At 38.2% G+C, this 144,179-nt stretch overlaps 5 protein-coding genes and 2 pseudogenes across 5 annotated transcripts; 2 read left to right on the forward strand and 5 right to left on the reverse strand.

Moving 5' to 3' along the window:
* Window positions 1–17,655: 17,655 nt before the first annotated feature.
* On the reverse strand, window positions 17,656–23,833 carry LOC451183 (putative tripartite motif-containing protein 51G). The gene is given in 7 exon segments (XM_024347141.2): window positions 17,656–18,155; window positions 19,243–19,343; window positions 20,287–20,306; window positions 21,018–21,248; window positions 23,046–23,141; window positions 23,425–23,533; window positions 23,535–23,833. Coding segments are annotated over 7 exon segments (1,356 nt in total).
* Window positions 23,834–27,980: 4,147 nt separating this feature from the next.
* Window positions 27,981–33,993, reverse strand: LOC129135409 (tripartite motif-containing protein 49D-like; annotated as a pseudogene).
* Window positions 33,994–51,980: 17,987 nt separating this feature from the next.
* LOC100613264 (putative tripartite motif-containing protein 64B) lies at window positions 51,981–57,446 on the reverse strand. The gene is made up of 6 exons (XM_009460402.2): window positions 57,279–57,446; window positions 56,745–56,840; window positions 55,829–55,969; window positions 55,106–55,128; window positions 53,570–53,667; window positions 51,981–52,474 (listed from the first exon to the last, which is right to left on the reverse strand). The coding sequence occupies exons 2-6, from the start codon at window positions 56,820–56,822 to the stop codon at window positions 51,981–51,983; spliced, it is 834 nt and encodes a 277-aa protein (XP_009458677.1). The 5' UTR covers window positions 56,823–56,840; window positions 57,279–57,446.
* Window positions 57,447–73,409: 15,963 nt separating this feature from the next.
* Window positions 73,410–79,868, forward strand: LOC466737 (tripartite motif-containing 49-like). The gene is given in 6 exon segments (XM_024347140.2): window positions 73,410–73,820; window positions 74,086–74,181; window positions 75,929–76,159; window positions 76,872–76,894; window positions 78,065–78,162; window positions 79,257–79,868. Coding segments are annotated over 6 exon segments (1,359 nt in total). The 3' UTR covers window positions 79,757–79,868.
* Window positions 79,869–96,104: 16,236 nt separating this feature from the next.
* LOC746227 (ankyrin repeat domain-containing protein 33B-like) lies at window positions 96,105–97,996 on the reverse strand (annotated as a pseudogene).
* Window positions 97,997–101,543: 3,547 nt separating this feature from the next.
* TRIM64C (tripartite motif containing 64C) lies at window positions 101,544–119,014 on the reverse strand. Its single transcript, XM_054661778.1, has 10 exons — window positions 118,870–119,014; window positions 116,941–117,116; window positions 115,681–115,802; window positions 109,308–109,412; window positions 106,542–106,957; window positions 105,923–106,011; window positions 104,993–105,223; window positions 104,204–104,226; window positions 103,155–103,252; window positions 101,544–102,037 (listed from the first exon to the last, which is right to left on the reverse strand). Exons 1-10 carry the CDS (start codon window positions 119,012–119,014, stop codon window positions 101,544–101,546), a joined length of 1,899 nt encoding a protein of 632 aa, XP_054517753.1.
* A 10,332-nt stretch (window positions 119,015–129,346) lies between these two features.
* Window positions 129,347–130,528, forward strand: LOC466524 (upstream binding transcription factor like 1). Its single transcript, XM_001153370.7, has one exon. It carries the CDS (start codon window positions 129,347–129,349, stop codon window positions 130,526–130,528), a length of 1,182 nt encoding a protein of 393 aa, XP_001153370.3.
* Window positions 130,529–144,179: the final 13,651 nt, after the last annotated feature.

The raw sequence follows: 144,179 nt of genomic DNA on the forward strand, positions 1-144,179 counted from the left end.
TATTTCTAGGGTGAGAACACAACTAACAGAGGAGGAATTCCTGCTACTTTTCCAACCCAAAACAGACTGCCCTATGTTTAATTTTCCAACAAACTGAGCTTGTTTCTATAAGTGATGTCATTTGCTTACTTAGTAAAAATGTTTTTACTCTTATTTTGTCATCCTGTCTTCCTACAAACTTGTAAAATACAGTGAAGATTAATTTTACTTGTATCATTTATGTATTCCTTAGTTGTTCCTATGTATTCTAAGAACACAGAAAATAGTTTTCAGATATCTTGCAATTTCATACTTGTTGTATATCCTAAATTTTATTGAGAATATTTTATTTTATATGTTGTACATAAATGTAATACCCTCTGTTCTAAAGTTGGCACGTAAACCTATGCACAAGACAGAATGTGCTTTAATGTACAACTTAAGAGATGTGTTGAATAATTTGAGGACAATATTGTTTTAGAGTATACTAAATGCCTCTTCATCATTTCTGGGTGAAATCTGATCAAATCTCACAATGTTCAGTAAATAAATAATGGTTATTTAGAAATCATTTTGCAGTGGTGGATTGTGATGGAGATTTTTTGAAATACCTTAAAGGAGAAAATTATGACATCTGAATGAAACAATGACAGTAAAATTGCAGTTAAATACCATTTCCTAAACCAATCACTATTTTTCTTTTGTACTGAATCAATCTTTTCTAATCCAGTCACAATGAGCATTAAGAATGATTTTCAGAGTATTCAGGACCCATTATCTAATGGTATAAATTGGACCTAATTTCATACTCTTAAACCTGAAGTTTTTTGGAGTAAAGTCAAAACTCAACAAAACTGAGATTTCTTTTCTTTTCCTTTCTTTTCTTTTCTACTCTTTCTTTTCTACTCTTTTCTTTCTTTCTTTCTGCCTTTTTTCTCTCTCTCTTTCTCTCTCTCATTCTCTCATTCTTTCTTTCTTTCTTCTTGCTTTATTGCCCAAGCTGAAGAGCATGGCTCAGTCTCAGCTGACTGCAACTTCAGGGTTCAAGCAATTCTCCTGCCCAGTCTCCTAAGTTTATGGGATTACAGGTATGTGCCACCACTCCTGGCATTACAGGTGTGAGCCATCACACCTGGCCTCTCTGAGTTTCATTTTTCTATGCGAAACAAAATGGTAGGATGAGGATGTAGTGCCCTATGAGCTGTGCAGGAACCCAACAATTTTACCTATAGATCCAAGAGCTCTCTTTGTGCCTCAGGTTCGATTTTTGTCTTATACAAAATAAAGCCTGTTCTAATCTAGACAGAATTTTATCACTGAGTCACAACCTGAGTCAAATTTTGCTTTGGTCTTTGTTTCTCCAAGGCATAAGATGAAGTTTTAATCATACCTTTCCTAATTTCCTTCCTTCAGGAAAATGGTCTCAGACATCACACAAGCCTAACAGAAAGAACCCATCTGCCTCTTCTGTCTGAACTAACTCATAGACCCCATCACCACAGGCTGCGGCCCCAGCTTCTTAGGCCCTGTCTCTGCCTTTTCTGGGAAGAAGCCAAAATTCCTACCTGCTGCCCACATGCGGGGAACTGTCACAGCAGGAGGACGTCAAAACCAATATTCTTCTGAAGAATCCAGTGTGCATTGCCAGAAAAGCCAGTCTCTGGCAATTCCTGAGCTCTAATGAATAAATGTGTGGGATCCACAGGGAGAAAAAAAGAAATTTGGAGCTGTGGATAAGAGCCTGCTTCATTTGCTGTTCTGGAACAGTCAGGAGCACGGGACTCCCAGACACTGTGAGGGGCAACTAAGGAACACTGGGTAAGTGATGACTCTGAAAGCACTTTGAAAGCTGGAGGATGGCACAAGTAAAGAGATTAGGGGGAAGATGAAGAGCATGAGGATTATTCTGTTCTGTATTGGATGTCATGTAGTGCCTAGGTATCAATGATAGAAATTTAAATGGAATCTGTCTGAATACCTTCCTTCCTGGAACTTGCATTTCACTGAGGGAGTGATGAAGTTAATAATCATTATAATAATTTGACTATTTAGTTTAAAGTTCAAGGCACTGTAAAGAGCTCAATATCAGAAAGAGTTTCTGGCTATCTAAGCTACAAGTTCAAAAGCCTTCTATATAAGAAACCTATTTACCAACACTGGAAATAATAGAATGAAATATGCTAGAATTAGCAAGGCATGGTGTCAGTAGATTCCAATTCTGATGCAAGATGCCACATTATCTGTAAATTAGCCCTGCTTATGATTTTCCTATTAAACTGGTTGCGTTCCATGTTGTGGTTTTACAGTCTGATATCTTCCCAAATCTCTTTCATATCTCATCCCTTGATTTGTTTATCGATGGGGGTCTGACACCCAAAGCGATTTGTTTCTCTGATGTTCAAATTCATAGTTCTTTTATAGGAGACGATAATGAAGCAAATGAGAACATTTTTGGCAAAAATTCAAGAATACCAAAGAAAGTTAAATGAGGAGAGCAGGAAAACCAACCAGTGGATTGTAAGTATTAGGCCTTTTCCCTCAGATTCAGTCTCAGACAGACATGCTACAAATGCATCCACTTACCACTTGAGTGGAAATCATCTTGGTTAGGATTTGAGGAACGTTTTCTCTCATGGCTTCCAATCCTGAGGGTACAATGCAGCATTGATTACTGCCCAGAGAGAGTGGTCAGGCTATGGAGTAGGGAGGTTTGGTACTAAAGACTAATTTAAAAACTTAATACTGCTAAAATTATCTGTGAATCACCATAAATTCCAATGACTCTCATGTAGGTCGTCTGATATCAAAGGGTGTATATTGAAGAAATGATGAATAATAACCTGTCTTCGGGTGCTTTAGGGAGTCATATAATGAATAAAAGAGGTTTAAGAAAAGAATGAATTTGGCTTCTAGTGTTGTTAAGAAACAATAAAAATAAATGAAAGAAAGGGAGGAATGATTGATTTCATGGTTCTGAGAAGTGGGAAGACATGAGTTTATGTACATAGCTTATTGGTAGGTTACATCAGTCAGTCTAGGCTCAGTGGCTCAAGTTCGTAATCCCTATGATTTGGGACAGCTACATCAGGAAAGGGTTTTAAAGACGAATTTCCCTTGAATGATTATTTGTTTTTAAATCCTGTGATGAAATATTTGGTATTAGAAAGCTCAATTGTATTTTCCTCTTTAAAGGAGTGAGTCAGAGCAGCGGCACATGCCCCAGTGTGTGAGCTCGGATCTCTGTGCTCAACCCATCACTGGACTAATGCACAGATTTCATGACCTCCAGGTGAGTGTCAACCTGCTGAAGTGATGACCACACAGTGCCCTTCAGGCATGGCTGGCTTTCTTTCTTTCTGCTTTCTTTCTTTCTTCTTTCTTTCTTTCTTTCTTTTCTTTCTTTCTTTCTTCTTTCTTATTTCTCTCTCTCTCTCTCCCCCCCCCACCCTCTCTCCTCTCTCTCTCTCTCTCTCTCCCTCCTTCTCTCTCTGTTTCACCAATGCTGGAGGGCAATGGTGCAATCTCCGCTCACTGCAACCTCCACCTCCCAGGTTCAAGCCATTCTCCTGTCTCAGCCACCCAAGTAGCTGGAATCACAGGCACCCACCATCATGCCCAGCTAATTTTTTTTTTTTTTTTGTATTTTTTAGAGCTGGGGTTTCGCCATGTTGTCCAGGCCGGTCTTGAACTCCTGACCTCAGGTGATCTGCCCGTCGTGGCCTCCCAAACTGCGGGGATTACAGGCAAGAGCCAGCACTTTTGGCCTCAGGCATGGTTTTACTACAGGCAATTTTTTGTTCTTTATTAATATTCTATCTAATAAAAGGTAACAGACTGTAAATAACACTAATAAGCATACATAGTAATACAGTTCTTATGATCATATGGAAAAAATAAATGAAAGCTGGTGTACGTCATTCAGTTTCCTCTTGAGTCTGGGCCTTTTGGGTCTGGGTCCCTCTGTGCAGCCAAGGCAGGTGAGATGGAGAGAGATGGTCCAGACCTGGCCAAATGGGTTCTACACGAGCCTTCTGGGTCAACACTGCCTTTCTATTAAGACCTGGGCTGTGATGACTCCAGCCATGTTCTCCACCACAGTGGGCGGTGTGCTCATAGTGGGTCCTTGGGCCATGGGAGACCCCATTATATACATTGAACAACATGCCATCAAAGCATTTCCCATCTGACACTGCCCGGGGCCCACAACAAGCTACAGCAGCATCGTAACATTTGCCAGCACGAAGCCCGGTGTCCTTTCAGTTTATCCTTGTGTATGAGTAAACACAATTACACTCACCTGTGCATACCCTCACACCACAGTGTACTCTGTCCACAGTGACACCGCTTGCCAGTGAGGGCCGTGCCTTTTATCAAGTCTTATTTCAAGCTGGCTCAGCATGAGGAAATTGTGTACGCAACACTGACTTTCAACTAAGTCACTCAAAAATTAGTAAAATCATTTCAGGTAGTGTGTGTTTTTCTTTTTCTTGCTTTCAAAAACAACCTCCAGAGGAGTTTTTTTAGCCACTTATTTAAAATGTTAATGAAGGAACCTGTGAGTGCAGGGGCACTTTAATGAGCAGTTGATTTAAGTCATTCCAACGCATAAGCAAGTTCCAAATGCACTGAGAGGTGAGGAGGGGAAGATGCAAAGGGTGCCTTGGGAAGAACTGCTTTTGCGGTAAGCCCTTCACGCCTCCTAGCATGCCCGCTGCGATGGCATTCACCCCACTGCAGTCGTCGTCATCAAGGTGACTTTGTTGTTTTAGAAGGATCTGTTGTGGTCAGGGTTCCACCTGTCCTTCCCTAGACCATGGCCCTCCAGGCAGTTCTAGGCAGGTCCCAGCTAAAAGGTACTGGGGTAGAAATCAAGGACCAGGCCCACAGAAAAAGGGACCCCAGGGCCTTCCAAGGGGGAGTGCTGACTGCCAGGTGCAGATTCCATAGAATTACCCACCATGGGAGACAGAGGGACCTGCGCAAATCCCTGGGGAGTGTGTTAGAATTTCCCCAAATACTGTAAAAGAGAAAAGTGCTCATACTGTATCACGTGAAAGACTAATGATGTCTAGGAGCTGACACAGAACAGGAGGACTCTGGCCACTGCAGGACCAGCGAGATATGTCAGGACAGAAATGAGCAAGCTTGAGTCTCCGGGCACACCTGGGGAAAGAGTAATGCAAGGTACACATCAGGGCTGTGACACACTCCTCAAAGCAGGCTTGGTTCCCAGGGCAAGAGTGAAGAGACAGCCACTCCACATCATGTAGTGTGGATGGCAGGGCTGCAGGGGATGTAGTCCTCTTGCTGGTGGGCTGCCAGAGACCTGGGAGCCAGACCCACTTCTTAGTGAGGGCACATTCATTTCCTCTCTGGGATGCATTTCATCATATTCACTTTGTACCCACGATTCTTCCTGACAGCCTGAAACATCAGGCTTTGCATCCTTTTCAGGCCTGGGGTCTGGCCTTACTCCAGGGGCCTCTGTTTCACCCACAACAGACTCACCTCCACACCGGAGACCTGGTCACTGCTGACAGCAGGGAGAGTAGAAGGCAGAGGAGTCCAGCACGGCCCTCCTGCATTCATAATTCCTATTTTCCAATGAACATCATGAACTCCCTGTCTCCTGCTCCCAGAAGGAGCCTCAGGTCTCAGGAGTGGTCAATGCTGAGATGACAAAGCTAATGAAATTCTGATCTCCATAGTCTTGAGGTATCTAGTGTTGCCAGGAGACTGTCAGGAGGAGCTCCAGTAGAAAGAGGCACAGGATGTTTCACTCTGCTTTTCCCAAGTGCAGCCAGGGGACAGCCTCTGCACACGGAGGTAATTCTAGATGATTGGCTCCACGCTCTTCCCTCCTCCTTTCTAGTGAGTTTAGTGCTGGCTGACTGTAGGACACTTTATTCACAGAAGCAAGTAGAAAAAATTGTCACTCTTAATTCACATGCTCCAATGTCAGACCAGGAGTGACCGATTCTGCAGGGAATTGCCAGGAATGGCTCATTTGTGTTCTCATCAGCCGCCTCCATGCACATGGAGGTGGATTTCACTGGTGTTAATATATGCTTTCACATCCACAAGAGGCCCTCCGAGGGACAGAAGTGACTTCACACCCACCGCAAAGCCATTTCTGCTGCCAGAGTCCCCAATCTCCAATCAAGAAAAAAAGTCTACACCAAGGGACGAGCTCCACCCATCTCACTTGTAATCAGTAGCATCGACATTGTCTGAGAAATATTTATTCTGTGCAGTTTAAGCTTAATTTTCACAAACACTAAAAAGTAATAAAATAGACTTTAGCTTTTCCTTTAACTATATTTATATATAAATCCCTGAGAAGGTAGCTGTCACTTGAAATTCACTATCTATAGTTAATTAACATCAGGGTGCAGGGAGGGACCCTGAGCCCCATCCTTGTGCACAGCAGGGGCTGGGCTGTCATTGCAAGAGGGCAAACCTGGTCTCCCTTCTGAGCAAAGAGGAGGGGGTGGGAGGGGCACGGTGGTGTAGGAATTCTTAGCCATCAGCACAGATGCTGGCAGGCCAGCTGTTCACTCACTCACGGGGCCTGGAGGTCCCACCATGATAACACCACATTCCCTCACAGAGGTCTCTGCTTTTCTGTCCTTGGTAGACCTCAGGGTAGGTGGTGCCAGGGATGATAAAGAACATAAGCAACTGGGAGAGGAAAACAGGCAATGGAAGGAAGGGTGAATGAGGAGGAAGAGATGAGGCTACAGGGGTGGGAGAACGTGGTGATAAAGCCAGAGGGGATGGTGTGGTGGCAACTGACAGAAGGGGAGAAGGGGGTCCATGCTCATCAGTCCCCTCCTTCCTGAACAACAGGAGGGGTGCACGGAGGGCGAGCCCTCTGTCAGTGAATGCAGCAGTTCAAAGAAACAAAAATAGACAAAAATAATAAATGTTCTCCTAGGACACCAGGTTTTTAGAGAGGCCACTGTGAGACCTCTGAATGCCCGATGCCCAATAGTGCTGAGTGGGTAAGTGACAAGAAGCCTGCACCCCCCAGCCCTGTGCACCTCCTGAGACCGAGGAGCCTGTGTCACCATTACCGAGGGCTAGAAGAAAGGGCTTCCAAATGGCTCAGGAAGATGAGTGGGCATTTCACGCCACCTCTGGGACCAGATGACCACAGCTCCCCTGAGGAATCCCTTACCCAAAATAATTGAACATAATAATGTTACTTAAATATAAACTGGCTCATCTGATCACCCCGACACTGACCCGAGGACACCCCCCTCAAGGTGGCTCCAGTTTCCCATCATCTAGACTTTTATTCCTGCCCTCCCACACTCCCTGAGCCTGGCTGGAGGTCTGCTTGTCCCCTCTACTGCCCACTCCAAAGCTAATAAGAAACCAAGATCATGGGCTTGCCATAGGTCGAGGAAAGAGGCTTGGTGACACTTCCTTTGACTTGGAAAATTCCTCTACTAGCAAATCTGCTTCCACATGGCAAAAATGAGAAGTGCCTGGCCAGTAGCCAGGCACACAGCTGCAGAAGCTACCTGGACCTGCCTCATGGGCCAAAGGGAAGGGCTGTCCACAGGCAAGCCACGTCTAGAGTGAGTCCAGAGAGATCAGGGATGACCCTTCTTTCAGTTGGGTCTGGTGGGTTTTCAAAATCCAGTCTTTCCACTGGGGCCATACCAAAGCTCCGGGGGAGGTCAGGCTTCCCAGTGCCACCAGAACCCCCCCCCATGAAATTGTCATTTTCTCTCAAGTTGCATACACTGGCCAGGTAAAGGCAGCTTCTACTCACCAGGCAAGTGGCCATCTCACCTTCATATTTGCCAAAGCAATCTGGGTCCTGCCCCATACTTGTTGGCTTGGCAGGCTTTTCAAAATGCAGGTATCTCTGGAGCTGTTTTGTGGACACCAGGAGCATTACTTGACAAGACCTGTGCTGGCGCCAGGGTACCCTGTGCACCTGGGTAAGGCTGGAACACATTGGGAACAGGGACCCAACATGCCCACTCCGGAACAGCGTGGGACCTGGGGAAATAGCCAGTTGTTTGCTGTCCTGCCATTGCTGTTTGACACATCCCTGGAGACTATGAGCATCTGGTTACAGTGTGGTAGTGGCCGGTCAGGACCAGACATGTCCATTTTTGACCTGGAAGCAGCAGACACCCAAAGCTTAGGGTAGAAGTGGGGGCTCCATACCATTCCCAGTGTCAACTTCCCATGGCGGAAACAGGAAGGAATGTCTGGCAACCCACCAAGGGTCAGATGCCACATCAGCCCAAGCAAAGCTGCCAGACACTGGCTGTTCCAATGACAATTAGACATTCTTGGGAAGGTCGAGCCATTTGTGAGAGCTCAGGATGGGTGTCCTGGAAGTGTCACTTAAAGGCGACTGAGGCATCTCAAAATCCCTCTGTTAGAGCTGCAGCTCTCCATGTGGGCTGCAGTGCAGTCACCTATGGAGCTTTAGGACAGGCCCAGGGCTCAGCTCCCAGGACCAGTGCCTTCACAACTTTCACAGCAGGGATAGCCGGCTTGGAAAGTCATGCCTGGGAGACCGTGTGACACTGCCTGGCTGGGTCCTGGGCTGACAGAGGTGAGCGTGGAGCTCGTGGTGACTTGGTAATGCTGTGAATTATGTACGTGTGGCAGGAAGGTGCCACAATGCCAAGGCCCCACATCTTGGAAATTCCATGAGGTCCGCATGAGGTTGAACTAAACACCAAGTGCAGTCTTCAAAGGAAAAATAAAAGAAATACCTACATAAGGGACTATTTGGAACTGAGTCTGGAAGAGAGGGCTGTCTGGTCCACTCCAGGAGAATTTGCCTAAAATAAGTTTGCTTCCCATTGCATTCTCTTTGCTTGTTCTAAACATCACCTCCCCCTTATTCCTTTAATTTGCATCCTACTCTTGTTGCATCCTTTTTTTACATTTTAAGGAAGTCTGGATTCGATTTACTTAAGAGCATATACGGCTTAATTTTGTATTTCTGGTAATCATCTATTACATTTCCCCCATTTTATCAAATGACACTTTTCCCTGATATCTATTTTTAATATGTTAAAGATTTTCTATCCAGTTTATCTAAAACTCCTTGATTAAAAAGACTTTAATTCTAGCAATACATACATGTTTATGTCTGCATTGTTTTATAATTTGATGATAAATGTTTTTCCCCAATATATGACTGTATGGATAATACTTTTTAAAAAGATACAATAAAATATGATATCTCTTTCTCACTTGATCATGTGGCTGAATGAGACAATCCCTCCGTCAAATAGCAATATCCGGCATCACTTAATCAAATTAATAGAAACCTCCAGTGTCCATGTGCACCCACAATGAGAAGAAAAGACCAAAACAAACAGCCAAAAAGGAGAGAATCCCATGATTTCTGTGTAAACTCCTACAGATATCATACATATTTATTGCTAGAAACAGTATTTTAAATAAAAGGTCTTCAGGCAAGTGTATTAAAACTGCCTTGGATACAAGGGGCAGTTGTAAAACCTGGCAAACTGGATAACAATTAAAAATACAAAATCACACAGAAAATACCCTTTAATAAATTGAAGTTTTTTTGGTTGAGACAGAGTTTGGCTCTTGTTGCCCAGGCCGGAGTGCAATGGCGCAATCTTGGCTCCCCGCCACCTCTGCCTCCTGGGTTCAAGCGATTCTGCTGCCTCAGCCTCCTGAGTAGATGGGATTACAGGCATGTGACACCGCGCTCGGCTAATTTTGTATTTTTTGTAGAGACGGGGTTTCTCCATGTTGGTAAGGTACTCTCAGACTCCCAACCTCAGGTGATCCGCCCGCCTCGGCCTCCCAAAGTGCCGGGGATCACAGGCGTGAGCCACCGCGCCCGGCCTAATAAATTGATCTTTAAAAACATCCTAATTGAGGTTCTCTAAAGGGAGCCTTTTAGGCAACATGCCCGCTAGGTGTACTGATTGCTAGTGTGGCTGGTGTCAGGCGAATCGATGTGGCTCCCCCAGCCCCTTCCTGGGAGCATTCTAGAAAGACAGCGTGGAAACGCGCGCGGCCTGGTGGTCCCGGTAGCGGCCATGGTGCTCAGCCCCGCGGCCTCACCCTGCCCTCTAACTCCGTGTCAAGCACCTGCGGATTCTCACTTCCTCTTCTTCCAGGGCGGCGGGCGCTTTTCCTGCACCTTGGCCTGGCGCTTCTTCTCGGCCTCCTCCGCCTCCGGTTTCTCCTCCTTGGCCACTTTGTAAGGCCACTTGGGTGTCCACAGGTGGCCACTGTCCTTGGTGCTGCCCTTCCGCGCCGGCCTCTGGGGCTGGAAGGTGGGCGTGGGCGCCTTGCTGAATAGCCTATTATGAACAGTATCACAGGGTGTACACACATAGAGAACATCTGCTGTGATATTAAAAGTTATACCTCCCTGGGATATTGTGAATAATATCACAGGGTGTACACACATGATGTACACCCACTGTGATTTTTAAAGTAATATTTCCTTAGGATATTACAAATAGTATCAATAGGTGTACACATCCTTTGACATTAAGATAACATCTCTTTAGGATATTCCAAATAATATCCCAGGATGTAGACCCCATGTGACATTAGGAGTAACATCTTTCTTGGATATTACGAATGAGATCACAGGGTTGACACCCCATGTGATTTTAAAATTAAAATCCCCCAGGAATATTACTAATAATAACACAGGGTGTACACCCTTGTGACGTTAGGAGTAACATCCTCCCAGGATGTTACGAATAATATCAGAAGGTGTACACATATTGTGACATTAGTAGTAATATCGCATGAGTAAAGTGTGAATAATATCGCAGGGTATACACACCTGTGACATTAGGAGTAACATCCCCCTGGAATATTCTGAATAATATCACAGGGTTTACACATCCTGTGACTTTAGGAGTATCATCCCGCTAAAGTATTGCGTGAATAATTGTAAAATTATGAGCATCTCCCTAAGATATTATGAATAATATCACAGAGTGTGTACATACATGGTGTATACCCCATGTGATGTTAGGAGTTACATCCTTCTAGTATGTTAGGAATAATACCACAAAGGTGTTCACACATAGTTAACAGCATATGTAATATTAGGATTAACATCCCTCGAGAATATCATAAAGAACATCACAGGGGCTGTGCACACATGATGTACATGCCCTTAGACATTACAAGTACCTTTCCCTGACACATTTCCAGTAATATCACAGCGTTTACACCTTCTGTGACATTTGGAGTAACGTCCCCTAGGATAGTACGAATAATATCACAGGGTGTACATCCCCTGTGACCTGAGCAGTAATATCTTTCTAGAATACTACGAATAGTATCACAATGTGTACACCCCGTGTGTCATTAAAAGTAAAATTCCCCTAGGATATTATGACAAATAACACAGGGAGTACACCCCATGTGACATTAAAAGTGACATCCCAGAGGATATAACGTATAATATCAGAGAATGTACATGCATTGGGACATCAGTAGTAATATCTCTTTCGGATAATATGAATAATATCAAAGGGCGTACATGCACTGTGAAATTAGTAGTGAACTCCCGCTAGGATATTATGAATTTTGTGACAGGGTGTATATGCCCTGTGACATTCAGAGTAACGTTTTCCTACAATATTACGAAGAATATTAAAGGGTGTACAGGACCTGTGATTTACAAGTAAGATTTCCATAGAATATTACACTGTGTGTACACCCCGTGCGACATTAGGAGTAACATCCCACAAAACGATAACGAATAATTTCACAAGGTGTACACGCTCTGTGACATTAAAAGTAACATTTCCCTAGAATATTAGGATAATATCACAGAGTATACACCCCCTGTGATATAGGGAGTAACATCTTATAAGGATAATACGAGTAATTCGATAAGGTGGACAAACCCTGTGACACAAGGAGTAACATCCCTCTAGGACATTACAAATAATATCAAAGGGAACACACCCCGTGTGACAATAAAGGTAACCTCCCCTTAGGATATTATGAATAATACCACAAGGTGTACACACACTGTGAAATTATTATTAATGTCCCACAGGGTATTGTGAATAATATCACAGTGTGTACAGTCCTGTGACATCAGGATGAACATTCCCCTACAATATTACGAATAATATAGCAGGGTATACACCCCCTGTGATTTTGGTAGTGCCATCCTCCTAGAATGTGGAAAATAATGTCCCAGGGTGTTAACGAAGAGTGGCAGTAGAGGTAAAATCCTAGTAGTGGAGTAATATCACCCCGCCTCTCCCCCCAGGATATTACGATCCACGGTGGACACACAGCGTGTTTACGTTATTGTGAGTAATATCTTCTCCGCCTCTGGAGATTACCAACTATGTCATAGACGGGTGTACATCCTCTGCACTATTTGCAGTAATGGCATCCTCTTGCCCCTGGATATTAACAACAATATCACAGGAGTGTTTCTACCCCCAGTGGCATTGGGTGTAGTATCATCCTCTCCCACGTTGAAATTAGGAACAATATCACTGGGGGCGTGTACACACCCTGTGATATTGAAAGTAATATCATCCTCTTTTCTCCTGGATCGTGGGACCAATGTCAATGGGAAGCATACACTTTCTGCAATATTGGGAGTAATGTCATCCTCTCCGCCTTTGAATGTTAAGGGCGATGTCACAGGGCGGGTGTACATTCTCTGCGATATTGGCAATATTATCCTCTCCCCAACCTGCATATTAGGAAAAATATCACAGAGTGGGTGTACACCTTCTGCGATATGAGTAGTAATATCATCTTCTCCCCTTCTGGATATTAGGAACAATATCACTCGGGAGTGTACACTTTCTTCGAGATTGAGAGTAATGTCATCCTCTCCGCCATTGAATATTAAGAGAAATATCACACGGGGGATGTACAGCCCCTGAGATTTTGGGAGTAATATAGGGCTCTTTCCCTCCATGGATATTAGGAACAATATCTCAGGGTGGGTTTACACCTCCTGCTATATGGGGAGTCGTATCCTCTCTTTTCCTGGATATTAGGGACAATATCACTGGGTGGGTGTACACAGCCTGTGATATTGCTGTAATATCATCCTGTCGCCCTCCGGATATTAGGAGCAATATCACAGAAGGGGCGTACACTCCCTGTGATATTGGGAGTAATATAATTTTCTACTTCCATGATTATTAGGAGCAATATCCCTGGGTGGATGTACACCCACTGTTACATTGGGAGTAATGTCATACTCTACCCCCTGGATATTAGGAGCAATATCACAGGGTGGGTGTACACCCATAGAGATACTGGGAGTTATTAATATCATGCTCTCCCTCCCTGGATATTAGGAAAAATATCACAAGGGGGGTGTACACCCCGGCACTATTGCGAGTAATATCATTCTCTCTTATTCTGGATAGTAGGAATAATATCACAGGCGGGGTGTACACCCTCTGTGATATTGGGAGTAATATCATCCTCTCCCAACGTGGATATTAGGAACAATATCACAAGGGGGGCTGTACACGTCTTTGATATTGGTAGTAATATCATCCTCTCCCCCTTGCATATAAGAAACAGTGTGACAGGCGGGGTGGACACCCCCTGCGATATGGGGAGTAATATCACCCTCCTCTCCAACCCTGGATATCATGACCCACGGTGGACACACAGCGTGTTTACGATATTGTGAGTAATATCATCCCCCCCCTAGGAATTATGAATAATATCACAGATTGGTGTACACCCTCTGCAATATAGGGAGTGATAACATCCTCTCCACCCCTGAATAATAGGAACAATATCAAAGAAGTGTTTATACCCCCTGTGATATTGGGAGTAATACCATCCTCTCCCACGTTGAAATTCAAAACAGTGTCACTGGAGGTGTGTCCACCCCATGCGATACTGAAAGTAATACCATCCTCTTCTCTCCTGGATCATGGGAACGATATCACTGGGGTGGTGTACACTTTCTGCGATATTGGCAGTAATATCCTCTTCGCCTTGGAATATTAAGGACAATATCACAGGGGGGCTGTACACATCCTGCGCTATTAACAATAATATTATCCTCTCACGCCCTGCATATTAGGAAAAATATCACAGAGTGGGCGTACACCTCCTGCGATATGGGGAGTAATATCATCTTCTCTTCTTCTGGAAGTAGAAATAATATCACACGGGTTTGTACACTTTCTGTGATATTGGGAGTAATATCAACTTCTCCACCTTTGAATATTAAAAACAGTATCACAGAATGGATGTACACCCCCTGCGATTTTGGGAGTAATATCAGCCTCTACCCTCCATGGATATTAGGAATAATATCCCAGAGTGGGTGTTCAGCTGCTGCTGTATGGGGAATCATATCATCCTCTCCCTTCCTGGATATTATTAGCAACAATATCACAGGGTGGGTGTGCATAGCCTGCGACATTGGGAGTAATATCACCCTCTCCCCCTCCGGATATTAGGAACAATATCACAGAACGGGTGTACACTCCCTGCGATACTGGGAGTAATATCATTCTCTTCTTCCGCGAATATTAGGAGCAATATCACCGGGTGGATGTACACCCACTGCTATATTGGGAGTTACGTCATACTCCACCCCCTGGATATTCGGATCAATATCACCGGGTGGGTGTACACCTACTGCAATATTGAAAGTAATACCATGCTCTCTCCCTCCCTGGACATTAGGAACAAAATCATAGGTGGGTGTACACGCACTGCGGTATTAGGAGTAATATTATTATTAATTATTACTTATTTATGATTAACATTAATATTAATTACCAATATCAATAGTGAGAAATAATTGCTAATAAAGTTTTCATATTATTAATATTAATTATTGGTACCTAATATTATTGTTTTCTAATTAATAAGATCAGTATCAATTGTTAATATCAGTCATTACTAATAATTAATATTAATAATTTTGTTATCATTAATATAACTATTCAGTAATAATTATCATTATTATCAGTATTGATTTTAAATCACTCATTCAACAAAAACTCAGGCTACATACAACTACACAAAGGGCCTAACATTGTAAGCCCTTCGGGACTGCTTCAACCTTTCACTGACACAATAACACTTTTCAGCAAAGAACTCCTATGGCCCTCAACATCTACTATTAACCTTTATATTATTGCTCCAACCCTGGCCCTTTTTTTCGCTCTCCTATTGTGAACCCCCATCCCTATACCAGATCCTCTAATTAATTTTAATATAGGCCTCCTATTTTTACTAACCATATCAAGCCTAGCCGTCTACTCTATTCTATGATCAGGAAGAGCAATTAAATTCAAATTATGCACTAATTGGCGCATTACAAACTGTAGCCCAAACAATTTCATATGAAGTAACCCTAGCCGTTATCCTGCTATCAATTCTACTGATAAGTGGCTCGTTTAACTTATATGCACTCATCACAATGCAAGAAATCCTCTGACTGCTCCTATCATCATGGCCCCTAGACATGATATGACTTGTCTTCACACTAGCAGAAACTAATCGAGTCCCTATATTATATATATATATAATTTTTATATTATATATAATATATATTATATAAAATACAAATATTTATATATTTGTATATATATAAATATATATAATAATATAAATATATAAATATATATAATATAAATATATAAATATATATATATTTATATTTACCTATAATACATATATAAATATTTACCTATAATACAAAATACATTATATATATAATATATATGATGATATATAATTTTTATACCCTCTGTAGAGGGAATTATTTTTGTTTCTATATCCATAGATATAGAATTATTTTGTTTCTATATCCATCCATAATAAAATACTGTGTCTGTCCATAATAAAAATACTAGCGAAAAATAGGAATTATAGTCACATAAGAGATAAAGGAAAATCTGTTAGTATCAATATATTAACACATATAGATGGTGTTGGTTTTTACAGGGTTTAGTAAAATGCATTCTAATTTTCTAAACAATTTCCACATTATAGTATATTTATTTTTCTCTGTTTCATGATTGGAAAGAGTGCAACAATATACATCCCTATACAATCATCCTTGATTACCTCTAAGGGAGCTTCCGCAGTAGTAACATTACAGGGTTAATATATTCATACAGGTATTACAGGGTAACCAAACAACATTCCGAATTCTTTCATCAGCAAAGCCCAGCGTAATCCTAATCCAGGTAGCCACTCTAATTAATGCAATTAACTCAGATACGTAAATATATACATATATATGTATATGTCTGCATGTGTGGATGCACTTAAATGGTGGCAAATACCATCAACTTTTCCTCTCAAACAGTATTTTTGTTGAGAATGAGGTATATTCACTAGTTCATCAAAAATCTTTTTAAAATTCTTAGATGATTACATTTGTTACAGTGAACAGCTGGATTAGAATTAGATTAGGTTTAAAATGAGGAAAGAATCTGGGAGAGGGGGCAGAGTGTTGGTTGTTAATTAGCACATGGATCAAAGGAGAACACTGATGTGTTTAGAAGCCACAACATTAACAGGATAAAAGCCAGAACTAACAATCCAGTTGTAAATCTCTTTACTGTGGGATTTTTTGCCATTTCTGCTCCATAAGACACACTTTAACCACTTTGTCGTGCTATCTGCAGTATTCTATTTTAGTCTAAATAGCATTTTCTCTCAAATGCATTCTGTTTCTCTCTCCTTCGTCTTCCCTCCCTTCTTCCTTCCAGCTGTATTTTCTCACTAGCGAACACTAGTAGTATGTTCTCCCAAATTTCAGATTTCAGATGCGCATCTGTAAAATAACGTTATGGAGACACATTTTAGTTGCTACTGAATACTTGGTTGTTTTCACAAGTTCACAGCATTACTACTGTCCTCCAAAAAACGGTTTCCCATTTCCACAGCTAATCTCATCATTGACTCTGCCATCCAAGTTTATTCTAGGCCACTCTGGAAGAATCTGGAAAAATACTTAAAATACATTTTAAGTATTCATCATGCATATGTATTGTATTTTATTTATATATGTTCGGGTGAATATCTTTCTCCACTAATGATGGAGAAAGATATTCTCCATCATTATTAACATCACTATAATTATTATTAACATCACATTATTAACAGCACTATAATAATGCATGAGCATTTGTATATAAGATGAGATTTACAAAGATAAGCCCAGCATAGGAGGTCAAATAAGATTACCTCAAAGTATAGATTCATAAATAAAACACATGGATAAGTATAATATTGTTAGATGAAGAGAAAGAAAATATTTCCAGGTTATCATTGAGTCTTTTTACTCCAAGATTTTTCATGAAGCCCAAGATCTCTACTTTCTTCCATTGATTTTAATTTCATTTAGACAACTTTGTCATCTATTATTTTACTTTGTGACGTTCAGAAATAATTTAAAAGCAGAGAATATATTCTATGCCATACATCATGGGTAATGATTTTCCAAAAATGATTAAAAAAGGAACCAATACACACGGTTTTAGTGTTTCCACCATATTTAATAGAAACACTATAAATGAGTTTTGATGACATTAGAATGCAAATAAAGACATTAAATATAACTTATTTGTCCCATTTGATGAGATGCAAAAAAGAGGGCTTTTGGGGATAAACAGGTTCCCAGAGCATATAGACACATTTCTGACTTTTCTCTGGTCAGAAGTGACTACAGCAAATGACAGGCCAGAGAGGAGGTGAGAAGGAGCAATTAGGGATGGTGTATATCAGGGAACTTCTATCCACATCAACAAAGCTCACGGTCCTACCTTCACAATCCAGGAATAATCCTACTGTGTCTGTAGGTCTTGGAACATATTGCATCACAAGTGGGGAGGTGGTAAAGAGACTGCAGTGAGTGTCCTCCTTAACACATCCAAGAAGAAAGAGTCCCACCTCTCCATCTATCATGTCATTCTGTCTCTTCTCTTTCCAATAATTGCTACAGACACCAAAAGCCCAATTCCAAGAGTGCCCCATGTTAAACTCCCAAAAAAATTTGCCAGATCTGAAAAAATCAGCCCCCCACTGAAGAAAACATTCAGATTTATCAGTGATATTGGGATCATCTTGAGGGTCACATCCAACCTTCATGCTTCTCAAATCTCCATGCAGGAAAATATGACTACTGGCTCTTGCATGCTGCAGAGTAAGATAAACTGCAAAAATAATTTTAAAAAAGTATAGATACATGTAATTAATAGAAATTAGAATTCTTGAGGGAAAAGTTATTCTACCAAGAATTTACTTTGCCAAGAAATTTGAAGTTACAAGGACAGGAGAATTTTGATTACAACAATTAAGAAAGTATAAGGGTGATTAATATTCTCTATAGGAAAAAACAATACCCTAAAAACAGACATTGAAAATTTATTGAAAACTTAAAAACTGAGAGTCGAATAAAAGACCAGCCTGTTTTAATCCCATCTCCAATGTAAAAGTGAAATATTATATGCCCTGAATGCCCTTTAGCTATCAAGGTAAATATTATTAAAATATTTCTTGTTCTTACATACTAGTGATATAATTTTGGCAAGAATGGGAAGATTTTAGCTTACTCAAGCACTGCTCTAGATAACTGGATAAAAGTCCACATGTTCAAATTATAAGTGGTAACTTAAGGCAGATTTTTGCAAAATCTTTCACTAGTCACTCTGCAGACATCCCTGCTAGCTCTAGACTGAAACTGAATTTTAAATTTTACACGTAGCTCTTCATGTTGTAACTAAACTGAAATTATCGTTTCCATTTTTACTTCCTATTTACAAAATATTTTTTCTTTTTATATATTAAGTCAAAATTTTACATCAATAATATATATTTATTGTAAGAAAATACTAATACTCCAACAAACTGCAGTGAACTCTATTCCCCAATGAAATGTTTTTAACAGTTCAAATGAAATACAGTAAAGCAATGTAAAATTTTTATGTAACCTTGGATTATTAAGCTTCCTTCTGAGCATTGTTCCATTTATTCAATTTTTTATTTCTTATGTCATTACATTTACCCAATATAGAACTCTATACATGTGAGCCCAGAATATATTTGTTTTTCACTATGTTTTACTCTTCATGTTATAAATTGGACTATAAACAGAAACACAGATATAAAAGTGTTGTATCGTCATATGGTTCACTTCCTGCTGAAATGAAATAAAGATTTGACGAAGGGTAAAATATTACCCCCATGATTCTAACAAGAAGTAATACATTGTGGGAATTTTGCCAATGGGCTGACACTCACCTCTGAATCCCTTGAGCCTGTCCATCAGTCCAATGATGGGCCCTGCACTGAACTCTGGATTCACAGGCTCAGACACTTGCAGCAGCACGGACTCATACCTGCAAGGAGAAAGATAGAGTTACCACATCAACAGCCAAAAAAATACATAAGAATCACCACCTTTATTTAAAAGACATTTCATGAGAATCCCTTTAACCCACACATTTGCTAATTCCAAAATTATCATTTTCTTTTTCAAATTCATTCTTATTCACAGTTCCTCATTTTCAAGCACGATGGAAAAGTCTATCTGACTGAGAATTCATTCAGATCTTTCTTCGTATTGCTCCAAATTAGTAAGGATCATTAGTCTTAAGACTGGGAGAATATTCAAAAATGAAATTCTGGGTTCCAGACCTCACCAGAAATTCCTGAAATTACTGTCTGGAAAAGTGGGGTTATTTTTAAGACTGCTGCATCTGTTGCTTCCTTCTCAAGGCCAGGGTGTTGAAACGTGCTCCAGGCAGGGAGATCTGCCTTTAATAGTTGAGGCTCTCTGGAGGCCTACACGGTTCAAACATTCCAAATAGTTTGTTTCATCTATTTTTCAGAATTATATATTTAAATATAAATTAGAAATCATCAACACTTTTCACTGCTAAAATACTTTCCCCTTTTCTCTCTGGCTTCCCCTGGTTGACTTTGTAGCCATGTAGTAAATGCAATATTTTCTCTTGCAAATATGAAGGCTTCTGAGCAATAAAAAGGAAATTAGGAATAGAGATGCTCACTTCCTTTATTTCTTTCATTTATTTATTTTTTGTTCTCTTTCTTTTTTATTTATTTATTTATTTTTGGTTTTGCAGAACTTTCATTGAACGGCTTAATAAAATCATTGAGTATGGCAACAAAATAGATGACTACATGGGGTGGGGGATGGAGAAAGTACAACCAGCACAAGGTAGTATCAATATCTGAATCACTTATACCTTCAATATCAAAGTTCCTGCTTGATATTTGTGAAAACTGAAAGAATCTGCTAAAATCTTGGTATGTACTCAGCTTTGTAATATGTCTCCAAAAGACTGTAAAAAAAATAGAAAGGCTTAGTGCTTTCCACAAGATGCATCTTCAACTAAGTTCATTGTGTGATATGGAGACAGTTTCTGAAGATATTATTTTCCTACAATGTTCCCTCCTGGAAAGCATTTTCTGTTTCTTTTCTCATGTAAATCCCAGTCTATCATATGTCATGAATTTATGTCCTGATAAAGTCTAAGTTTTGAAGACATTCTTTTTACAAGTGAAGGGAGAGGAGGCCCACAGAGTCTATGCTCTGCTGTAACCATGAAGAAGCTACTCAGTCATCTTTCCTAAGCCCTGTTACCGAAATGAGTGGACCGCAACATAATATTAGTGTGATCCTAGATTCCCCAACTTCTCCATCATGCCATGTCTCCAAATTAGCCTAAATGCCAATGAATCACTTCTCATTTTATCCACTTTCAAAAATCCTAAATATATAACTGACTTTTGATGGGAAATATTTCTTGGGGATGTCTGTTACCTTGGCCATTCCACATAGTTTTGTTGCTGGTGGATAAAGTAGGAGGGACCTTCGGTCTGCTAGAATCACTAGGAGAGGCTGTACCCTCCCAACCAAGTAGCATTAGTTATCGAATCGTGTTTTTGGAAACAAATCATGGAAGTAAAGGGGGAGACGGATTTCAGGAGAGAGGTAAAACACCCATCCACTTGAATCTTCAACATCATGATAACCCATGATCAGTCCGTACCTGGAATAGCTCCACAACTGCTTTATGGCACATTTGCCTCAGATCCTCATACATTCCTCTTAAAAGCTCCCTGGAATGTTCCATTCTGGCTTTGCTTTCATTGAGTTGCTGAAAAATGTCCTCGCCCTCCTTTCGCAGCCTCTCCAAGTGATGTTGCTCTTCTTCATGGAAAAATGCAACCATCTTATGATATTCAGCTCTGATTGCTTCTATCCTTAAACTCACATAATCCTGCAGTGACAATTAGTCAAAATAGAAATGTTTTATCCATCTTCTCTTGAATTTCACTGATTCCTCTTAGCATTCTGAACACCCAATATTTTAATCCTCAATCTTGTCAATTCTCAGATTCCACAAAATTTTATTCCTTTCATTTCTGTATTAATATCAACATAGTTGTTTCTGCCCAGTTATATTTACTTGATTAATGATAAAATGTTTTCTAAGATAGTTGTATAAAAATGGATTTCTCTCTTCCACACCACATTTATAGAAAGAAAACACAGTTTTTTCTTAAGAATCAAAATATCAAGTTATACTGACTAGGTAAGAAACCATTATTTCTATTTTGGAGAATTGGGGCAAGTTATGTAAAACCATTATATCACAAATGATGACATGACCACAGACTAGCATTGTCAACTCAATGCATTTCACCCAGCATAACATATTCTAAAAAGGTTTCATTTATTCTGTTCCAAACTCACCCTAATCGGCTACATAGACATCTTTGTGGTTCCTCAAACCCCCAAATAAATGCAAATTAAATATTACTGCACATGCTGTTTTCTATAACTAGAATTATTTTCATGTATATATACATATTTCTCATATATGTACTCATATATATTTCTCAAATATAGGTATATATGGATATTTGAGGAATATATACATGTATTTATGTGTACATATATATTCCTCATATATATACATATATATATGTATATACACTGACACCCAGATACACATATATATTCATATATTTATGAGGAAGAGGAAGGCAAACAGGAGAATATATATATTTGCTCCTGATCAAGATTTTGCTTCTCTGTGAATTTTTCCATGAGCCTTTTGTCTGACCACCCTATTTAGAACTCAAACCCTCATCCCCAGTCCCTGGACTCTGTGCTCCTTTTCTAACTTCCTGCTTGATTATCTCCAAAGACACTACTACACTCTAACACATCATATACATCACATATCTGCATGGTGGCCATTTGCTTTTCTCATTTCAATTGCAAGATTTGTGTTTTCTTTCTTCTTTACTCCTTAATTTTCTAAGTTGATATTTGACATAGACTAGGTACTCATAAAATATCTTTCAATGAATATTAGAATAAATTAATGAATTAATATTAGATATCATACCCTCAATATAAACATCCACAAAGAGAAAATCATTTCTAGAATTCTTCTCAAGTCCTTAGAGTTCTCCTTATATAAAATACTAGTTCCCATATTTCTCACATATTTATGTCTTCATCAAGACACAAGTCTACATTTCTCACCACTTTTCCCTTTATATGTGTTATGACTTATTCAATATTAATTAGTTCTGATATTTAATTTCATGCTTTCCCTAAGGTTGCACTCTTGCTCCTTCTGCCTGAAATGTAGCTCACATTTCAATATACTTACCCACCAGCATTCAATTTCATGCTGACTCAGCCTTAGAAGAGTCACCTGAAATTTCCATGACTGACAAATAACTCTTGTGTCCAGAATTTATCCAGGCAGCCCACTGGGAACAGTGTGAAATGGCCCAGTTTCTTGTATTTGTTGGAGTATTGCTATAGGTTTGTATGGAAACAGATGAGCATGCTTGGGTAACATCTGTGGTCTGATTAGAAATCCTACCAAAGAGTCACACTAACTTATATAAAAAATTAGGGTGTTTTTTTCTCAAGTGTTTTTTCCTTGTTTGTTGAATTCCAGAAACATTATGGGTTGAGATCAAGTTCCTATTTTAAGAGTCACCCATTTGTTCACCATAAGTTCCTGGAGAAGGTAGAGTAACACACTACTAACCTTCCAGCATCTGATTCTGTTGGTTGCCATATTCAGGTTTCTGAGATTTTCACAATCTTTTTCCCACAAAGACTGCATTTTTTTTAGGAGCTCCTCCTGCAAAAGAGCCATGAATTGAAGCACAAGTGAAGACAATAAAATATCATTCACACTCTGATATACGAAGGACCCAAAATGAGAGACAAATTAGCCCACAGAAAATAGAGTTTGCTTTGTTTCTCCTCATGTCTGTCAAATCTGAGAGATGTGAAGTCAAGGAAGCTCATAACAGACATGTTTAAGGGGACACAGAGATGGCATCATCCAATCTCCAAGGAAATAGACTGAGAAGAATTCCATGTGTCCTGTATAGAAATAGATCTTCAGAGGCATCACTTACCCAGCGTTCCTCAGCAGCCCACTCAGTGGGACAGTGTCTGTGACTCCGGTGCTCCTGAGAGTTGGAACACAGCAAACAGAGCAGGCTCTTGTCCACTTCACAGAACATCCTTTGTCTCTCTGTGCATCCCACATATTTGCTCCTCAGAGCTAAGGAATTGCCGGAGGCTGGCTTTTCTGGCAATGGAAGCCATGTTCTTCAAACAAATGTTAGTTTTGAGGTTTCTCTGCCGTGTTGTCTTCTTGCATTTAGAGCACTGAGCAAGAACTGCCATGTCTTGCCAGTTGAGGCAGAAACAGGGCCGGCAAAAGCTGTGCCCACATTCTATGGTGACTGGGTCTAGGAAGTAGTTCATGCAGATGGGACAGATGAGTTCCCTCTGGAAGACTTGCAAGATTCCAGAATTCATGTTTCTGAAGAAGAAAGAGCAGCATGTCATTTTGGGGTCTGGGTTGGTGAAAATCTGTGAACATATCACCATATGTGATAGCTATATTTTCCTCTTGACAGTGCTCATTAAAGCAGAACAAACTATTTCCTCTGTAACAAAAATTAAAAATTCATACACAAAGAGAGTCTTAAGGCTTTATAGCAGACACTACTGACTGGATGACTCACAACCTCTTCTACTCCTAGTTCCTGCCCATAACATAATGCAAATCTGTTCAAAAACCTATTCCCTGGATGTCGATATGAAACTCGGGTTTTAATCTTAAGTGGTCTAGAATAAAACATGCTTGTCCCTATTTCTCTATCAAATAACTACTGAATGACTGTGGGAGAGGTGTAGAAAACCTACATTGGGTAACAAAACATGAGAAGATGGTCAGAGGGTGCTATGACATATTTTTAGAGAGAGGGACCCAGAAGCCGGCTCTTTAAAACAAAAACAACCCCAGAACAAACCAATCGACCAGATAAACAAAAAGACAGCAATTAAACCAATCTAGGCTCACTAGGAGATAAAATAAATAATGAAAAATATTGGGTTTTTCTTATGGCTTAAATTAACTTCTTGTTTGGGCTACTCAAACTATGAACTGACATATAGTCAGTTTTTTAAAAACTGAAATATATATAATTATATTACTATGGTATTACAGTTAATTATAGGTGTTGACTTGACTGGATTAAATAATACATGGAGAATTGGTATAGCATTATTTCTGGGTGAGTCTGTGAAGGTGTTTGCAGAGAGACACGTAAGTTGGTGAGCTGAGTGGGGAACAGCAACCCTCAATGTGGGTGGACACTATCCAATCAGCTGGTAGCTCAGACTGAAGATAAAGGGCAGAGAGAAGGCAGTTTCCTCTCTTTCTCCTGAAGCTGATTCTAACTCAGCCAGGATATTGGTATCTCCAGGACACTAGCTTCATGAGAGCCTATGTTCAACTTCTCAGACTCCATAATCAAGGGAACAAATTCTCCTAGTGGACTTCCTCTCCTGTCCAGTGTCATGTGTAGAGTGAGGACAGATATATGATCTGAGGGACGCATTAGACAGTTTCGTTTTGTTTGAACATCATAGGGTATACTTACACAAACCTAGATGGTGTAGCCTACTACACACCTATGGTATACAGTATAGCATATTTTTCCTAGGCTACAAACCTGTATGGTATACGATAGGCAATTGTACCAAAATTGTAAGTATTTTCTTGTGTGTGTATATATATATGTACACATCCTATGGTTCTGTCTCTCTGGAGAACCCTGACCAATACAAACTGTAATCTTTGCTTTAGCAGTTTGAAGTCCTTTACCTGACTCTCTTTTACTAAACACTGCTGAATTTAAGTACCAACAGTGAAAATTTAAGAATTGCAAATATTTTTCAGAGGTCATCTGAGCCATTTCAAGGAATTTTTCATAGTTTCATCTGAGGTAAGCCTCAATTAAAATGACAACTAGTATCAAGTACCAAATCATTCTTTATACAGTTATCTGCTAAACAATTGTGTTTTGATTTCTAAGCTAGGGTATTTTGGAGAGCATTCTTATTTCCTTTAGTATCACCATTTTTAACTCATCATTGCCTCAGTAACTTAAAATCATGTCTAAAAGCTTAATGTTATGAAAGCACAACATTTACAGTATTCAATAATTATCCTTTTTTACTTAATTAACTGTACCAATATTTGTACATGCAGTACACATATATATGTTTTAATGTGAATTCCATATATCCATGATGCATACAAATCTATTGCAGCAAACACTAGATATCTAAAGTTTTTCAAAAATATATTAAAAACTTTTGGAACACACAAAATGACAACAATTAATAACCTCATGTCATAAAATGAATAGCAATAATATGAGTTACAAATAAGATCATTAAGTAAGTTTAGACAGTTAGATATTTTTATCACTGTAATTTACTCTTTTAAAGGAAGAGAGAAATAATTTTCTCCATATAAGTTGCACTCACCCCAAGTTTCTATGAATGTTTCCTGCAGTAATTCTTCCAAGAAAAAATTCTTTTAAGTATTCCCCAAGATCAGGAGTTCATTCCCTGCACAGTTGACTTTCAAAGGTCACCTGAATGCAGTTAACTCTAAGTGCTGTCCTCCTCTGGAGAAATATGAGCTTGTCTCTTCTACATCCTTTTATGTGAATCTTTGAAGACCACACCCACCTCTTTAGTGATATTTAGGGTATTAAGAATGGTGGAGACAGAGATGATTAGGTTTATGCAATATTTAATACACACCTTTTCATCACTGATTAAATTAGCCTCACACTATCATTGTAAAAACCACTGCCTGAATGAGGCATATCTATCATCAATCTTATTAGAGTAAACATATGCTAGAAATTAACTGAAATTAATACTATTTCTTGGGTTTCTTCCAAGGCACAAGCATTCCTCTAAGTGCACATTTATTTATTTATACCAAAGAAAGTTTCACCCTCTGGAGTGCAGTGGCACACTCTTAGCTCCCCGCAGCCTTGAATTCCAGAGCTCAAGTAATCCTCCCACTTCAGCTTTCAAAGTAGAAAAGACTAGAGGTTTATGCCATTGCACCTAGCTAATTTTTCATTTATTCATCAAAAATATTTTTTAAATTCTTAGTTGATTACATGTGTCACAATGACCAGCTGGATTAGAATTAGATTAGGTTTAAAACAATGAAAGAATCTGGGAGAGGGGGCAGAGTGTTGGTTGTTAATTAGGACATGGATCAAAGGAGATTACTGATGTGTTTAGAAGCCAAAACACTGACAGAATAAAAGCCAGAACTAACAATCCAATTGTGAATCTCTTTACTGTGGTATTTTCTGCCATTTCTGCTCCATAAGACACACCTTAACCACTTTGTTGTGCTATCTGCAGTATTCTATTTTAGTCTAAATAGCATTTTCTCTCAAATGCATTCCATTTCTCTCTCCTTCATCTTCCCTCCCTTCTTCCTTCCAGCTGTATTTTTTTACTAGAGAACATTAGTAGAATCTTCTCCCAAATTTCAGATTTCAGATACGCATCTGTAAAATAATCTTATGGAGACACATTTTAGTTGCTACTGAATACTTGGTTGTTTTCATAAGTTCACAGCATTACTACTGTCCTCCAAAAAACGGTTTCCCATTTCCACAGCTAATCTCATCATTGACTCTGCCATCTAGGTTTATTCTATGCCACTCTGGAAGAATCTGGAAAAATAAAATACATTTTAAGTATTCATCATGCACATGTACTGTATTGTATTTTATATATGTTCGGGTGAATATCTTTCTCCACTAATGGTTTGCATTTCAATTCTTGTGTCATGTTTTTTGAAACACAGAAGTCATCATTAATATAAACCAACTAATTTTTTTAATTGTTAATTTTTGTCCTGGTTAAGAAATCCTTATGAGAATATTTTATCATGTTCCCCTTACCTTCAGGACTTGAATCTATTTGGAAATGACTGTGTGTGTTTTGAGGTAGGAGTCAATATTTAGTTATTTTTAAAAATTCAATTAATCCAGCATTGTTCTGACCACCTTGTGTATTTCAATGTAGAAGAGCACACTAATAATGCGGGATTATTTATGTAAGTGGTGAGAATTCCAAAATGAAGCCCGACATGGAAGGTTAAATAATATTAACTCAAAGGATAGATTAGTAAAATGAAATGTGATGGATAAGTGCAATATAGTTAGGTAAAGAGAAAGAAAAACATTTCCCAATTATCATTAAGACTTTACTCCAAGCTTTTGCATGAAGCAAAAGATCCCGACTCTCTTCCATTGATTTTAACTCCATTCAGACATGTCTGTCATCTATTATTTCACTCAGTGGCAGTCAGAAATAAACAAAACAAAAATATGTTTTATGCCATGATCATGAATAATGATTTTTCAAAAATTAATAAAGAACCAATACATATACTTTTAGTGTTTTTACCATTTTTAATAGTAACACAATAAATGAGTTTTAATAACATTAGGAGGCAATTCAAGACATAAAACAGAACCTATTTGTCCTGTTTGATAAGGCACAAGGAAGAGGGCTTCCTGGAATAAAGGGGTTCTCACAGCAGATGAACACATTTCTGATTTATCTCTGGTCAGAGGTGAACACACCGAAAGATAGGCCTGACAGGAGGTGAGAAGGAGCAATTAGGGATCGTGTATATAAGGCAGCTTTGATTAACATCAACGAAGCTCACAGTTCTAGCTTCACAATCCAGGAATAATCCTATGTGGCTGGTAGGTCTTGGGATATATTGCAGTGTAAGTGGGGAGGTGGTAAAGAGACTGCACTGAATGTCATTCTTGACACATCCAAGACTAAAGAGTCCCTCCTCTCCATATATATTGCCATTCTGATTCTTCCCTTTCCAATACTTATTACAGACACCAAAAGCCCAATTCCAAGTGTCCCCCACATGGACATCCCAGTAATATTTGCCGGAAGTGTAAGTCTGAGCACCCCATGCAAGAAAACTTGTAGGTGTTGCAGTGATATGGGGTGGATTTTGACGGTCACATCCAATACACATGCTTCTCAAATCTCCACATCAAAAGATACGACTGTTGGCTCATCATGATTCAGATTAATATCCACTGCAAAAATAAATAAATAAATAAATAAAAGAGAAAGAAACAAAACATACATAGACATGTGTCAATAAGCAAAAATTGTTCTATCGAGAAGTTAATTTACCAGGAAATGTAAAGTCACAAGGAGAATTTTGCTTGTAACTTCTAATAAAGCATAGAGATGATTAATTTTAACTACAAGACAAACAAAACACTAACCACAGGTATTAAAAATGTTTTGAAAACTTATATATTGAGAGCCAAATGTAAGACCAACTTCTTTCAATCCAATTTTCGAAGCAAAATTTGCACATTATATGCCCTAAATACTATGTTGTTATCAAGATCATTATTTAGAAATGTTTCTTATTCTTAAAAACTAGTGCTATCATTTTGGAAAGAATGTGAAGATTTTCAGTTACTCAAGAACTGCTCTTGATGACTGGATAAAAATCCGTAAGTACACGTCATAAGTGACCATTTAAAGCAGATTTCTGTAAAATCTTTTACCAGTCTCTCTGTGGTCCTCCATGCTAGCTTGGGGCTGAAGCTGGATTTTAAGCTTAACCTGTAGATTTTCATATTGAAATTAAACTGAACTTCTCTTTGTTTGTAATTTTACTTGTATTCACAAAATGATTTCTTCTTTTTATGTTTACCCATTAACTAATTTTTTTTTCAATACATGATACGTATCCATTTAAAAAATTAAAACCCCCCAGCAATCCCCAGTAAACGATAATCCCCAAAAGAACAGTTCTTAGCTGTTCAAATGAATACACTAAGGAAACGTAAAATTTTGTATTTAACATTAAATAACTCACCTTCATTCTGAGCATTGTTCCATTTGCTCCTTTTTTAAATTTGCTACCCTACTCCTCTTTCCCATTACATTACTCAGTACATATGAGGCCATAACGTATTTGTTTTTCACTATCTTTCAAACTTAATGCTATAAATCTGACTATATAGACACAGATACAAAAGGGTTGCATGATTATGTTGTTCGCTTATGTCTATAAAGAAGTAAAATATGTGATAATGGGTGAAATATTACCTATGTGATCCTAACAATAATAATATTTAGATAGTGGGAGTGCTGCCTATGGGTGGAGACTTACCTCAGAATTGGTTGAGCCTGTCCCTCAGTCCAGTGATGGGCCCTGCACTGAGCTCTAGATTCAGAGGCTGGGGCATGTGCAGCAGCACGGACTCACTCCTGCAAGGAAAAACCTGCAGTTACAACATCTACAGCCATAAAATAAATAAAAATCACTATTTCTATTTAAAAGACAGTTCATGAGAATCCTCTCAATCCACAAATTTGATTATTCAAAAATTATTACTTCTTTTTTGGAATTAATTTCTGTTTATAGTTTCCAAATTTTAAAGCATAGTAGGAGAGCCTGAGTCAGAATTCAGTCTGATCTTTCTTTTTTTCTGCCCCACATGTGTAAGGTTCCTTAGCCTTATGGCCTTGAGAATATTTGGAAATGAAATTCTGAGTTCCACTTCTTGGCAGACTCCCCTGACATCTTTGTCTGAAATAGCGGGGTTCTGGGGAGACTGCTGCATCTGCTGCTTCCTTTTCAAGATAAAGAATGTGAAACTTGTTCTAGGCAGCTACACCTGCCTTTTAGAAACAAGCTTCCCTAGAGACTTATACAGTTCTAACACTCCACAGTTTTTTCAACCTATTTTTCAGGACTGTTAACTGATATGTATATAGGTATGAACAATAAATCATCAACTTTTTGACTGCTAAAATACTTCCCCCACTTCTCTCCTGCTTCCTCTGGTGACTTTCTCACCATCCACAAAACAAAACTTTATCTTTCACCTATGCAGGCTTTTAAGCAATAAAACAAAATCAGGAATAAACATTTTTTTTATTTCACTATTTATTTATTTATTTAGTGTTCTTGTCTTTTCTGGTGTAAGAGTGAAAGTAGATGCAAAAAAAAGGTAGTATCAATATCTTAATCATTTTTGCCATGACTTTGGTAGAGCCTGCTTTGATATTCGTGGAAACTGAAAGAATCTATGCTAAAATCTAGGTAAACACTCACCTCTGTAATATGTCTCCAAAACCCTGTAAAAAAAAAAAATAGAAATACTTAGGGCATTTAACAAGATGCATCTTTCACTAAGTTCAGTGTGAAATTTGAAGTCAGTTTCTGAAGATATTATTTCCCTACCATCTGGAAAGCATTTTCTATTTCTTCTGTAATGAAAAACCCAGTTAGTCATTTTGTCATTAATTAATGTCCTGGTAAAGTCTGAGTCTTGAAGACATTCTCTCCAGAAGTGAAGGGAGAAGAGGCCCAGAGAGTCTATGCTCTGTGGTAACTTCAAATAACCTACTCAGTCATCTTTCCCAGAACCTATTACCCAAATGAGTGGACCTCAAAATAATATTAATGTGAGCCTAGATTCCCAAAACTTCTGATCTTGCCATGTCCTCAAATTAACCTAAATGTAAATGAATCACTCACTATTTTATACATGTTAAACAACCCAAAATATATTATTGACTTAGATGGGGAATAGTTATTGGGGCTGTTACCTTGACCATTCCACAAAGTTTTGTGGCTGGTGGATAAAGTAGGAGGGACCTTTGGCCTGGTAGAATCCCTTGGCGGGGCTATACTCTCCCAATAAAGTAGCATTAGTTATGCGAATGTGTTTTTGGAAACACATCATGGAAATAAAGGTTGGGAGATGGATTTCAGCCATGAGGAACATACTTACACATGTGAATAGTGAAAAACCTGAAACCACATTGTGAGTTTGTACCTGAAGTAGCTCCACATCTGGTTTATGGCACATTTCCTTCAGCTCCTCATACATTCCTCTTAAAATCTCCCTCCTATGAGCCATTTTGGCTTTACTTAAATGAAGTCGATGAAAAATATCTTTCCCCTTCTTTTTCAGCATGTCCAAATTATGTTTTTCTTCTTCATGGTGAAATGCAGCCATCTTCTCATACTCAGCTCTAATTGCTTCTAGCCTTAAATTCACGTAATCCTGCAGTGATAATGGGTTAGTCAAAAGAGAAATGTATTTATTCATCTCCTATTAAATCTCACTGATTCTTTTTCTCTCTTGAATATCCAATAATTTGAACCTCAGTCTTTCTAGTTCCTAGAATCCACAAAATTTTGTTCCTTTCCTTTCTTTCTGTATAAAAATCAACATAGATGTATCTGACCAATTACATTAAATTTATTAAAGATAATGTGTTTTCTAAGGCAGTTGGAAATAAAAAAAATACAATTTGAATTTCGCTATTCCAGCCAATATTTATGGAAAAGTAAGAACAGCTCATGCTTAAGAGTTGGAGTATAGAGCTATAGTTACTAGAATGGAAATAATTATTTCTATTTCTGAGATACGCAAAAGTTGCTTAAACTCATTATATGTGAAATGACCTTAGGCTAGCATGTCCAGCTAAATGCATTTCACCCAGCAAAACCTATCTTAATAAGGCTGCATTTATGATTTGTCCATCTTTGTCTCTCTGAATTCATTTCCTTCGTTTCTTTTTCTAAGTTATCCCATTCTGAAACATAGACTTCTTTGTGGTTCCTCCGGCCTCCAAATATACACAAACTCAAAATTACTGCATATGCTGTTCTCTCCAACTAGAATTTTTTGCACACACACACACACACACACACACACACACACACATATATACACATTCATGGTCCACATATATATATACATATACACATTCGTGTTCCCTCTCCTCTTCAAAATTTTGTTCAAATTGAATTTTTCAGTGAGTCTTTTTTCTGACCACCCTATTTAAAAATCAGACCTAATCTCCAGTTTCTGGCCTCTATTGTCCTTTTCTACTTCCCTGCTTGATTATTCTCCAACAAAGAACCTACCACACTCGAACACATCATGTATTGCACATATTTGCATGTTGACCATTTTTCCTGTCTCATTTGGATTGTACGATTTGTGAGGACAAAGATGCTTTCTTTCTGCTATACTAGCAAATTTTCTAATTTAATATTCAACATAGACTAGGTTCTTATGAAATACTTTTCAACACACTAATATTAGCTATAATACCCTCAAAGTATACATCCACAAATAGAAAATCATTTTTAATATTTCTCTGAAGTCCTTAGAGTTCTCCTTATATTTAGATACTAGTTCCCATATTTTGAGCATGTTTACATGTCTCCCTCAAGAAACAAATCAATTTTTCTCACCAATTTTCTCGTCATATGTTATGTATTATTCAGTATTAATTAGTTGAGATTCTTAATTTCATGGTTGCCCTATTTCCCCTGTCACTCTTTCTGCCTCAAATTTTCCATACAATTCCAAATACTACTTGTCCACCAGCATTCAGATTAATGCTGACCCAGGCTCAGAGGTTCACTTGAGCTTTCTATTACTGCCAAATGAATCTTGTGCCAAGCGTTTATCCAACCAGCACGTATAGAATGCTGTGAGATGGCCCAGTTTCTTGTATCTGTTGGTGTATAGCTACAGGTTTGTATGAAAACAAACCAGCATGCTTTGGGTGACTTCAGTAGTTTTCTTAGAAATCCTATCTAACAGTCGTACTATTCTATATAAGAAATGAGGTCACTTTTTCTCAATGTTTTCTTTTTTTTTATTGACTCCCAGAAACATTAGAGTTTGATAACAAGTTCCTATTTTAAGAGTCACCCATTTGCCCACCATAATTTCCTGGATAAGGTAGAGTAGCACAGGACTAACCTTCCAGTGGCTGATTCTGGTGGTTTCCATGTTCAGGTTTCTCTGATTTTCACAAGCTTTTTCCCATAAAGACTGCATTTTCTTTAAAAGCTTCTCCTGCAAAAGAGCCATAAATTGAAGCACCAGTGAAAACAATAAAGTAACATGCAGACCGTTTCATAGGGAGGGGGCACAGAATGAGAGACAAATAAGCCCATAGTAAATGGCATTTCTTCTATTTCCCTTCTTCTTCATCAAATCTCAGAGGTTTGAAGCTAAGAAAGCCCAAAAGTGAGCTGCTTAAAGGGACTCAGATTTGGCTTTACTCCATCTCCAAGAAAATAGACCCACAGGAATTTCATGTGTCCTTTATAGAAATAGATCTTCAGAGGCATCACTTACCCGGTGTTCCTCAGCAGCCCACTCAACGGGACGGTGTCTGTGATACCGGTGCTCCTGAGAGCTGGAGCACAGCAGACAGAGCAGGCTCTTGTCCACTTCACAGAACATCTTCTTTGTCTCCCTGTGAGTGCCACACATTTGCTCCTCAGAGCTCAGGAATAGCCAGAGACTGACTTTTCTGGCAAGGGAAGCCATCTTCTTTAAATGAATGTTAGTTTTGAGGTTTCTCTGCCATGTTGTCTTCATGCATTCAAAGCACCGAGTAAAAATTGGGATGTCTTGCCAGTTGAAGTAGAAACAGGGCCTGCAAAAGCTGTGCCCACAGTCTACGGTGACTGGGTCTATGAAGTATTTCATGCAGATGGGGCAGGTGAGTTCCATCTGGAATGCTTGCAAGATTCCAGAATTCATGTTTCTGAGGAAGAAAGAGCAACATGTCATTTTGGGGTCTGGGTTGATGAAAAGTTTCTGAACATGTGGAGATACCTGATAGCCCTATTTTCTTCTCTTGACAGTATTCATTAAGGCACAGCACTCTATTTATTCTGTAACAAAAATAAAAATCTCACACAGAGAGAGTCTCTCGGCTTTATAGTAGATGTTACTGACTAGATGACTCACAACCCTTTACACTCTTATTTCCTGTATGTAACATAATACCAATCTATTCAATTTCCCGTTTTCTGAATGTTGATCTGGAAATTGGGTTTGATTCTAAGTGACCTAGAATAAATTGTAGTTGTTCCTATTCTTCTTTCATGTAACTGCTGAGTAGGAAAGACTGGGAAAAACTACCTTGGCCGAGGAAATATGAGAAGATGGCTAGAGGGTTCTACGACATATTTTTAGAGACACAACAGTGGGGCAGCAAACCACTATGGCACATGTTTACCTATGTAACAAGCCTGCATGTCCTGCACATTTATCTTAGGACTTAAAATAATATAAAATTAAAGTAAAATAAAAAACCAAACCAAAACAAAATAGAAAAACCAATCAACCAACCAAATAAACAAAAAAACAGCAATTAAATCAATTTTGGTTTAATAGAAGAGAAAAACATAATTAAAGATATTGGGCCTTTTTATTTTCTCGTGGATTAAATTAACTTCTCCTAGGGATACCCAAACTCTGAACTAACATATAGTAGGATTTTTGTCAAACTCAGAGAGGTGTGATTACATCTCTATGGTGTGATGGTGAATTTTAGATATCAGTCTGACTGGATTAACCAATACCTAGGGAACTGGTGCAGCATTGTTTCTGGGTGAGTCTGTGAAGGTGTTTCCAGAGGAGACAGACATGTGAGTTGGTGAGCTGAGTGGGACCATCATCCCTCAGTGTGAGTGGGCACCATTCAATCAGCTGGTAGCTCAGATAAAAGGAAAAAGCCAGAGGAAAGGCAATTTCCTCTTTCTTTCTCCTGAAGCTGGTTCTGAGGCTTTCAGCCTTGAGCTCAGTCCAGATACCGGTATCCTCAGGACATCAGCTTAAAGACAGCCTATATTAGAACTGCTCAGACTCCATAATCAAGCAAAGGAATTTTCCTGATGAATTCCCTCTCAGGTAGAGTCGTGTGTAGCTTGACGACAGATATATGTTCTGAGAAATGTGTAAGGAGGTTTTATTTATTTACTTTTTGAGATGGAGTCTCACTCTATCACCCAGGCTGGAGTGCAGTGGTGCAATCTTGGCTCACTGCAACCTCTGCCTCCAGGGTCAAAGCGAGTCTCCTGTCTTAGCCTCCTGAGTACCTGGGATTACTGGAACACCTCACTACACCTGGTAAATTTTTTCATTTTTTTTTTCTTTTTTTTTAGTAGAAACAAGGTTTCACCATATTGGCCATGTTGGACTTGAACACCTGGCCTCAAGTGATCTGCCTGCCACTGCCTCCCAAAGTGCTGGGATTATAGGCATGAGCCACTGCACCCAGCCAGGCGGTTTTATTGTTTTGACATTATAGACTATACTTACACAAACCTAGATGGTATAGCCTGCTACACACCTATGGTATACAGTACAGCCTGTTGCTCCTAGGCTACAAAACTCTACAGCATGTTCTGTACTGTATACTGTAGGCAATTGTAACACAGTGGTAATTACTTAGTATGTGAACATATTTAAATACAGAAAAGGTACATTAAACATACTGGTATTATAATCTTATGTGACCACCATGTGTGGTTTGTGGTTGACTGAAACGGCTCATGAATGTATCTCTACATATATACATACACATCCTATCATTCTGTCTGTCTGGAGAGCCCTGAGTAATATATAAACTATGGTCTTTGTTTGGCAATTTTAAGTCCTTTACTTTACTCTCCCGTATTTGATAACATTGCTGAATTTTAGTGAAAGAAATGAAAAATCTTAGAATTGTAAATAGTCTCCAGAGGTCATCTAATTCATTTTAAGGAATTTTTCATAGTTTAATAAGATTAAGACTCAAGTGAGATGGCAACCACCATCACGTATCAAATTATATCTTATAAATTTATTTGGTCAGAAAATTGTGTTTTGATTTCCAAACTAGGATGTTTTGGGGAGCTTTCTCATTTTTTTCAGTTTCACTATTTTGCATCTCTCATCATTACCTTACTAATTTAAAGTTATGACTAAAAGCTGAACGAATGAATTAACATTCATTAATGTCTTCTCAATTCAATTGTTTAATATTAATGCACTCATTACACATATATTTACACACACTTATGTGTACATATATGTATTAATATCAACTCCATATATTCATTATGCATACGTATCTGTTGCAGCAAACACTAGATATTTCAATTTTTTTGAAACAATATTGAAGAATGATAGAAAACACAAAATAACAACTATTAGTATCTTAATAATTCATAAAATCTATAGCAAGAATATGAATTACAATGGTATCATTGTGTAGATTTAAGATAATGAGATATTTTTAACACTCTAATTTATTATTTTGTAAAGGAAAGAAGATATAATTTTATCAATATAAGTTTCACTCACCGCTGGTTTCTTTGAATGGTTCCCACAATGATTCTTCCAGAAATAATTCTGTTAAGTACTCCTCAAGGTCAGGAGCTCATTCACCGCAGTACTGACTTTTAGAGGTCACCAAAATACAGCTCCCTCTAAGTGCGCTCCTTCTCCTTTGGATAAAACTGAGCTTGTCTCTTCTATGTCCTTTTATAAGAATCTGTGAAGACCACACCCACCTCTTTAAGTGGGTGGAGTATTGAGAAAGGTAGAGAATAAGATGATTAGGTTTATGCAGTATTTAGAACACACCTTTGCAGCGCTGATTAAATTATCATCACTCCTTCATTCCAAAAGTATTAGTGACTGAAGTGAATAATATGTAACATAAATCCTATGAGATTAGACATACACTAGAAATTAACTAAGATGCATTTTATACTGTTTATTGAGTTTCATCCAAGATGCAGGCATTCCTCTAAGGGCACATTTATTTATTCTAGAGAAACTGTCTCCTTGTGGAGTGCAGTGGTACATTCACAGCTCACTGCAGCCTTGAATTCCAAGGCTCAAGGGATCCTCTTGCTTCAGCCTCCCAAGTAGCTAGGACGACAGGCTCACACCATCCCACCTGGCTAATGTTTTTTAAAACTTTTCATAGAGTCAGGGTATGGCTCTGTAGCCCAGGCTGTTCTCCAACTCCTGTCTTCAAATGATCCTCTGGTCTTGGACTTCCAAAGTGCTTGGGAGTACAGGCATAAACCACCTCTTCCAGTCCTAAATGCTGCTTTAGTACATTTATAGGCTATTCCCAGAGAAGTCCAACAGGAAGATAAAACTTTTTTTTATTTTCTACCACTCTAAGAGAAATCACTGATTAACCAAATAACCCCACTAATTTGAGGTCTCTTATTGAATTTACAAAACTTTGCCAATCTCATAGGTGAAATATGTTATTGTTTTAAGGCTTTTCTCCACATGGTGCATGATGTTCTATGATGACTAGAAATGCAATGTAATAATTTGGGGATTATAAACAAGTTTTAGGACATAGGCTAATTCACAAATACAGAATCCAAATGATAGGGATGGATTATATTTTTCTTTCTTTAACAAATATTTTTGCTGTCATGTGACAATTAAAAAAAGAAGGGATTTCAGAAGCGGCTACTCAAACGTTTTCTGACAGAGGAATTCTTTGCCAACAGCCCCCACAAGACTTATAGTCAAGAGTGCTTATGTATTTTCTCAGCTTATTTTATGTTTAACCACATACAAATCATGGAGAAAATGTATCTATGGTTATGTGCAATAGTCCCCCTTATCCATAGTTTTTCATATATATATATATATATATATATATATATAATTATACTTAAAGTTCTAGGGTGCATGTGCAATGAGAACCCACTTTTTCTTTTTGAGGTTTGAGTTACCAGGGATCAAAACTTCGCCAAAAAATATTAAATTAAAAAATCTACAAATAAACAGTTTTTAAGTTCCCTGCTGTTCTGAATATTATGATGAAATCTTTTTCAGTCCTACTTTGTCTGCCCTAGGACATGATTTATATCAGCACAATCATCAGTAACCTCTCAGATATCAATTTATTCAACTGCCATGGTATGGCAGTGCTTGTGTTGAAGTAATTCATTTCTTACTCAATAATGTCCCCAAATCACACAAGTAGTGATGCTGGTCATTCAAATATGCTAAAGAGAAGCCATAATAAAGTGCTTCTTTTAAATGAAAAGGTAAAAGTTTTCTACTCAAAAAGAAATGAAAAAAAAATATGCTGAGGTTGTGGGTTGAATCTTTTACTCATAAAATTGTGAAGGAAGAAAAACAAATCCAAACAAGTTTTGCACTGCGTTTCAAACAGCAGAAGTTACAGCCACAGTGTATAATAAGGGTTTATTTAAGATTAAAGAAATGGTCGTTAAATGTGTGTGTAGAAAGCATGAGCAAGAAACGTGTTCCAATTGATGGCAACATGTTTCCTCAGAAAGCATTGAACCTCTATGAAGATTTTAGCAAAAGATCCCCCAAAACAAGTGACACTAAGCCATTTACTGCAAGTAAGGACAGTAACACAGATTCAGGAAAACAGAAGGTCAATAGTAGCCTAAAGCTCATGTCAGTGCCTACATCATTCACCTCATTTCAATTCATCATGTAGATAACGTATCATCTCACATCATCATCAGCTGTGTATTCCATAATCATTTACATTCAACATGTTGTGTTTTATCTCTTCATTTATTCCATATCTCAAAACCTGAGGAACAAGGTCATCTTTCCGGGATTTAAGTTACAGTATAGGAGATCACCTTAAATAATTATTTATTCTTGTCTATAAGAAAATATTTCCATAATCATGTTTTCCTTGATTTACAAATCTTTCATGATTTTTTCTGACTATTGCCTTATTTTTATTTTCTACATTCTCACCTGGATTTCTACAATAGGTATCTAAATGTCTTTCTGCCTTCAGAATAGCGTCTTTCCAACAAGCACTCTAACATTCTCAGTCCCATGCGGAGACCATGAGGTCACATTCCTTTGATCCAATTTTACCCAATTTCTGGCAATTCCTCCAATGCACTTCATGTTCTATCCTCTCTCATCAATTGCACCTGTGAGTCTCTGCCTGAACAGCTCTCCCCGTCTGGGGTCAATAGAGTGTCTTTTAAGTATAACCCATGGAATATCTGCCTTGGGGCCCATAATTGACCTAGCAGCACTTCCTTTGGGCTTCCCTAGTCCCTGTGTATTAACAATTTATTTTCTTGGCTAGTTATAGAAAAGTTTACTTGAACCATTCCTATGATACTTGAATTGGACCCTCATTGTAGTTTGTGAGTGGCGAAGAAGGGTCTGAGTATTCCAGCAAATAAGTATGTAAGGAACAAATTATGAGAAAACATTTAGGAATAGGGAAAAAGGGCTAGGTGCGCTGGCTCACGCCTGTAATCCCAGCACTTTGGGAGGTCCAGGGAGGTGGATCATCTAAGGTCAGGAGTTCGAGACTAGCCTGGCCAACATGGTGAAACCCCTCTCTGCTAAAAACACAAAAAATTAGCTGGGCATGGTGGCGGGCGCCTGTAACTCCAGCTACTGAGGAGGCTGAGGCAGGAGAAATGCTTGAACCCGGGAGGCGGAGGTTGCAGTGAGCCCAGATTGCGCCATTCCACTCCAGCCTGGGTGACAGAGCAAGATTCCATCTCAAAAAATAAATAAATAAATAAATAAATAAATAAATAAATAAATAAATAAAAAATATAAAAGGAATATGGAAAAGAGGCAGATGAAGATTCATAAACCAGGAGCATAGTGAAACTGTTCTGATGTATTTGCATATGCTGGAATGATGATTGTGAGCTTGTCTAGAGACTTCAATGATTACTCGCCTTATAACAAAGCAGAAAGCCTTCCTTAGAATTATCTGGGCTGACATCATTCCTTGTCCAGACCTGTTAACAGACGTCTGCAACCCAGTGCTGTGAGTCTCAGTCCCAACAATGCAGAAGGCCTGAGATCCCACAGAAATTATCCTTGAATTTCTGAAGACTTTTAAGGCACAATAATTTATGGATCCTATGCATTTCATGTTTTTTAAAATATCAGATTATGTGAGGTTTTTGAACAAATTAAGTTCCAGGATGATATCCACCACCGAGACAGGAAATCAGTCTAAGGAATTATAATCTCAAAGTCCAGAATGATGAAAAAAAATGTTTTTCTTAGAGCTTCCTTGTAAGTGTCTTTCATTTTTCTTGAGATATAAGTAGTAGAGAACAATCTCTGCCTGATACATCTGGCCTAGTCATATGTAAATTTATTAATTGTAGAAGAAAGAATTATACTTTTAAAATAAGATAGCTACTTAAAGCTTTTTGTTGTTTTTGAGGCAAAGTCTCACTCCATCACCCAAGCTGAAGAGCAGCATTGCAATTGTAGCCCATTGCAGTCTCAAACTCCTGGAATAAAGTGATTCTTCCACCTTAGCCTCCAAAGTAGCTAGGACAACAGGGTACCTCACCAGGCATGGCTAATTTTCTTTTTATTTTTTGTAGAGATGGTGTTTTACTATGTCTCCCAGGCTGGTCTTGAACTCCTGGCAAAAAGGGATTCTTTACACCTCTTGTTTATGTTAGCATACAACGTGAACTGCAGTTCTGAATTTACTTTTATACCAGGTACTAACATAGCTTATACAATCCTATAGTTGAATAATCTTTCCCCATCAATTTTTGCTGTATTCTTTGTTACTAATACTTGCTTATATATCACTGAACCTATTTCTGGGTCATCTACTCTTATCTTTCTATGTATCCTTACATCAGCTGCCAGGATTTGATATTTATATAATGATATTCTATTTAATACACAGATGTTTACCCTCAAAATTCTACTTTAAAGAAATTACCTTAGTATTCTCACCAAGTATTTTTTCCTTCCATCTTAAAATGTTGTTCAAATTGTGTTCTACTTTTTTGATTTTACACAGAATTAATCATAAATTAATCATAAATGCTTAACATTTTCAAAATTAATGGCCTCATAATATTGTTATTCTGGATAAATAGAATTTTGCCAGATGAAAGTGGAAATAAGGAACTCTATGTAAAGGTAATGACAAAAAAAAGGTAGAAAGAAATCAGACTTTGAAAATTCAATTGTTTGGCTGAATATGATACATAGATACTAAAAACAACATGAAATAAAACTAGAAAAAGCCAGGGTCACAGAGTGGAGGGCTTTCAGTGTTAAGCAGAGTATGTTGTAATTAATCAATTGGTAGTAGGGATGCACTGACATTTCTGAGCAGCACAAATCCCACTTATTATGTCAAAAATAGGTCTTTCGAGATAGGGCAGCCCTGCATAGGATGCACTAGAATGGAGAGGCAGATGCCAGAGTTCAGAGACTGATCACAGCAAGAACTTCCCAAGTCTCTTTCAGCAACACTGATGTTAGTTAGCATTTCTTTTTAATTATATCTATTATAGGTATATGAAGAAAACATTTTTCAGATAATTTGAACGTAAATTTTGTCCTTAATAATATAAATTATTTGTACTGTTTAAATAAATAATCCCAGATTACTGAGATATTTATTCTCCCTTCCTTGCTTGTGAGGATACATCCAATGCTGAAAAGATGCTTTTTTTATTAGAATACTAAAAATATTTGTTAACTATATGATATTCAGAAAAAGCATAAAGACAAGATGATGAGGGCACAGAATTATCAGAATTACTTTTCACCATTCTCTCTATTACAAGTTGAGCATTCCTCATCTAAAAATCCAAAACGTGTATTAAAACATCTCATGCACTCCACAAATATAAACACCTACTATGTGCCCACAAAAAAAAATTAAGAAATTTTTTTAAAAAGGGTCAAAATCCAAAAGTTTTTGAGCAGCAACATGACATTGAAAGAAAATGTTAATTAGAGCATTAATTTTAGCAAATAATTCTAGCATATCCTAAAATACGGGATATTTTAGGATATGTATTAGGATATGTGTTAAGGATGTTAAACCAATAAGTATACTGCAAATATTCCAAAATTTGAAAAAATCAAAAATCTAAAACTTTTCCAGTCTTAAGCATTTTAGATAAGTGATAATCAACCTTATAATCTGTTGAATTGTATCGTATGTATAGATTACATATTCTAAAGAGACATCATGTTTTGATGTCTTGCAGATTTAATTTTGAGACACACAGTAGTATTTTATTTATGAACCCAAGTAATGCTTTTCCTTTATCAGCTTTTAGAGCATTTTGAAAGTTAATCTTTAACATAATGGTTGAAAGACAATACTCTTTTATTTTCAAAACAATCCCACATTGAATTCAGTGGGGAATTGTATTTGATTCTTTACCTAGACATGCCAGTGAACTCCGGGGAAGGACTTTTTTTTAGTTAAGTTTTCATAAGGAGATTTACCTTCAAAGCTTTCATTGGGGCTTTGCAGCTACACAATTTAAAAGAGAAAACAGAATACATAGAAATCAGATATATTAAATGTTCATTAAACAGAAGTAAATAACTAAACCATAATTTGGCAAAAACAAGGGATGATATCTGCACATTAGTAACTATTAAGAATTATAATAATGAGTTTCTGACAATATGGAAAAATACTGATGTTATTATGCATAGGTGCAACTATATTATTAAAATAAATGCATAACCACATAGAATAAAAAGTCTGCAACTAAATAGTACCAAGACATTGTCTTTAGATGAATGGTTATATCATATTATTTTTTGGTCCATTTTGCTAAATTGAAAGTGACAGCTCTCAAAAATATTTACCTTTCTCTTACAAAAAAAGAAAATAAAAAGTAGCAAACTAGTTAAGGTAAAGAAGAAGAGAGAAGAAAGAGAAGGAGCCTGAGCTTCTAGGATGCCTCGCTTTGTACATAGGTAATCTGGATGATTCCACCAAAACATATCTTTTTGTTTGCTGGACTTCATTGAAATCTGGGAGTTTTCCAGAATTAATCCATTCAGAGATAAGACAGGTTTAATTCTGGGGCTAGAAGGCAGAGACTAAAAACAAACAGTCTCTGTAATATCCAAGTGATCGTATACCTGGATGCATAAGCATAGTGGAGGGAAAGGGATAAATAATCTTTTGGAATCCTCAAGTCGCAGAAATCTCCTAATTCTTCAACACCAGGAGATAGAGCCATGCAAAAGCAGGAGAAGAAGCCAAGTAAAATCTGGAAGAAGGAATGTTAGAGAGTAGAAGTTGCAAGGACAAGCTTTTACTGCTCACTGGACAGAGCAAACTCTTAGCTTCAGAAAGAAGGAGTGAAGGTAGAAAGAGTGGCCCTTGCTCTGGGACCAACACAATAGAGCACTTCCTAATGGCCCTTCCAAAATTGCCCAATCTAACCCTGCTGGAGGAGAAGGCTTTCTGGCTCCTAGAGTTCCTCTTGGAATTCTAAATCCCAAATTCCCTGTCTGAACAAGGAGCTTCTTACCTTTTTCTTCCCATTTTTTCCAGAGCAGATGAGCCAATATTGCTCCATGCTGAGGTCTTGAAACCATCCTTTTAAACGCCATAAAATTAATCAGGGAAGAAGAGACTGGGAGAAATAAAAATAAACCAAGCTTGCAACATTTTTAGAATAAATTATTAGGTGAGCTAGATCTCTGAAGTGCTTTCTCCTAGTCATTTATTGCCTATTTCCTAGAATCAGGTAGACCCCAGTTTATAGTTCTCTGCAACTGTTCTATACTGCATCCCAATTAAACTACAGACTCTGTGGTGCTGACAGTCCCCAGAAGCAACTGACTCACCAAATAATGCAGTGTCCACATCCTGATAATTTCATACCCCCTTGCAGCGACCAATCAAGCAGAATTTTCCAGACCCTCACCTTCCACAATCCCCTTAAAAATTCCAGCCCAGAACTCCTTGGAAAGATGGATTTTAGGGTCTCCTCCAATGTTCTCACTCAGAACACTGTGATCATTAAAGTTATTATCTGCTGCAAATCTCCTGTCTTAGTGTGGTTGGAAAGTTATGGCACAGTAAGCTGTTACTGTACAACCTGTTGGTCCTATAACAATCTGGCAATTCTAAACTCCAGCACAGCCTTCTATGTTATGAGGAAGTTATATACTATTTTTTAAAGAAAAAGGATGCAAAATATTTATTGACAGATTGTTAGCTAGAGTTATACATTTTAAACATTTGGACATTTGTATGTGGGCCTCTATTTATTTCCTTGCAGTGGTTTACAAGTATGAGAAGATGTCTGCAAAAAAGTTATTACCAAAAGTTTAACAGTCAAAAGGATGAGCTGTGTGGAAAGAATACTGGTAATTAAGTGAAACCATGTTTTGACATGCACATTTTTCCAGGCCGTTGACTCTTCCCAAGTCATCTACTTTGATTATTGCTTATTTCCTCGTTTTAATATTTAGTTTACAAAATTTTGTAAATAGCATTCAAACAAAAAAGGCAAAATCATGGGAAAATAATAAAGAGTAATTTTAAATGAATAACTCACTTCCCAACTCTACCAAAACTGAATAATGAAATCTGGATGCCTTCCTATTCTGAAGTATTTCTTACCTAGATACAGCTCTAGCCATGAAGAATTTTTGGAAGAAATGCATCTCTAAGCTTTCCACAATATGAGTGTATATATTCCAGGTAGACCCTATTAAGGTGCTGTTAATTTTTTACCACCGTGCTTTTTAAAAACAACCTTAGATTCTAAAACACAACTAATCTCTCCAGTAGCAAATGATTTCAAAAACATTAATAAGATTTCTTTATCAGTTTTTAGCAGCATAGTATCCTCAGTAAAGTGCATAAATGTGTGCTTATTAATAATACACATTACCCAAAATTATTTATAGCTATTCTCCAGGATGATGGGTAGAGTAGACGGAAAATACTTGGCACAGCAGTAGGAAATAAATGTGTCCAGATAGATCCTTTTTCAACCTTTTTCCAGACTAGGCTAACAAATTCTCAAAGAGAGATCCAAAAAGATCAAATTATTTCCAAAAAACTCAACAGTGCTCACAAATAGCACTCAAAAATATTTTTAAAAATACATATTTGCAGTAAAAAAATTCACTATGTCTGTAATACAATAAAAAATTACCAAGAGAGTAAAGAAGTACAAAAAAATGCCCATAAAGAGAAAAAAATAATCAATACAAATTAAAACAGGATTGACAGAGACGCTAGAATTAGCAGATCAGGACATTACAACATTTGAAATAACCATATTTTTTATATTCAGATAAAGTATGTAGAGATATGGTAGATGTAAAAAGAAATATTTGTATAAGAGACATACAATCTACAACTTCTTAAATGAGGACAACATTGATGGGGATTACAGGCTGATTAGATTTGCATCATGTTACATTACAAAGTGTGAAGAAAAGGAAGGGGAAAAAGTTAAACTAGAGCTATAGCAATATTCATCGTAATCTATTAGGTTGGTGCAAAAAGTAATTTCGGTTTTGCCATTTTTTTTCTTTTTTTTCTTTTTTTTTTTTTTTTGAGAGAGTCTTACTCTCTCGCCCAGGCTGATGTGCAGTGGCACGATCTCCACTCACCGCAACCTTCGCCTCCTGGGTTCAAGCGATTTCTCCTGCCACAGCCTCCCAAGTAGCTGGGACTACAGGCACCCACCACCATGCCCAGCTAAGAAAATGTGGCACATATACACCATGGAATACTATGCAGCCATAAAAAATGATGAGTTCATGTCCTTTGTAGGGACATGGATGAAATTGGAAATCATCATTCTCAGTAAACTATCGCAAGAACAAAAAACCAAACACTGCATATTCTCACTCATAGGTGGGAATTGAACTATGAGAACACATGGACACAGGAAGGGGAATATCACACTCTGGGGATTGTGGTGGGGTCGGGGGAGGGGGGAGGGATAGCATTCGGAGATATACCTAATGCTAGATGACGAGTTAGTGGGTGCAGTGCACCAGCATGGCACATGTATACATATGTAACTAACCTGCACAATGTGCACATGTACCCTAAAACTTAAAGTATAATTAAAAAAAAAACTTGTATTTTTAGCAGAGATGGGTTTTTGCCGTATCAGCCAATCTGGTCTCGAACTCCTGACCTTAGGTGATCCACCTGCGTCAGCCTCCCAAAGTGCTTGAATTAGAAGTGTGAGCCACCGTGCATGGCCTGCGTTTACTTTCAATGGTAAAAACCACAATTACTTATGCCCCACTCTAATAATTGCTTAAAATCAGTGACAAAAAAATGAAAGAATAAAATAAAGGAAGGAAAAAGGAAGAAAGGGAGGGAGGGAGGGAGGGTGGGAGGGAAAGGAAAACAGACATAATGTTCAGAAAAAAAGAAAAAATGTCAATTAATTTTTTGTCAGGTATAGTGCAAGTGACTAGGAATGGAAAACATCTCTGAAGTAATAATAAAGAAAAATATTGTCAATCTGAGCTCTATACCCAAAGAAAATCTTTCCAAAACAATACATTTTTTCAAAGAAAAATAAAGTCCTTATTCAAACGCAAAAAAGCTGAAAAAAATCAGACTCACATTGCAATACATACACACAAACACACATACACACACACACACACACACACACACACTGAAGAGCACCAGAAATTGTAATTGCATAGATAAATATGTAAGATTTTTAATTCACACAACACTTTTTAAAACTAAGCCTTAGTTTCTAAGTCTTTGATTACCATTCATAGCATCCAAACTGCCTATAAAGTTCTGTGAACTTTTATCCTCTTTTTACTAGTAAGTATAAAGAATAAAGTTTGTTTCTATTTGTGTCTATGTGAAACACTTCTTCCATTGCACAATATCAAAGATAAATAATATTAATATCCTGTGTCACTGCAAGTAGATTATGCAAATATACAAATAAGTAAGTATAACAATATAAGTTTTCTGTCTTAATATAGAAATATCCAAGACATTTCTGTTGGAGGTTATCTGGAGGAAGTCACCAAAACCCTGATCTTTTATATTGCCACTGTTTTGTTGAAAAAGGTCAGTTGAATTGGTTAGTATGGGATGCAATTAAATAACTTTTGACAATCTAATGCATATTTACGGTAATGTACTCTGTGATTTTCCATCTTCTGAAGTACTAATCAATTTAAGCATTTTCTCCAATGTTTAATGGTTCTCTTTACTTCATGTTTAATAGAATAAATAGAATGAATAACCTGTTCATTCCTTGGACCATTTATAATAGAATAATTTACATTTATGTTACTGAGGGGTAGGATTATTAAATGCATAGTTTTTATATTTTATATAATAACATTATACAAAACACGCATTTTGGCAATGCCTTCAAAAATATTTTCGGAAATGGAGGGGGTCTTGTGCCATGAGATTTAAAAAATATTCTTTCCTTACACTAGAGATGAATGCATCAGGTCACGTACCATTTTATAAATATAGAACAGATTGATTTGATTCCTTCTAATTGATTTGTTATAGAGAATTCCTAGAGAGAAAATGCATCTCATAATTATTCCATGATTAATTATATCTTTCAATTATCAACTATGTAGTATTGCTAATTTTAAAATGACATTGTGGACACAAATTTCCAACTCTGAACCTGACTCATATATTTTTACATTTATTCTTATGTTATCTTGCAGGTCAAACCATTTTTTGTGTTTGATTACCCATTAAAAGAATATTAGAAAAACAAACTATCACTGTATAGAGGATATCAAGGAATCAGTACTTTAACATTTTATCTTTAATAGACACATAATTTTATATATTTGTAGGGTAGATAGTGATGTTTTGATACATATGATGCATAGCTATCAGATCAGAGTATTTAGCACATTATCTCAAACATTTATCATTTCTTTTTTTTTTTTAGGGAACCTGCAATATCCTCATTCTAGCTATTTGAAAGTATATATTACTGTTAATTATAATCATCTTGCAATGCTATAGAACATTACAACTTATACCTCCCATCTACCTATAATTTTGTATTTTAAATTGTATTTATTTTCTCTTTTAGTATTCATTATATTTAATTATATTTAATTTTGTACCTTTCCCTATACCCTCTGCCTTTTACCATTCCTAGCCACTAGTATCCTCTGTTTTACTTTTTAATTCCATGAGATCACTTTTTTTTAGTTAAGCAAGTGACTGGTTGTGAGTATATGTAGATGTTGTTCATATTTATAGAGAGTACAATAGATTATGCAGTGTTTTGTTGAACTATATTCTCTCCCTTGTCATATTGAAAATATTGCCACAATATACGTAATATACATATATCCTTGTGCATTTTTAGGGAAATTTCCATACTAATGATATTATAGGTTTAAAATATATATACACTTAAAAATTGATAAGTACCTCTAAATGTTACTCTCAAATAGTTTCTTTCTAAGGATAACTAATAGTGACTAACTGGCCAACAAATATCTTTGAAATTCTGAGATGACTGCATTAATTAGAATGAGTATCTGAATTAGGATTAGGTTGGACCTTAATGATAAAAATGTGGGAGTGTCTGTTATTAATTAGCACACAGATTTATTGAGGGATGTTGTTATTCACACCTTCAGAAGTCACATCCTTGACATATTGAAAGCAAGACCCACCAATTTCTTCAAACGCCGAAGTAAATGCCGCTTTACTATAATTTTCCCCTGCATTTTCCCCCCTACATATCAAATACCTAAGCCAATTTGTCTTGGAATCTGTAGGATTTTTGTTTGTTTCTTTGCTTGTGTTTTACTTTTTTTTTTTTAATTATACTTTAAGTTCTGGGATACATGTGCAGAAAGTGCAGATTTGTTGCCTAGGTATACATGTGCCTTGGTGGTTTGCTGCACCCATCAACCTGTCATCTACATTAGGTATTTCTCCTAATGCTATCCCTCCCCTATCCCCCAACCCCCAGATAGGCCCTGGTGTGTTATGTTCCCCTCCCTGTGTCCATGTGTTCTCATTGTTCAACTCCCACTTATGAGTGAGAACATGCGATGTTTGTTTTCCTGTTCTTGTGTTAGTTTGCTGAGAATGATGGTTTCCAGCTTCATCCATGTCCTTGCAAAGGACATGAACTCATCCTTTTTTTTTTTTTTTTTTCTGTGAAGGAGTCTGACTCTGTCGCCCAGGCTAGAGTGCAGTGGCGCTATCTTGGCTCACTGAAAGCCCCACCCCTGGGTTCACGCCATTCTCCTGCCTCAGCCTCCCAAGTAGCTGGGACTACAGGTGACCGCCAACATGCCCAGCTAATTTTTTTTTTTTTGTATTTTTAGTAGAGTCAGGGTTTCACCGTGTTAGCCAGGATGATCTCCATTTCCTGTCCTCGTGATCCACCTGCCTCGGCCTCCCAAAGTGCTGAGATTACAGGCGTGAGCCTGGCACCCAGCCAAACTCATCTTTTTTTATGGCTGCATAGTATTCCATGGTGTATATGTGCCACATTTTCCTTATCCTGTCTATCATTGATGGACATTTGGGTTGGTTCCAAGTCTTTGCTATGGTGAACAGTGCTGCAATAAACATACGTGTGCATGTGTCTTTATAGTAAAATGATTTATTATCCTTTGAGTATATACCCAGTAGCGGGATTGCTGGGTCAAACGGTATTTCTGGTTCTAGATCCTTGAGGAATTGCCACAATTGTTTCCCGACTTTTTCATGATTGCCATTCTAACTGGCATGAGATGGTATCTCATTGTGGCTTTGATTTGGATTTCTCTACTGATCAATGATTATGACCTTTTTTCATATGTTTGATGGCTGCATAAATGTCTTCCTTTGAGAAATGTATGGAATCTGTAATTTTTGCTTTTGTTTTTATTATTTTTTAATCTGTCTGGCATGCCAGTTCACATGCCAGCTCCCTTCATCCCTCCTTCCTTCCCTCACTATGGCCTCTATTTCTTTCCTAATACCACCAACAGGTCATTCTTCAAAGTTACACTTTTCCCGGAGAGTCCTGTAAAATAATCTACTTACAAACGTTTAACCTGGGATGTATGACCTTGGTTCAATATTGTCTTTTGGAAACTCACAACAAATACCACTATTCTCCAAGTACAAGTTGCTGTATCCACAGCTAATTTCAATACCTACCACGCCATCCCAGCTTGCTCTGTCCAAACCTGGTAAAGTTCTTAATTTTCTGACCCCCTTTTCTATCCAAATGAAAACAGATTCCAGATTCCGAAACTTTTATAATAGGGGACTGAGGGATCTGGAGACTGCAAGACTGAAGGACCATAGATGTGCTGGAGTCACCGCTGGCATCGGGCTTCAAGAGAAGCACAAGGCACTTGCATAGTCTCCAGAGGTTTTGATGTTTTCTGCCTGGCTTTCTTCTGAGCCGCCTGTCTCCTATGCTGCTGCAACACTTCAGTTTGGCTGTAGACTTTACCACCACCTGTGGCTTTGGTTCCATCTTTTTTTCTAAAATTACGTTGAAGCAAGAAGTTTTAAAAAATGGTTTTCACAGACTTTTTAAGAGAAGGAAAATTCGTTGAAAGCATTGAAGATTTACCTACCTGGAGACTCTTAACAACACGTAGGAGTACACTATTTCTAGAGCCATATGAGTTAGCTTCCCAATAAGAGGGAACTATCCCAGAGGCAAGGATGGTTTCAGACAATTTAAACACAGCGTCTCTACTTATTTGCTTACGGAATCTGAAGGTTTCATTAACTCCAGATCTGACTCAAAAGCTGTTTATCCTTTGCAAAGAATGGCACATAGTCAGGATGGACCAAATTTATCATGAAAGACAATGCACAATTACTGGTGTTTTATTACCAAGACTCCCAATTTGAAGGTAACATTGAAGAAAACATAGATGATAATAAAATGACTTTGATAAACCAGTAGTTTTTCTGAATCCAGCATTTATGAGAATATTGAAGATAAGAATCAGCCGCGTTTGGTGGCTCACATTTGTCATGCCAGCACTTTGGGAGGCCAAGGCGGGCATATCGCTTGAGGTCAGGAGTTTGGGACCAGCCTGGCCAACATGGTGAAATCCTGTGGTCTCGATTAAAAATACAAAAATTAGCCAGGCATTGCTGTAATCCCAGCAACTCAGGAGGCTGAGAATCGCTTGAACCTGGGAGGTGGAGGTTGCAGTGAGCCCATGTCAGGCATCTGTATTTCCAGCCTGGGGGATAGAGGGAGTCACAGTCTCAAAAAAAATAAAATAAATAAATAAATAAATAAATAATCTATGCTAGAAGCAAAAAAAAAAAAAAAAGAAAAGAAAAATTTGTTCAGCTAAAAATTATTTGCATCAAAACAAACTTCTTCAAAGCTTTTCCAGTCTAAGTTTACATTTTATGATGCTACTTTGGAATGCATGCAAGGGCCATTGAAACCAAGAACTATAATTGAGCATATATGTCAGTTAGACAGTACAGTTCACTCTTACAACTAATATATTTTACACATTTACAAAAATCAGCAATTTTTAGTAACTGATGATCCAGACCATATTTTGTATTATTTGCTTTGCATAAAGGGTCTACAATACACAAATCCACAAAGATCTAAAGTACAAAAGGGATTGTGAGTCGAGTGGGTGGGGAAGGTGCAATGAATAGAGAGTAATGATAAAGAGTTTTGGGTTTCATTTCGGGGTATACAAAATGTCCAGGAATCAGACAGTTATGGTTTTTCACAACTCTTTATTAAAGTAAAATTTAAGAAACAAATGTATAATGTCAATGTGGTTATCCCATTTCATACCCAGATAATAATTTTGTTTCCTCAAGTTACAGTGAACTCAAAGATGCTCATACATTGTCCTATTGTCTCACATAAGAAGGTCTCGAGATTAGAAGATTTTTCAGGCAAGAAAGCTCACTAAGAAATCATAATGAAACCTGACTTTCATGGGGAACCAAAACAAAAGAAAGGTGTCAAAAGGGAAGAAAAAGAGGTAGGGAAAAAGCTGTATATGAGGGAACCTTTTGAAACATCATAAAAGCTCACAACTGTGTTGTCATAATCCGGAAAGACCCCAACCCGACCCAAAGGTCTCTGCACATAGTGAGTTAAGGGAAAAAAGATGTTGGAGAGGCTATAAAGGTAGTTTCTCTTTGAAGAAAATAGAAAAAATGCTTCCTCAAAAGCAGGAATGTGATTTGTGTTTGCTGTCCTGGAATCTTTACAGACTCCCAGAATCCAGTTGGAGGAGTGGGTTACATCCACTTCCCAGTTATGCCTGCCAGAGAAGAAGGCCTGAGCTCCCCATGCTGCAAAGTTCTCTGCTCTCTGGGACTCCCCAGGCGCACCATCATGGTCATCTCCAAATATCACATTTCTCACATCCTCAGAAAGGCTCATATAGTGATTCGCCTTTTCCTTACTCAGAGGATCATCCACTGCAAGAAGAACAAAAATCAGATCAAGGAGTTACATGGGGGTCAGATGTTATCTGCCCAGGTACTGGCTTTATTTGTACCTCCTGTAAGTGACAGAATACAGGGAGCAAAAAGACTTTGGAGACTGTCATCTATGAAGATCAAGGGTTATTATGACTTCTACAGCACAGGAGAATACTTAAAATCACACAGAAAAACAAATAAACAAACATCATTAATTGTGTGAATCAATGATTTAATGTCTGGCTTTGCATGATTTGTTTCAAGAGATATGTAACATTCTTTATTTAGTAGAAAATGCCACTTGCATTGTTTGTATTCAATATAATTAACAAATAGACTTCACTCTGCTATGATGCTTTTATTTAATGGCATAAAAAATGTGCCTGTTACTTTTTTTTTTTTTTTTTTTTTTCGAGACAGCGTCTCACTCTGCTGCCCAGGCTGGAGTGCAGTGGTGCGATCCGGGCTCACTGCAGCCTCCTGGGTTCAAGCGATTCTGCTTCCTCAGCCTCCCGAGTAGCTGGGATTACAGGCATGTGCCACAATGCCCAGATAATTTTTGTATTTTTAGTATAGATGGGGTTTGCCATGTTGGCCAGGATGGTTTCCAGCCGTTGACCTCAGGTGATATGCCCGCCTCAGCCTTGGAGGATTACAGGAATGAGCCACTGTGCCCGGCCTCACTTCCTTCATTTTTAAACATCAAAATTTGATGGACTTCCATACATGTGCACTTTAAAAGTTTCTGAAAATAATGATCATGTTCTGCTTTTACATGACCTGGTCAGCCACTGACCAGTCTAATCCTGGTTTTAGCCCTCTGTTGTCTAATGGCTGCTTTACCTGTTTGGACTATTTTCACAGAACCCTCAGCTTCCAGTTGTTGCAAAATGTATCTTACAGCAGTAAAGTTGTTCTGTTTATGGAAGTTTTAGTTATTTGGTTGGTCAAAGCTTTCTAATTTTTATGATAAATATTATTTCTACAATATATGATAAATTCACAGAAATTAAAACTAAAATGGGAAATGGCTCAACCAAGGAATCCACTAAACAGAAGTTGAGGCTGTACTGCCAAGCAGCTGGCTCTTACCTCTGAATTTGTTGAGCTTATCTAACACTCCAGTGATGTGCCAGGAAGTGAGTTCTGGGTTCACTGGCTGGGGCTTTTCCATTTGCACCAACTCTGTCCTGCAAAGAACAACCTCAGTTACACTTTCAGGCCCAGGCATAATCACACAGTCATACAAATGTTTCAGATTTTCATCCAAGATATTTCTTGAGAAATCTCCCTTTTTTGTTAAATTCAGTATACATTTTATTCAACTGTATTGAGGATATAGCAATGTTACTTTTATCTAAATTTAACATGTTAAAGTCCAATTTCTCCATTCTCTCATACATGATCCTAATTTAAAAGTACTGAGTGTCATTTCCTCCCTCTCCCCCTCCGGCCTCTTCAAAGTATACAGATATCCTGGGATTCTTGCTGAGAGAAGAAAACTCAGCCAAAGCCTTTAGGACCTCAGTCGGTAGTTGTCATCAGTGATGCAGTCAGGGTCTTACAGGGAATGACCACTGACACTAAAGGTTTTGAACTTTTGTTCAAACCAAAGGAGTCTATTTTCAGCCTGTCAGCTCTGGCGCTGAGGATCCTGAGGCAGCCATTCCCCTCTTAGATTCTGCCTACAACAGGGGAATGCAGAGATGGAGCAGGGCCTGGCTATTGATATCCCTGGGAACAAATCCTCCCTCCCTTTCCTGTCCTTAGGGCATTTCCCTCCTTCCTCTCTTTTTCACCTCTTGCCTCTCCAGAATAGGAGACTCCTTTGTGATAACTCAGAGTAATCTTCTTAAGATTTGCTGCGGCAGGGCTGGAGAAGATGGGGTGAGTGGGTAGAAGAAAATCCAGAATGGCACACTGTTTTTAGATACAAATTCATTTAGCCAGATAAGAAGGAAACTTCTGAGACAAAGAAGCTTAAGGTCTCAGGTTCTCCTTTGAAACCAAAATGGAACATAGCCACAGATCAATGCTAAATACCTCAAAACATGTAGTTGACCCTTAAGCAACAAGGGTTTGAAATTTGGGGGTCCACTTATAAGTGGATTTTTTTCAATGAAAGTTTCACCTAGCTTGCCTGCCTCTCCTGCCTGCCACTCCATTTCTTTTGTTTCTGCCTCTGCCACTGCTGAGACACTGTCTTCTCTTCCTCCTCCTCTTCAGCCTACTCAGTGTGAAGACATTGAAGATGAAGACCCTTATGGTGATCAACTTCTTAATGAGTAATAAATATATTTTCTCTTCCTTATAATTTTCTATATTATATTTTTTTCTCCAGTTTACTTTATTGTTAGGATACAGCATATAATACATATAACATACAATATATGTTAATCGACTGTTTACGGTATCAACAGGCTTCCAGTCAATAAGAGGTCATTCGTAGTTTGGTTTTGGAAAAGTCAGAAGTTATACTTGGGTTTTCAACTATGTGGAATTGCATGAAGGTGGTTAGTGAACTTAATCCCCACCTTTTTCAATGGTACATTGACTTTCAAGGGTACATTGACTTTATCAATAAGGGAATGACTTTCTCAGCAATCAAAGTTCATTAGTGTAACTCACCATTCCAGTATGTTTTCCAAGTCCTGCAAAGAAAAACACAAGTACTTAATCATGAGAATTCTGTCCTAATTTCCCTAGTATTCTTTGTTGTTTTTCTGGGTTAACAAGGTAGGTTTATTAATACACCTCTAAGGAACCACCCAAGGCTGTGTTAATAACAGAACCTCAACTGAACTATGGTGGTCTTCCTCAGTGGGCATTAGGAATGAAGGAGCTGAGATTAAGACTATGGAGTGATGTACACGGCTATCTAGTTCTCAGTGTCACTCATCTCCCAGGCTTAATCCCAAGAAGTGAGGATGTACTAGGGAAACTTAAATTGAGTTTTATTAACAAAGCTAATATTCTCCTGGCCTAGCATTTGGTTTATTTTGGATAACATTTCTTTGTGGCTACTACTCCTGATTACACTGAAGAGGATTTTGTCCTATGTGATCTATCAAAATGGCAAAAATCTCCCCAAAGATTACCAGAATGTGCAAAAATAAGTCACTGGACAAATGCAATGGCAGAGTCAAGGAGCATGTGTCACTTATCTAAGAGTAGTTACATTTGCAGGTAGCATATGAATGTCCTGGCAGCATTGCCCAACAAAGTCTTCCTGACTCTGGATGATGGACCCTCCCTCCTCACCTGGTGCAGCTTCACATCGGGCATGTGGCACATCTCCCACAGCTCTCTGTACATGTTTTTCATCTTTTTTATATGTTGGGTTATTCTTACTTCACTGTTTTGGAATTGTCGAAAAATCTCTTCTGCTTCTCTGTCCATTGTCTCCAGATGGCGTTGCTCCTCCTCCAGGAGAAATTGGCGCAACTTCTGATATTGATATCTGATCATCCCTTTCCTGAGGGCCACATAGTCCTGCAGAGATACTCAGTTAAAAGAATTGTATCTCCTCACTCTCAACAAAACACTTAACACTTCAACTGTTATTCTCCTAGGATATGCAAGCAGTAAACTCATAAGCTCTGCGTCTCATACTTGAAAAGGTTCTTGAAGATTTGCTAGTCTCCTCTACCCATCCTTTCTTCATGTCCCTCCTAGTCTCCCTTCCTGTATAAATCAGTACCTCAAAAGGACTCAAGATCCCTGCCTGTGATGCTTCTACAGGATTCTTACTTCATTAATTATTGTCTTTTTTACCTGGTTCTTCTTAATTTTCTCTTGTTCCTTTGCCTGATTCTTCTAAACATTTTTAAATATTTCAGTATACACTCTACCACCGAGTTTTTAAAGAAATTACTTCAGGTTTTTTTTTCCCCACTAATTTCTCTATTTCTCTCCTCACCTTCACAGCAAAACTTTAAACTACTCGATGTGAATACAATGCTTTAAACAACTCAATGCTATCCTATTCTCAGTGCCTTGGAAGTTTTATCTAAACCCTCAAGGTTACATCAGGAATAACTATCATGCCCTGTTTATTTCATATACATGTACATACTAGTATTTTTTGCACCAGCTCCTGTTGGCCCGTATAATGATAATTGCTGATATATCATTTGAAATCCCTGTTTTGTTTTTTTCTGGGAAGAGGACACTGCTATTTTTTAACTGGTAAGCAGAATTCAGCTAAGAAGTCTAAGCTAGCATTGTGCCAATCTACATTAAAAATATAAAACCTTTTTATCCCTACCGTTAATGAATGGATTTTGCTAATTTCCTGATTTAGATTGTTTTGCATTTCTTGAGTGCTCCTCCATAAAGGACCCATTTTCTTCAGAAGTTTCTCCTGCAAAATAGACATGACCTTTAGTAGCAGATAAGATGTTACTGGATATATTATTCCCTTTTTATGAGAAAAGCCTGTTGTTGACAGAATGGTAAATTTGAGTTCCCCTGAAGTGGTCGGAGTTTTTACAAGTTAACCTAATTTGATTCTAATATGTGGAATATCAGAGGTAACAGAAACATATAGTAGAGAGTTTGAGGGGACCCAACAGCTAATCAATTTTTTAAGAAATTGGATTTCATATATCCTGGCTCTGGAGAAGTCAAGCTTGCAGCAAAAGCCAACCGTGTTCCTAGGACACATTTATATCTAGAGATTTATATTGAAAATTCAGAACCTCACCATCTCCATTCTCTCCACCTTTATTATCATAAGCTCTCATTTTCTCTCTCATTTAGGATCATGTGGATTCCCAGTTGCATTGGAGGTGTCACTTACCCTGCACTCCTCAGCAGCCCATTATATTGGGCTGTGGCCATAAGCCTCATGCTCTGGTGACTCAGAGCAGGGCCCACAGAGGAGTCTCTCCTCTGCCTCACAGAAGAGCCCCTTTTCCTCTTCGTGTAGCACACAGATCTGCTTCTCTGAGCTGTTGATGTTGTGAGGTCTGCGCTGCCTTGCAAGAGAAGCCAACTTCTTGAGAACAGTATTTGTGTTGAAGTCAGTCTTCTAGGGGATTTTCCCACACACAGGACAGACTGTTGGAGCTTGGCCTTCCTCCCAGCGTAGATAAAGGCAGGGCCTGCAAAAGCTATGCCCACAGTCAATGGTGACTGCGTCCATTAAGTAGTTCCTGCAGATAAAGCAACAGAGCTCCCTCTGGAAGGTTTGCAGTGTGTCTGAATCCATGTTTCTGGAAATTTAAAACAGAAAAAGTTAAGTGAGAAAATTATTTTTTGACCACATGGAGGGGGAAGGGCCTGTGGCTAGTTCTTCTTGTCTGCTTCAGCTCTGTTCAATCTACCTGTTAACTTAAGCCCAGTACAGACCTAGATGTGGTAAATACAGGCAAGCTGGGTTTATACTATAACACAAGTGGAAAAATGAGACAAGCATCATTTTAGTTTAAAACAAGCAATGTTCTCAATTATAAGTTATTTGGGCAAGCTTAATATTGGGGTAGAGGGGAAAAATTAGGATAACTTCACAGTTACTTCTATTAGCTGATTGTTCCAGAAACCCATACAAACCCATCTCCCTCTCTCTCTCTCTCTCTCTCTCTTTCTTTTCCTCCATGACCCCTTGAGTGGAACTTATACAGGGATACTTAGTCTCACTCTCTGGCACCCAAGTAACAGATGTACCTTTCTAAAGACAATTAAAAATTGGTTAAGTTTAATCTAAGTGTGTTTAGTTTAATCATTATGGGCTTCAACACTCAACTCCTGTAACTATAAACAGCTGAACTTATGCTTCTAATGTTAATCTCAAAATTCAACCTTTACATAAATACAACGAAAAATTGTTATTTCTTATTCAAGACAATGTTTTTGCTCAGAGTGAGTTCAGACCATCAGAGTATCTTCATATTTTGAAATGGTGACTACGCAAGCTATGAAAGTACTCAGCAACAATTAATCAATTTTTACTTAAACCAAAAAAGAAAGTAAACACTCGAATTTTTTCTTTAAAGAATCCAGAGGTGTAATTAATGGAAGCATGACCACCAATTTATCTTTATTCCCTGTGTTTCTCCACAGTGATCGAAGTCCCTACTTCCTGGGAGTCTTTACCAGTTGATGGGATCTATTTGAACACTTTTCAAATCCAGTCTGCTCATTGAAGATTTGAAAAGGACTACAAACATGACCTTTACAACAAGGGTTTTCCAATTAATCCCACACATTTAACACTTACACTGACGACATGTAGTATACTACAAAGCTACAGTAAGCAAAGCAGCATGGTACTGGTGTCAAAGTAGACAAGTAAACCAGCGGAACAGATCAGAGAACCCAGATACTGTTACACCTCTCTACAGCCAATTGAATTTTGACAAAGGTAGCAACAGTATTTACTGGGGAAAGGACAGTCTTTTCAATCAACACTGCTGGCAAAACTGGATATTTACATGAGGGAATAAAATTATACCCTCACCTCTCATCCTATGCCAAAATCAACTCAAAATAGATTGAAAACTTTAATGTAAAACCTGAAAGAACAAATCCACTAGAAGAAAACATAGGAGAAATGCTCCAGAACATTAATCAGAGAAAAAATTGTATGAATAAAATCACAAAAGCCTAGTCCACAAAAGCAAAAATCAACAACTGGAATTATGTTAAACTGCAAAGCTTCTGCACAGCAAAGGAAACAATCAATGCAGTGAAAAGACAACTGACAGAATGAGAAAAAATATTTACCAACTATTCACTGGACAGGAGATTGATACCCTGAATATACAAGGAAATCAAATAACTCAATAGCAAATTAAAAAGAAAAAAAAACCCAAACAACCCAATTAAAAAACGGGCAAATGATCTGAACAGACAATTAACATATGCCAATTTACAAAATAAAATTGAAGTGGAAAAAGACTATTCTGTATACGTAACATATTGAAAATTGTAAGCTCTTTTTGGATTCCGTAATTACACAAATACGGTGGAATTATAGCTGCTAAGACATAACATGCCAAATAATGCATAAGGTAATATAATACAAAATGGGGGCTAGGCATAGTGCTGCGTGCCTCTAATCCTGGCATTGAGGAGGCCAAGGTATGAGGATGGATTCGGGTCAGCAGTTCTAGACCAGCCTGCGCATCTTATTGACATCTTATCTCTACTAAAAATTCTTTTAAAAATAATGCTGGCGTGATGGCACATGCTTGTAGTCTCAGCTACTCAGGAGACTGTGGTGGCAGGATTGCTTGAGCCCAGGAGGTCCAAGGTGCAGTGAGCCATGATAGTGCCATTTCAGTCCAGCCTAGGTGACAGAGTGAGACCCTATCTCAAAAAAAAAAAAAAAACCCAGTCAAATAACTTGATAAAACACAAGCCAATATATTATAAATGCTCTAATTACAGATATTTTATACAATGATGTTATTTCAAATAACTGGGTAAGCTACTTGTTTGCTTAGACAAGATGTAAATGTCCTGGCGGTGAGTTTAAAGTATTTTTATAAGAAAAATTAAGCATGAAGGACTTCACTACAAATGTCATACACACCAGAATCTGCGATGTATTGTCTCAAGTCTAGAAGATTCGTGGATATCCAGGTCAGCAGCAACACTGAGCTCACCAAAGCCCAGCCTCCACAAATTCAGTCTGACTTCTCTGGAGAAGTCTTCCCTGGACAACTCTGCTTTTTAAGTGATTAGACTCACCTAAGAACACTCCAACTTCCTGGGATTGGCTACTGTCTGGAGAAAGAAGTGGAAATGGAAGATTAGGTTACACAGAAGGGTGTAACGTTGGGGAAGGGTGTAACATGGGGTGATCGGATTTATAAAGTACAGACAATCATGCCTAGGGGATTATAGCCCAACAGAAGGTAGAGGATTTTGGAGTGAGATGCAAGAATCTTAACCTGACGTAGGTTGTTCACAGACATTACAACTGAAACAATTATTTCATTAAGTAATGTTTTATTTCACAAACAATGCCCTCACAATTAAAAACAATTGCTTTATTATTTTAAACTGAAATGTATCATCTATATTTCCATTAAAGATTTTTTATTTATTCTTCAACAAGCATATACCAATGACAATGAACTAGGTATTAGAAATAAATTATATTAAACTATAATAGACAATTTCAGTCCTGCTAGAACATCCAGACTAGTGAATGAGATGTATCATAATTAAAGAATCACACAAGTAAATATACAATTAGAACTATAAGCTCAATAAATAAGCAGTACATGTTTTGAGGGTCGGTAGTAGGAGGGAGGTGCTGAATGCAAGCTTACACAAGGCTTTTATGAAGATATGAAAGCATTGAGATTTGAGGAATAGGAATACATTAACTTGGTAAAGAGAGATAGAGAGAAACTTTCTTTGCAGTAACAGCAGCAGATGCAGAAGCTTCCTGGATGGAGGAAGCCTGGTACAGTTGAGCTCCAGGCCATTGGAGCTAGAGTGACAAGAATGAGAGTGATCTGATGGGAGATGAGGCTGCAGAGGCAGGTACACGCATCAGAACATGGAAAAGATGAGTTTGTTATCTAGAAATTATGGGAAGCCAGTGAAGTGTCAGTCTAGTTTTAAAATATATCATTGCTAAATAAGTCTCCAGTCATTATTTATCTGAATATGTACAACTCTAAAATATTAAATGAAATAACTAACCCATCTATGGAGCTCTCATAAAAAAGTGCACCTAGGCACTTAGTTGTGTTTTAAATACTATGACTTCATATACAACAGTTGGTGAATTTACTTGTCTAATTTTTTTGTTGTCTTCCCTATTTTATGACTACTTTCAATGGTGAATTTATGCAAAAATAAAATGTGTTTTTTTGATTTTACGCCATGTGAATAATTTTAAATTAGATACTTTACATCAGTATACATGTATGGACATGTAGAAGATGTACAGCATGTATATTTATATAAAAATATGATGCAATGTCATAAATAATTATTTAAACAATAATTATGTGTATAATTATCTTTAACAAAGTACATACAGAAAACTAATTTTGAATAGAGTTTGGTGACTCCTGTCTGTAATTCCAGCTAGTTGGACAGCTGGGCAAAAGGGTCACTTGACTCTAGGAATTCCAGGTTTCCCCAGGCAGCATAGGGTGACACCTGTCTCTAAAAACAAAATGTTTTTACCCAGGCCTGGAAGCAAGCACATGTAGTTCCAGCTAACCAGGAGGACCAGGCAGGAGGATCACTTGAGCCTAGGTGTTTGAGGCTGCAATGAACTATGATCATGCACTGCACTTTGGTCTGAGTGACAGAGGGAGAACTTGTCTAAATAAAGGAAAGAAGAAAATGAAAGAAAAACAAAGTTATAAGTTAGAAAGTGTTGCTTTTTCTCTGTTCTCTAGAAGAATTTGTCTAAAAGTGTGTTATTTCTTTCTAAAATGCTTTGAAAATTTCGCTGAAAGAGATCCCTGGAGTTTTCTTTGTGAGTTTTGTTTTTTAAATAATAACATGGAATTTTAAGAATCCAAATCATATCTTTCATTTTTCTATGTTCTCTTCCGTCTGTTTTAGTCAGCTGTGTTTTTCAAGAAATTTTCTCATGTCATCAAAATTGTCAAATGTATAGTCATAAATTGTTCCTAAAATATTCATACTGGCTTATTGATATCTGGATGACCTATGAGTTTGCCTGTTTATTCTTGATTTGAACTCCCCCTCTCCATTGTTTAAATGAATCTCATTGGGAATTTATTAATTTAATGTATCTATTTAAAGGACCTACTTTTGAATTTGTTGATTTATCTTTTGCATGCTTTTTAATCAATTTTCTGCAATTTATCTAATTTTTTTTAGTTTTTCAATGGGAATTTGCTTTAATTTTCTGGCTGTTTGCGACAGACCTAAAGAAAGGTTACTAACAAAGACGTTATTAACAAAGAAGTTAATAACAGATGCATTTAATGATATACATTGTTTTGTAAGCATTGTCTTAAATACATTTCAAAAGTTTTTTTGTTTTGTATTTTGAATATTATTTAATTAAACATACTTTCTTCATTGTTTTTCTTTAGTGCATGTATTTTCAGGGAAACCATAATGGAGAGGGGAGGGAATGCATTTTTCTAATGATATTTAAAACAATTAGAAACAATTGAAATTAATTTTAATAAAACATTATAACCCAATATATCCAAAATGTTTTCAACATAATAAACATTACAAATATTAGTGAGATATTTTATATTCTTTTTTTTTTGAGACAGGGTCTGGCTTTGTCACCCAGGCTGGAGTGCAGTCACTGTATCCTGTCTAGCTGTAGTGTCAACCCCCCTGGCTATAGCAATCTTCCCACCCCAGCTTCCCCAGTACCAGGGACCACAGGTTCATCCCACCATGCTCCGCTAATTTTTATTTTTTTGGAGAGACGAGTTTTCGCAATGTTGCCTAGGCTTTTCTCAAACTCCTTTCCTGTGTCCACCTCTCAATGTGCTGCGATGACGGGCTTGAACAATAATGTTCATACATTTTAGGAAGAAAGTCCTAAGCCTACTTAGGTTTTTTAAAAAAGGGTAGATTGGAATTTACTTTCTCTAAACTCAATAGTTTCTAGAACTATAAATTAGAGTCAAGTATTAAAGGCCCCAGGAAGACAATTTTAGAAGAAAAGTTTTCAAAGTGAGCCAGGCTAGATGCTTTATAATTGAGGATTCACTGGATATGTCTTGGCATCCTAATGGCCAACGCTGAGGGTTTTTATTTTTTTTTAATAATGTGAAAGACTGAACTTTGTTACATGTACATTGTGTAGAATTTCCAAAGTTAGAAACTTTTCTTAAAACACTTCACTACATTTCTTTTATTTATGTATTTTTTTTTTAAATTTAAACTATGCATGGATACATCCTTAATAGATTAGGTTTCTGCAGTTTCAAAGGCAAAACCTAGTCCTTTCCATTGGCTCTACTTAATTGTATAGTTGCTTTATTGATTAAAATTTAAAAAAAAAACTTCTACAAATACATTGCAATGTTAGATAACTAAATCAGTTGTCTGATGTCATTATACAATGTTACATTTTTTTTTTTTTTTCTTTTGAGATGGAGTCTGGCTCTTTCACCCAGGCGGGAGTGAAGTGGCAGGATCTCGGCTCACTGCAACCTCCATCCCAGGGGTTCAAGCAAATCTCCTGCTGGGATTACAGGTGCCTGCCACCATGCGCAGTTAATTTTTGTATTTTTAGTAGAGAGGGGGTTTCACCATGTTTGCCAGGCTGGTCTCGAACTCCTGACCTCAGGTAATCCACCCGCCTTGGCCTCCCAAAGTGCTGGGATTACAGGCATGAGCTGCCACAGCGGCCTGATGTTACCTTTTTAAGTCCACATAAAGTGACTTTATAATTATCTTTTAATGACTCCTTATTAAAACCTAAAATATATGAAGAACTATTTTGTTTTCTACTTTTATCTACAATACTAGATTTTCCATGATTTTTAAAGAGTAGAAGACTTTATTTATTTATTTATTTATTTTGAAATGTAGTCTCGCTCTGTTGCCCAGGCTGAATTGCAGTGGTACTGTCTGAGTTCACCGCATCCTCTGCCTCCCAGGTTCAGGTGATTCTCCTGCCACAGCCTCCTGAGTAGCTGGGACTACAGGTCTGTGCAACTATGCCAGCCTAATTTTTGTATTTTTATTAGATGTAGGGTTTTGCCATGTTGGTCAGACTTGTCTCGAACTCCTGACCTCAAGGGATCCGCCCACCTCGGCTTCCCAAAGTGTTGGGACTGAGCCACCACGCCCAGACTAGACTGGTTTTTAAGAACTTGATTTATACATGTTTAGTTTTAAAGAATGGCTTTTTGTGTTTTTAAACTTTTTAAAGTTAACATTTCACAAGAAACTGGTGAACTTAAATGACATTGAAGATAATTTACTATCACTTAACAGAGGGGTCACCTTTGGAGAATGGGTTATGTATGGGTATAAAATTGAAAAATAGATTTGTATCCTGAGATTAATATTCTGAAGCTCTATCTCTGGTGACTTAGAGAAATTCTCAAATCACCAAACACAATAAATAAATGAATATAAAATATAGTGGCTCATTCACTTCTCTAAAGCATTTTCTAAACTCCCAGAACTATGAAAAACATGGAAGATTCAAATATTTTGCTGAAATGGGTCAGAATGGGAGGTATCTACTTAGCCTATAGGTGCTTTCAACTCTGACTCAGCAAATTATAGGTATTAACTTTCTCTGTGGCCTACTCCTCACACCCTCCTAACCCATTCTTGCTCAATATTCTTCTTAAATCTGCATCTAGGTTTGCTATCATATTACCATCCAAATAATAATTGATTTGGATGTATTTACATAATACAAAGTTCTTTAAGTAACTAATAACATTTACTTAGCATTAATTGGTCCCTTGCTATGTATGAAGCACTGTTCTACTTGCCGATACCTACAATATTTTTCATAGACTTTAAAATACATCGGCATACACAGTGTGAAATCATTTTTGTGTGTGCTTGTTATTTAGGTCACAATATAAAATACATACTGCTAGAATTCTAATAAAAACATACTGCACAGGAATGGTGAGATAGCATTTAAATCGGGAAAGTTCAGCTTGACAGGGTCCTATTACCAGTGCATCCTGTTAGCCTAACATTCAACATCATAAGTAGCACATCAGTAACAAGCTCTTAACTGAGACGAGGTTAGAAATGTGTATTTTTATTTTATAAATAATCTCTGAAAAAGACAGCCTTCTTAAGCACAAATGTCATTTATTATGGTATGTTCAGTCTTTTTCAATTTTTTACTTTCAAACAATATTCTCAAATATATTTAGAAAAAGGTTTTAAGGCATAGTATTTCATTAATGCTCATCGTTTGGAAAAAAACCCAACTGGAATACAAGCACATGAATTTATGTTTTTTTTTTAACTGTGGATTATCATGGTATTTAATCTACTTATTACAAAAAATTTTTGAAAATAGTAATTGATATAACTTGAGACTTTTCATCAAAATTTGAAGACATCTAACAATATGCATAATGAATTTGAGTTGGAAAAAAATGTGTAATACAAGTAAAAACAAAAATGTATTTTCCATTCCTACCTGGAAAAAAAAAAGATGAAATAACATACAGGTTGAGCACCACTAATCAAAATATTTAAAAATCCAAAATACTCCAAAATCTCAAATGTTTTGAGCTGTGAAATGTCACCAAAAGTGAAATATCCCACACGTGACCTCATATGAGAAGTTACAGTCAAAACATATTCTCAGTGAACAAAAGACTCTCCCAGCCCCTTCAGTTGCAATATATCTTTCTGTGTCCACCTAGATGCCCCCAAGCAAGAGCACTCACAAAGGGTAATAAAATGGCATGTGTACACAAACTTTGCTTCATGAATAAAATTATTTAAAATATTGTCTAAAATTATCTTTAGCCTATCTGTATAAGGTGTATATGAAACATAAATTTTGTGTTTACACTTGGGTTGATACACAAGATATCTTATTATGTATATGCAAATATTCTGTAATCCACAAATATCCAAAACCTGAAATTCTTCTGGCCCTAACATTGTGAATAACAAACAGTCAACTTGTATTACATGGTTTTATAATGGATTTATTTGAAAATGTGACTGAAATCTGTGGATGAAATTTTACAAACATCAGTTTAAGCCAAATAGTATTATTTTGTATAGCAGAAGGGGATACACTGGGTTTATTTCTCCACAGCATCCAGGTAGAATGTGACAGGGGTAAGGAGGAAAGATTTCTATATGTAGTACTCATGATCCTTTGGGCTTAGGGTAGGTAAAACCACAAGATATGCTAACCTTACATTCTGCTCTGTTCCTTGGAAATTTTATAAAGAACACTTACTGTTGTTTATAAACAAAAATGGATTCCAGTGAAGGGAAATGGCTAAGTCCATGAGTACCATTAGAACTGGCAGGGTTCAGGAAAGAATGTGAAAACTCTACTCCACAGTACTCATTTTTCTATACTGTGCTAGGAAAGATGAATGGAAAACAAATTCGGCAATGTAATGTCTGAGAACAGGATACATAGCCAGATATGGGAAGAATAAAATATAGGAATCTTGTGTCTACTGAATCTAGAGAAGAAAATGTTCTGTTAACTCTTTGCTATGAAAATGCTCTGAGGCTGGGAAAAGTGGCTTACACCTGTAATCCCAGTGCCTGGGAAGGTTGAAGCAGGAGGATTGAGTCCAGCAGTTTGAGACCAGCCAGAACAGCATAAGAAGACCATATCTCCACAAACAATTTAAAAAGTAACCTGAAGTGGGGATGTCTGCCTGTAGTCAGAGCTACTCAGGAGGCCGAGGTTGAGGATCACTTGAGCCTAGGAGGTTGAGGCTGCAGTAGCTATGATCCAGCAACTGCACTATAGTCTGGGTGACAGAGTGAGACCCTGTCTCTAAGAAAAGAAAAAAGAATAGAAAAGGAAAAACATGATTGAAATCTAAAACCTAGGGTGCTGTTTGTAATTGTTGCCTCCATTATTTTCTCAAGGAAGAAAACCTATTTGATTCTGATTTTTACAGCCTAATGATAATATAGCAATATTCAAGAACTGAATGTTTCATTCATCAGAGGAAGAAACTTCAGAATGTAGGCTGAACCTCACTTGAACACACAAGCACAGAAGGAATCATATGTGTTTCTGTGGCTCTAAGTGAGAAAATACATTGAGAGATTTGAGGATTTATGGAGTTGACGACATGGGCTTGATCCCTGAATCCATTCCATACAGGAAACAGGACCATAAAAAGATTGCTTATGACCGGGCGCGGTGGCTCACGCCTGTAATCCCAGCACTTTGGAAGGCTGAGGCGGGCGGATCACAAGGTCAGGAGATTGAGACCATCCTGGCTAACACAGTGTAATCCCGTCTCTACTAAAAATACAAAAAAATTAGCCGGGCATGGTGGCGTGCGCCGTAGTCCCAGCTACTCGGGAGGCTGAGGCAGGAGAATCACTTGAACCCGGGAGGTGGAGCTTGCGGTGAGCCAAGATCACGCCGCCACTGCACCCAGCCTGGGCGACAGAGCGAGACTCGGTCTCAACAAAAAAAAAAAAAAAAAAAAAAAAAAAAAAAAAAAAAAAAAAAAAAAAAAAAAAAGCTTACCGTTTATGTGTTCATATGTAAAGTTGGGACAATGCTACACATATTGCATATTTTCTGTGGAGATTAGGAACAATGTGTGCATGGAGACAGCACAGTAACTGGTACATCATAGCCCATGTATCACATTGTCCCCTTCCTTTTTCTAACATATTTCTCTCCACTCAAATAGAGAAGAGGTTTCAAGAGAAAATGACTGGGGTTTGTAGAAAAATAGACAATAAATGGGTAAAACAATTGAGAAGAAATGCCAAAAAAAGTATGTTAAAGAAAAGATAGCCCTGGACATTCAGGATCCAGAAAGCAAAATACAACTTTTTGGGAAATTAATACATTTTGTTAGCATGGGAAAAAATATGCAGAATTCTCTCCATGTGCGCAAATAAAACAAACAAAATGTCAAAGGAGTTATAATACCTAGGTTTTAAATGGTGTTTATCATAGGATGGCATTTTTATAAAAATTTAAAAATTTCCAGAATTAAATAAAGTCAGATTTCTACATATGTTAAGGAAGCAGAAATAGATCACCAACTTTCATACAAAGATTTTCCAATGAGTTTTAGAACCCAGATGAAAAAGAGTCTATTACCAGATTCTCAAAAATAGATGTGTAATTCAACAGAAAACTTTGTGGTAGAGGTAGGTTTCAGATGCTAGAATGAAAACAGTCTCATGTACAAAAAAGTATCTTTTTTATTAAAAGGAGAAGCACTGGGAAATAAGGAAATATTCCAAATTGGCTGGAGTGTCCTTTATCCACATCACGGATTGTTCTTGCCTATACCCACCTCTACTCTCCTGGATTGGGTAGGACTTTTGGAACCTACAAAATGCCAGCTCTAAAGAGAATTGCTTTCTTATATTTGTTTCATGGTCTGAGACTCAAGTAGGAAAATAGGTTGTTTCCTTGATAATGCCACAGTAGACAGAGGTAGGTCTGTAATTGAAAGCTCCCAATTTCCAGTGCTCTAGGCTTCAACTGCTTAAAGCTGAGTGTTTGAATAAGTGAATGATGTGGTGCAAAATGGTTGAAATAAAATCAGAAGCTACCTACCTTCCTTTCTCTCCTTACCTTAATTCCTTCCTGATACACAGCATCATCATACCTTGTAATGGAGTACCAGGGCCCCGCCACGGAGCTCCAGAATTTAAGCAGAGAATGTCCGCAGGATCCAGTCCATGACCGAGGGTTTCACAAGTTTCCCACTCTGGAGTCCAGGACTGAGCCAACAGGGCCCCCACACACAACCAGCGCAGATCTTACTTCTGTGTGGACACTTTGGTTAATTACTTAGATTTATTGAGGTACAGAATGTGCATACAGGGTGGTCAGTCAGTTGGTGGTCTTGGACAGTAAACTGACAATAGAACAAGAAAATCTATTGTTCAATTCCTTGTATTTAATGAAATATAAACTCTGGATGATTTTATGATGTGTCAACTTGAGTACATGTATGTACAAAGAGGAAAATGAGGGCAGTAGCCATTTTGTGGCATAGACATACCTTATTATTCTTCAATGAAACACTTACTTAGGACCTGCTGGAAAGGCATTTTGCAGATGCAAGCAAAGGTCCTAATCCTGTGACTAGGAAGTGTACCCAAGTAAGCCTGACTTCATCAGTGAAAGTCCTTTAAAGAAACACATAGGCATTCCTTGAACAACATTTTAAACGGCAAATGGGACTCTAATCTTCCAGTTGCCCCGTATTGACTTTAAACCAAAGCTTTGATTCATGACCACTGGGATCCAGCCAGTGGGGGATTTCTTTTCCTGATGGACTGTACCCAGGATCTCACATTTGCTTAAGCAGCCCCCACAATTGGGTAAGCCAAGTCTTTGCACTTAATTCATATGTGAATCTCCCTAACTATACATATATCTTATGGGTTCTGCTTTTGTCTTTGAACCTGGACAGACCTGGGTCTGACAGATTTGTCTTCACTGTTTTGACAGTCTTGACCATAAGTCTTCTGGACCATTGGCAAAGAATTCCTCTATCAGAAGATATTTGAGTAGTCCCTTCTGAAATCTCTTTTTAAAAAAATAATTTTCATATAACAACAAAAAGATTTGGTATAGAAAGAAAAATATAGTCCATCTCTATCATTTGGATTCTGTATTTGTGAATTTGCCTATATCTTAAAAGTTATGTGTAATCCCCAAAATAATTCCTATGGTGCACTCCTAGTCATTGTAGGACATCATGCACTATATGGAGAAAAACGTTAAAATAATAATTCATCTTTCACCCATGAAACTGGTGAAGTTTTGTAAATTCAGTGAGAGACCCCAGGTTAGTGGGTTTATTTGGTTAATCAGGGATTTCTCTTAGAGTGGTAGAAAACAGAAAACAAAAAGGAAAGTTTTATCTTCCATTGGACTTCTCTGGAAATATCCTATAAATGTACTAAAGCAGCATTTAAGCTGGATGAGGTGGTTTATACCTGTACTCTTAGCACTTTGGAAGGCCGAGACCAGAGGACCACTTGAAGCCAGGAGTTGGAGAACAGCATGGGCTACAGAGTCATACACTGACTTTACCAAAAATTTCAACAAAAAAAATTAGCCAGGTGATATAGTGTGAGCCTAAAGTCTTAGCTACTTGGAAGGCTGAAGCAGGAGGATTACTTGGAATTCAAGGCTGCAGGGAGCTATGATTATGCTACTGCACTCCAGAAGGAGACCCTTTCTCTAGAATAAATAAATGTGCGCTTAGAGGAATGCCTGTATCATGGAAGAAACTCAATAAACAGTATAAAATGCATCTTAGTTAATTTCTAGCCTATATATGCTCTGACAGGATTTATGTTACATATGATTCATTCAGGCACTGGTGTTCAGAATGCAAGTGTGATGATAATTTAATCAGAGCTGCAAAGGTGTCTTCTAAATACTGCATAAACCTAATCATCTTTGTCTCCACCTTTCTGAATGCTCTAAATACCCATAAAGAGGTGGGTGTGGTCTCCACAGATTCTTATAAAAGGACACAGAAGAGACAAGCTCAGTTTTCTCTGAAGGAGAAGGACTGCACTTAGAACTGCATTTTGGTGACCTCTGAAATTCAGTATGGCAGTGAATGAGCTTCTGACCTTGAGGTGAACTTAACAAAATTATTTTTGGAAAAATCGTTGTGGGAACCATTAAAAGAACTCAGGGGTGAGTGAAACATATTGATAAAATTATATCATCTTTACACAATAATAAATTAGAGTGTTAAAAATATCTCATTATCTTAAATCTACACAATGATACCATTTGTAACTCATGTTCTTACTATAGATTTTATGAATTATAAGGATACTAATTGTTGTTATTTTGTGCTTTCTATGATTGTTTAATATAGTTCTGAAAAACAAAATATCTAGTGTTTGCTGCAACAGATATGTATTCATAATGAATATATGGAGTTGATACATATATGTACACATAGGTGTGTGTGTATATGTATATAATGAGTGTATTAATATTGTCAAATTGAATTGAGAAGGCATTAATGAATGATGAAGTTATTTGCTTTCATAACATTCAGGTTTTAGACTTGACTTTAAATTAGTAAGGTAATGATGAGCGATGCAAAATAGTGAAACTAAAACAATGAGAAAGCTCCCCAAAATATCCTACTTTAGAAATCAAAACACAATTTTTTGAACAAGTAAATTTATAAGACCTAATTTGGTATGTGATTGTGATTGTCATCTCACTTGAATCTCAATCTTATTAAACTGTGTAAAATTTCTTACAATGTCTTAGATGAGTTCTGGAAAATATTTGCAATTCTAAGATTTTTCACTGCTTTCACTTAAATTCAGAAGTGATATCAAACTAGCAGCTTTATGCTGCTTTATGCTAAAGGACTTAAAATTGCCAAAACAAAGATTATAGTTTTTATATTAGTCAGAGTTCTCCAGACAGAACCATAGGATGTGTACGTATATGTGTGCAGATACATTTATCGGCCATTTGAGTCAGCCACAAACCACATATGGTGGTCCCATAAGATTATAATACCAATATGTTTACTGTACCTTTTCTGTATTCAATTATATTTAGATACACAAATAGTTATCATTGTGTTACAGTTGCCTACAGTATGCAGTACAGAACATACTGTACAGGTTTGTAGCCTATTGTAGGAATAATAGGCTATAGTGTATACCATAGGTGTGTAGTAGGCTATACCATCTAGATTTGTGTGGTATATTCTATCATATTAAAACAATAAAACCACCTGGCTAGGCACTGTGGCGCGTGCCTGTAATCCCAGCACTTTGGAAAGCCAAAGCGGGCAGATAACCTGAGGCCAGAAGTTCAAGTGCAGCCTGGCCAAGATGGCAAAACCCCATCTCTACTAAAAAAATACAAAAATTAGCCAGGCCTAGTGTCACGTTCCCGTAATCCCAGGTACTTGGGAACCTGATGCAGGAGAATCACTCTGAACCTGGAGGCGGAGGTTACAGTGAGCTGAGATCACGCCACTGCATTTCAGTCTGCGTGACAGAAGGATACTCTGTCTCAAAAAAAAGGAAAACAAAAAAAACTAAAAACACCTGACACATTTCTCAGAACATACATCTGTCCACAAGCTATACATGATTCTACATGGGACAGAATTCATCAGGAAAATTAATTTGCTTGATTATGGAGTCTAGAGAGTTCCAATATAGGCTGTTTCTAAGCTGGTGTCCTGAGAATACCGGTATCCTGGCTAAGCTCAAGTCTGAAAGCTTCAGAAAAAGTTTCAGGAGAGAGACGGAGGAAGTTGCCTTTTTTCTGCCTTTTTCTTTATATCTGAGGTGTCAGCTGATTGGATGGTGCCCACACACATTGAGAGATGAGGCTCCCACTCAGCTCACCAACTCACATATCTCTCTTCTCTAGAAACACCTTCACAGACTCACCCACAAACAATGCTTCACTAGTTCCCTAGGTATTGGTTAATCCAGTCAGACTGATACCTAAAATTCACCATCACACCATGGAAATATAATTACACCTCTCTGAGTTTAACAAAAACCTCCTATATGTTAGTTCAGAGTTTGCACAGCCCTAGGGGAAGTTAATTTAATCCACAAGAAAATAAAAAGACCCAATATCTTTAATAATTTTTCTTTTCCCTACTAGTGAACCTTGATTGGTTTAATTGCAGTCTTTTTCTTTGTTTATTTGGTTGGTTGGCTTTTTTTAAAAATTTTGTTTTGATTTGGGTCTTTGTTTTTAATTTAATTTAATTTTAAGTCCTGGGATAACTGCAGGACTTGCAGGCTTGTTATGTAGGTAAACTTGTGCCATGGTGGTTTGCTGCCTGGCTTTTGTGACCCTCTATAAAAATATGTCATAGAACCATCTTCTCATATTTCTTTGGCCATCTTCTCATATTTCTTTGGCCCAGGTAGTTTTTTCCCACTCTTTCATAGTCATTCATCAGTTATTGAAAGAAGAATAGGGACAACTATGATTTATTCTGACCACTTAGAATCAAAACCCAATTTCCAGATCTACGTTCAGAAAATGGGTAGTTGAATAGGTTCGTATTATGCTACAGACAGGAACTAGGAGTAGAAGGGACTGTGAGTGCTCTAGTTAGTAATATCTGTTATAAAGCCAGGAGACTCCCTCTATGTGTAAATTTTTAAGTTTGTAACAGAAGAAATAGTTTGTTGTACTTTAATGAACACTGTCAAGAGAAGAAAATATAACTATCACATATCTCCACATGTTTAGAAGCTTTTCATCAACCCAGGCCCCAAAATGACATGTTTCTCTTTGTTCCTCAGAAACATGAATTCTGGAATCTTACAGATCTTTCAGAGGGAACTCATCTGCCCCATCTGCATGAACTACTTCATAGACCCGGTCACCGTAGACTGTGGGCACAGCTTTTGCAGGCCTTGTTTCTACCTCAACTGGAAAGACAGCCCATTTCTTGTCCAGTGCTCTGAATGCACAAAGTCAACAGGGCAGATAAACCTCAAAACCAACATTCATTTCAAGAAGATGGCTTCTCTTGCTAGAAAAGTCAGTCTCTGGCTATTCCTGAGCTCTGAGGAGCAAATGTGTGGCACTCACAGGGAGACAAAGAAGATGTTCTGTGAAGTGGACAGGAGCCTGCTCTGTTTGCTGTGCTCCAGCTCTCAGGAGCACCGGGATCACAGACACTGTCCCATTGAGTCGGCTGCTGAGGAACACCGGGTAAGTGATGGCTCTGAAGATCGATTTCTGTAAAGGATGCATAAAATTCCTGTGGGTCTATTTTCTTGGAGATTGGATAAAACAAACTCTGAGTCCCTTTAAGCAGCTTTGTTTGGGCTTTCTTAGCTTCCAACCTCTGGGCTTTGACAAACATGAAGGGAAACAAAGGAAATGCCATTTACTAGGGGTTTATTTGTCTCTCATTCTGGGGCCCCTCCCTATGTCATGGTCTGCACTGGTGCTTCAATTTATGGCTCTTTTGCAGGAGAAGCTTTTACAGAAAATGCAGTCTTTGTGGGAAAAAGCTTGTGAAAATCACAGAAACCTGAATGTGGAAACCACCAGAACCAGATGCTGGAAGGTTAGTCCTGTACTACTCTACCTTCTCCAGGAACTTATGGTGGGCAAATGGGTGACTCTTAAAATAGGAACTTGATATCAAACTGTAATGTTTCTGGGATTCAGTAAAAAAAAACAAAAAAAAAGCGAGAGAAAACATTGAGAAAAAGTGGCCTCATTTTTATATAGAATAGTATGCCTGTTAGGTAGGATTTCTAAGAAAACTACTGATGTCACCCAAAGCATGCTGGTTTGTTTCATACAAACCTATAGTTATACACCAACAGATCCAAGAAACTGGGCCATCTCACAGCATTCTATATTTGCTGGATGGATAAATGCTAGGCAAAAGGGTTATTTGGCAGTCATGGAATGCTCAACTGAAACTTCTGTGTCGGTCAGCATTAATCTGAATGCTAGTGTGCAAGTAGTATTTGGAATTGTATGGAAAATTTGAGGCAGAAAAAGTGACAGGGCAAATCTAGGGAAACCATGAAATTAAGAATCTCAACTAATTAATATTGAAAAATACATAACATACGATGAGAAAAGTGGTGAGAAATACGGATTTGTGTCTTGAGGGAGACATGTAAACATGCCAGAAATATGGGAACTAGTATCTAAATATAAGGAGAACTCTGAGGACTTCAGAAAAACATTAAAAATAATTTTCTCTTTGTGGATGTATATTTTGAGGGAATGATAGCTAATATTAGTTTGTTGAAAAGTATTTCATGAGAACCTAGTCTATGTTGAATATTAAATTAGAAAATATACTAGTAAAGAAGAAAGGAAGCACCTTTGTCCTCACAAATCATACAATCCAAATAAGAGAGTCAAATGGTCAATACACAAATATATGCAATACATGATGTATTTGAGTGTGGTAGGTTTTTTGTTGGAGAATAATCAAGCAGGGAAGTAGAAAAGGACAATAGAGGCCAGAAACTGGAGATTAGTGTTTGAGTTTTAAATAGGGTGGTCAGAAAAAAGACTCACTGAAAAATTCAAATTGAAACAAAGTTTTGAAGAGGAGGGGGAACACAAATGTGTGTGTGGATATATATGTGGACCATGAGTGTGTATATGTATGTATGTGTGTGTGGTTGTGTGCATATATATATGTATGTATGTATGTGTGTGTGTAATTCTAGTTGGAGAGAATAGCATATGCAGTAATTTTGAGTTTGTGTATATTTGGAGGCCAGAGGAACCACAAAGAAGTCTATGTTTCAGATTGGGATGACTTAGAAAAAGAATAGAAGGAAATGAATTCAGGGAGACAAAGATGGCCAAATCATAAATGCAGCCTTATTAGGATAGGTTTTGCTGGGTGAAATGCACTTAGCTGGACATGCTAGTCTAAGGTCATTTTACATATAATGAGTTTAAGCAACTTGTTGCATATCTCAGAAATAGAAATAAGTGTTTCCATTCTAGTAACTATAGCCCTATACTCCAACTCTTAAGCATGAACTCTTCTTACTTTTCCATAAATATGGGTTGGAATAGCGAAATTCAAATTGTGTTTTTTTATTTTCAACTATCTTAGAAAACACATTATCTTGAATAAATTTAATGTAATTGGTCAGATACAGCTATGTTGATCTTTACACAGAAGAAAGGAAAGGAACAAAATTTGTAGATTCTAAGAACTGGCAAGACAGAGGTTTGAACTATTGGACGTTCGAGAGACAAAAGGAATCAGTGAGATTTAATAGGAGATGGATATATACATTTCTCTTTTGACTAACCCATTATCACTGCAGGATTATGTGAATTTAAGGCTAGAAGCAATTAGAGCTGAGTATCAGAAGATGCCTGCATTTCACCATGAAGAAGAAAAACATAATTTGGAGATGCTGAAAAAGAAGGGGAAAGATATTTTTCATCGACTTCATTTAAGTAAAGCCAAAATGGCTCATAGGATGGAGATTTTAAGAGGAATGTATGAGGAGCTGAACGAAATGTGCCATAAACCAGATGTGGAGCTACTTCAGGTACAAACTCGCCATGTGGTTTCAGGTTTTTGAATATTCACATGTATAAGTATTTTCCTCATGGCTGAAATCCATCTCCCTAATTTTATTTCCATGATGTGTTTTCAAAAACACATTCACATAACTAATGCTACTTTGTTGGGAGAGTATAGCCCCACTAAGGGATTCTACCAGGCCAAAGATCCCTCCTACTTTATCCACCAGCCACAAAACTTTGTGGAATGGTCAAGGTAACAGCCCCAAGAAATATTCCCCATCTAATTCAATAATATACTTTGGGTTGTTAAACATGTATAGAATAGTGAGTGATTCATTTACATTTAGGTTAATTTGTAAACATGGCAAGATCAGAAGTTTTGGGAATCTAGGTTTGCATTAACATTATTTTGGGGTCCACTCATTTGGGTAACAGGTTCAGTTAAAGATGACTGAGTAGGTTTTTCATGGTTACCACAGAGCATAGACCTTCTGGGCCTCTTCTCCCTTCACTTGTTTAGAGAATGTCTTCAAGACTCAGACTTTCCCAGGACGTTAATTAATAACAATACAACTGACTGGGTTTTTCATTACAGAAGAAATAGAAAATACTTTCCAGAAGAGAAGATGGTAGGGGAATAATATCTTCAGAAACTGAGTACAAATCTCACACTGAACTTAGTGAAAGATGCATCTTGTGAAATGCACTAAATCTCTCTTCTTTTTTTTTTTTCAGGCTTTTGGAGACATATTACACAGGTGAGTGTGTACCTAGATTTTAGCATATGTTCTTTAAGATTCCACGACTATCAAAGCAGGCTTTATTAAAGTCATGGCATAAATAATTAAGATATTGATACCACTTTTTTTTTTGCATCTACTTTCGTTCCCACACCTTAAAAGACAAGGCCACGAAGTAAATAAATGAATAAAAGAAGAGTGAACTAAAACAAACAATTTGATTCCTGATTTTTTTTTTTTTTTTTTTTTTTTTTTTTTTTTTGAGACGGTGTCTGGCTCCGTAGCCCAGGCTGGAGTGCAATGGCGCGATCTCGGCTCACTGCAAGCTCCGCCTCCCGGGTTCACACCATTCCCCTGCCTCAGCCTCCCGAGTACCGGGGACTACAGGCGCCTGCCACCACAACCGGCTAATTTTTTGTATTTTTAGTAGAGACGGGGTTTCACCATGTTAGCCAGGATGGTCTCTATCTCCTGACCCCGTGATCCGCCCGCCTCGGCCTCCCAAAGTGTTGGGATTACAGGCGTGAACCACCGCGCCCGGCCCCTGATTTTGTTTTATTGCTTGAAAGCCTGCACAGGAGAAAGATAAGAGTTTTGTTTTGTGGATGGTGAGAAAGTCACCAGAGGAAGCAGGAGAGAAGAGGAGGAAGTATTTTAGCAGTGAAAAAGTGTTGATGTTTTGTTTTTTATACATATATACATATCAGTTAACAGTTCTGAAAAATAGATTGAAAAAAACTGTGGAGTGTTAGAACTGTATAAGTCTCTAGGGAAGTTCTTTGCTAAAAGGGGAGAGAACAAGTTTCCATTCTTTATCTTGAGAAGGAAGCAGTGGATGCATCAGTCTCCCCAGAACCCCGCTATTTCAGACAAAGGTGTCAGGGGAGTCTGCCAAGAAGTGGAACTCAGAATTTCGTTTCTAAATATTCTCAAGGCCATAAAGCTAAGGAACCTTACACATTTGGGGCAAAAAAAAAGAAGGATCAGATTGAATTCTGGCTTAGATTCTTCCATCATGCTTTAAAATTTAGAAACTGTAAAGAATTAATTTGCAAAAGGAAGGAATAATTTTTGAATTATCAAATGTGTAGATTCAAAGGATTCTCATGAAATGTCTTTTACATACAAATAGTGATTTTTATTTATTTTATGGCTGTAGATGTTGTAACTGCAGGTTTTTCCTTGCAGGAGTGAGTCCGTGCTGCTGCACATGCCCCAGCCTCTGAATCCAGAGCTCAGTGCAGGGCCCATCACTGGACTGAGGGACAGGCTCAACCAATTCCGAGGTAAGTCTCCACCCACAGGCAGCACTCCCACTATCTAAGTATTATTATTGTTAGGATCACATAGGTAATATTTCATATTTTATCAAATATTTTACTTCTTTTAAGACATAAGTGAACAATATAACCATGCAACCCTTTGGTATCCGTGTCTGTATTTACAGTCAGATTTATAGCATTAAGTTTGAAAGATAGTGAAAAAGAAATACTTTCTGGCATAATATGTACTGAGTTATATAACGGGAAAAAGGAGTAGTGTAGAAAATTTAAAAAAGGAGCAAATGAAATAATGCTCAGAATGGTGAATTATTTAATGTTAAATACAAAATTGTACATTTCTTTAGTGTATTCATTTGAACTGCTAAGAACTGTTCTTTGGGGGAATATAGTTTTCTGGAGATTCTTGGGGGTTTTGTATTTTTTTAATGTGTATATATTATTCATATATTGCAAACATTTGAATTAATAGGTAAAGCTAAAAGGAAGAAATCATTTTGTGAATATAAGTAAAATTACAAATGAAAATAAGTTCAGTTTAATTGCAATATGAAGAGCTACATGTTAAGTCTAAAATCCAGCTTCAGCCCAGAGCTAGCATGGAGGACAGCAGAGAGACTGGTCAAAGATTTTGCAGAGATCTGCTTTAAATTATCACTTATAACATGTAAATACGGACTTTTATCCAGATACCTAGAGCAGTTCTAGAGTAAGTGAAAATCTTCACTTTCACATTCTTTCCAAAATGATAGCACTAGTTTTTAAGAATAAGAAACATTTCTAAATAATGATCTTGATAACAGCATTACATTTAGGGCATACAATGTATAAATTTTACTTTGAAAATTGGATTGAAAGAAGTTGGTCTCACATTTGGCTCTCAATATGTAAGTTTTCAAAAAAACATAATATCTGTGGTTAGGGTTTTGTTTGTCTTGTATATAATATTGTGTATATAATATTAACCATCTCTATACTTTACTAGAAGTTACAAGCAAAACTTTTTATGACTTTACATTTGCTGGTAAAGTAACTTCTTGATAGAACAATTATTTTTTTCTTATTTACACGTCTATGCATGTTTTCTCTTTTTTTTGCAGTGCATATTACTCTGTATCATGAAGAAGCCAACAGTGATATCTTTCTATATGGAATTTTGAAAAGCATGTGTATTGGATGTGACCATCAAGATGTACCCTATTTCACTGCAACACCTGGAAGTTTTCTTGCATGGGGTGCTCAGACTTTCACCTCGGGCAAATATTACTGGGAGGTCCATGTAGGGGACTCCTGGAATTGGGCTTTTGGTGTCTGTAATATGTATTGGAAAGAGAAGAATCAGAATGAGAAGATAGATGGAGAGGAGGGACTCTTTCTTCTTGGGTGTGTTAAGAATGACATTCAACGCAGTCTCTTTACCACCTCCCCACTTATGCTGCAATATATCCCAAGACCTACCAGCTGAGTAGGATTATTCCTGGATTGTGAGGCTAAGACTGTGAGCTTTGTTGATGTTAATCAAAGCTCCCTAATATACACCATCCCTAATTGCTCTTTCTCACCTCCTCTCAGGCCTATCTTTTGCTGTTTTCACTTCTGACCAGAGACAAATCAGAAATGTGTTCACATGCTGTGGGAACCCCTTTATCCCAGGAAGTCCTCTTCCTTGTGCCTTAACATACAGGACAAATAGGCTCTATTTTATATCTTGAATTGCCTTCTAATGTTATCAAAACTCATTTATTGTGTTACTATTAAATATGCTGAAAACACTAAAAGTATATGTATTGGTTCTTTATTAAATAATTTTTGAAAAATCATTATTCATGATCATGGCATACAGTATATTCTCTTTTTTTCTTTATTTCTGACTGTCACTGAGTGAAATAATAGATGGCAGACATGTCTGAATGAAGTAAAAATCAATGGAAGACAGTCAGGATCTTTTGCTTCATGCAAAAAACTTGGAGTGAAGCCTCAGTGATAACTGGGAAATGTTTTTCTTCCTCTTTATCTAACTATATTACACTTATCCATCAGGTTTCATTGTATTAATCTATCCTTTGAGGTAATATTATTTGACCTTCTATGCTGGGCTTTATTTTGCAATTCTCACCAAAGATATGAATAATCCTTCATTAGTAGTGTGCTTGTCTACATTGAAATACACAATGTGATCAGACCAATGCTGGATTAATTGAATTTTTTTTTAAAGTAACTAAATATTGACTCCTACCTCAAACCATACACAGTCATTTCCAGATAGTTTGAAGTCCTGAAAGGAAGGGGAACCGGATACAATATTCTCATAAGGATTTCTTAACCAGGGCACAAACTAATAATTAAAACAATTAGTTCATTTATATTGATAATGATGACTTCTGTGTTTCAAAAAACATTATGCAAACTAGTAGTGGAGAAAGATATTCACCCCAACATACATAAAGTAAAATATAATACATGTATATGATGAATACTTAAATTGTAATAAATAAAAGACAGTGAACTCAATAGAAGATTGGCTAAAATATCTGAACAGACACTTTACAGAATTGGATACATAAATAACTAGCCAAATATAAAAAAGTGCTCACTTTCATTAGTCTTAAAAAAGTAAGAATTAATCCACCAGTTGTGCCACAGGCCCCCATAAAAAATACCAAAATTTAAAGACACACAATATTGTGTGTTGCCAAAGATACAGAATAAATGAAATTTATTCATGGCTGGAGAGATGTAAATGGATATCCCTTTTGGGAAACTGACTATTAGCATTTCTTATGGGCTAGATATTCTAATTCTAAAATATAGTCAACTGATTGCCTACATATACTTCAACATACACAATATTGTTCACTGCATCAATTTGTATAGTAGCTCTAAATTAGACCCAAAATATTCTTCAACTGTAGAATAGCTAAATAAATTTGGTGTATTTATGCAAAATAATCCTATAAAACAATAAATAACTCACTGAATGCAACAAAGCTGATGAATCTCAGAAACAAGTTAATAAACATATGCCAATTTAAACGATAAAATTGAAGTTAAGAAAAGACTTTTCCATGTATATAATATGTTGGTAATTGTAAGCTCTTTATGGGTTCCATAATTACATGAACGCTGTGGAATTATAACTTTTAAGACCCAAAATGTCAAATGATGCATAACGTAGTAGAATAAAAAAGGAGCCCAGGCATGGTGGCACACACCTCCAATCCCAGCACTTGGGGAGACCAAGGTGTGAGAATGGCTTGTGGCCAGGAGTTCCAGACCAGTGGAGGCAACATAGTGAGACCTCATGTCTACTAAACATTCCTTTAGAAATCAGCCTGGCATGATGGCACATGCTATAGTCACAGCTACTCAGGAGGCTGATGCAGCAGGATGGCTCGTGCCCAGAAGATCCAGGCTGCAGTGAGCCATGGTGGTGCCCTGCAGTCCAGCCTGTGACAGAATGACAGTCTGTCTCATAATAAAACAAACTATAATTACTTGATATAACACAAACCAATATATTATAAATACGCTAATTATAGGTATTTTAAATATTGATTTATTTAAAATAACTGAGAAAGCTGGGATAGCTACATGTTTGCTTAGACTAGACAAAAGTGCCTTGGGAAGTAAGTTTAAAGTATTTTTATTAGAGTAAGTGAGGATGAAGTGCTTCATTACAAATGTGATACACACCAGAATCTGCTATGAATAGTCTCATGTCTAGAAGATTTGTGGATATCTAGGTAAGCAGTAATTATTGGGTGCCTGAAGCCTAGCAGTTGCATATTCAGTGTGTCTTCTCTGGAGATGTCTTCTCTGGAAAGTTTGATTTTTTTTATTATACTTTAAGTTCTAGGGTACATGCGCACAACGTGCAGGTTTGTTACATATGTATACATGTGCCATGTTGGTGTGCTGCACCCATTAACTCCTCATTTACATTAGGTATATCTCCTAATGCTATCCCTCCCCCTCCCCCCACCCCATAACAGGCCCCTATGTGTGATGTTCCCCTTCCTGTGTTCAAGTGATCTCATTGTTCAATTCCCACCTATGAGTGAGAACATGCACTGTTTGTTTTTTTGTCCTTGTGATAGTTTGCTGAGAATGATGGTTTCCAGCTTCATCCATGTCCCTACAAAGGACACTAACTCATCCTTTTTTATAGCTGCATAGTATTCCATGTTGTATATGTGCCACATTTTCTTAATCCAGGCTCTTATTTTTGGACATTTCGGTTGGTTCCAAGTCTTTGCTATTGTGAATAGTGCCACAATAAACATACGTGTGCATGTGTTTTTATATATAGCAGCATGATTCATAATCCTTTGGGTATATACCCAGTAATGGGATAGCTGGGTCAAATGGTATTTCTAGTTCTAGATCCCTGAGGAATCACCACACTGTCTTCCACAATGGTTGAACTAGTTTACAGTCCCGCCAACAGTGTAAAAGTGTTCCTGCTTCTCCACATCCTCTCCAGCACCTGTTGTTTCCTGACTTTTTAATGATCGCCAATCTAACTGGTGTGAGATGGTATCTCATTGTGGTTTTGATTTGCATTTCTCTGATAGCCAGTGATGAAGAACATTTTTTCATGTGTCTGTTGGCTGCATAAATGTCTTCTTTTGAGAAGTGTCTGTTCATCTCCTTCGCCCACTTTTTGATGGGGTTGTTTGTTTTTTCTTGTAAATTTGTTTGAGTTCTTTGTAGATTCTGGATATTAGCCCTTTGTCAGATGAGTAGATTGCAAAAATTTTCTCCCATTCTGTAGGTTGCCTGTTCACTCTGATGATGGTTTCTTTTGCTGTGCAGGAGCTCTTTAGTTTAATTAGATCCCATTGGTCAATTTTGGTCTTTATTGCCATTGCTTTTGGTGTTTTAGACATGAAGTTCTTGTCCATGCCTATGTCCTCAATGGTATTGCCTAGGTTTAATTCTAGGGTTTTTATGGTTTTAGGTCAAGCATTTAAGTCTTTGATCCATCTTGAATTAATTTTTGTATAAGGTGTAAGGAAGGGATCCAGTTTCAGCTTTCTACATATGGCGAGCCAGTTTTCCCAGCACCATTTATTAAATAGGGAATCCTTTCCCCATTTCTCGTTTTTGTCAGATTTGTCAAAGATCAGATGGTTGTAGATAGGTGGCATTATTTCTGAGGGCTCTGTTCTATTCCATTGGTCTATGTCTCTGTTTCAGTACCAGTCCGATGCTGTTTTGGTTACTGTAGCCTTGTAGTATAGTTTGAAGTCAGGTAGTGTGATGCCTCCAGCTTTGTTCTTTTGGCTTAGGATTGACTTGGCCGTGAGGGCTCTTTTTTGGTTCCATATGAATCTTAAAGTAGTTTTTTCCAGTTCTGTGAAGAAAGTCATTTGTAGTTTGATGGGGATGGCATTGAATCTATAAATTACCTTGGGCAGTATAGCCATTTTCATGATATTGATTCTTCCTATCCCTGAGCATGGTATGTTCTTCCATTTGTTTGTATCCTCTTTTATTTCATTGAGCAGTGGTTTGCAGTTCTCCTTGAAGAGGTCCTTCACATCTCTTTAAGTTGGATTCCTAGGTATTTTATTCTCTTTGAAGCAATTGTGAATGGAAGTTCACTCATGATTTGGCTCTCTGTTTCTCTGTTACTGGTGTGTAAGAATGCTTGTGATTTTTGCACATTGATTTTGTACCCTGTGACTTTGCTGAAGTTGCTTATCAGCTTAAGGAGATTTTGGGCTGAGATGATGGGGTTTTCTAAACATACAATAGTGTCATCTGCAAACAGGGACAATTTGACTTCCTCTTTTCCTAATCGAATACCCTTTATTTCTTTCTCTTGCCTGATTGCCCTGGCCAGAACTTCCAATACTGTGTTGGATAGGAGTGGTGAAAAAGGGCATCCCTGTCTTGTGCCAGTTTTCTAAGGGCATGCTTCCAGTTTTTGCCCACTCAGTATGATATTGGCTGTGGGTTTGTCATAAATAGCTCTTATTATTTTGAGATATGTCCCATCAATACTTAATTTATTGAGAGTTTTTAGCATGAAGGGCTGTTGAATTTTGTCAAAGGCCTTTTCTGCATCTATTGAGATAATCATGTGGTTTTTGTCTTTGGTTCTGTTTATATGCTGGATTACATTTATTGATTTGCATATGTTGAACCAGCCTTGCATCCCAGGGATGAAGCCCACTTGCTCTTGGCGGATAAGCTTTTTGATGTGCTGCTGGATTCTGTTTGTCAGTATTTTATTGAGAATTTTTGCATCGATGTTCATCAGGGATATTGGTCTAAAATTCTCTTTTTTTGTTGTGTCTCTGCCAGGCTTTGGTATCTGGATGATGCTGGCCTCATAAAATGAGTTAGGGAGGATTCCCTCTTTTTCTATTGATTGGAATAGTTTCAGAAGGAATGGTATCAGCTCCTCCTTGTACCTCTAGTAGAAGTCGGCTGTGAATCCATCTGGACCTGGACTTTATTTGGTTTGTAGGCTCATAATTATTGCCTTAATTTCAGAGCCTGTTATTGGTCTATTCAGGGATTCACCTTCTTCCTGGTTTAGTCTTGGGAGAGTGTATGTGTCCAGGAATTTATCCATTTCTTCTAGATTTTCTAGTTTATTTGCGTGAGGTGTTTATAGTATTCACTGATGGTAGTTTGTATTTCTGTGGGATCGGTGGTGATATCCCCTTTATCATTTTTTATTGCGTCTATTTGATTCTTCTCTCTTTTCTTCTTTATTAGTCTTGCTAGCAGTCTATCAATTTTGTTGATCTTTTCAAAAAAACAGCTCCTGGATTCACTGATTTCTTGAAGGTTTCATTGTGTCTCTGTCTCCTTCAGTTCTGCTCTGATCGTAGTTATTTCTTGCCTTCTGCTAGCTTTTGAATGTGTTTGCTCTTGCTTCTCTAGTTCTTTTAATTGTGATGTTAGGGTGTCAATTTTAGATCTTTCCTGCTTTCTCTTGTGGGCATTTAGTGCTATAAATTTCCCTCTACACACTGCTTTTAATGTGTCCCAGAGATTCCAGTATGTTGTGTCTTTGTTTTCATTGGTTTCAAAGAACATCTTTATTTCTGCCTTCATTTCGTTATGTACCCAGTAGTCATTCAGGAGCAGGTTGTTCAGTTTCCATGTATTTGAGTGGTTTTGAGTGAGTTTCTTAATCCTGAGTTTGATTGCACTGTGGTCTGAGAGACAGTTTGTTATAATTTCTGTTCTTTTAAATTTGCTGAGGAGTGCTTTACTTCCAACTATGTGATCAATTTTGGAATAAGTGCGATGTGGTGCTGAGAAGAATGTATATTCTGTTGATTTGGGGTGGAGAGTTCTGTAGATGTCTATTAGGTCTGCTTGGTGCAGAGCTGAGTTCAATTCCTGGATATCCTTGTTAATTTTCTGTCTCATTGATCAGTCTAATGTTAACAGTGGGGTGTTAAAGTCTCCCATTATTATTGTGTGGGAGTCTAAGTCTCTTTGTAGGTCTCTCAGGACTTGCTTTATGAATCTGGGTGCTCCTGTATTGGGTGCATATATATTTAGGATAGTTAGCTCCTCTTGTTGAATTGATCCCATTACCATTATGTAATGGCCTTCTTTGCCTCTTTTGGTCTTTGTTGGTTTAAAGTCTGTTTTATCAGAGACTAGGATTGCAACCCCTGCCTTTTTTTGTTTTCCATTTGCTTGGTAGATCTTCCTCCATCCTTTTATTTTGAGCCTATGTGTGTCTCTGCACGTGAGATGGGTTTCCTGAATACAGCACAGTGATGGGTCTTGACTCTTTATCCAATTTGCCAGTCTGTGTCTTTTAATTGGAGCATTTAGCCCATTTACATTTAAGGTTAATATTGTTATGTGTGAATTTGATCCTGTCATTATGATGTTAGCTGGTTATTTTGCTCATTAGTTGATGCAGTTTCTTCCTAGCATTGATGGTCTTTACAATTTGGCATGTTTTTGCAGTGGCTGGTACTGGTTCTTCCTTTCCATGTTTAGTGCTTCCTTTAGGAGCTCTAGTAGGGCAGGCCTGGTGGTGACAAAATCTCTCAGCATTTGATTGTCTATGCAGGATTTTATTTCTCCTTCACTTATGAAGCTTAGTTTGGCTGGATATGATATTCCGGGTTGAAAATTCTTTTCTTTAAGAATGTTGAGAGGAGGAGCCAAGATGGCCGAATAGGAACAGCTCCGGTCTACAGCTCCCAGCGTGAGTGACGCAGAAGACGGGTGATTTCTGCATTTCCATCTGAGGTACCGGGTTCATCTCACTAGGGAGTGCCAGACAGTGGGCGCAGGCCAGTGGGTGCGCGCACTGTGCGTGAGCCGAAGCAGGGCGAGGCATTGCCTCACCTGGGAAGCGCAAGGGGTCAGGGAGTTCCCTTTCCAAGTCAAAGAAAGGGGTGATGGACGCACCTGGAAAATCGGGTCACTCCCACCCGAATATTGCGCTTTTCAGACCGGCTTAAAAAACGGCGCACCACGAGACTATATCCCACACCTGGCTCGGAGGGTCCTACGCCCACAGAATCTCGCTGATTGCTAGCACAGCAGTCTGAGATCAAACTGCAAGGCGGCAGCGAGGCTGGGGGAGGGGTGCCCGCCATTGCACAGGCTTGCTTAGGTAAACAAAGCAGCAGGGAAGCTCCAACTGGGTGGAGCCCACCACAGCTCAAGGAGGCCTGCCTGCCTCTGTAGGCTCCACCTCTGGGGGCAGGGCACAGACAAACAAAAAGACAGCAGTAACCTCTACAGACTTAAATGTCCCTGTCTGACAGCTTTGAAGAGAGCAGTGGTTCTCCCAGCACGCAGCTGGAGATCTGAGAACGGGCAGACTGCCTCCTCAAGTGGGTCCCTGACCCCTGACCCCCGAGCAGCCTAACTGGGAGGCACCCCCCAGCAGGGGCACACAGACACCTCACACGGCAGGGTATTCCAACAGACCTGCAGCTGAGGGTCCTGTCTGTTAGAAGGAAAACTAACAAACAGAAAGGACATTCACACCAAAAACCCATCTGTACCTCACCATCATCAAAGACCAAAAGTAGATAAAACCACAAAGATGGGGAAAAAATAGAACAGAAAAACTGGAAACTCTAAAACGCAGAGCGCCTCTCCTCCTCCAACGGAACGCAGTTCCTCACCAGCAACGGAACAAAGCTGGATGGAGAATGATTTTGACGAGCTGAGAGAAGAAGGCTTCAGACGATCAAATTACTCTGAGCTACGGGAGGACATTCAAACCAAAGGCAAAGAAGTTGAAAACTTTGAAAAAAATTTAGAAGAATATATAACTAGAATAACCAATACAGAGAAGTGCTTAAAGGAGCTGATGGAGCTGAAAACCAAGGCTCGAGAACTACGTGAAGAATGCAGAAGCCTCAGGAGCCGATGCGATCAACTGGAAGAAAGGGTATCAGCAATGGAAGATGAAATGAATGAAATGAAGCGAGAAGGGAAGTTTAGAGAAAAAAGAATAAAAAGAAATGAGCAAAGCCTCCAAGAAATATGGGACTATGTGAAAAGACCAAATCTACGTCTGATTGGTGTGCCTGAAAGTGATGCGGAGAATGGAACCAAGTTGGAAAACACTCTGCAGGATATTATCCAGGAGAACTTCCCCAATCTAGCAAGGCAGGCCAACGTTCAGATTCAGGAAATACAGAGAATGCCACAAAGATACTCCTCGAGAAGAGCAACTCCAAGACACATAATTGTCAGATTCACCAAAGTTGAAATGAAGGAAAAAATGTTAAGGGCAGCCAGAGACAAAGGTCGGGTTACCCTCAAAGGGAAGCCCATCAGACTAACAGCGGATCTCTCGGCAGAAACCCTACAAGCCAGAAGAGAGTGGGGGCCAATATTCAACATTCTTAAAGAAAAGAATTTTCAACCCAGAATTTCATATCCAGCCAAACTAAGCTTCATAAGTGAAGGAGAAATAAAATACTTTACAGACAAGCAAATGCTGACCGATTTTGTCACCACCAGGCCTGCCCTAAAAGAGCTCCTGAAGGAAGCGCTAAACATGGAAAGGAACAACCGGTACCAGCCGCTGCAAAATCATGCCAAAATGTAAAGACCATCGAGACTAGGAAGAAACTGCATCAACTAACGAGCAAAATCACCAGCTAACATCATAATGACAGGATCAAATTCACACATAACTTTAAATGTAAATATTAACTTTAAATGTAAATGGACTAAATTCTCCAATTAAAAGACACAGACTGGCAAGTTGGATAAAGAGTCAAGACCCATCAGTGTGCTGTATTCAGGAAACCCATCTCATGTGCAGAGACACACATAGGCTCAAAATAAAAGGATAGAGGAAGATCTACCAAGCAAATGGAAAACAAAAAAAGGCAGGGGTTGCAATCTTAGTCTCTGATAAAACAGACTTTAAACCAACAAAGATCAAAAGAGACAAAGAAGGCCATTACATAATAGTAAAGGGATCAATTCAACAAGAGGAGCTAACTATCCTAAATATATATGCACCCAATACAGGAGCACCCAGATTCATAAAGCAAGTCCTGAGTGACCTACAAAGAGACTTAGACTCCCACACATTAATAATGGGAGACTTTAACACCCCACTGTCAACATTAGACAGATCAACGAGACAGAAAGTCAACAAGGATACCCAGGAATTGAACTCAGCTCTGCACTAAGCGGACCTAATAGACATCTACAGAACTCTCCACCCTAAATCAACAGAATATACATTTTTTTCAGCACGACACCACACCTATTCCAAAATTGACCACATAGTTGGAAGCAAAGCTCTCCTCTGCAAATGTAAAAGAACAGAAATTATAACAAACTGTCTCTCAGACCACAGTGCAATCAAACTAGAACTCAGGATTAAGAATCTCACTCAAAGCCGCTCAACTACATGGAAACTGAACAACCTGCTCCTGAATGACTACTGGGTACATAACGAAATGAAGGCAGAAATAAAGATGTTCTTTGAAACCAACGAGAACAAAGACACGACATACCAGAATCTCTGGGACGCATTCAAAGCAGTGTGTAGAGGGAAATTCATAGCACTAAATGCCCACAAGAGAAAGCAGGAAAGATCCAAAATTGACACCCTAACATCACAATTAAAAGAACTAGAGAAGCAAGAGCAAACACATTCAAAAGCTAGCAGAAGGCAAGAAATAACTAAAATCAGAGCAGAACTGAAGGAAATAGAGACACAAAAAACCCTTCAAAAAATCAATGAATCCAGGAGCTGGTTTTTTGAAAGGATCAACAAAATTGATAGACCGCTAGCAAGACTAATAAAGAAAAAAAGAGAGAAGAATCAAATAGACACAATAAAAAATGATAAAGGGGATATCACCACCGATCCCACATAAATACAGTCTACCATCAGAGAATACTACAAACACCTCTTCTCAAATAAATTAGAAAATCTAGAAGAAATGAATACATTCCTCGACACATACACTCTCCCAAGACTAAACCAGGAAGAAGTTGAATCTCTGAATAGACCAATAACAGGAGCTGAAATTGTGGCAATAATCAATAGTTTACCAACCAAAAAGAGTCCAGGACCAGATGGATTCACAGCCAAATTCTACCAGAGGTACAAGGAGGAACTGGTACCATTCCTTCTGAAACTATTCCAATCAATAGAAAAAGAGGGAATCCTCCCTAACTCATTTTATGAGGCCAGCGTCATTCTGATACCAAAGCCGGGCAGAGACACAACCAAAAAAGAGAATTTTAGACCAATATCCTTGATGAACATTGATGCAAAAATCCTCAATAAAATACTGGCAAACCGAATCCAGCAGCACATCAAAAAGCTTATCCACCATGATCAAGTGGGCTTCATCCCTGGGATGCAAGGCTGGTTCAATATACGCAAATCAATAAATGTAATCCAGCATATAAACAGAGCCAAAGACAAAAACCACATGATTATCTCAATAGATGCAGAAAAAGCCTTTGACAAAATTCAACAACCCTTCATGCTAAAAACTCTCAATAAATTAGGTATTGATGGGATGTATTTCAAAATAATAAGAGCTATCTATGACAAACCCACAGCCAATATCATACTGAATGGGCAAAAACTGGAAGCATTCCCTTTGAAAACTGGCACAAGACAGGGATGCCCTCTCTCACCGCTCCTATTCAACATAGTGTTGGAAGTTCTGGCCAGGGCAATCAGGCAGGAGAAGGAAATAAAGGGTATTCAATTAGGAAAAGAGGAAGTCAAATTGTCCCTGTTTGCAGATGACATGATTGTTTATCTAGAAAACCCCATCGTCTCAGCCCAAAATCTCCTTAAGCTGATAAGCAACTTCAGCAAAGTCACAGGGTACAAAATCAATGTACAAAAATCACAAGCATTCCTATACACCAACAAGAGACAAACAGAGAGCCAAATCATGAGTGAACTCCCATTCACAATTGCTTCAAAGAGAATAAAATACCTAGGAATCCAACTTACAAGGGATGTGAAGGACCTCTTCAAGGAGAACTACAAACCACTGCTCAAGGAAATAAAAGAGGATACAAACAAATGGAAGAACATTCCATGCTCATGGGTAGGAAGAATCAATATCGTGAAAATGGCCATACTGCCCAAGGTAATTTACAGATTCAATGCCATCCCCATCAAGCTGCCAATGACTTTCTTCACAGAATTGGAAAAAACTACTTTAAAGTTCATATGGAACCAAAAAAGAGCCCACATCGCCAAGTCAATCCTAAGCCAAAAGAACAAAGCTGGAGGCATCACACTACCTGACTTCAAACTATGCTACAAGGCTACAGTAATCAAAACAGCATGGTACTGGTACCAAAACAGAGATATAGATCAATGGAACAGAACAGAGCCCTCAGAAATAATGCTGAATATCTACAACTATCTGATCTTTGACAAACCTGAGAAAAACAAGCAATGGGGAAAGGATTCCCTATTTAATAAATGGTGCTGGGAAAACTGGCTAGCCATATGTAGAAAGCTGAAACTGGATCCCTTCCTTACACCTTATACAAAAATCAATTCAAGATGGATTAAAGATTTAAACGTTAGACCTAAAACCATAAAAACCCTAGAAGAAAACCTAGGCATTACCATTCAGGACATAGGCGTGGGCAAGGACTTCATGTCCAAAACACCAAAAGCAATGGCAACCAAAGACAAAATTGACAAATGGGATCTAATTAAACTAAAGAGCTTCTGCACAGCAAAAGAAACTACCATCAGAGTGAACAGGCAACCTACAAAATGGGAGAAAATTTTCGCAACCTACTCATCTGACAAAGGGCTAATATCCACAATCTACAATGAACTCCAACAAATTTACAAGAAAAAAACAAACAACCCCATCAAAAAGTGGGCGAAGGACATGAACAGACACTTCTCAAAAGAAGACATTTATGCAGCCAAAAAACACAAGAAAAAATGCTCATCATCACTGGCCATCAGAGAAATGCAAATCAAAACCACTATGAGATATCATCTCACACCAGTTAGAATGGCAATCATTAAAAAGTCAGGAAACAACAGGTGCTGGAGAGGATGTGGAGAAATAGGAACACTTTTACACTGTTGGTGGGACTGTAAACTAGTTCAACCATTGTGGAAGTCAGTGTGGCGATTCCTCAGGGATCTAGAACTAGAAATACCATTTGACCCAGCCATTCCATTACTGGGTATATACCCAAATGACTATAAATCATGCTGCTATAAAGACACATGCACACGTATGTTTATTGTGGCATTATTCACAATAGCAAAGACTTGGAACCAACCCAAATGTCCAACAATGATAGACTGGATTAAGAAAATGTGGCACATATACACCATGGAATACTATGCAGCCATAAAAAATGATGAGTTCATGTCCTTTGTAGGGACATGGATGAAATTGGAAACCATCATTCTCGGTAAACTATCACAAGAACAAAAAACCAAACACCGCATATTCTCAGTCATAGGTGGGAATTGAACAATGAGATCACATGGACACAGGAAGGGGAATATCACACTCTGGGGACTGTGGTGGGGAGGGGGGAGGGAGGAGGGATAGCATTGGGAGATATACCTAATGCTAGATGACGAGTTAGTGGGTGCAGCGCACCAGCATGGCACATGTATACATATGTAACTAACCTGCACAATGTGCACATGTACCCTAAAACTTAAAGTATAATTAAAAAAAATAAAAAAAAAAAGAATGTTGAATATTGACCCCCACTCACTTCTGGCTTGTAGAGTTTCTGCCGAGAGTTCTGCTGTTAGTCTGACGGGCTTCCCTTTGTGGGTAACCTGACCTTTCTGTCTGGTTGCCTGTAACATTTTTTCCTTCATTTCAACTTTGGTGAATCTGACAATTATGTATCTGGAAGTTGCTCTTCTTGAGGAGTATCTTTGTGGTATTCTCTGTATTTCCTGAATTTGAATGTTGTCCTGCCTTGCTAGGTTGGGGAAGTTCTCCTAGATAATATCCTGCAGAGTGTTTTCCAACTCGGTTCCATACTCCCCATCACTTTCATCACCAATCAGTCATAGATTTGGTCTTTTCACGTTGTCCCATATTTCTTGGAGGCTTTGTTCACTTCTTTTTACTCTTTTCTCTCTAAACTTCTCTTCTCACTTCATTTCATTCATTTGTTCTTCAATCACTGATACCCTTTCTTCCAGTTGATCGAATTGGCTACTGAAGATTGTGCATTCATCACGTAGTTCTCCTGCCATGTTTTTCACCTCCATCAGGTCATTTAAGGACTTCTCTACATTGGTTATTCTAGTCAGCCATTCATCTAATCTTTTTTCAAGGTTTTTAGCTTCTTTGCAATGGATTCGAATTTCCTCCTTTAGCTTGGAGAAGTTTGATCGTCTGAAGACTTCTTCTCTCAACTTGTCAAAATCATTCTCCATCCAGCTTTGTTCCATTGCTGGTGAGGATCTGCATTCCTTTGGAGGGGGAGAGGTGCTCTGATTTTTAGAATTTTCAGTTTTTCTGCTCTGCTTTTTCCCCATCTTTGTGGTTTTATCTACCTTTGGGCTTTGATGCTGGTGATGTACAGATGGGGTTTTGGTGTGGATGTCCTTTCTGTTTGTTAGTTTTCCTTCTAACAGTCAGGACCCTCAGCTGCAGGTCTGTTGGAGTTTGCTGGAGGTCCACTCCAGATGCTGTTTGCCTGGGTATCAGCAGCAGAGGCTGCAGAACAGTGAATATTGCTGAACAGCAAATGTTGCTGCCTGATCATTCCTATAGAAGCTTTGTCTCAGAGGGGTAAGTGGCCATGTGAGATGTCAGTCTGCCCCTACTGGGGGGTGCCTCCTGGTTAGGCTACTCAGGGACCAACTTGAGGAGGCAGTCTGTCCGTTCTCAGATCTCAAACTCTGTGCTGGGAGAACCACTACTCTCTTCAAAGCTGTCAGACAGGGACATTTAAGTCTGCAGAGGTTTCTGCTGCCTTTTGTTCAGCTATGCCCTGGCCCCACAGGTGGAGTCTACAGAGGCAGGCAGGCCTCCTTGAGCTGCAGTGGGCTCCACCCAGTTTAAGCTTCCAGGCCGCTTTGTTTACATACTCAAGCCTCAGAAATGGTGGGTGCCCCTCCCCCCGCCTCACTGCTGCCTTGCAGTTTGATTGCAGACTGCTGTGCTAGCAATGAGTGAGGCTCTGTTGGCGTGGGACCCTCTGAACCAGACGCAGGATATAATCTCCTGGTGTGCCATTTGCTAAGACCACTGGAAAAGCACAGTATTAGGGTGGGAGTGACCTGATTTTCCAGGTGCCATCTTTCACAGCTTCCCTTGGCTAGGAAAGGGAATTCCCTGACCCCTCGAACTTCCTGGGTGAGATCGCCTCACCCTCCTTCAGCTCATGCTGGGTGGGCTGCACCCACTGTCCTGCACCCACTGTCTGACAAGCCCCAGTGAGATGAATCCAGTACCTCCACTGGAAATGTAGTAATCACCTATCTTCTGTGTCGCTCATGCTGGGAGCTGTAGACTGGAGCTGTTCCTATTCGGCCACCTTGGAACCCAAGTTTTGTTTTTAAATGATTTTTAACTTCCCATGGCGGAAATAGGAAGGAATGCCTGGCAACCCAACAAGGGTCAGATGCCACATCAACCCAAGCAGAAGCTGCCTAACCCTGGCTATTCCAACGACAATTAGACGTTCTTGGGAAGGTGGAGCCCTTTGTGGGAGCTCCACAAAGTGGCCACTTAAAGGTGACTGAGGCCTCTCAAAATCCCTGAGTTAGAGCTGCAGCTCTCCATGTGGGCTGTAGTGCAGTCACCTATGGAGCTTTAGGACAGGCCCAGGGCTCATCTCCCTGGACCAGTGCCTTGAGAATTTTCATAGCAGGGATAGCCAGCTTGGAGAAGCATGCCTAGGAGACCATGTGGCACTGCCTGGCTGGCTCCTCAGCTGACAGAGGTGAGGGTAGGGCTCATGGTGACTTGGTAATGCTGTGAATTAGGTACGTGTAGCAGGAAGGTGCCACAATGCCAAGGCCCCATGTCTTGGAAATTCCATGAAGTCCACATGAGGTTGAACTAAACACCAAGTGCAGTCCTCAAAGGAAAAATAAAAGAAATACCCACATAAGGGACTCTTTGGAACTGAGTCTGGAAGAGAGGGCTGCCTGGTCCACTCCAGGAGAATTTGCCTAAAATATGTTTGCTTCCCACTGCATTCTCTTTGCTTGTTGTAAACATCACCTCCTCCCCATTCCTTTAATTTGCATCATTCTGGGCTCCTTACTCTTGTTGCATCCTTTATTACATTTTAAGGATGCCTGGATTCGATTTACTTGAGCGCATATATGGCTTAATTTTGTATTTCTGGTAATCATTTATTATATTTCCCCCATTTTATCAAATGACACGTTTGTCTCATATCTTTTTTTAATGTGTTAAAGATTTTGTATCCAGTTTATCTAAAACTCCTTGCTTAAAATGAGTTTAATTCTAGCAATACATACATGCTTATCTTTGCATTGTTTTATAATTTGACAATAAAAGTTTTTCCCCAATATATGACGGTATGGGTAACACTTTTTAAAAAGATACAATAAAATCTGATCTCTCTGTCTCACTTGATCATGTGGCTGAACGAGTCAATCCCTCCTACAAATAGAAATATCCAGCATCACTTAATCTAATTAATAAAAACATCCAGTGTGCATGTGAACCCATGATGAGAAGAAAAGACCAAAGCAAACAGCCCAAAAGGAGAGAATCCCATGATTTCTGTGTAAACTCCTACAGATATCATAAATATTTATTGCTAGGAACAGTATTTTAAATAAAAGGTCTTCAGGCAAGCGTATTAAAACTGCCTTGGATACAAGGGGTCCCATAACTTGTAAAAACTGGCAAATTGGATAACGATTAAAAATACAAAATTACACAGAAAATACCCTTTAATAAATTGATTTTTTTAAATTGAGACAGAGTTTGGCTCTCGTTGCCCAGGCCGGAGTGCAATGGCACGATCTTGGCTGCCTGCCACCTCAGCCTCCAGGGTTCAAGCGATTCTCCTGCCTCAGCCTCCCGAGTAGTTGTGCCACCATGCTCGGCTAATTTTGTATTTGTAGTAGAGACGGGGTTTCTCCATGTTGGTCACGCTAGTCTCAAACTCCCAATCTCAGGAGATCCGCCTGCCTTGGCCTCCCAAAGTGCTGGGATTACAGGCTTGAGCCACCGCGCCCGGCCTAATAAATTGATCTTTAAAAACATCTTAATTGAGGTTCTCTAAAGGGAGCCTTTTAGGCAACATGCCCACTAGGTGTACTGATTGCTAGGGTGGCTGGTGTCAGGCGAATCGATGTGGCTCCCCCAGCCCCTTCCTGGGAGCATCCTAGAGAGACAGCGCGGAAATACACGCGGCCCGGTGGTCCCGGGAGCTGCCATGGTGCCCAGCCCCGTGGCCTTGCCCTGCCCTCAAACCCCGTGTCAAGCCCCCGCGGACTCTCACGTCCTCTTCTTCCAGGGCAGCGGGCGCTTCTCCTGCACCTTGGCCTGGCGCTTCTTCTCGGCCTCCTCCGCCTCCGGTTTCTCCTCCTTGGCCACCTTGTTAGGCCACTTGGGGATCCGCAGGTGGCCGCTGTCCTTGGTGCTGCCCTTCCGCACTGGCCTCTTGGGCTGGAAGGTGGGCCCGGGTGCCTTGCTGAGGCGGACACGGGGCACCACCGTGCCTGGCCACAAGCTGCTCCGCCGCAGGCGCTGCAGGGGCAGGAGGCTGGCCTTCCGCGGGGAGGGGTCGGCAGAGCCCCAGGACCCCGGCAGCGGGGCAGGTGGGAGGCCGGCTCTTGGGGATTCCTCACGGGAGCCCGCCGCCTCTTGGCCAGGCCGCTTGTGCTGCTCTGCGCCCTCCGTTTCGCCCGCCACCTGCGCCTGCCGCCCCCACCGACCCCACGCCACGCCGCCAGAATTTCCTGAGTCGCCAGGATTTCCTGCACCGCCAGCCGCCTCTTCCCCACGCACAGGGTGCTCTCGGGGCACACGGTCTGGCACGCGAAGGCCACGGCGGTGCTGCTAGAGGCTCGTGGTCATCCTGACTACGTGGTCCAGGGCGCCCCGGTCCTCTGGGCCACGCACGGCGCGCGGCGTCAGCGCGGACAGCTCGCAGTCCCTGACCCTCTGCAGGCAGTTTTTGGAGCCCTCGGGCTTCTGCGCCCTCTCGTGGAGCGGAGGCAGCTCAAGCTGGTACTTTTCCCCCAACCGCTCCTGGCAGGGGTGCTCTAAGAGCCTCTGCATGAGGCGGACGTGTAAGTGGCCACTCCTCTGGCGACATCCCACGGCAGGGACCCTCGTGTGGACACCCGCCCCTGCTAGCTCAGGGCTCCGATGTGATCGGTTCGACCCTGCATGGCGGCTTTCAACCCAAACGCATCCCTCCTTCAAGGTCAAGACCCAGGACATAGTTCAACAAGTAGTTGGTGATGATAGCCTGCCCTGACTGGGCCAGAACAGCCTCTTTAGTAAAACAACGCAGGGAAGTAATGAAACAGATGCTCAGCTCCTTTCTTCATTTTCACTTTAATTCCGTGATGCCTGTGTCCGTCTGACGACATCTCTCCTGGGGTCTGGGACTCTGCTGGTCTTCAATGCCTACTGAGAAGGGTTCCCGGCCATCATCAGGCATGAAAACTCAAAGCCCTCCGTCCTCAACGTGGGATCCCTGGGCCAGCGGCATCGGCCTCACCAGGAAACCCGTTCTTCTGTCCATTCTTGGGCCCCACCCCAGGCCTATTCAAAGAAAGACTCCAGGGGCAGGGCCTGGCAGCCTGTTTCCACCAGATCTGTGTTAAAGCTCAAATGAACCAGCCCAGGTGATGCTGACGCAGGAAGGGCAAGGCTGAGAGCCAGTGTCTAAGGCAACGGTGCCCATGGGGCCAGGGGCAGTTCCTGCCTGTGCAGCTATGATTAGGGCGGCGTTCCCCTCCCTGTCCTGCCAGTTGACATCAATGTGGGGGTACTCAGCTAAGGCCACCACGGTATATCCACAAAGTCGTGGTATCAGGCGACATTAAGGCCGGTCCAGCCATTGTGGTCAGTCTCCTGCGCCTTCTTAAAGCTCACCCCACACCGCACCAGCGTCCGCAGCTGCCCCACGCCTCCAGGACGCCCTCCTCCGGTACGCTCTCCACGCCCTCGACGCCGTGCTCCTCCTCGTCCTGGAAAGGGTACAAAGATTCGTCAGAGGCGACGCTGCGAGTGTCGGGCAGACTGGAAAAGTCCTGGAACTCTTTGAATTCAGTGCGGTCCTCCTCGACCTGCGCGCCTAGGAGTGGGGATGGCGGTGGCGGGATCATGCAGCGCGCCCCGCCACCCTGCGGCCGAGTCCCAGCCAGCAGCACCATGCCAGAGGCTTGGGCGGGGGATCGCGGCACCGTCCGGGAAAGCCTGGGGCCCGCCAAGGTCCCTGCTTCTCACTACTGAGTCCCCAGAGAAGCCCTAGCTCCCTCCCCCAGCCCGGCGGAAACCTCCCTTCTTTTACATTATTAAGTTTGTTTTTATTTTAATTTTCTTAGGACATTGATAAAATCACTTTCGGATTATTGGGATTAAAAATTAAATAATTTTCAACTTTGCTCTTTTTAAAAATTGTCACAATTTATTTTAATGCTTTTATTCTTTTGTAACTTTTAATTATTGTAATTTATATCTTCAATTATTATGGAAGAATTTTAGAAAAGTCTTTTCACATAATAAAGTCTAATTAATGAACTATTATTTATTCTCTCCTCTATCTCAAATACGGACTTTAAACTTTTAGAACACTTTATGTTTTGAGACTCTTGTTACTTAGGTGACATTTTAACTATTATTCTTCACTCTTCTAGTGAATTTTTAATGTCATTCAAAGGGTACATCTTTCTATAGTGAGAATTAAACATAGTTCTCAAAAATATTCTCAGATATTTAGAATTTCATCTTCCACTGGCATGTTAAGTATGTTCTCCTTCCCTTCTAATGCATATTTTTCCCCCAAGTCCTCGTGTTATACTCCTTTTTCACCCTCCATTCAAGAGATGATTTTATTTATTTATTTATTTATTTATTCACTGAGGCAGAGTCTCACTCAGTCTGTCACCGAGGCTAGAGTGCAGTGGCATGATCTCCATTCATTGCTATCTTTGCCTCCTTGGTTCAAGTGATTATCCTGCCTCAGCCTCCGTAAAAAATCTGTAACCAGGCTATTGATAAATAACTTCTTTTAGGGATGAAAAACTCAGAAAGTTCAAGATTTCTGGATTAATGATTGACAATGTTCTTAGTGGTCTCTCTGATTTATTTCAATTGTAAGTAATTCTTGGTGATATTCTAACATAAATTCTGACAGGTGAAGAGAATAAATGAATTAAGTATCTCTAGGAGAATCAACAGAATAAGATTATCTTGGTTAAATGGTTGAGAAAACATGGTAAATAGACACAAAAACTTTTTCATCTTCCAAAATCAGAGTCAAATACTAAATGATCATAAAGTAGCTAATACTGTCTTTCTGCAAAGTGAATCTGAGCTAAATTAAAAGAATGTCAGGAATAAATTTTTCCTTGAAAACTAGGAACAAATAATGTAATTAAATTATGAGGCATTGACTGTTGCATAGAGTTCTAGCATCAACAGAAAAGCTCACAAAACATAGGTGAAAATCAAAAAAGGAGTGCTGGGTTGGAGCCCTAAGGTGAATAATTTTATCATCTCAGATCGCTTGGAAAAAAGCAGCGAGTCCAAAAGAAGCTGGTGATAAGCTTTCTCTCTGCTAACCCCTAATGTTCTGCATGAAATGTGTGAAGGCAGAAGAGAGACAGTTTATTATAGTCTACATGGTATAGAGTGAAGGAATAAGAGAACATTTCTGATAAGTGTTTTCAAAATTTGGAGAATCATTCCTATCTAAATCATTCATTTAAGGGACTAAAATACAAGTATGATGTTTCTTGCCACCTAACCCTCAGCTAGCCATGCTCTAAAAAGGACAACACTGGACACCTCGACAGTGGTAAAAAGCAGGGTTTACTCACTCTTGAATACTAAGAAATTGTGCTAATCTTAGGCAGCAGCTTATCTATTTGGTTGAGGTTCAGCTTTGTTTCATTGAACAAATCTCTTGGGTTATTTTCAGTTGTGCCAGTCATTTAATTTGTTTTCTGAATCAAATGATAAGAATAAATATGGTTTTGAGTGTAAACTGCATTCCCAGATATATCTTACAACTTGGTGTGCCATCTGCCTAATTTTGAACCTATAGGATGGGAATAAATGCATTGTGAAAAACACCAGGTGATTTCCTTAAAGCCAAATACTCTTGTCCCTCCTACTTTTCTTCTGGCTTTCCTGCTGCATGGGACATGGCAATAAATGGGAGTTTCCTGCACACAGAGATAAAATTCACTTGTTGAAGATGTCAGTCTTCTTCTTGACCAACTCCTATATTGGTAAAAACATGTTAGAGAAATGCACCTTCTGAATCATTTCAAATTTGTGGTCTTTGTTAGAGAAGATAAGCCGGTGCCCTGGGAGACGTAGCTATTACATTCTATTATAGAATTTTCCATTCTGTATTATCTGGATTCTTATTTAAAGTGTAAACTAATTTTGTTCTTTCTACTGCATAAGAAGGTTTATACCACTTTATGCTTAGTAATTAAATTTATATGTCAGTTTAAGTCCAATCTCCACTACTCTAAGTCCTGCTCCTGTTCCCCATCATCTTATATAGGAACCTTCGTTTTTCAATGGTTTATATTAAAAAACCTAAGACAATTGAAATCAACCCTATAAAAATTATGCTACAATTATTTTAAACCCTAACATAATAGTATTATCTTTGATATCAATCTGAAAATCAATTTATTTCTTATCTTTTGATAGATACTCATTAGTATGTTCTATCCTATTTTGTTACTTACATTTTGGACAAGTTTCTTAATGTTAGAATAATATTTATACATATTAACTCCTCTACTTATCCATTTATTCATTTTATTTATTGTGTAATCTATTCTAAAAATCGCATTCGATAATGGTAATATATTAGCAAATAAGACAAATACTGCCATTGCCACCTTGGAATTTTCAATCTGGTAGTAATAAGTATAAGAGTTTTCTGAATGTTATAATCTGATATAATATACTCGAGAAGATGTAATAGCAGAGCAACCCAGCACTGAAAAACTGTGGTATGAGCTGAAATGCGATTAATAACTAGGATGTTGAGAAATAATAAAGTCTGTGAGGTCAACTTAACTTGGTCAGACTTAGAAAGAAAATAAGCACACTTCTTTATTCTTTGTAAGATAATATATCCACCAATTCAGTTTTCTACCCCAGCCTGGTTCAAATATACAAGTAAGACAAATGGTTTACAGTGTGTACAAACTGAAAACATACTCTCTGAAAAATAAATCAGATTTAAAAAAGAACTTATATTGTATGATTTTATTTACCTGAATGCAAAAACATAAAAAGTAGATTAAGTGTTCTGAAGGAATGGGGGAGGGTGAATGGAGAATAAATGTTTATGGGTATTGGGATTCTTCTGGAAGTGATAAAAGTGTACAGGCAGTAGAGAGTTCTGATGGCTGCTCAAGTGTGATATACTAACAATCTCTGAATTAAATACATTAGAACATGACTTTCACAGTAAGTGAATGAACCTCAACAAAACTTGTACAAAAAAAGCCATTATTGATGTTCTAGTAAAGATTCCACAATAAGTTATTAATTAAAATAACTTAATTAACGAATGTACACATTCAAGGTGGTTATCCCATTTATAACCATAAAGTAATTACATTCCATTAAGTTACAATGAGCTCACAGGCTCTCACACATAGGGTTTTAGGACACTATTTGCCTCATATATGGGAGCTCACAATAAATCATCATGAAACCAACTTTTCATGTACAACCAAAGCAAAAGAAAGGCCTCAGAGGGGAAGAGAAGGAGGAAGGAGGAAAACCATAGATAAGAGAACCTTTAGAAACATCAAAAAAACTCACAGATCCATTATCATAATCCAGAAACACCCCAACCCAACCCAGAGGCCTTTGCACATACTGGATTAAAGGTGGAGAATTGGTGGAGAGACTATAGTGATTGCTCGTCTTTGAAGAAATTGAAAAAAATGTTTTGTCAGAATCAATAACTATATTGGTATCTGCTGTCCTGGAATCTCGACAGACTCCCAGAATCCAGTTAGAGGAGTGGGTCACATCCACTTCCCAGTAATGCTTGCCGGAGGTGAATGCTTGCGCACACCACACAGCAAAGCTCTCCACTCCTTGGGGATCCATGGGTGCACTGCGATGGTCATCTCCAAATATCACACGTCTCACATCCTCAGAAAGGCTTATATAGCAAGGAGTCATTTCTGTACTCAGAGCATTATCCACTGACAAGGAAAAAATATTATATTAGTGAGTGCAATGAGGGACAGAGGCTCTGTGGCCCAATTATTCACGTCATTTGCTCTTCTTCCAAGGAAATACAGAAAAAAGGAAACACGGAAAAAAGGAAACCAAGAGAATTCAGCCCCATGCATCCATGAAGATGAAATGTTATTATACCTCTACAGCATATACAATTATGTATTATTTCTTAAATAATAGAGAAAAAATGTGACCATATCACTGGGCAAAGTAATGATTTAATGTCTATCTCTTCATAGTTTGTTTCAGAACATATCTAAAATGTTTTTTTCTTCAATAGAAAAATCTTCTTGTATTATTTGTCTTTAAGATAATCAACAGGTAGACATCAATTTGCTGTGATGTGAGTATTTATTGGAATGTAAGTTATGCCTGTTATAGTCTCAAACATCAAAAATTTGGTAGAAATTAACACATGTAAAGTTTATAAGTTTCTGAAAAGAATACTCTGGCTTTACATTATCTGTTTAGCCCCTGATTCAATCTACTCTGTGTTCCTGCCCTCTGCCACCTAGACTTGCTCTCTAGAATGGGCCTAACATTGTTAGGCCATGTTCACAGATCCCTCACCTTTCACTTGTTATGAGATGTTTCTGATGGCATTAGAATTGTCCTCATTATGGATATTTTAGTCATTTTCTTTGTTGATCAAAATGTTCTGATTTTGTAAATAATAAAAATTACTTATAGAATGTATGTAAATGCACAAAGAATAGAAATAATTAAAAACCATTATGCCAAATCTAAGCCTTCAAGATTGAATTAAATTGAATAAACACGAAATACTGATGCCACCATGAGAACTAGTGTCTTCGTAACTACATGACCTGAATATTCTTTGTCCTCTTATTCTGCAGATAAAGTATGTATCTTGCTTTACATTTTCATCAAACTGTAAGTCAGGAAATTGAGTTTTGATCATTGTAATATTACTATGCAGGTAGAGAAGATGCACATGTTTTGGAAAACTATGTATTACCTACATGTCAAAACTAATAAAACGTAAATGGGAGAAGCCTCAACCAAGGGACCCAATAAGGAAATAATTTGAGGCTGGACTGCCAAGCAGCTGGCTCTTGCCTCTGAAGTTGTTGAGCATGTCTAGGACTCCAGTTATGCACCATGAAGTGAGCTCTGGGTTCACTGGCTGGGGCTTTGGCATCTGTGCCAAATCAGTTCTGCAAAAAAAAATGGCCTCAGTTATATTTACAGGACCAGAGCTAATCACACAGTCATATGAAGATATCATATTTTCATATAAGATGTTTCCTCAGAATTCTGCCAGTTTTGGTTAACTGGATGTACATTTTATTCCACACTCTAGGGGCCATAAGGATGTTAATTTTTTAAAATTTTACTTGCATAAAACCCAATTTCTCCAGATATGTTATTCTCAGACATTATACAACTTCTAAAGTCATAAAAAGTCATTGCCTCCCTCTGCCCATCACACCCCCTGAGGGTATGCAGAAATTCTGGAAATATTTCAGAGACCAGAAAACTCAGACAAAAACCTTTGGGACCTCAGGCTGCAGTTGTCACTAATGCTAGTCAGTGTCTAATAGAGAATGTTCGCTGAGACAAAAGGCTTTAATCTTTTGTGCAAAACAAAGGAGTCTAATTCCAGCCTGAGAACCCTGCTGCTGAGGGTCCTGAGGCAACCATTTTCCTGAGGTCTTTCCTAGAACTGGGTGTATGGTGATGGAGCAGGCCCGGGTCATTGATGCTTTTAGGAACAAAACATCCTGCCTCAGCCCATCCTTAGGGAATACCTCTCCTCGATCTGTCTTTTTTTTTTTTTTAACCTCCCACCCCTCTAGAGTAGAAGACACCTCTATGATTCCTCAGAGTAATTTTGTATTAAGATCTGTGGGGTAGGGCTGGACAGGAAGGATGGATTAGGAGAACAAACTTCCGAATGGCAAATTGTTTTTACATATATTTTAATTCATACAAATTTTAAGACGGAAACTTTCCAGACCAAAGAGAAGAAGATCTCAGGCCCTCTTTTGAAACAAAATCAAAAATAGCCACTGAGAATGATGTTAGTACTCAAAATGTATACATCCCCTTCATTCACAAGAGAACAAATTTTTCAGAAATAGCATTTTTTTTTAGTGTAAACTCACCTTGCCGATATATTTCCCACATCCTGCAAAAAAATAAAATGTAATGTTAATTATGAGAGATTTTTCCTTCTGCATCTTTTCTCATACTCTTGTTTCTTTCTGTTTTAGTGTTTTAATAATGTATATCTTTTTATTCCCCTCTAAGGAATCATTCAAGGCTATGTTAATAACAGAACCTCAACTAAACAATGAAAAGCTTCATCAGTGGGCATTAAGAAGAAATGAGCTCAGCAAGAGACGGTGGAGTAAAGCAAAGATACCTAGGTTTCCAGTCTCATTAATTTCCTAATCTTATTTCCAAGGAAAGGTCTTACCACACATGACAACTATTAAAACAAAACAGAGAACCATATGAGAAACAGAGTACATGGACATTGATGAGCCGCTTTGACAAACCTTGCCCAGGCAAGGGGAAACCCCTCAATGTCTTCAGCAAATCACTGCTGTGTGGGACATCAGAGAGTGAGGAGGAACTAGGGCATATACATGGATATTACTAACCTTCCCCTGGCCTAGAGTTCTAATGATCTTAGATGATCTCTCTTGTGGATAGTACTCCAAATTATATTGAAGAGAACTTTGTTATATGTTATCTACTAAAATGGCAAAAATTTCCCGAAGATTACCAAAGTATGCAGTAATAAATGACTGGAAAAATGTAATGGTGGAAGTCACACAGCATGTGTCACTTAGCTTAGAGCAGTGACATATGCTGATGACATTTGCATGTCCTGGCAGCATTGTCCAGCAAAGGCTTCCTGTCTCTGAGGATGGACCCTCCCTCCTCACCTGGAGCAGCTCCACGTCAGGCATGTGGTATGTCTCCCACAGCTCTCTGTACATGTCTTTCATCCCGTCTAAATGTTGGGTCATTCTCACTTGACTGTCTTGTAGTTGTTGGAAAAGCTCTTTTGCTTCTCTTTCCAGGGCCTGCAGATGCCGTTGCTCCTCCTTATCGAGAAATATATGCATCTTTTGATACTGAATAGTGATTATCACCTTCCTTAATGACACATAGTCCTGCAGAGACGTTTGGTTAAAAGGATTACATGTTCTCACTCTCAATAGAAAACTTCAAATAATTATATGCTGGGTGTAATCAAGCAATTTATAAACTTTCTGCTTCACTCTTGCAAAGAGTCTTGAATATTTGCTATCTTTTTCTGTCCATCTTTTTCAATGTTCCTATTCTCTCTCCCTTTTTAAATCAAACCAATATAAAGACTCCTGGTTTCCGTCACTGTAATGCTTCTTCACAGTTCTTACTGAGTCAATTATTTCCTCTATTAATCTCTCTTTCAGGATTTTTCCATGTCTAATTTGCCTAAATGTTAAAAAACATTTAGCCATGCACCATATTATGCAGTATTTTTTTACTTTTACTATATTTTTACTCTATATACTGTTCTATTTCTTTTGTCTTCCTGACACCCAATCTTAGTGAAAGGTTGTCTCATCTGCAGTGTCTGAAAAGGTTTATGCCAACCTTCAAGTTTGAACTAGAATACACATCATGCCGTTTATCCAATATACTAGAATTAATTTGGCTAGCTTGTGTGGGCTTCTCTGTTTGCAATTCCTATTATATCATTTGAAACCACTACATTTTCTTGAGGTGAAATCACTATCTTTTAACTGGTAGTTTGAATTTAGCTAAAAAGTATAAGCCAACTTTGTGTTTATTTGCATAAAAACAAAGGAAACATTTTCATTCTTAACCACTAATGAACAAAATTTGCTAGTTTCCTGATTTAGATTGTTTTGTGTCTCTTGATTGATTTTCCATAAATAGTCCATTTCCTTTGTTTCTCTTGCAAAAGAAGCAAGAAGCTTAGCAATGATGAAGACAGTAGATCTCATCCCCTTATCAATTAAAAAAAGGCCGTAATTGAAAGAAACATAAATTAAGTTAGAGTGGAGTGGTCAGATTTTTCCAAGTTAAGCAAATATGGTTCTAATAATTTGGATGTGAAAAGTGATAGAAACATAATAGAGAGTTTTAAGGGACCTTTCAGATAATATCATCAATTTTCTGAGAAACTGGGTTTTACATAACCTGACTTTGAAAAGTGTTCTTGGTGCTGGCCACCAGCTCCACAGCTCCATCCTATAAGTTTGAACAATGTTTCTAAGGAAACCTCCTCTAGTAAAATCTCAACACAGCTATGATTAGAGTGCCAAATTAGTCAGCAACATTGAAAGGACACATTTATGTGTTATGATTGACATGGAATAATCGCCACCTCCACTATCTGCGTTCTCATCACCATCATTATCACAGGCCCTCATCATTCTTATTTGATATTCTGTATAATTCAAACTGCCTTAGAGGCATCACGTACCCTGCATTCCTCAGCAGCCCATCCTATTGGGCTGTGGCTGTGAGCCATGTGCTCTGGTGACTCAGAGCAGGGCCCACAGAGCAATCTCTTGTCAGCCTCACAGAAGAGCTCCTTAGTCTCCTCATGGAGCACACAGATATTGTCTGAGCTGTTGATGTTCTGAGGTCTGGTCCGTCTGGCTAGGGAAGCCAGCTTTTTGAGTGCCACATTGGTGTGGAAGTTGGGCTTCTCTGAGATTTTTCTGCACAAAGGGCAGCGCATTGGTGCTCTGCCTTCTTCTGAGCAGAGGCAGAGGCAGGGCCTGCAAAAGCAGTGCCCACAGTCAGTGGTGACCGGGTCTATGAAGTAGTTCACGCAAATGCAGCAAATGAGCTCATTCTGGAAGACTCGCAGGGTGTCTGAATCCACGTTTCTGGAAATTAAAAAAAAAAAAAAAGTAAGAATTTCTTTCTCTTATTTTTATTTGCCCCGATGAAAAGGAAAAAAAGGCCAGTGGACAATTTTCCTTTCTACTTGAGCTCTGTCCAATATGTCTAATAAGTTAGCTCCAGCACAAACTGAGACATAGTAAATGCAAACATGCTGGATTTATAAAGTTTTCCCTCAATAGCCATTGAAGATTCAGTCCAGGACTCCCTGAGAACCAAGATCCTAAGATGTTCAAGTCTCTTATTAGTAAATGGTGTGGGATTTGCATGTAACCTAAACCCATCTCCTGAATACTTTATCTCTAGATTACTTTGAATGCCTAATACAATGTAAATGCTGTATAAATACTTGTAATGCCATACTGTTTAGGAACAGCAAGAAGATTAAAAATATGTACAAGTTTGGCAGGGTGCGGTCACTCATGCCTGTAATCCCAGCACTTCGGGAGGCCGAGGCGGGCGGATCACGAGGTCAGGAGATCAAGACCATCCTGGCTAACATGGTGAAACCCCATTTCTACTAAAAATACAAAAAATTAACAGGGCGTGGTGGCACATGCCTGTAGTCCCAGCTATTCGGGAGGCTGACGCAGGAGAATCACTTGAACCCAGGAGGTGGAGGTTGCAGTGAGCTGAGATCGCGCCACTGCACTCCAGCATGGCTGATAGAATGAGACTCTGTCTCAAAAAAAAAAGAAAAAAAAGTACATGTTCAGTACAGCTGCTTTTTTCTTCCTGTAAATATTTTTTATCTGAGGTTAGTTGAATCCACGGGTATGAAACATGGATATGAAAAACCGTGATTCAAATGAGAAAATGAGACGAGAGTCCTCATGGCATTTTTGTTAAACAATCCGTGCTCTCAATCATTCTCAGTTACTTAGACAAGCTTAAAACCTGGGTGGAGGGTAAAAACTGAGATGATTTCTGAGTCACTTATATAAGCTAATTAATGAAGAAGCACATTCTGAATGTCATCCTGTCTCTGTCATTCTATCTCTCTCAGTGATTCCATGATGATAATATATGAAACACACTTAGTATCTATGGTATTATTCTATACTCCCTGACTCCAAACTCACCTATGAAGTTTGCTCAGGCAATTATAAATAAAGTAGCTTTTATCTAAGATTGAGTAATCAGAGTGGACTGTCAACTCCTAAAATTATCAATCATTAAATTTGTCCTTTTAACTTTAATATCAAAACTCTTCCTTTCACTACATTAAATGTAATTAATATCTATTATATTTAATTTAGGAAAGTTTTTTCCCATTGTCAATTCAGATGATTAGAGAGAACACTTTCACATTCTGAAATAGCCAATATTTCAACATAATAATTAACAGGAATTAATCAGCAATTAATTATCTTCTAAAATAACAAAAAAAGTGAAGATATGTATTAGGTTTTCCACTCAATACTAGAAAATCCAGGAATGCAGTTAATGGAAGCATGGCCACCAATTCACCTTTCCCCTTAGTGACTTAGAAGTTGCAGCCTCTTGGGAGCTCTTGCCAGTTGATTAGATCTATTGATCTATTTTCTTTCTTTCTTTCTTTTTTTTTTTTTTTTGGTTGTTGTTGTTGTTGTTGTTGAGATGCAGTCTCGCTCTGACTTCAGGCTGGAGTGCAGTGGCGGGATTTCAGCTTACTGCAACCTCCGCCTCCCAGGTTCGAGCAACTCTCCAGCCGAGGCCTCCCGAGTAGCTGGTATTACAGGCACCCGCCACCACACCAAGATAATTTTTTTGTATTTTTAGTAGAGACCTGGTTTCACCATGTTGGCCAGGCTGGTGTCTAACTCCAGACCTCAAGCGATCTGCCTGCCTTGGCCTCTCAAAGTGCTAGGCTGCAAACATGAGCCATCATGCCTGGCCGATTACATCTATTTTCAACAGCTTTCAAATCTAGTCTGCAAACTGCAAATTTTGAAGACACAGCAAATAAGACCTTTGCAACAAGAATTTTCGAAGTAATTCAACATTTTTAACATTCACTTTGGTGTACGTTACAATCATTACTACATGCCCACATTCTAGTGAACATTTTAGGTATTTTATGGGTTCTATCATTGCATGAAACTATGGAAATATATCTTTTCACACTTAAGAAAAATCTAACAATACAGAAAACAGTCACATAAAAAGAATCAAATAGCAAGGGAACACAAACCATATCTTACAAATTGAAGATACTTTATATTGATTTTCTGTAAAATCACTAAGACAGTTACTTGTTTGCTTAGAAAAGACCCAAACATGCTGCCAGGTAAATTTAAAGTATTTTTAAGAGAAAAAGTGAGCATGATGAGTTACTGCAAATTTTATACTCACAAGGCTAGTATGAATGGTCTCAGTCTAGAAGCTCTGTAGATATCCAGATTAGAAGTAATTCCTGGCTCTTCAAAGCCCAGCAGCCACAAATCCAGAGAGTCCACACTGAAGGAGAGAGAAATCTATGGACAAGCATCCATTTAAAGTGTTTGGGCCCACGAAAGACCATAACCACTTCCTGAGATTGATTAGATTGCATAGAAATGGGTAAATTGGCTGATTAGGTTTATAAAGTATTGAAACCCAGACTTGAGGGCTCAAAGCTCAACAGACAAGTTTGGAATGAGATGCAAGAAAGTTGACTTAACACAGTTTATTCAAAGCAATATTTTAAGTAGCTGGGCAAGGTGGCTCATGCCTGTAATCCCAGCATTATGGGAGGCCCAGGAGGGTGGATCACGAGGTCAGGAGTTCAAGACCAGCCAGGCCAAGATAGTGAAACTCCATCTGTACTAAAAATACAAAAACTTAGCCGAGTTTGGTGGCAGGCGCTAGTAATCCCAGCTACTTGGGAGGCTGAGGCATGAGAATCACTTGAACCTGGGAGGCAGAGTTTACACTGACCCGAGATAGCACCACTGCACTCCAGCCTGGGTGACAGAGCGAGACTCTGTCTCAAAAGAAAAAAAAAAAGAAATATTTTAAATACTACAATTATTTCATTAAATATTATCACTTGCTAACTTTTCTTTTTCTTTTGAGACGGTATCTCGCTCTGTCGCCCAGGCTGGAGTGCCATGGCTCGGTCTTAGCTCACTGCAACCTCTGCCTCTCGAGTTCAAGTGATTCTCCTGCCTCAGCCTCCCAAGTAGCTGGGATTACAGGCACCTGCCACTAAGCCCAGCTAATTTTGTATTTTTAATAGAGACAGGGTTTCACCATATTGCTTAAGCTGGTCTGGAACTCCTGACTTCATCTGATCTGCCCACCTTGGCCTCCCAAAGTGCTGGCATTACAAGCGTGAGCCACTGCACTGGGCCACATGCTAACTTTAAAATTTTGTTTCTCACTCTGTTTTAAAATTATAGTTGCTTATGTGCCTAGCCGTTATTTATCTGAATATGTTCGAAGATAAAACATTAACTGGGATTACCAACACATCTGTGCTGTGTAACTTTCTTGTTTAAAAAAGTATAGCAAGAAACTCAGTTGTGTTTCACATAATTGTATCTATAACGGTTGATAGAATTAGTTGTATCAGCCTGTTTGTCTTATAGCCTATTTTATGGCTATTTTATGTCTTATAGTCTATTTTATGACTATTTCCTAATGACTGTTTTATATGAAAATAAAATCTATTTTTTATTCATCCACATTTTTGAATAATTTTAAAAGTGATGCTTTACATATATATGTACATAACTATAACAATGTTATGTATTCATATTTTTTAAAGTATATAATAATTATTTACACAATAATAATAATTATTATTACTTCTTTTTTGAGACGCAGTCTCCCTCTGTCGCCCAGGCTGGAGTGCAATGGCATGATCTCAGCTCACTGCAACCTGTGCCTCCGAGGTTCAAGTGATTCTCCTGCCTCAGCCTACCAAGTAGCTGGGATTACAGGTGTCTGCCACCGTGACTGGCTAATTTTGGTATTTTTAGTAGAGATAAGGTTTCACCAAGTTGGCCAGGCTGGACTCGAACTCCTGACCTCAGGTGATCCGCTATTATCATTTTAGACTTCAAGTCTTTTTCAAACCAGTTTTTCTTTTCCAAATTGGAGACTTTTTCTTAAGAAATAATTCAAGAAATGAAAATACTATGACAAAATATAGAACTTTGTGACAGTTCTTGGACACTTTAGCAATATATAACTATTACTTTCAAAAAGATTAATATAATTCACAATATTATCAGAAATCCGTGGAGAGCGTATGCTTCAGTGTACCAGACAGAGCAATGGGCACAACCAAGGTGTCAATTGTTATGCTACTGTGAGCAGCAGAACAATAGCAAAAGGGTTCCATCTAATCATTTCAACATAGAAGCAAACTTTTTATTAGGATTTTATTAGGATTTTATTAGGATTGAAGCTAATATCAAAATATTCAGCTAAAAAATTTTGTTTCCTGGGAAATGATATAAAATATCAATAAGCATGATAAAATACACTATCATTATGAAATGCCATAATTAGTGCATGAGATAAACACAGGGTTTCACAGAAAGATAAAGTCTTTGAATGTTCACAAAGAGATTCTCAGATTATTTGAATGATATTTAATAAACTTAGAGTTGACCCTTGAACACCATGGTGGTTGGGGTGTCAAGATCCCGTGTAGTCAGAAATCAGCGTATAAAGTTTGTCTTCCTCAAAACTTAGCTATCAATAGCCTAATGTTGACTAGAAGCCTTAATGATAATATTCACAGTTGATTAACGCATATTTTATATGTTATATGTATACTGTATTTTTACACTAAAGTTAGCTAAAGGAAAGAAAATATTAAGAAAATAAAAAGAAAAATACATTTAATATTCATCAACAGAATACTAAATATAATTAGTGGAAGTGGATCATTATAAGGGTTTTCATCCTCATCATTTTCATGTTGAGTAATCAGAGAAGGAGGAGAAAGAGGAGGGGTTGGTCTTGCTGTCTCAGGGGTGTCAGAAGCAGAAGAAACTCCAATTATAAGTGACTCACATAGTTCCAACCAGTGTCATTCAAGGGTCAACAGTATATATAGGTCAAAAGCTTTAAAACTATATTCTCTGATTTTCTAAATAAAATTAAACTACATAACATAAAAAAATTTAATAGGAAATTTCTTGGAATTTCAGGCAGGTAAATTGGGGCGGGGGTGCTGGAAACTATATACTAGATAAACCAACGTACTATTGGATTTCCACATAATTCACATATGTGATTAACACATATATGATGAGAGAGGCAGTGCTTAGAGATGTAGCAGAAAAGGTAGCATAGGGTAGTTCAAGATGGGGCCTAGATGCGTGGCTGAAGAATCTGTATTGATCATTTACTGATTCAAACATAAAATGAATACTGTGAAGAGAAGAGATGAAATGAAATTACATATACATTCTGAAAGAAGTAAAGATTTCTTGATGGAAAAGTAAAACAAATAATATTAAAGACACTCCTAAGCACTAAGAAAGAAATTGGCTCTGTGTGAAAGAGAGAGATATCATGAGCTTAATTATTTATATTATAAGTCATCTTGATTCTTTAAAGGTGATATCCTTAAGGATAGTACTTACAATACTTTTTTCTTCAAAATATCAAGTGCCTACTATGTCTTAATAAACATTCTAAGCCAATGTAGAAATGAACAAATGAGACAGATTTTCTTGCACCTAAAGAGCTAATGAGGTTGCGGGGTGAGAAACACAAGTCAACAAGTCAAAATACAACATTCAAAAAGTGAAGCTGGCACAGTGGCTCTGGCCTGTATAATACCAGCACTTCAGGATTCTGAAGCAGGAAGATCACTTGTGCTTAGCAGTTCAAGACCAGCCTCACCAACAAAGTGACAGCTCTTTTCTCTAAGAAAAGATAAACAAAATTAGCTGGGGTTGTGGCACGTCCCTGTATTCTCAGACACTGGCTTAGGTGAGAGGATTTCTTGAACCTGGGAAGTCAAGGCTGCATTGAGCTGGTATTGCACCACGCTTAAGCCTGGATGACAGAGCAAGACCCTGTTTCGAAAAGAAAACAAAATTGATAGAGTGACGCATTGTGATAAGTGCTTTAGAGAAAAATACAGCAGGAAATGAAAATAAAGACTAATAGACAAAAATTGATTTTTGTTTTGTTTTGTTTTTGTTTTTGTTTTTGAGACAGTGTCTCGCTCTGTCACCCAGGCTGGAGTGCAGTGGCGCAATCTTGGCTCACTGCAAGCTCTGCTTCCCAGGTTCACGCCATTCTCCTGCCTCAGCCTCCCGAGTAGCTGGGACTACAGCCGCTCACCACCACGCCCAGCTAATTTTTTTTGTATTATTAGTAGAGACAGGGTTTCACCGTGTTAGCCAGGATGGGCTCGATCTCCTGACCTCGTGATCTGCCCGCCTCGGCCTCCCAAAGTGCTGGGATTACAGGCGTGAGCCACCGCACCCAGCCCAAAATTGAATTTTTAATATCACGGTCAGAAAAGACATAGTATAGAATATATTTGGGCAGATACCTAAAGGAGGCTAGAAACGAAGGTGCGTGGCTATTTCATGTATTCCAGCTTTTTGCTAGCTTTTTAGGAAGCGATAACTACATTAAAAATATCTAAATATAAACTGATTATTTCTCCACACCATATTTGCCCCCATTGTCTATTATGAAGCTTCTGATATAAAGGAGAAGGAATGAGAATACAGAAAATTGAAGCCAGATCTCAAGGTTGAGAGTAACTTATTTATGGTCAATAAAGTCTCATAATATGTACGGTAATTTAAGCATGGTAGGTGAGTGTTATTCCGTGTGAAATGAATCAAAATCTTACACAGAATACTGAAAGTAAATATGTCAAGTGTATATGGAGACCAGAGACAAGTGCTCTGCTGCCTTTGGCGCAGAGCACAAGCAACACTTTTAAGCTTCATTACTTGTTTCTCAGTATCAGAGGAGGGGAGAATGTCTGCCTATTGACCTCGACAGCATCCTCCTGCAACTAATCATCCCTCATTCCCCTTGTCCCTGAATTCCCTTGACCCACCCCCTCCTTCATTTGATTGGCTCTGTGTACTTGTTAGAATCAGAAGATCTGGGGGAACTGTGGCTTCTAAACATGTACACTAGACTCTACCCATATCCAGCCCTGTGACCCTACAAACGTGCTCAACTGAATTTTCCTCCCATAGAGACACTCTTCCTGCTGAGTTTCTCTCCTCTGCTCCTAGAGCCAAATGGCATCTCCTGTCCTATCCCTGGATGGCTTAACTCAGGAAAACTCCTGGATCCAAGAGGAGTCAGACAAAGGAATGGTGGCCTTGTGGGTGCTGATATTCTCACAGATGTAAAGGGGATATCCTGAAATCTAAGTTTTTTTCCTTCCCTTTTCCCTCCCTTATAGCTTCTGCTGCTCCTAGGAGCTTTGCTCCATCTCTCATCCAGCTCAGACTGTTGCTGGGCCTGATAGTCTTTGCATAGTCAAGGTGGTTCTTGAAGAACTCTTGTCTGCACGAGGTCTGAGCTGCTTCTCCAGAATCTGCAGCATGGGTTTCCATAACTGCATGAAGATCTGGAGCTACTGGTAACTAGGCAGAGAATGTTCTCATGTGTCTAACATGGCATGACACTCCTTTCCATGAGCAGTAGAATAAATGCATTCAGATGAAGCCCTGCCATCATTACTTTGTCAGAAGTAGATTCTGTCAATAGGTCTTACTGGTATAAGTGTTAGAGATGAGAATACATTTTAAAAGTGTTGCAGTGATAGTATGTGGTAATTCTGAAGTTTTCAAAACCTAAAGAGCAGATGGGCAGAATAACAACTTGTTTGTTTCTTTGATTCTTTGTTTGTTTGTTTTGAGACAGAGACTTCTGTCAACCAGGTTGAAGTCCGGTGGCCCAATCTCAGCTCACTGCAACTTCTGCCTCCTTGGTTCAAGCTATTCTCCTGCCTCAGCCTCCCTAGTAGCTGGGACTAAAAGCATGCACCACTACACCTGGCTAAATTTTTTGTATTTTTAATAGGGATGGGGATTTGCCATGTTGTCCAGGCTAGTCTGGAAATCCTGACCTCAGGTGATCCACCCACCTTGGCCTCCCAAAGTGCTGGGATTACAGGTGTGAGCCAACTCACCCAACAAGAATAACAACTTTCTAAAGAAGTCGTTATTTTTTTTTTCTCTCTCTCTCTTTCTCTCTACAGGATTTGGGAGACATGGTGGCAAGGTATGTTATTGGCCATCAATGCAAGCTGGAGCACAAGGCATGCTATGAAAAACATCAAGTTGTTTCCAACAAAGGGAAAACATAATTTACTAACACCATAATGTGTCAGTGTGATTGTGTGTGTATGTGTGTGTACTTATGTGTTTGTGTGGTATGTTGAATGTTACCTATGCCTTTTATCAGACATTAAACTTTTCTTACTTTTCCAACTGACTCAAGGGGTTATGTTTTGAAGAGTTCAATGCAGAAGCTGCTAGAATATAATTGCCTCTTTTTAGGATTCAGAATCATAATTAGAGATCAACTATTTGGTGGCAGATAGGGAGAGAGGCATTTATCTTTCAGTGACAGTAGGTTAGAAATGGAGTGAAGAGTTAGAAAGATTCCCTAAGGGCCACAAACCCATCCTAGGATTGTGGAGGTACATTACAATATCAGAAGTGGGTTTGAATGAAGCTTTTTCTTTGGAATCTATTTCTTAAACACAGACATCAGAAACTTAACCAACTCAACCTACTTCCTTGCAGGAGTGAATCCGTGCTGCTGCACATGCCCCAGCCTGTGAATCCAGAGCTCACTATAGGGCCCATCACAGGACCGGTGGACAGGCTCAATCACTTCCGAGGTGAGTGTGGCCCTCTTGGTGGAATCAACATGCAATGCCTTCAATTATGGTTTTCTATGGGCAGCCTTCCCAGTGTAATCATTTTTCATCTAGAAGAAGAGAATAGTCTGTGAATAGGTATTTATATTTATAGTTTCACTATTATCAAACAGACAAAACTAAATAAAAGATGGTGGAATCAGCCATATAACAAATTTCTTGGAAAAGTAAAACATGCAGAGGGGCTCTTTAGGATGTAGAACCATTCATGTATGGTTCAACTGTGATACAATTTCATATATACAATTATTACATGAAGTATACAGAATTGAATTAATTCAGGACATTTCAATTTCAAATTCAGTGTAGTTAATGACTGATTTCAGTGACAGTGTTTTTTTAAATACATTTCAGGTGAAGTTTCATAGCATTTATAATTTTAATCATGTGCATTTTAATCAACTAAAGCATACATGAGTAACTTATATAACAATGCAAACACTGAGAATCTGTGAACAATAGGAACGTGATTTGGTGGTTGACGAGGCCTTAGATAGAACTCCAGGATAGATCATGATAAATCCAGCAAATAAAAGAAGTCTGTGCCTGAATCTGGCACGAAAGTCAGATAATTCTTGCAAGGAATCTGCACTTTTCAGAAGGCAGATTCAGATTTTCTCTTTAAGTATGAATTTGCTAGTTTAAGTGGCAGATTATATAATATTTCTAGAAAGTGATAACTTTTTTATTTGGGTCTAAGAATGGCTCCCCACCTCATCTCCTGTCCCCAGCCTCCTGCTCTGCCCTGACAGAGAAGAGGCAATGGAGGTTAATTTTATTGCTGTGGACTTGGCTGCAGTGCAAGAGCTTCCCGTTTTTCAGTTGTTGTGAAAGGTCGCTAACTAGACATAGACATGACCTTCCTCCCCTTTATACTTTTTGAGTTTATAGAAATTGTGATCATTGAAGTTGAGCCATTTACTTGTGCAGGTATCCTAACACCCTTTGATTCCAACATTTTTCCAGGCAGAAGTTTCTTTCTAATCTTGACCTGTGTTTTCTAGTGAGAATCTCTTTCTTATCTGAACATAAGAATTTATAAACTGCTTTTCACTGGAACATTCTCTTTTTTCTACAGTGGAAACTTCCTTCACTTGGGAAGTAACCAATTACAATATCAGGCTGTTTGAGGATGTGAGAAGTTTGATGTTTAGACGTGGATCTTTGAATTCTGACAGATCTGACAATTTTGCTGCATGGGGAGCCTGGGTCTTCTCCTCTGGCAAACACTACTGGGAGCTGGATGTGGACAACTCTTGGGACTGGGCTCTGGGAGTCTGTAAGGACTCCTGGATAAGGAAGAATAGTACAATGGTTAAATCTAAGGACATATTTCTTCTTTTATGTGTTAAGGTGGATAATCATTTCAGTCTCTTGATCACCTCCCCAATGTTTCCTCACTATGTAGAGAAACCTCTGGGCCGGGTTGGTGTGTTTCTTGATTTTGAAAGTGGAAGTGTGAGTTTTTTGAATGTCACAAAGAGTTCCCTCATATGGAGTTACCCGACTGGCTCCTTAAATTTTCCTGTCAGGCCTTTCTTTTACACTGGCCACAGATGACCAGGATTAAGAAACCTGACTGTTCGGGAACTCGATATACAAGGGAGACCTTCACTGTTGATGCAAAGAAATCATACTGTTCAGGCTTTTTTCTACTTTAGTGTCACTTCATTTTATTGGTATTAAATAGAAGATATGTAAAATGCAAAACATTTTTGTACATTTTCTTACAATTAAAATAATCTCTTATGGCCCATTACCTAAAATATGTATTGTGATTTTCAAGTGTTTGTGAATTTATTGGATGGAATTCTGGAAATATGTGGGTGTGTGATTCCCACTTAATGATCCCATGCAGGAACAAAATTTGCACATCATGGACAGACAGGATTTTGTACAATGCACTTGTAAGTGTGAGAGCTCTCTCTCCTATTAATACAGTAAATTCTACACCTCACCACTTTAGGCGGAAAAATTTATTTTACACAGAAGTTTTCACTGAATCTTTGGGCCAGAATAGGAATTTAACAGTCATGCATCCTATGGCAACAAAAACACATTCTGAGAAATGCATTACTAGGCGATTTTATCATTGTGTGAACATTAGAACACACATAAAAACCTAGATAGAATATCCATCTACAGATATAAGCTAAATGGTACAGCCTATTGCTTCTCTGAGAAGTTGCTAGCAATGTCTGAGCAGGAACCAAAAGGGTTTAACCCACATTGAATTCTGTAGCTGTTTAATAAAGCAAACAGCATCACCCAGGGAAAAATAAACAGATGAGCAGACTGTCTACTTTAAAATGTGTTTATACTTCCCATTCACACGGATTGTGAATTCTCGTTGTTAATCTAGAGTCCCAGCAACTCAGGAGGCTGAGGCAGGAAAAACGTGTGAACCTGGGAGGCAGAGGCTGCAGTGAGCTGAGATCGTGCCACTGTATTCCAGTCTGGTGACACAGCGAGACTCCATCTCAAAAAAAAAAAAAAAAGCTTCAAATTCCAAAACACTTAATGTTGCATCCTCCTTGAACAATAACTAAAAAAACTCATTTCCACTCTGTGAAAATACAATCTTTAAGCCTATAACTGGTATCAGCAGATCAATATAAAAAATACAGTACCAAGCTACACTGGTATATTTCCATTTTGAGAACTTCACAATATCCTCATTGCTGAGAGCATAGTCCTTGCATTAGTCTTCAGTCCGCTATGAACAATTATCTGCTGCATGTAAACGTGTCTAAATAACTATAGATAAAATACATCAGTCATAAATTTCTGCAAAAGATAATAAAATATCTTCTTTAAAAACAAAACAATAAGCTATTACTGCATTATTTCCAATTTTATGAAAATGGAACAAATATATGGTTGTTGCTAGTCTTGAGTTCATTGTAACAAAAATGGCCCTAGTTCCTGGTTAAAGTCAGCAACAAATCCATTTTCTTCAATAGATATCTTCTAGTTGTGTAGGCAAGAATTTGTTTTACATGCTATTCTGTCAATTTATAAAATTATACACCAGAAACTGACCAGTGCCACAGTACTCTGTTGCAAACAGTTTTCCATCAGGAGTGGGATCTGAGAAAGCAATTTCTTCTTTACTCAAATATGAGGCATATATAAAGTTACTCCTTAGGCATTCAATCATGCGAGAAGCAATTTTCTTCTGACACATTATGCTGAATACCCATATTCGACTGATCCCACAGATTGCAGGCTCTGGTAATGTTGAGCAGCAAGATTCCAATTTTAAATAAATGGGAGGCTATGTTTTTCTCACGTACTTATTCAAATAGAGGAGGTAATCAAAACGAAGATTGACACTTTCATCAACTGGATTTCCTCTCTACGTGCAAGAAAGTGCAATCTGTTGCCATCTCCTGTTCAGTGAGAAAGCTGAAAAAACATCCTGAGCAAGAGGACCTGAATGTAAGGAAATGACCTGGTGTTTTCCTCAGTACTTCTGTTCCTATCCTATTGCTTCAAGCTTAGGTATACAGCACACTGAACTGCAAGATGTATCCGGAAATGCTGAATACACACTAAAATATTTATTTTTATTTCCTTTATTTTATTTTTATTTCTTTTGCTAGAGACAAGGTCTCGCTATGTTGCCCATGGTGGTCTCGAACTCCTGACCTCAAGCAACTGTCCCGCCTGAACTGCCCAAAGCACTAGGATTAGAGGCATGTGCCACTGTGTCTGGTCTTTTCTTTTTTTGGTCTCAAATTCCTGACCTCAAGCAACCCACCCTCCTCAACTGCCCAAAGCACTGGGATTAGAGGCACATGCCACCGGTGTCTGGCCTTTTCTTTCTTTCTTTTTCTTTTTTTCTTTGATTTAGAAGAAAAAGAAAATTAAATGACAGCACAGCAGAAGAAATGCCCAAGAGCTTGTGTTCAATGAAAATCAGGTGATCCTTTACTAGAGCTGCTTTTAGTTAGAACCGGGAATGGGTATTCAGGAATAAGTAAACTCTGCTTTTCACCACTGTCGAAGTGTCCAGTGTTTCCCCATTCAGCAACTGGCTAATTAAGGGTCATATGGCAAGAAGGATCTTATGTGTCTTTTAATCTCTTAAATTGATCACTAACTCAAGGTGATCATACAAATTATGAAAATGCTTATTAGCAATGCTTCCTTATTCTTTCTGTCTGTACTACCTAGACTCCTTAGTTAACTTTCTCTCTTCTCCTCCCACACACTTATTTGCAGCACTTTCCTAGGGAACAGGAAAAGTCTATCACCTTCTGATGATTTGTGTCTCTCCAACTGATCTCAGATTATAGAATTTTGCCTTCTGGGCTTTCAACCCAATTCTCCTTTTTATTTTCACCAAAAGTTTCTGAGCTTTCTCTATTGACACTAAAAATTTCTATAAGCAACAGGTATTACACTCTCAATATTATCCTGTTACCAATTTTGTTTGTCACTTATTCAAAGAAAATTTTATAGCTAATCGTATTTAGCTTAGATTTACTTGTACATACAGTCGGTATTAGCTACTGTAGACATTTAAGATATTACTTTAATTTTGGAAGAAGGGAAAGTGCGTATTAGTTTGGTAAATTTTCTTAGCCATTAAACCAAAAACTTGTTACATTCTTCTGTTTTGATAACTTCTATTAGAATTATTATCATCTGGGACATTCCTAAAATTGAGAAATAAAATTAAGGTGAAACTACTGGGAGCCTTTCCAGTTATATCAGAAATCTAGGACTCCTCACTTCCTGAAGAGGTTATTGATCCATTTGCCTTGTCACATTTTGTGGGACAGAAGTTAAATTCTTCACAGAAATAAAATTAAAAGTTAAAAACTGATGGGAGACATAGCATGTGTGTAGTTCAAACCAGAGAGATTAGATGAAATTGTAAAAGGAAGAGTATACAAAATGAGAAGAGATCATGGTCTGTGATGAAATTGTGGGAAAGCGATAGCATAAAGGTAACACTGAGGAACTTGAGACCAGGAAGAAACTAAGCTGTGTTTACCCATGTAGTTAAAAAAAGAAAATTACATGTTGGGAGGCTGAGGCAGGCAGATAACTTGGGGTCAGGAGTTTAAGACAAGCCTGGCCAACATGGTGAAAGCCTGTTTCTACCAAAATTACAAAAATTATCCAGACATGGTGGTGGGCACCTGTAATCCCAGCTAGTTGAGACACTGAGGCAGGAGACTTGCTTGAACCCAGAAGGTGCAGGCTGCAGTGAGCTGAGATTGTGCTACTGCACTTCACCCTGGGTGACAGAGTGAGAATCTATCTTAAAAAAAAAAAAAAAGAATGCCAGACATGGTCCCTCACGCCTGTAATCCCAGCACTTTGGGAGGCCGAGGTGGGCGATTCATGAGGTCAGGAGTTTGAGACCAGCCTGACCAAGCTGATGAAAGCCCGTCTCTACTAAAAATACAAAAATTAGCTGGGCATGGTGCACGCCTGTAATCCCAGCCACTCAGGAGGCTGAGGCAGGAGAATCACTTGAATCCGGGAGGCAGAGGTTGCAGTGAGCTGAGGTTGCGTCAGTGCACTCCAGCCTGGGCAACAGAGTGAGACTCCATCTCAAAAAAAAAAACAAAAAAAAAAACCCATATCTAATGTGTCTAATGTGTTCCCATTTTCTCTAAGCCACAGTTTTCTGAGGTGTGTAAAAAGAAACACAACTAAAATTCCACATGGAATTGTCTTCATTGAGTAAAATTCCTTGGCATATTTAGTTTAGAAGCTGTACATTTGAGTAGGTGACTATGAAGTAATGACAACAGTAACAACAAGTTGATAGTATTCCTACATACAGGAAGCAGCATTTTGACTTTGTGGAAATAGAGGAAGAGGCATTTGCACAAAGAAGGGCCAAGCACCATCTGATGAGAGATGGGCACCAAGATTGGAAATGGTTAGGGGGAAAGATATGAATAGCAATAGATAATAATCACATTTAATTTAATTTATTTACCAACCCCCCCCCAATTTAGTGAGGTGTACTTGTACGCAAGATCTTGTTTTGTGATTCTTATTGTTGATTTTGTATCAACAATCAGATATGATACAAATGATACAGATATGATTTTGTATCTGAATTTATGAGAACTGGAGCAGTTAAAGCTAACTTGAGTTTGTAAAAATATCCAGAACCTGAACTGATTCTGTTAAAGCATGAGGTCATATTGGAGAGGTCCCTAGACTCTGTATACAATCTGGATGGATGCTTTTGAACCACATTTTGTATTTCTTGAAAAGCAAAGTCGCCTCAATTAACATCAGAGGATCTGAAGATATCTGCTCTGCTTTTTGTCCTGTGTGAGATACTGTGGAGTGAAGTGAAGCAAGGAACAGAGAAAGACCACAGCCATCAGCTACCACGATAAGTAGCAGCCCTGAAAACAAAATTCTCATGTATACAGGGCACAGGGCTGGTCCTCAACAATGAAATACTAGCTAATACTGAGTGTCTAATTTGCAAGAAGAAGATCAACACGCAAAGTAAGGGCCTTTTTACTAAGCATTAGAGGTTATGACAGAAATAAAATATTTTTCTAGAAATGATGAGACAGAAGCTTATCACCAAAATTACTCATGCAGGGTATATTGCCATAATAACTAACTAATGCATCTTTAACCTGTTGGGAAGAGTTTTCTTAGGACTTCTTAATTTTCTTAGGACTAGCGCCAGAATAAACAAAAACATCTGGATGAGATTGAATAAAATTTCCTTTCAAGGCCAGGCATAGGGCCTTATGCCTTTAATCTCAGCACTTTGGGAGGCTGGGCAGGAGGAATGCTTGAATCCAGGAGTTCAAGATGAGCCTGGACAACATTGAGATAAGCTTTTTCTTTTCTTTTTCTTTTTTCTTTCTTTTTTTTTTTTTTTTTTTTTTTTTTTGAGACGGAGTCTGGCTCTGTCGCCCAGGCTGGAGTGCAATGGTGAGATCTGGGCTCACTTCAACCTCTGCCTCCAGGGTTCAAGCAATTCTCATGCCTCAGCCTTTCGAGAAGCTGGAATTAAAGGCACGCGCTAAGATGCCCAGCTACTTTTTTTTTTTCCATATTTTTAGTAGAGATGGTGTTTCACCATGTTGCCCAGGTTGGTCTCAAACTCCAGGCCTTGAGTGATCCGCCCGCCTCAGCCTCCCAAAGTGCTGGGATTACAGGCATGAGCCACTGGGTCTGGCCCCAGATACTCTATTTCTATAAAAATAATTTTTCAAAAAATTAGCAGCATGGTGGCACACGTCTGTGGTTGCAGCTACTTGGGAGGCTGAGGTGGGAGGATCACTTGAACCTTGGAGTTTGAAGCTGCAGTGAGCCATGACTGTTCCACTGCATCCCATTCTGGGCAACAGAACTAGAGCTTTTCTCAAAACAAACAAACAAAAAAGGTATTTTATTTCACCACAATGTTTTATTTGCATATATTTGCTTGTGCACATATATGTGTGTGTTGTGGTGTAAAGTAGAAGACAAGTTTTAAGTCACGACATGGGTGACAGTTTGAGCTTATATCCTCAAACTCTAGCACGTGTCAGAATTATCCACAGGGCTTATTATTATAGATATTCCTAAACCCCACCATATAAAACTAATTGTAACTACAATGTCTAAATAATTATTTATGTGAGTAATATAAGAGATACATGTCTGAGAGTATATTCTTACAGGAGTAAAGTTTTCTTTTTCAATAGAAGTTTATTCTCATTAACAACCATAAAATATAAAGATAAAAATGATAATTTTTAAAAATAATATCAGCAAGTTTTTACCATTAAAATCTCCAAGGAGTTTAATCCTTCTGATATTTTTCTGTACATGTTTTTGTCTATATCCATCTTTGTCTATAATTTTGAAAAATTTTTTCAAAATAAGTTATATTTATTGTATTTTAAAGCTAAAAATGTATTTAAACATTTTATTAATTTAGGCTTTTTCAAATAATATCTTGTTATTTCATACGTTCAGTTAATTACTAGTTGGCAACTTTAGATATAAAATGTTTAAAAGGCAGAAACCTGTTTTATAAATTCTGAAACCTCATATTGTCAAACCCTAATTTGATCAATGCACAATTTATACATGTATCAAAAAACTATATTGTATGTTATAAAAATATGTGCAATTTTTATATATTGATTAAAAATAACAATTTTAAAATTTGTTCAAATAAGTTGTCATTTAAATAAAGGTATCTTTTTGATTAGTTTGAATTTGATCAAAAACAAAATTATCTGAATTTTTTTGGGAGGCAGTACCTATTTCATTTCCCTAAATTTAAAATTAAATCAGCCAGAGATGCCAGACATCAAGCTTCTACTTCTCTTTTTCCAAAACCATCCACCATCATCACTAGCATTTTGATCTCCAAGTCTAAAGGCTGGTAGGAATTGATCAGTACTGAAGGGAATTACATGTCCAGGAGGAAGGTGAGATGGTAGCAGATCCTAGATTTCAGTGAAGAAAGGGCAGAAATTATCAAAGAATGGAATGGTGTATATTCAAATATCATATAAAAATACTGTCAGATGTGGGAACAGAAATGAAAGTAGACTTGTTGCCCCAGAAAAATCAAACATGAATTTTCCACGTGGGTGTTATTTAAAAATCAATGACAATATAAACCAGCACTAGAGGGTGTTTGTAGAGGGTTATTTACAGAGATTACAAATGGAGTTAATTTAATCAACGGTTGAAAGGTAAATCCTTTTATTGATACTTTGTACTGCAAAAACCTAATCAGGGAGGGGCTTTAAGAATCCTATAATATACTGGCATCCAAAAAGCAAGTCTTATTATTTTAGAGGCATTTGGAATTTTCTAGACTGTGGAAACCTCAGAAAATAACATCTGTTGTCCAGAAAGCCCAGAGGACACAGAACTCCCGAGCCAAATGCATGAACTTTCCTGCAAGCACTGTTCAGACCAGTTATAGAATACTCAGGTGAGTATTTCCTTTTATTTTTTGTTCCTTGTTTATACAAATTGTGAACTTCTGGAGGGAACGTCCTAGATATTATACAGTTTTATCTATAGCATGATATCTAGAATTTAATTGGAAACCTTTATTGTAGAATATGAAAAGTTCTGTGTTGTCTCTAATTTCAGGTTGAATGCAGCCTTGGTCATCTGCAAAGTTTTTAAAGTGCTCAAAGGCACTTTTTTATTTTCCTAATATTCCACTGAAGTTTTTATTTCTGTAATGGTATTTTTATTTTACAAAATCTATTTTGTTGTTTGAATCCTCTTTTTAAAGCCGCTTGTTATTTTTTGATATTTTTATTATATTTAATATAATTTGATAATAAATATCATACGTGTGACTTTGTGAAGCTACTATATAAAAGTTTATTTTATTTTATTTTATTTTTATTTTCCTTTTTTGAGATGCAGTCTCACTCTGTCACCAGGCTGGAGTGCAGTAGCGTGATCTCGGCTCACTGCAACCTCCGCCTCCCAGGTTCAAGCGATTCTCCTGTCTCAGCCTCACAAGTAGCTGGGACTACAGGGGTGCACCACCACGCCCAGCTAACTTTTGTATTTTAGTAGAGATGGGGTTTCACCATGTCAGCCAGGATGGTCTTGATCTCTTGACCTCGTGATCTGCCTGCCTCAGCCTCCCAAAGTGCTGGGATTACAGGTGTGAGGCTCTGTGCCTGGCCAAATATTTATCTTTTATGTTACAAAAATTTAAAAAATTAACAATTCATGCAGCTTCATAAAGTCACAGGAGCTCATACATTTTGTTTAAGATCAAAACTTACTCTCAAATGGTTCAGGAATAAAATGATGTCTTAAACTTCTAAGCATTTCATAAGTGATTATGATAAAAAATGAAAAATAAAAATTAGATGGATTATAACACAGAAAAGGGAAAATCACACAACATTGACAAGGTCAATTTTTTTGAGACAGAGTCTCACTCTGTTGCCTAGTCTGAAGTGCAGTGATACAATCAAGGCTCACTGAAGTCTTGACCTCCTGTGCTCAAGCCATCCTCTCACCTCAGCCTCCAGAGTAGTTGGGACTACCGGCACTACAAGTGTGGGCCTGGCTAAATTTATGTTTTTGTAGACATAGGGTCTCTCCATGTTGCCCAGGCTGGTCTGGAACTCCTGAACTCAAGCAGTCTTCCTGCTTCAGCCTCCAAAAATGTTGAAATTACAGGCAAGAGCCATTGTGCCTAGTCCTGTATAAATTCTTAGTTTTCCCAGTTTCTTTCTTTCCTTCCTTCTTTCTTTCTTTCCTTCTTTTTCTTTCTTTCTTTCTTCCTTCCTTCCTTTCTTCCTTCTTTCCTTCCTTCCCTCCCCCATCCCTTCCTTCTTTCTTTCTTTCTCTTTCTTTTCTTTCTTTCTTTTTCTTTTCTTTCTTTCTTTTTCTTTCTTTTTCTTTTCTTTCTTTCTTTTTCTTTCTTTCTGTCTGTCTTTCTTGTTTTTTTTGTTTTTGTTTTTTGTTTTTTTTGACTGGGGTCTCTCACTTTGTTGCCCAGGCTTGCTTCAAACTCCTGAGTTCAAACGACCCTCCCATCTTAGGCTCCAAAAGTGCTGGGATTACAGGCATGAGTCACCATGCCTGGTCACAGTTTCATCATATATGTAATGGAACAGCAAGCATAAAATGAGCTCACAGAGTTTTAAGGAGAAAAATAAGATATTAATAATAAATGTAAAACATTTGCGTATTAGGTTCCTGGGGCTGCTGTAATAAACTATCACAGATAAAGCAATAATTTGCTCTCTCACATTTCTGAATGCCTAACATTTAAAATCAACATGTTGATAGAGTGGTTCCCTTTGGAAATTCTGAGGGGAAATCCACCTCCTGCCTCTCTGCTAGCTTCTGGTGGGTGATGGGAATCCTTGGCTTTCATTGGCTTGTGGCAGCATAGCTCTAGTGAGCTCTGTCTCTGCCTCTGTCTCCACATGGCTGTCTATGTGTCTCAGATCTTCCTTTTATTTCTTCTATAAGGATACCAGTCATTGGACTTAGGTCCCACCCTAAACCCAGACTAATCTCATTGGGAGATGACCAAGGTAGTTACATCTGCAAAGATCCTATTTTCGAAAGCCCATATTCACGGGTTTCAGGGGTTAGGACTTAGACATGTATTTCAGGGGGCCACTCTTTAACTGGCAATTTGAAAAAAATGCCTGCCTGGCTCACAAAACAGCCACATAACAACAAAAACACAACTGTATTTTTATTTCCACTGCTTTACATGCATCACCCTAACTTTTACAATTGGGAAGATGGTACTCCTTTTTTCCTAAATTCAGATTCTGAATATTCACACCTCTTTTCTAATGTCAATTCTATGTGACTTCCCTTTTTTCTGAGTTAGAATACATCTTATATTTATTTATTTTTATTATTTATAATCACCACAATATATTTGGAAGTTTGATTTTTTTATTTCTGAACCATTTGAGACTATGTTCTGATCTTAAACACAAAGTATGGAATCCATTATTTTTTCTTTTTTTTTAACTTTCATTTGTGAAAGTTACTTTTTTCTTAATTACTCTTTTTATTTGTTACATTACTAAGTTTATTTTATTTTAATTTTCATAGGACATTGATGTAATGACTTTTTTATGATTTTTGAGATTAAAAATTTAATAATTTTCAATTTTACATTCTTTTAAGTTTTTCACAGTTATTTTAATGCTTTTTTTGGTAAATTTTAATTATTGTTATTTATATCTTCATTTATTATGGAACAACTTCCCAAAAGTCTTTTTCACATAATAAATTTGATATATAAGCTATTATTTATTTTCTCTTCTATCTCAAATTTGGGCTTTAATTATATTCCAATATTTCAGAACATTTTAATCTATGTTTTGAGACATTTGTGACTTACGTGATATTATGACTATTATTGTTTACACTTCTAGTGAATTTTTAGTGTCATTCAAAGGCTACATCCTTCTATACTCTACTGAGAATTAAAAATAGTTCTCAAAAATATTATTCTCAGATATTCAGAACTCATTCTCAGAATTTAAACTTCCACCAGTATCTTAACTCTGTTCTCTTTCCCTTCTAATGCATATTTTCCCCCTGAAGGCCCATTGTTACACTCCTTATTCACCCTCCATTTAAGATTTGGTTTTATTTAATGTTGTATGTATTTGTACACAATTTTACTTATGTGAGGCTTAGTCTTAGAATAGAAGATTATCCTAAAAAGACTAGTGAAAGAGTTATGAGAATTTTGAGAGTGAATCCAGAAATCACTTACCAGAAGAATTACTTCAGGCAAGACAAAATTGCTAAAAAAAAAAAAAAAAAAAAAAAGGAGTAGTCATCAGATCTGCCATGTTTTCAAGTTCTGTAATGAAAAATGGCAGGTATTCTGGAGGGAGTTTCTGGAGGAAGCCAAACTTTCACTGAGGCTTAAATAGGATGAACAATTAACCAAATAAAACTGAAGTGTTTTATAATTGTCATTAAATCCTCGATATTTAAAAGGAGAAGCAGTATGGTTCTTAGAAAGCATTCATTCCCAGCCCAGGAGTGGTGGCTCACACCTGTAATCCTAGCGCTCTGGGAAGCCAAGGCAGGTGGATCACCTGAAGTTGGGAATTCGAGAGCAGCCTGGCCAACATGGTGAAGCCCCATCTCTACTAAAAAATACAAAAAAATTAGCCAGGCGTGGTGGCACATGCCTGTAATCTCAGCTGCTTGGGAGGCTGAGGCAGGAGAATCACTTGAAGCCGAAAAGCAGAGGTTGCAGTGAGCGGAGATTGCCCCACTGCACTCCAATCTGGGCGACAAGAGGGAAACTCCGTCTCAATTAAAAAGAAAGAAAGAAAGAAAGAAAGCATTAATTCCCATGCACGGGTCCCGGAGAAGCTATAATTCAGTCTTTTATCACAGGTTCACATTCCCTTATAAAAAGGTAACAGTTGGATGCATGTCTGGAGGAGCTCTTGGGCTTGTCTTATTGTATCTTTAACTTCTCATCTGCACCTTTAACTATGGCTATTTGGGCTGTGCTTAGAAAACGGCCATACTCAGGGCACTGTAGAATGAACAGTCTTTCCTGTTTAGGCATTTCTCCTTCCACTTTAACTTCTGACTCTGTCTTCAGGGCATTTCTGTTATATTAAGCTTCTTAAGTGATGAGTGGTCTGGTGTTTGTGTTATGCAACTCAATTTAAGATAGGTTCATGTGAGATCTGGCAGAAAGCAGGCTGGGGTGGGGTGTGGAGATACTGAATATTGTGCATGTAGCATATGAAAGGCAAACATAAATTTAATTCAGAAACAGGCAATGTTTATTTATGGTTAAGGGTCAAATGAATTATACAAGGGACATATGGCAAATAGGATGTAATTTGCTTCATTAATCCAAATGAAGGCGAGTAACTTTCTTTCTCCTCAGAAATACAGAATCACACATACTGCAATACTTCCAGAAATAAATCATCCACTGAGTCTTAAAAGTAAATAACTCTGTGTTCTTGCTCTGGTGTCTACATAACCGGGATCTTATAAGTAAGCCAAAGACATCAAAATGGCTTTGCCTAGAAGCCAAGGCCATTGGTCCAACACAGACATCTTGAGGTTACTGGAATGCATGGAGAATAATCTCCCATCTGATGACAACAGCACGTTTAACTCAACTCAGTCACACATGGACTGGGGAAAAGTAGATTTTAAAAACTTTTCTGGTGAAATGTGCAGACTCAGATGGTTAGAGATTTCTTGCAACTTGAGAAAATTCGGCACTTTGAAAGAATTAGTCCTGGAAGCTAAGAAATGTGTTAAAAAGATGAACAAAAGGCAAAAAAGCAGGAACCGTCCAGACTTTCCAAAGAGGCCCCTTACTACTTATAATCGCTTCTTCATGGAGAGTTGGCCCCAGTACTCCCAAATGTACCCTGGGATGAGAAGCCAGGAACTGACCAAAATCCTGTCAAAGAAATACAAGGAACTCCCAGAGCAGATGAAACAGAAATATATTCAGGATTTCCAGAAGGCAAAGCAAGAATTTGAGGAAAAACTTGCTCGATTCAATGAAGAACACCCTGATTTAGTCCAGAAGGCCAAGAAATCTGGTGTCTCCAAGTGGACTCAAAACAAAGTGCAAAAGAAGGTTCAGAAAAATATTGAAGAAGTGAGGTCTCTTCCAAAAACGGATCGATTTTTCAAGAAGGTAAAATTTCATGGAGAGCCTCAGAAACCCCCCATGAATGGATACCACAAGTTTCACCAAGATTCCTGGTCAAGTAAAGAGCTGCAACATTTGTCAGTGAGGGAGCACATGGTAGAGATTGGCAGACGCTGGCAGCGCATCCCGCAGAGCCAGAAGGATCATTTTAAGAGCCAGGCTGAGGAGCTGCAGAAGCAATACAAGGTGAAATTGGATCTCTGGCTCAAGACTTTGTCACCTGAAAATTATGCTGCATACAAAGAATCGACCTATGCTAAGGGTAAGAATATGGCCATGACAGGAGGCCCGGACCCCAGGTTGAAACAAGCAGATCCGCAGTCCTCATCAACAAAGGGTCTGCAAGAAGGATTTGGGGAGGGGCAAGGGCTCCAGGCTGCAGGAACAGATTCATCACAGACTATTTGGGTAAACTGTCATGTCTCCATGGAACCAGAAGAGAACAGGAAGAAAGATGGAGAAGAGGAAGAAAGCAGTAACTCTTCAGACTGCAGCAGTGGAGAAGAAATGGAAGTTGATGTCTGAGGGCAGTGGCTCTAGTGCAGCTTCCTTGTTTTTTTTTTGTTTTTTTTTCTTTTCTTCCTTCCCCCCGCAAAGTAGGACAGGTTGGGAAGAAAGAAGCAACTTGGTGCAGCACTCTCCTACATCAAGATTACGAACCTGGGAGGAACTCTTTGGGAAGAATAAATACAAGTTTGAGCCAATACTGGCCTTATCCTTAAAAAAACAAACAAACAAATATCATCCCTTTCCCAAGGAACTTTATGCAATTAAGGCTTCTGAAATGAAGAGATGATTACATTATGGGGTACACACTGTATTAGACTGAATATTTCTGAAGCAAGAAGCTTTGCTTTACTCATTTTTGTCCTGCCAAAGGTCGTAGGGGGATACCCATAAGCCTGGGACCCGAACTTCCCTGTGGAAATGTTTTTAAGGACTCCTGCACTAAATCTAGGGTCGGGGATATTTATTTGATGAAAGGTGGGGTAGGTGTCTTAAGAGAATTGTCCCACTCTTGATATCTCTCTCCTTCCCTCCCTGAAGTAAGGAGTTGGCCATTCCCATGCCTGGGAGTAGGGAGTAATATTTCTACATGTATATCTGACTCTTAGTTCTCGATTAGACTTTTTTTGCTTATTTCAAAAGAAAAATGAAAATACAAAATAAAAAGTTACTGATTTAATCTGAAAGAGCTCCTCCACAGAATCATTTGTGACATTGGGTGCAGCTTCTCTAAGTTATATCTGCATTTATTCTTGAAGCTCCAAATTTTTCCTGCTGCTTCAAATGCAAGTGAATCTCACCTTTAGCATTCAGGATTGATACAAAGATATAGAGAAAGACAGATATAGATGAGTACACTATCCTGTTTCACTATCTGCTCTATCTAAGAATTCATGCACCAGTGTCACATTGTTTTAATTTTTTGATTTACTAATATGTTTGAAAATCTACCTAAAGTTAGTGCCTTCTCAGTATACCTTTATTCTATTAAATATTTCTGGCTATTTTCATATTTTGTTCTCATGAATATTAGCATCACAGAACTAGTTGTATTATTTTTGTATAAAAACCATTGAATATTGTTTATTTTGTCCCTAGATATCTTAGGAAAATTTTACTTATAAGTTTTTTCTAAATAAATAATAAGTTTCAGAGAATAATGACAATGTTTACCATTTTTATACCTCTAATTTCTAAATGTGTTGGATTAAAATATCCAAAAGAATGTTAAATAATAAGAATAATCTGTTCTTGGATTGCTTCTGACTTTTAACCTAATGCTTACAGAATTTAAAATCATGAAAATTATGCTGATGTGTACATTTGAAATAAATTATTAAAAATAAGAAAATTGCTATTTACATTTATTATTTGCTTTTAATTTTTAATGCATATCGATTTTTAACAAATTTATTTTATCATATATTTATGTAATTTTTTCTTACTGTGTTAGTCATCATCCTGCAGAGAAACAGAACCACCAACATAGAGAAACAAAGTGACAGAGAGAGTGATAGAATAATATGGAGAGGAGAGAGACAAAGAGACTAATTTTATTATGAAGAATTGGCTCACAAAATTGTGGAGGCAAAAAATACCATGATCTGCCATCTGCAAGCTGGACACTTAAGAAAGCCAGAGGTGTAATTCAATCTGAGTCTGAAGGCCTGGGAAGCAGGGCAGCCAGTGGTGTAAACCCTAATTCAAGCGTAGGGGAAGATAAGATGAGATATACTACTTAAGCAGTGAGACAGGAAAAGAAGGGTCAAACTCCTCTATCATCTGCCCTTTGTTCTATGCAGGCCTTAAATGGGTTGGATAATGCACGTCCTATATTGGGGAGGGAAGCCTACTTTACAGAGACCAGTTCAAGCTGACACATACAATTTACCATCATACTTCCATTTTCTTACAGATTCTGGAGATTTAGGTATTTTTATATGAATTCTTGATGGCTGATGGGTTGAATTTTTTTTTTTTTTGAGACAGAGTCTCGCTCTGTTGCCCAGGCTAGAGTGCAGTGGAGAGATCTCCGCTCACTGCAAGCTCCATCTCCCGGGTTCACGCCATTCTCCTGCCTCAGCCTCCCGACTAGCTGGGACTACAGGCGCCTGCCACCACGCCCGGCTAATTTTTTTTTTTTTTTTTTGTATTTTTAGTAGAGACGGGGTTTCACCATGTTAGCGAGGATGGTCTCGATCTCCTGACCTTGTGATCCACCCGTCTCGGCCTCCCAAAGTGCTGGGATTACAGGCGTGAGCCACCGCGCCCAGCCAATGGGTTGAATTTATTTAGAAAATGTGTTTGCATATTATGTCCTCTGTTTCTCTTAACATCAAGTTTGCAAAATTAACTTTAAAGATCTGATTCTTTTTATTTCCAATTCAGAAGATACTGTAAGTCACATTTGCCACTGACTAGTAGTAAGGCCCATAGCCCAGGCTAGATGGTGAGATGTACAAATTCAATTGGGGCTTTAGTAGTGATTTTAAATGAAGTGTTTTTAAGTTTATTCAGCACCTACTCTTTTTAAGACTTGCCCTCCTTGTGTGGGATACAGAGATTAAAAGTACAATTCTTGACTTCATGACACTCAGAGTTAAAGATTGTATTATTTGGCTTAAAAACCACAAATACTGACAAATATAAACTAAACTTATGAGTTTGCTATTTTAGTAAAATATCATTGGTTAAAATACTGATCTCTTTGCTTCTCTGTTACCTCATCTACACATTCATGAACTGGAAATAAAATTATGGTTAGATTAGGCCAGGTGTGATGCCTCATGCCTATAATCCCAGCATTTTGGGAGGCTGAGTCGGCCAGATCACTTGAGGTCAGGAGTTCAAGACCAGCCTGGCCAACATGGAGAAACCCCATCTCTACTAAAAATACAAAAATTATCCAGATGTAGTGGCACATGCCTGTAATCCCAGCTACTCAAGAGGCTGAGGCAGGGTAATTGGTTGAACCTGGGAGGCAGAGGTTGCAGTGAGCCCTGATTACACCAGTGCACTCCAGCCTAAGTGACAGAGCAAGACTCCATCTCACAAAACAAAACAAAACAAAAAAATTACAATGAGATTAGATATAGGTAAATGTTAGACTTAATGCTTATAAAGTACCTAACTCACAGTAGATTTATAGAAAATGTTAGGCTGTCACCTTTTTTTCTTCTTTATTTCTTTCATCATCCATATTTCTCCTTTACTTAATTCCAATGAAAATCTTTAAGTAATGCATATTATGTAACAATATATATTACATTAAATAAATTAAAATGCAATTAATGATATTTATTTGCAATGCACATAAAGACCTACTACCTTGCTAGAATTTGGTCCCAAATTCGACCCAAGTATACCAGAAATGTTTTAAAATAGTGTTTAGGACTGTGTCTGTATATGTGTGTATGTATGTGTGTGTGTATTTGTGTGTATACATATATATATATATACACACAGTATATATTTGTACATAATGAGAGAGCATTGAATGCAATTGCAATTGATAGAAAGTGCAGTACAATTTTTAAAATGTAAAAATGTTTCTGAAAGGAAATTAAATCAAAATTTGTCCTTGATAAAACAAGTATTAATTCAAAAAGGAAGTATTGGAAGTGGAAGTGATGTCCAGACAGAGGAAACAGCATACCCAAACATTCAAAGTGAAGAAGGCCATGATGCCTGTGGAGAATCTACTTCTACAATTCTTTGTTCCAGTCTTCTGTTACACACAGCTCATGGAAACTGCTAAACACACTGAGATCCATTTTAGAGGCATTCCTTGTTTACACATTTTTAAAAATTTCACCTTAAAATTCTGAAAATATAGAGAGGTACAGTGTGCTTTCAGACTGTTTCCAAACCTCTAAAGAAAAACAGAGAAAAACTAGGTTAACAAAATTAAAATTCATGAACAATATTTACAACAACACTGGGTAACAATGTGCCCTACAAAAAATCCCCAATGTAAATAGTTACAGACAAATCAGGAAGACCTGCAATATCCATGAGGAATCAGAATCCTTTCAAGATGAAGCAGAGAGGGTGAACACAATATATTATGGATTTGAGAACCCTCAAGTCAGCAACAAGGATTCATTAGATAGTGTGCAAGGCAATTAAAAAACAGCTACAGAAACTAAGTAGGGTGGGAGTTTGCCCACATCAATAAGCAAGAGTCCAGGATGAGATAAAAAAGAGGCTGGGACCATATGGCTTCTACAACTCTTAAAATAACCAGACCAAATTCTCTTCCAGGATCAAGTTCCGTATTGAGAAGAATTTACTGGAAGTAAACTACATATTAAACAAGGCTACATATTAAACAATAGGGCCAAAAAAAGAGAAGGCCTCTAAAAAGTAAGTGGGGACAGAAGCAGAACCAGGACAGAGCAAAAAGTGAAAGGTCTTGTTATTGAATATCTTATGAAATCAACAGGAGAGCTCTAGACTCAGGATGCTAGGAAAGCTATCTTGACCGATCTTTACCTTATAAAAGTTCAAGTTTAATTCCATACAAATGGCATCAATACGGCATGCTTTTGTTGTTGTTTGTTTCTTATTTAAGGAGAGTGCAGAGGGAAGAAAGTGCCTTTCCCAAAATAGTATACCTTGATATGACTGTTCATGAAGTAACGTCTAGCGTTTTTAAAAGAACTTTAGTGCCAGGGCTACAGTGAGCTTATATTCTGCAGCTGCAACCTTGAGAGAAGTGCTTCTGAGCAGTCCTCTCTGTTTCCTTCCCAGCAGAACCTCAGCCCCACCTCACTGGATCCAGCTCCATCGCTGTGCCTGGCCACCTCAAGTTATTCCTGAAGGTCAATTTCTGGAGTATGTCCTAATCCTCTCCTCCTCCAAGCACCCCTCTTGGTCCCTGCAATATCCCTCCCGAACCCCCACCTAAAAGCCTTTCTGCCTGTCCTTGTCCCATAATACCTCGCCCAAGAATGTATTATAAGCCCAGCGTGGTGGCTCACACCTATAATCCCAGCACTTTGGGTGGCCTAGGCAGACAGATCACTTGAGGCAAGAAGTTGGAGACCAGCCTGGCCAACAAGGTGAAACCCCCTCTCTACTAAAAATACAAAAATTAGCAGGGTGTGTTGACACATGCCTGTACTCTCAGCTAGTCAGGAGGTGGAGGCATGAGAATAGCTTGAACGTGGGAGGCAGAATTTGCAGTGATCGAGATAGCGGCACTGAACTTCAGCCTGAGCAACAGAGTGATGACACAGTGAGAAAAAAAATGAGAAATACGAAGAGGCAGAGGTAGGTATCTATCTACATATCGATATATCTATGTATTTAGTTATGTATAATATATATGTATATTATACATGTACATGAATATATGCATTATATGTTGCTTAATATGTAGTTTACTTCCATTATTATATATATGTAGTACATTATACATGCATATATGAGAGAGAGATCTCAAATTTATAGAATCCCTAATAACAAGCAGCTACCACCCCCATCTTTCACAATGGCTAATTACTTTACTGCGTGATTTACTCTCAGATATGGTACTGGGGACCACGAGGTATCTCCAGCAAATTATCTGCAAATTCAAGTGCAAGTTTTTGACTTTAGAAAATGTTTCAAATCAGTCAGCTACACTTGGGAAATGAGGTTAGGAATATGCACCCAAAGGGTTGATCTTAACTATTCATTATCACCAGTGGGAAAATTCTGGAGATTAAGGAATGTTTGCGGTGGCTGTCTTGCTCTGAGAGGGGTAGAGATGGGAAATGGATTTATCCTCTTTTCCTTTTGTGTTAATAATGGTGGGAGATTTTGGTTACTGTGAATAGTACCTACATGAGCTGGATAAATCACAAGCACTAAAGGTTTTGGGAGGGTAAAGAGAGGGGCTGCAGGGACTGCAGGGAGGAGGGACTGGGGCTTTTTCAGAGAGTTTGCAGAGAGAAAGCAGTTGGCTTCTCTGTCCATCATCCACAGCTCCAGGATTAAAGAAAACTCTGCTTTCTCCCTGCACATTCTCTTTGTATCTGCAAGAGAAAGTGGATGGGTTAAAATTAGTGAACTGAAATTAGTATTTTCCAGAAAGACAATTGAATCACTACCAATATATGTAAAGGCAGCTGGGGCTTTGTGAGGCCACCCAAACCAGCCTCCATCCAGGGTAATGAAAGGGGATCCAGTTGTCCCCAAAGCTGGAGATTTCGGGTAATTAGGAAAGTGCCAAGGAGGCAGTGGAGGGGTCGGGTTAAAATAAAACACCTTGTGTAATATCTGCATTAATGGGCCAGGCTAGGAAAGAAAAACTAATGTTAAATATGAGTCGATAGAAGAAAAATAGGAGAGAAAGTTTTATTTTATTTTTTAAAATAATTTTCTGAAACCAACTTTATTTATATGAGTTTTATGGAAGAAAGGACTAGAAATAATAGGAATAAAAATATGTGTGTTTAGCAAAGGAAGTTCGTGGTCAGATAAAGAATGTAGTTGAAAGGATATTGGTGGTGAGATGAAGAACATGGTTTCTGTAAATTTTTGGGAATGAAAGATTTCATTGACTTGAAAAGAGATGGAAAGTTTCACAAATGAGTACAGAGAACATACTCATGTGGTGAATAAATATGCTTTGTTATGGACAAAAGAGATAGCAGAAAAATCAAGTGAAGATATTGGGTCAATGTAGCTACTTAGTTTTATTTCAAAACAATGGGAGTAAATAAGGTAGGTTTTAAAACTGAGAGAAAATAACAAAGATAAAGCAAGAAAAAGAAAATGAGAGAGAGGAAATTAATATTGGAAGGTGATTGTTGAATAATGTCTGTGAGAACAGCACGGATGTCGGCTTATACGTGTAGTGCAAAGCCTTGGAAAAGAAGAAGGAAGTTGCACTAATGGGGTCAGGCTCTTGTTAGCATGTAGTTTTTGAACTGGTAACAGTAAAAATTTTAGAAATGTCTTATCTCATTTTATGAAGTAATATTTGCTATTGTTTGTGAGAATAAAGAATCAGCATACAGGTAAAATATTTAAGAATAAATAAACTAAACAGATTTAATAATGAGGCTTGTGTGCATTATAAGATAATTATCAAATCATAAATTACTAGTTTTAAATAAAATGTAGATATTTGAGGGAAAATAATTAGAGGACAGGTTTTGACTTCTGGTGCAAATACATATATACATACACACATAGAAAAGAAGGGAAGAAAAAGAAGAAAGAAAAGAGAAACCAGTCCATAATTTTTGGTTCATTCATTGCAACAAATTGCTAAATATCTTAAGATAAAACAATAGATAAAAACATAAGAATAAAAGTAGACTACGTGTTCCAACGATCTCATTATTACTTCAGGGTTATTCGAATCTATGGAGGAAGATGATCCATGCTGAGTATTGGAGAGTTTATCATTTGCTTTATGAGGAAGAGGAATGTCACTTGGAGAGACTGGAATAGGAAAGCAAAGAGAAGTAAAGACAGTAAAGACAGAATGAAATGAAGGGGGAAAGATGTAGGAGGAATGTATAAGAAACTGAAGGAAATGTACCATAAACCAGACCTGGAGCTGCTCCAGATCAGGACTGAGAAAAAGAGAGTCCACTGGGAAAAAATGATCTCATTCTCTTTGCCTTCTGTGTTGTGTTTGGAATGATGCTTTCATGAAGCTATAAAAGTGAGTTGCTTGTCTAGTAATAAAAGAGACAAAGTCAGTTTTTCTTGATCCAGGAGCAAAAAACAAACAAAAACAGTAGAAACCACTCAAGAAAAAAAAAAAAATCCTTCTAAAATTCATTCAATTGCTGAAAAACTGCAGTAAAGAAGTTTGTTTGAAGCTTTCTGAATTTGTATTTAAATATGTTTAGATATTTAGAAATTTGGGAATTCATGCAATATTATTTCCTCAATGGCCATTTCCTGGATACCAATTGCTATAAACTTTGGGCTCACCGATCCTTAGGAATCTAATAAATTAAGTCTTCACTATGAATTTTGTGATGAATGTTAAGACTTTCTCTCTTCTTCTTTACATAATTTTGGAAATGTGTTAAAAGGTAAGTTTGTCCCTATATTCAAGGTTCGATAACTGTGACAGTAATCAGTCTAATACTGAAGTGGGAACATAATTTATTATGATAATGTACCCTCCTTCATAGTATATTTAGTCTTCCCCTTCTTAAACGGTAGAAAGGTTTTGTTTGTTAGGCAGGGCTATTATTTTCAAGGAACTATAGAGAAATCACATAGAGAAAATTACCATTATCAATTTTAATTTTCAAAGTGTATAAACAAATTGGCATAATGGCCGCAAATTATGCCAGGACTTACAGGGGAAATGTAAGTGTTTCTGACAGTGTAAGCTGGAAGCAGGCTGTAAATAAGCAAAAGAGCGGATCTTCAAGGATTTGTGGCTTTTGTATGTAGCAGATGGTGGATTCCAACTTCAAATGTAAAGGCTATGGGGTGTACTTAGGGAAGCTGGGTCTTAGCAAGCAGGATGCCTGCCTCAGCTAAGCTTGTCAAGCCCTAGCTTGTGGTTATTGACACTGAGCATTACAGTGGTGTATAAGATTACACAAAAATACTTTGTATAATCATTAATTATATTAAGAATATTAGAGGAATACTTTTGAACAACAGCCACAAAGTAAGCTGGCAACTTATTTTACTAGATTTATCCCTTTCTCAAGAGATACTCTGGCAGAGAATTCTCACAAAGAAAACTTTAAAAAGCATACGTGTATTTTCTTTTACTTTATTACACCTATACATGCTTTAGTGAAAAATACATAAATCTGAGACAAAGTGGTTATTTAAAATAAGAATTATTACTATTATTAATTATTGTTACTAATTTTCTGAGAATAAGGGGAAGCTACTTTTGTTACTAACTTTGAATTATTAGTAACTCCACAAATTTAAATGTTCTAGGGAACGTAGCTGAGCTTAGCAATAATTTCTGTTCTCTATATATTCCAAGAAATTTTGTAATTTTTCCCCATTTTTCTGGTTCAGGATTTGCTTGTTATGAATATGGAGTAACCCTTGAACATCAGTAAACTTCTCTAGTGTGCCCGCTGTCCTGACCCATATTTCCAGTGATAACCTGAAATACATAGACACTATGCAAAGCCCACGTCCATTAGAAGTTTATAACACTATATTTTCATGTGCCTGTTTTCTTATTCCTGCAGTGCATATTTCCTGGGATAATAAAATAACCAGTTGGCACATTCCTCTTGTTTGAAGATCTGAGACAACTGCTCTTTGATTCTGATGATCTCAACACTGCCCCGAGTTCAAGAAAATCTAAGTGTTTTCTTGATGGCGAGCCCTACCATTCACTTTTGGAAGATATTACTGGGAGGAGGATGTTGGAGAGTGTTGGAACTGGGCTGTTGGATTTTGCAAGATTTCTTGGACATGAGAAATGACATACTGGTTAACACCAAGAAAATTTTTCTACTTTTTTGTGTCAAAGAGTGCTACTGGTGTCATCTCAAGACCTCTTCCCCACTATTACCTCAGTATACAGAAAGGCCTCTAGGCCAGATGGCGGTGTTTCTACATTATGAATGTGGCATGGTAAGCTTTGTTTATATGGCCAACAATTTTCTCATTTGTAGCCTATTCTTTCCCTTACACTCTTACACCTTTCTTTTGCTTTGGACTCACGGAATCAGAGATAGGTCAGTAACCTGACTAAAGGTATCAGAAACACCAGCTTCTGAGAATGCTAACATACTGACTATTTGATTTTCTTTATCTATTTCTATGAAACATTTTCTGTACCATTTTTAAAAGTGTAGAGGTAACATTTGTTTTGATTTTCTTTAAATAAAAATACTCTCTTAGAATACTGTGCATGTCTTTCCTTTTATGCTATATCTTTTCTTTTCCCTTGATCTCTAAGCCAGTCCAGGTAAATAAATATCTGAGTATGTTTATCCAAACTGATGGGCTAATGCAAGAGTGCAGGTTTCTTCCCCCTGACCTGGAATTTTCCTTTCTCTGTTAGACACCTGCTAAGTCCCAATTAATCAAGCGTAAGTTTCAACATTTCTTCAGGGAATTATTTCTTTAGCTCCTGGACTAGATTAGGTTATTTGTTGTATAGACTCAGAAAATCTTATACCTTTCTTTGTAAAACTCACTATGTAATATTGGGTTTCTTTTCTGGTTTTCAAATTACAAGAGAAGGATGGTGTTTGTACTACACACAGGTATATTCCAAGAAATTACGCAATGCTTAATATATAACATTCAATAATTGTTTGAATAAAAGAATAAATGCACAAAATAATTGATAAAAACATGTGATACAACTGTTTAAAAGGCTACCAAATTTACCCCTCTATTTCTGTTGATTTTGGCTACTGAATATAACCAAAATCAATAGGGATACTGAGAAATATTATTTAATAAAGTTGTAAATTGGACTGCTTATCAAATTGATAGGCTCAGCAAATTTTCTTTAGCTCAGTCACAAACTATTGATGAACACAGATCTTAACGGAATGACAATGATACAAATAAAAAGACTCAAAATCTATAAGATTTTAGTAATTTGACCAATGGCATCCTACAGACACAGTTATCTGGGAACATGTCATTATCAGAATAGAAAATAAAACTCACTTTTTGCTTCAGAAAATACAGAATACTCAGAAGCCTCATTGCATTTTAATAAAATTCCAAATTTATTTAGTTCTTAGAAAGTTTTAAAATACATGTGCATTAAAATATCCTTATTATCAGAAATACCTATATTTTGATCATGTTAATTTTGTATGAAGCCTTTCCTTAAGTATCGACTGGGAATTGATTCCAGGACTCCCCACAGGTATCAAAATCCTTGGATGCTAATAATCCTCAGATGTCCTTACATAAGATGGTGAGGTATTTGCATGTAGCCTAAGCACATCCTCCAGTATACTTTAATTATCTCTAGATTACTTAAAATACTTAATGCAATGTAAATGCTATGTAAGTAGTTGTTACACTGAATTATTTAGGGAATAATGACAAGCAAAAAAAAAATCTGCACATGTTGAGTGCAAATGAAACCATCCGATATTTTTTTCCTGAATATTTTTAATCCATGGTGAGTTGAATACACGGATGCAGAACCCTATCATATGGAGGTCCAACTGTATATCAAATATCATATATAATGGTGTATTTTCTGGTATTTAATTTAATTACTGGCAATATGGCACACAACAAACATATCCAAAGTTTTTGATATGTAGTTTTTTAATTTATTTAAAGCAATCCAATAATGCCTCCTTTAATGAAGATTGCTGACAGCAAAGTCTAAAAAAGACTGACTCCATCTATAAGCAGTAGGCCTAATTCAAAAGTTTAATGACAGATGGGTTGCATAATGGGTTATTTCAATGATAGGAGTAATGCAAACATACAATTCTATAATCATTTATATTTTAATTGTATTATACTCTTTTAACCATCCTCATCTTGTATATTATCTCATTGTGTATTAGAATACAACTATTAGAGCAATAAGGAAGAGTGGATGAATACGGCCAGTTTTTTGTTATTGTTTTGTTTAGTTTTTTTGAGATAGTCTCTCACTCTGTCTCCCAGGTTGGAGTGCAATGGTGAGATCACGGCTCACTGCAGCCTCAACCAACCCAGATCAAGCAATCCTCCAACCTCAGTCTCCCATATAGCTGGCTACAGGCTGCACCATCATGCCTGAGTAATTTTTTTTTTTTTTTTTTTGAGAAACAGGGTCTCACTCTGTTGCCCAGGCTTGTCTCAAACTCCTGGGCTCAAGAGATCCTCCTACCTTAACCTCTAAAATTGCTGGGACTATAGGCACAAGCCACCGTGCCAGGCCTAAATTCAGCCAATTAAACTGAAGTTTAAATTATTTGTGTTTCACTCTCTTTCATTATAAAAATAATCTGTGTCTTAAAATGTGTTCTTGAATATGAATTACTTTATGATTGCACCGTCATAAGACTAGTTCTTAAAGTTTAAGAATAATTCATGAAAATATAAAAATTCATTTATAAAAAATCACTAGCATTAATAGAAGGAATACTAGGTACAGGCAGTGGATAATCAAACTTTAAGTTCATTATCTCATTCTGTCCTCACAATTATAAGAAAAAGTGGTCCTCCCACCTCAGCCTCTCAAAGTTCTGGAATTATAGGCATAAGCCACCATGCTTGGCCTAAATATGGCCAATAATTTAAGCTTTAGTTTAATTGGAAGTTCTTATAAGTTTATGAGAGAAATATGTTTCTCTTATAATTGTGAGGACTGGATTAGAAAATGCACATACAACCTCCACTGATAGGGTAGAATCTCCACCCTGGAACAGGAGGTCTAGGGTTGCTATGCCCAAGTTTCCCGCTGGCTGTATCTTCCGTCCCTCAAGGGATAAGACGAAACACCGGGGGACACCATCCCCCTACCTACCCCAGGGCAGACTTGTAGGGCATGTGTGAGTGCTAGAGAAGCCACTGTCAACTCCTTTGCAGTGATGTAGAGATTAATCTAGGAGGACTGACAGGCCAGAAAAACTGAGAGATTTGCTCAATGCCTCACAGTAATGATTGATTTTGAATCAGTCATGAAAAGGTACATTCCCAAGGGCATTGTCAAAAACAATGGAGATCTTGGTTAGGAACATTAAAGAGGAGCTTGGAATCTTTAGCATGCTTCGTAGCAACAAATAAACTTCTGGCAGACAGCCCAAAGTTTACCAAAGAAAACCAGGCAAGGAGAAAGCCAAGAAAAGGTGTTTTAGGATCACTAATTTCTGGAGATCTGGAAGGCTATGTATCTGTGCTAGACTACACCTGCTCAAGAGCAATCAAGGTGGAATGTGGACAAATTTGTAAGCACTCCCCAAGCTAACCACTGATTCATCAGCAAAGAGCCTTTAGCCCTCCTGGCTAAAGAGCTAAAGCACAAATTCTGAGCGAACACTGGGTGAACAATAAATTATTCTATTCCAGGGAGTGGCTCCTAGAAGCCAGAGTTAAAAACAAAATCACATTCATCTCCGGTGATCTGGAAGCCTGACAATGTACTGTCTTAGCAGTAACCAGAGAGAGGACCTCTGAGCTGTTAGTCCACTGAATGCGGGATATAACTGTAAACTTCCTGACCAGTGAAAGCTGTCTCCAAGCCACACACATGGAATGACAAAGGATAAAAATCTAACTAGGAGGTTTAGACACAACTTTTGAAATACAGATTTAGGTAGAAATAGAGATAAATAGATATGGATATTGCTGAGTTTAATGTTTAACTGAATTTATGGTAAATATTTATCATCATGAATATGTTCACCTCAGAAGCCAAAAGCATAGCTACTCTCACATGAAGGTTATATATATATATACACACATATATGTGTGTGTGTGTGTGTGTATATATATATGTATATATGTGTGTGTGTATATATGTAATATATGTGTGTGTATATATGTGTATATATATATGTGTGCGTATATATATATTTCAAAGTAGTCATTTGTGTATATTTTTTAATTAGTAAGCTAATTTTCCAAGCACTATTATTTTATCCATGAAGTAAATATATATATATGTGTGTATATATATATATTCTAGTGAAGTATAAACCAAGGTGCTTTCTGCATGAGTGACTTGCAGATAATTTTATACAATATATATTTTTTA

Source organism: Pan troglodytes, chromosome 9 (genome assembly GCF_028858775.2).
Source record: "Pan troglodytes isolate AG18354 chromosome 9, NHGRI_mPanTro3-v2.0_pri, whole genome shotgun sequence".
NCBI lineage: Eukaryota > Metazoa > Chordata > Mammalia > Primates > Hominidae > Pan > Pan troglodytes.

What these genes read in the sequence shown, in the direction of transcription:
- LOC100613264 (XM_009460402.2), bottom strand. Translation starts at nt 56,822, where the DNA reads ATGGGTCCTTTATGGAGGAGCACTCAAGAAATGCAAAACAATCTAAAT. An exon ending in GACAATTCCAAAACAGTGAA is followed by an intron (nt 55,129 to 55,828) that starts GTAAGAATAACC and finishes TTTTCTTTGCAG; the next exon opens with GACTTGGAAAACATACTGGA. An exon ending in TAAGCTCAACAAATTCAGAG is followed by an intron (nt 52,475 to 53,569) that starts GTAAGAGCCAGC and finishes TTCTTCTTGCAG; the next exon opens with TGGATGATCCTCTGAGTAAG.
- TRIM64C (XM_054661778.1), bottom strand. Translation starts at nt 119,014, where the DNA reads ATGTGTCAGAAGAAAATTGCTTCTCGCATGATTGAATGCCTAAGGAGT. An exon ending in TCCTCAAACAGCCTGATATT is followed by an intron (nt 115,803 to 116,940) that starts GTAATTGGTTAC and finishes GATTCCACCAAG; the next exon opens with AGGGCCACACTCACCTCGGA. An exon ending in CTGACGTGGAGCTGCTCCAG is followed by an intron (nt 104,227 to 104,992) that starts GTGAGGAGGGAG and finishes ATTTTTTTGCAG; the next exon opens with GATGTGGGAAATATATCGGC.
- LOC466524 (XM_001153370.7), top strand. Translation starts at nt 129,347, where the DNA reads ATGGCTTTGCCTAGAAGCCAAGGCCATTGGTCCAACACAGACATCTTG.